The 133,270-nt window shown below is 48.6% G+C and overlaps 32 protein-coding genes and 1 non-coding gene across 33 annotated transcripts; 15 read left to right on the forward strand and 18 right to left on the reverse strand.

Moving 5' to 3' along the window:
• Positions 1-4,321: 4,321 nt before the first annotated feature.
• Positions 4,322-7,394, reverse strand: VC83_08550 (uncharacterized protein). The gene is made up of 7 exons (XM_024472099.1): positions 6,986-7,394; positions 6,684-6,937; positions 6,469-6,490; positions 6,364-6,416; positions 6,149-6,313; positions 5,307-6,101; positions 4,322-5,254 (listed from the first exon to the last, which is right to left on the reverse strand). Exons 1-7 carry the CDS (start codon positions 7,200-7,202, stop codon positions 5,231-5,233), a joined length of 1,530 nt encoding a protein of 509 aa, XP_024320241.1. The 5' UTR covers positions 7,203-7,394; the 3' UTR covers positions 4,322-5,230.
• Positions 7,395-7,514: 120 nt separating this feature from the next.
• ILV6 (acetolactate synthase, regulatory subunit) lies at positions 7,515-8,866 on the forward strand. The gene is made up of 2 exons (XM_024472100.1): positions 7,515-8,410; positions 8,471-8,866. The coding sequence occupies exons 1-2, from the start codon at positions 7,665-7,667 to the stop codon at positions 8,646-8,648; spliced, it is 924 nt and encodes a 307-aa protein (XP_024320265.1). The 5' UTR covers positions 7,515-7,664; the 3' UTR covers positions 8,649-8,866.
• A 401-nt stretch (positions 8,867-9,267) lies between these two features.
• On the reverse strand, positions 9,268-9,708 carry VC83_08552 (uncharacterized protein; the record flags this gene model as incomplete). The annotated part of the gene is made up of 1 exon (XM_024472101.1): positions 9,268-9,708. One exon carries the CDS (start codon positions 9,706-9,708, stop codon positions 9,268-9,270), a length of 441 nt encoding a protein of 146 aa, XP_024320240.1.
• Positions 9,709-10,157: 449 nt separating this feature from the next.
• VC83_08553 (uncharacterized protein) lies at positions 10,158-12,049 on the reverse strand (the record flags this gene model as incomplete). Its single annotated transcript, XM_024472102.1, has 3 exons — positions 10,158-10,209; positions 10,258-11,212; positions 11,263-12,049. 3 exons carry the CDS (start codon positions 12,047-12,049, stop codon positions 10,158-10,160), a joined length of 1,794 nt encoding a protein of 597 aa, XP_024320263.1.
• A 392-nt stretch (positions 12,050-12,441) lies between these two features.
• ARG3 (ornithine carbamoyltransferase) lies at positions 12,442-14,049 on the forward strand. Its single transcript, XM_024472103.1, has 3 exons — positions 12,442-12,543; positions 12,612-12,987; positions 13,047-14,049. Exons 2-3 carry the CDS (start codon positions 12,619-12,621, stop codon positions 13,794-13,796), a joined length of 1,119 nt encoding a protein of 372 aa, XP_024320260.1. The 5' UTR covers positions 12,442-12,543; positions 12,612-12,618; the 3' UTR covers positions 13,797-14,049.
• Positions 14,050-14,189: 140 nt separating this feature from the next.
• VC83_08555 (uncharacterized protein) lies at positions 14,190-16,180 on the forward strand. Its single transcript, XM_024472104.1, has one exon. It carries the CDS (start codon positions 14,420-14,422, stop codon positions 15,494-15,496), a length of 1,077 nt encoding a protein of 358 aa, XP_024320239.1. The 5' UTR covers positions 14,190-14,419; the 3' UTR covers positions 15,497-16,180.
• A 267-nt stretch (positions 16,181-16,447) lies between these two features.
• On the forward strand, positions 16,448-18,336 carry VC83_09679 (uncharacterized protein). Its single transcript, XM_024473092.1, has one exon. It carries the CDS (start codon positions 16,679-16,681, stop codon positions 18,080-18,082), a length of 1,404 nt encoding a protein of 467 aa, XP_024328860.1. The 5' UTR covers positions 16,448-16,678; the 3' UTR covers positions 18,083-18,336.
• Positions 18,337-18,422: 86 nt separating this feature from the next.
• On the forward strand, positions 18,423-20,877 carry MPP10 (U3 snoRNP protein). Its single transcript, XM_024472105.1, has one exon. It carries the CDS (start codon positions 18,501-18,503, stop codon positions 20,745-20,747), a length of 2,247 nt encoding a protein of 748 aa, XP_024320238.1. The 5' UTR covers positions 18,423-18,500; the 3' UTR covers positions 20,748-20,877.
• Positions 20,878-20,938: 61 nt separating this feature from the next.
• Positions 20,939-22,111, forward strand: VC83_08557 (uncharacterized protein). Its single transcript, XM_024472106.1, has 3 exons — positions 20,939-21,149; positions 21,207-21,393; positions 21,475-22,111. The coding sequence occupies exons 1-3, from the start codon at positions 21,107-21,109 to the stop codon at positions 21,923-21,925; spliced, it is 681 nt and encodes a 226-aa protein (XP_024320237.1). The 5' UTR covers positions 20,939-21,106; the 3' UTR covers positions 21,926-22,111.
• Positions 22,112-22,459: 348 nt separating this feature from the next.
• On the reverse strand, positions 22,460-25,218 carry VC83_08558 (uncharacterized protein). The gene is made up of 3 exons (XM_024472107.1): positions 24,499-25,218; positions 23,784-24,448; positions 22,460-23,732 (listed from the first exon to the last, which is right to left on the reverse strand). Exons 1-3 carry the CDS (start codon positions 24,940-24,942, stop codon positions 22,679-22,681), a joined length of 2,163 nt encoding a protein of 720 aa, XP_024320299.1. The 5' UTR covers positions 24,943-25,218; the 3' UTR covers positions 22,460-22,678.
• Positions 25,219-25,289: 71 nt separating this feature from the next.
• VC83_08560 (uncharacterized protein) lies at positions 25,290-28,380 on the reverse strand. The gene is made up of 2 exons (XM_024472109.1): positions 27,514-28,380; positions 25,290-27,462 (listed from the first exon to the last, which is right to left on the reverse strand). The coding sequence occupies exons 1-2, from the start codon at positions 28,316-28,318 to the stop codon at positions 26,297-26,299; spliced, it is 1,971 nt and encodes a 656-aa protein (XP_024320249.1). The 5' UTR covers positions 28,319-28,380; the 3' UTR covers positions 25,290-26,296.
• On the forward strand, positions 25,339-26,112 carry MRPL24 (54S ribosomal protein L24 mitochondrial; the record flags this gene model as incomplete). Its single annotated transcript, XM_024472108.1, has 1 exon — positions 25,339-26,112. One exon carries the CDS (start codon positions 25,339-25,341, stop codon positions 26,110-26,112), a length of 774 nt encoding a protein of 257 aa, XP_024320298.1.
• A 1,480-nt stretch (positions 28,381-29,860) lies between the features above and the next one.
• GLA1_2 (glycoside hydrolase 15 protein) lies at positions 29,861-32,535 on the forward strand. Its single transcript, XM_024472110.1, has 5 exons — positions 29,861-30,111; positions 30,194-30,546; positions 30,596-30,965; positions 31,014-31,322; positions 31,374-32,535. Exons 1-5 carry the CDS (start codon positions 30,095-30,097, stop codon positions 32,380-32,382), a joined length of 2,058 nt encoding a protein of 685 aa, XP_024320250.1. The 5' UTR covers positions 29,861-30,094; the 3' UTR covers positions 32,383-32,535.
• On the forward strand, positions 32,534-34,055 carry VC83_08562 (uncharacterized protein). The gene is made up of 2 exons (XM_024472111.1): positions 32,534-33,003; positions 33,111-34,055. Exons 1-2 carry the CDS (start codon positions 32,738-32,740, stop codon positions 33,508-33,510), a joined length of 666 nt encoding a protein of 221 aa, XP_024320248.1. The 5' UTR covers positions 32,534-32,737; the 3' UTR covers positions 33,511-34,055.
• Positions 34,056-34,062: 7 nt separating this feature from the next.
• VC83_08563 lies at positions 34,063-34,135 on the forward strand (the record flags this gene model as incomplete). The annotated part of the gene is made up of 1 exon: positions 34,063-34,135. It is a non-coding gene; the product is annotated as a tRNA-Met (tRNA).
• An 817-nt stretch (positions 34,136-34,952) lies between these two features.
• Positions 34,953-37,358, forward strand: PTC2 (protein phosphatase 2C 3). Its single transcript, XM_024472112.1, has 7 exons — positions 34,953-35,451; positions 35,677-35,992; positions 36,042-36,115; positions 36,165-36,249; positions 36,300-36,506; positions 36,554-36,814; positions 36,866-37,358. Exons 1-7 carry the CDS (start codon positions 35,416-35,418, stop codon positions 37,213-37,215), a joined length of 1,329 nt encoding a protein of 442 aa, XP_024320246.1. The 5' UTR covers positions 34,953-35,415; the 3' UTR covers positions 37,216-37,358.
• Positions 37,359-38,061: 703 nt separating this feature from the next.
• VC83_08565 (uncharacterized protein) lies at positions 38,062-39,832 on the forward strand. The gene is made up of 4 exons (XM_024472113.1): positions 38,062-38,679; positions 38,739-39,089; positions 39,148-39,529; positions 39,582-39,832. The coding sequence occupies exons 1-4, from the start codon at positions 38,276-38,278 to the stop codon at positions 39,744-39,746; spliced, it is 1,302 nt and encodes a 433-aa protein (XP_024320247.1). The 5' UTR covers positions 38,062-38,275; the 3' UTR covers positions 39,747-39,832.
• Positions 39,833-53,203: 13,371 nt separating this feature from the next.
• On the reverse strand, positions 53,204-55,193 carry VC83_08566 (uncharacterized protein). The gene is made up of 3 exons (XM_024472114.1): positions 55,059-55,193; positions 54,506-54,982; positions 53,204-54,441 (listed from the first exon to the last, which is right to left on the reverse strand). Exon 3 carries the CDS (start codon positions 54,390-54,392, stop codon positions 53,745-53,747), a length of 648 nt encoding a protein of 215 aa, XP_024320245.1. The 5' UTR covers positions 54,393-54,441; positions 54,506-54,982; positions 55,059-55,193; the 3' UTR covers positions 53,204-53,744.
• VC83_08567 (uncharacterized protein) lies at positions 55,171-56,172 on the reverse strand (the record flags this gene model as incomplete). The annotated part of the gene is made up of 1 exon (XM_024472115.1): positions 55,171-56,172. The coding sequence occupies one exon, from the start codon at positions 56,170-56,172 to the stop codon at positions 55,867-55,869; it is 306 nt and encodes a 101-aa protein (XP_024320297.1). The 3' UTR covers positions 55,171-55,866.
• A 1,297-nt stretch (positions 56,173-57,469) lies between these two features.
• On the reverse strand, positions 57,470-58,253 carry VC83_08568 (uncharacterized protein; the record flags this gene model as incomplete). Its single annotated transcript, XM_024472116.1, has 1 exon — positions 57,470-58,253. The coding sequence occupies exon 1, from the start codon at positions 57,890-57,892 to the stop codon at positions 57,470-57,472; it is 423 nt and encodes a 140-aa protein (XP_024320243.1). The 5' UTR covers positions 57,893-58,253.
• Positions 58,254-59,586: 1,333 nt separating this feature from the next.
• VC83_08569 (uncharacterized protein) lies at positions 59,587-61,027 on the reverse strand (the record flags this gene model as incomplete). The annotated part of the gene is made up of 2 exons (XM_024472117.1): positions 59,587-60,260; positions 60,286-61,027. The coding sequence occupies 2 exons, from the start codon at positions 61,025-61,027 to the stop codon at positions 59,890-59,892; spliced, it is 1,113 nt and encodes a 370-aa protein (XP_024320244.1). The 3' UTR covers positions 59,587-59,889.
• A 4,345-nt stretch (positions 61,028-65,372) lies between these two features.
• VC83_08570 (uncharacterized protein) lies at positions 65,373-67,224 on the reverse strand. Its single transcript, XM_024472118.1, has 4 exons — positions 66,977-67,224; positions 66,523-66,926; positions 66,265-66,476; positions 65,373-66,189 (listed from the first exon to the last, which is right to left on the reverse strand). Exons 1-4 carry the CDS (start codon positions 67,126-67,128, stop codon positions 65,398-65,400), a joined length of 1,560 nt encoding a protein of 519 aa, XP_024320305.1. The 5' UTR covers positions 67,129-67,224; the 3' UTR covers positions 65,373-65,397.
• Positions 67,225-81,938: 14,714 nt separating this feature from the next.
• On the reverse strand, positions 81,939-84,049 carry VC83_08571 (uncharacterized protein). Its single transcript, XM_024472119.1, has one exon. The coding sequence runs from the start codon at positions 83,434-83,436 to the stop codon at positions 82,093-82,095; it is 1,344 nt and encodes a 447-aa protein (XP_024320304.1). The 5' UTR covers positions 83,437-84,049; the 3' UTR covers positions 81,939-82,092.
• Positions 84,050-86,677: 2,628 nt separating this feature from the next.
• Positions 86,678-87,479, reverse strand: VC83_08572 (uncharacterized protein; the record flags this gene model as incomplete). The annotated part of the gene is made up of 4 exons (XM_024472120.1): positions 86,678-86,938; positions 87,172-87,195; positions 87,245-87,326; positions 87,376-87,479. The coding sequence occupies 4 exons, from the start codon at positions 87,477-87,479 to the stop codon at positions 86,678-86,680; spliced, it is 471 nt and encodes a 156-aa protein (XP_024320307.1).
• A 3,036-nt stretch (positions 87,480-90,515) lies between these two features.
• On the forward strand, positions 90,516-90,842 carry VC83_08573 (uncharacterized protein; the record flags this gene model as incomplete). Its single annotated transcript, XM_024472121.1, has 1 exon — positions 90,516-90,842. The coding sequence occupies one exon, from the start codon at positions 90,516-90,518 to the stop codon at positions 90,840-90,842; it is 327 nt and encodes a 108-aa protein (XP_024320306.1).
• Positions 90,843-101,741: 10,899 nt separating this feature from the next.
• On the reverse strand, positions 101,742-102,171 carry VC83_08574 (uncharacterized protein; the record flags this gene model as incomplete). Its single annotated transcript, XM_024472122.1, has 2 exons — positions 101,848-102,171; positions 101,742-101,795 (listed from the first exon to the last, which is right to left on the reverse strand). The coding sequence occupies exons 1-2, from the start codon at positions 102,160-102,162 to the stop codon at positions 101,742-101,744; spliced, it is 369 nt and encodes a 122-aa protein (XP_024320303.1). The 5' UTR covers positions 102,163-102,171.
• A 1,784-nt stretch (positions 102,172-103,955) lies between these two features.
• On the reverse strand, positions 103,956-106,491 carry VC83_08575 (uncharacterized protein). Its single transcript, XM_024472123.1, has 7 exons — positions 106,137-106,491; positions 105,841-106,036; positions 105,540-105,663; positions 105,265-105,416; positions 105,005-105,195; positions 104,679-104,848; positions 103,956-104,610 (listed from the first exon to the last, which is right to left on the reverse strand). The coding sequence occupies exons 1-7, from the start codon at positions 106,327-106,329 to the stop codon at positions 104,065-104,067; spliced, it is 1,572 nt and encodes a 523-aa protein (XP_024320302.1). The 5' UTR covers positions 106,330-106,491; the 3' UTR covers positions 103,956-104,064.
• Positions 106,492-107,188: 697 nt separating this feature from the next.
• On the forward strand, positions 107,189-110,743 carry VC83_08576 (uncharacterized protein; the record flags this gene model as incomplete). Its single annotated transcript, XM_024472124.1, has 13 exons — positions 107,189-107,362; positions 107,666-107,799; positions 108,047-108,296; positions 108,393-108,469; positions 108,597-108,695; positions 108,764-108,827; positions 108,974-109,109; positions 109,252-109,419; positions 109,531-109,583; positions 109,691-109,827; positions 109,932-109,997; positions 110,091-110,144; positions 110,222-110,743. 13 exons carry the CDS (start codon positions 107,189-107,191, stop codon positions 110,619-110,621), a joined length of 1,812 nt encoding a protein of 603 aa, XP_024320251.1. The 3' UTR covers positions 110,622-110,743.
• A 5,072-nt stretch (positions 110,744-115,815) lies between these two features.
• Positions 115,816-119,148, reverse strand: VC83_08577 (uncharacterized protein). The gene is made up of 7 exons (XM_024472125.1): positions 118,823-119,148; positions 118,749-118,771; positions 118,657-118,695; positions 118,480-118,585; positions 118,284-118,417; positions 116,217-118,227; positions 115,816-116,156 (listed from the first exon to the last, which is right to left on the reverse strand). Exons 1-7 carry the CDS (start codon positions 118,858-118,860, stop codon positions 116,057-116,059), a joined length of 2,451 nt encoding a protein of 816 aa, XP_024320268.1. The 5' UTR covers positions 118,861-119,148; the 3' UTR covers positions 115,816-116,056.
• A 752-nt stretch (positions 119,149-119,900) lies between these two features.
• SGN1 (cytoplasmic RNA-binding protein) lies at positions 119,901-121,229 on the reverse strand. The gene is made up of 4 exons (XM_024472126.1): positions 121,043-121,229; positions 120,595-120,735; positions 120,055-120,524; positions 119,901-119,987 (listed from the first exon to the last, which is right to left on the reverse strand). The coding sequence occupies exons 2-3, from the start codon at positions 120,661-120,663 to the stop codon at positions 120,156-120,158; spliced, it is 438 nt and encodes a 145-aa protein (XP_024320296.1). The 5' UTR covers positions 120,664-120,735; positions 121,043-121,229; the 3' UTR covers positions 119,901-119,987; positions 120,055-120,155.
• Positions 121,230-121,832: 603 nt separating this feature from the next.
• On the reverse strand, positions 121,833-124,541 carry VC83_08579 (uncharacterized protein). Its single transcript, XM_024472127.1, has one exon. The coding sequence runs from the start codon at positions 124,140-124,142 to the stop codon at positions 122,175-122,177; it is 1,968 nt and encodes a 655-aa protein (XP_024320295.1). The 5' UTR covers positions 124,143-124,541; the 3' UTR covers positions 121,833-122,174.
• A 2,210-nt stretch (positions 124,542-126,751) lies between these two features.
• VTC1 (vacuolar transporter chaperone) lies at positions 126,752-128,784 on the reverse strand. Its single transcript, XM_024472128.1, has one exon. The coding sequence runs from the start codon at positions 128,178-128,180 to the stop codon at positions 127,788-127,790; it is 393 nt and encodes a 130-aa protein (XP_024320227.1). The 5' UTR covers positions 128,181-128,784; the 3' UTR covers positions 126,752-127,787.
• Positions 128,785-129,042: 258 nt separating this feature from the next.
• On the forward strand, positions 129,043-129,838 carry VC83_08581 (uncharacterized protein; the record flags this gene model as incomplete). Its single annotated transcript, XM_024472129.1, has 4 exons — positions 129,043-129,099; positions 129,166-129,204; positions 129,316-129,390; positions 129,638-129,838. The coding sequence occupies 4 exons, from the start codon at positions 129,043-129,045 to the stop codon at positions 129,836-129,838; spliced, it is 372 nt and encodes a 123-aa protein (XP_024320228.1).
• Between the last annotated feature and the right edge of the window lie 3,432 nt (positions 129,839-133,270).

Consider the following 133,270-nt stretch of genomic DNA (forward strand, 5'->3'; position numbering starts at 1 on the left):
TGGTTCGTACGGACTTTGTGTCCTCTCCAACCTGGACTTTGATGTCCACGGACCTGAACCCTTCAATCCTTACTGTCTGGTCTCCAGCTAAGAGGTAGTTTCCGTCCTCACATTCCTTTAGGTTGTAGAACCTCATACGGTCGTTACAGACATGAATTGTAGCTCCAGAATCAAGGATTGTGCTCCTTGCAAGCTCATAGGTTGAGAGGGTAAGACCTTGAGTGACTTGGAAGGCTGTTGCAAAGGAAACAGGTAGATCCTGGTTCGTACAGGGTTGTCCTCCGTTCGCCTTGTCCTGGTCTATTGCCCTTTGAATGCAGTATTGAAAGCCTGGCTTTTCACTTATGTAGGCATCAACTTTAGCTTCAATGTCTCGGTTTGGCTTCCATGACTTCGTACCCTTCGACTTCATGACATATAAGCAGTCCCTCCACTTATGGATAGAGCCACAAGGGCAATCTGTTCGGGGCTCCTTGTTCTTCTTCCCGTTATTCCAACCCTGTTGTCCTTGTTGTAGGTTGTTCGTACAGTTCTGAAGGGTAGCAGATGTCTCATTATTGCCTTCTTGTGTTGCGAAAACTCCATGTTCCCCCTGAGACTTCTGGTCATATCTTGCCTGTCTCTGGTTGATTCGATAGGTCCGTACGACCTCCTCAAACTCATATTCCTTTGTCCCTTTGTTGAGTTTGAATGTCCATGGGCCTCGAAATTCGCAGGGTCCTATTGCTTTGAGGAAGTAATATATCGCATCGTGATGGTCGATAACCTCTGGTGCTCGGAGCGTACGGCCTTGTGTGTAGAGGGTCTCCCATTTTAGGAGCCACTCTTCAAGGTCTACTCCTCTTTGTATTTTGGATGCTTTTGCCCACTCACTCCTCCATTCCTCAAGCCTAGCTCGTGTAGTTGGTGCAAACTGCTCCTTAAGCCTTACTAGCATTTCGTATGGAGTATCACAATTGTATGTGTATGGTAGGAAGTCCTGTCTAATAGTTTCTTGGATCTTAGACCATAGCCCCTGAATTGCTTCCTCCTGTTCCTCCCATATTTTTCAATCATATTGGAAGTCCGCTTGTAGGTTTCGAAGCTCTTCCTTCTGGTCGTCTGTGAGAGATCCGTACGTAATTGGTAGGATTGGTTGGGAGGCTTTGATTGATGGTTGCGCTGTCTGACTTGATGTTGCTCTTGTTGACACCCATGGAGTAGTCTGAGGGACCACACCACTACCGGCCTGAGCTGCAGTCCGTACAAAGTTAGGAACTGGCCTAACAGGTGGTACGAGGATAGGGGGGTCATCTAATGCTGGATTAATATAACCCCACACTCCTGTCTTCATTGAAGCTGTCTTAATCGTCTCTAGCCACTCATCCCAGTCTTTTGGGTTGGTGAGGACCACCCCCACCTTCTGTAGGGTCGCCATTATGATGGTGATCGACTCCTAGGAGGGGTTTGAGGTCTGTACGATGTTCGAAGACGTTCAAAATGCAACCTCGATGTGCTCCGGGCTCATAACTGTTGAGTAATAAATGTATGTATTCCTGACTATGTAACCTATACTTGGCTTTACCGATACTCCGTACGGAGATCACGTGAGATCATGTGACTATTACAACAGTAGCCTGCCGTGAAGCCACTAAAGCACGTGATTGGGCATTGGTCACGTGACCCCAATGCATCAAACGCGAATATTTCCACAACCCCCTGTTATGATATCAAGTGCGCCTTGCAGCTCGAGTGGGGGTTCAGGGGTGTGGGGAGCTTTCCGGGGTTGGAGCGAAGTTTTCAGTTGTGGAGTGAATTCTCAGAACTGGTCTTGCTAAAGAGACTTCACTCCACAACAACATAGCTGTATATAGATTGAGCCACTGCTCGAGTGCTCCTCTTCTCTTTCCTTTCTTCTCTAGATTGAGTTTAATTCATAATACCCAACTGGCACCCTATGCCTTGGTGAACCGTGACACCCCCCACCAACCTCACTTTCCTTCTTCTTCAACAACGTGATGGCCACCACCACCACCCCCACCACCGAGGCTTCTGGCCTCAAAGCCACTGGTAAGTTCAATTCCTTCCTTTTCCTTTGTTTCGTTTGATTGATTACTGTATACTAACCTTCGGATAGAAGATCTGGCTGCCGTCGCCCCTGCTGTAATGGTGGGTGCACCAGATGTGAGAATATAGCCACCCAAGGAAGGGATGATTTTACTAAGACAACACACTGTCTTAGGAACCAGAGCCAAAGGGTCGTAGCTTAGACTATTCCACAATGCAGCAATCAGGTGTATGATGTAGTGGAGTGGTTTAGACAAGTTGTAACAAATGTTGAGTCTGAGAACTCAGGGATAAGTCAGAGGTTAGCACCTCGCTGACTTTTCAGAAACAAGGAGTAACAAGGTCAATGCTTGGAAGCTTGGAAAAGACGTGGAAGTATGTCATGTCGATTTACTGTACTGTCTGCTTGCCCTTTCTTAAGGAAAGGGCAATCCTATTTATGCTAAAGGAGTGTAGTTCTCTCATTTTCCAAGACTTTCCATGACTAACCAGGCATGGTAACTGTAGTCGATGTAAGAGAATCCCATAGAACCATCTCCTAGGTTCCTAGCCTATAGGAAGTGAAAGGAGGTCCAAGGTCAGAGTACCCCTATAGACAAATTATGTCATAACTTAACCAATCTTGTGGGTAACTAAGGAGCGATGACGTGTAATGAATTATAGAGGGTTGTTGAAGCTTTTGGAGCTATCGTTCATGTTCCTAGGCCTCTAGTTGATAGAGATATGTCATGTGTAGTATTAGCCCAGTAACTAAGGAGTGATGTCATGTAATGAATCATAGAGGGTTGTAGAGATATGCTATGTGGTAATATCGGCCAAGTAACTAAGGAGCAATGACGGTAGCAATCGTTGAGTAGTATTGCTCTTGTTGTTGGTGTGACAAGCCAAAATATGTATAGTGACTTGTAGGTTTGAGGAGGAGATTTCTAAGTTTGCTCTTGAGTTTGATAGCAAACTGAGTGCAACGAATGTCAGTATGACAAAGTCACCATACATATCTTGGCTTATCACACCAACAACAGAAGCAATACTACTCAACGATTGCTGCAAACTCTTCTACTACATCTGTTTATGCTACATACATCACGGCATATCATTTGGACACTCATTGAACAAGTTATTAAGAAAATCTCCTCCTTAAGGGGGTGGGCCAATACTACCACATGGCATATCTCTACCAACTAGAGGCCTAGAAACATGAACGATAGCTCTAGAAGCTTCTACAACCCTCTATGATTCATTACACGTCATCGCTCCTTAGTTACCCACAAGATTGGTTAAGTTATGACATAATTTATCTATAGGTACTCTGACCTTGGACCTCCTTTTCACTTCCTATAGGCTAGGAACCCAAGAGATGGTTCTATGGGATTCTCTTACGTTCACTACATGATTAGCAAGCTAGTTGTGGGTCGCACTTAATTTCTAATACATTTACCAAGCCTGGTTAGTCATGGAAAGTCATGGAAAATGAGAGAACTACACTCCTTTGGCATAAATAGGATTGCCCTTTCCTTAAGAAAGGGCAAGCAGACAATACAGTAAATCGACTAGCACATACTTCTACGTCTTTTCCAAGCTTCCAAGCATTGATCTTGTTATTCTCTGTTTTTGAAAAGTCAGTGAGGTGCTAACCTCTGACTTACCCCTGAGTTCTCAGACTCAACATTTGTTGCAACTTGTCTAAACCACTTCACCACATCATACACCTAATTGCTGCGTTGTGGAATAGTCTAAGCTACAACCCTTTGGCTCTGTTTCCTAAGACAGTGTGTTGTCTTAGTAAATTCATCCCTTCCTTGGGTGGCTAGATTCTCATATCTGGTGCACCCACCATTACAAGTAGACCTGTAGTCCAGCTACGGAGGACGTCCGTGACATTGCAACGTAAAACTGCCCATGACTAAACATAGCTGCCCGTAGATCAACACCTACATGCTTAAACGACTGGCCTTGAGACTTATTAATAGTCATAGCAAAGCATAAGCGGACAGGAAATTGTTTACAGGAAAACTCTACGCGCTAAGCCTATAGAAGTAGGAAGTGGGGCTAGAACCTAACGTAGCCAATCCCGAATTTTGACAAATGATAGCCAATCAATCGGTCTTGGCCTTTTATAATGTAGTATAGTATAGATAATATATCTACAACTTCATTTTCCAACGTTGGATTTTTACTTATAATACTAACCTATTTAGGACTAGACTGCGGCGGTGAACAGACGCAACGTTGCGACGGAGCGCACATTGCTTCTTCTCGCCCCGGGCGCATTCACATTGCTTACTCCAACCTTAAGCGAAGCGAAAAGTTGGTCACGACGATTAACTACCAAGTCTGTCCAAGATCTATCTTCCTTATGATGGAACAAACTACATAGATAAAGTGGCCGCTAATGGCCAAGGTCGAGTATAGTATGAAACATTTTAGATCAAGGGAAAGGGTGTCATACATAAGATGATGGATCAGAAGGCCGTTTTGCCCCCGCACACAACATTTTCTGTGCTCTTCCACAAATCCAGAAAATCACCACAGGGGCATCTTTTGTCCCACCTTTGTTCCCCCTGCCTGCTGTCGTGTCGCGCAAAAAAATACCGCCATAGCGTCCAGGGTCCAAATTCCGATCCCTGGATTTGTTCTAGAAACCTTGCAAACACGAACGTTTCGTACTCGAAATAAAACACATTTGGCAGGGGATGCTAGATCTAGCCCCATTGTTTTGTTTTAGTCCAAATGGACGCTTGCGCAGGAGTCCATGCGTCAGGCCGGATTCAGCGAACGCACTCGTAGCCAAGCGTGTCCGTATCATTCAGTGGCATTCTTTCGGGCATTCATGGTCTCGTCTTGAATGTCTCTTGCACAGGATATATCACGCCCTGTCGGGAACTCGAGACGTCACGGTCAGGCATAGTCAATGGATTTGTGTCAGACGCAGATAGCCAGGTGTCTGACTTACTAGTCGGCATCCAAAATAGCAATAGTAGAAGCACTTCGAACCCTTGGTCTCAGCTCATCATCTTTTCAATTTGGACGCCACGCCTCTATCAGTATTACAATGCTACGTGGTACCATATAGCCGCTCTATTTGTCAACCCCGTCAGTACCATAAACGGTCCATTTCCTGTGATGACGTGAGAAGTAATGATTGGTTCAACGGGCGGTCGGCTTCATTCAGCTACCATCAGTCTTACAATCCTGGTGGGGGAGGGACCTAATTCACCATTAGGGCTGCTTATGGTCGAGGAGGTTCGGGAATACTATACCGCATTGTAGCCATTTCCAGGTGGTGGTCCTGAGGGTGGTCCAGACCCTGGAGGTGGTGGGGGGGCCTCGCTCGGGGGTGGTGGAGGTGCATAAGAGGCTGGAGAAGCGCCCGGGGCCGCGCCTGGTGCCGCGCCAGGCGCTGCACCAGGAGCACCGCCAGCTCCAGCTTGTTGGGCGGCGTAATACTGGTAGTATGCGACATACGCAGCATAGCCACCATAAGCCGCATACGGATCTTGGCCGCCATAGTACTGGGCATACTGAGCGGCGTAGTCCGCTCCGGCAGCAGGGCTGGCAGCTCCAGATGGGGCTGATGGGGCAGCCGGGGCAGCAGCTGCTGGGGAATTGTATCCACCATATCCTCCACCGCCGCCACCACCACCACCGTATGAGTCGTGTCTACCGGGGGTTTGCCTGTCTCCATATCCGCTCTGACCTCCATACCCGGTACTTGGAGCTCTGTCTCCACCAAACCCGCGCTGGGGCTGTGGCCTTGACTTGAACTCCACGTATTGCTCTCTTACGTTGGCCAGGAGATCCTCGCAAAGCTCTTTAGCGTGCTGTACCTCCTTGGGATCCGGGCCAGCAACGTGCAGGTACATGTCTTCGTCGCTCTCCCGTCCTGTCGCATGTTCCATGAATCCAGAACCACGGCCCTTGATTTGCACACGGCAGCGGGTTTCCTGTTGGATATGCTTGACATAGGCGCCCCCCTGACCTACGACTTGAGCTCTCAGATTAAAGCCTGGTACAGGTTCGAAGTCGATGGGGATTTTCTCCTCTGGCCATTTGCGCTACACAGTGTTAGCAGTTATCTCCGTAAAGTATGACATATACCTACTCTGCCGAATTCATCACGCTCAACAGCATCTGGTTCTCGCCGTCTGAAGCGCCTCTCGTCAATGAGGTTGGGCAGTTCTTGCTTCATAAGCTCCTCAATCTTTTCGACGGCTTGCTCAAGGCCAACCTTGCTCGTGCTCGTAACGTGTAGGTAAAGTGGTGGCTTCTAAGGGAATATCAGTAATCAGTCCATCCTTCTATCATGGTATTTCGTACCGCTGCTGTGGCCATGCTCTTATCGGGGTAGTACTCTCCGCGTGTCGTGATATCTTTAAAAGTCAATATCATATCTACAAAAGCGTAATTTCGGGAATAGCGTACCAGCGCCGGTTTCTTCTTTGATCTATATCACGCACCGGACGTCAGCAGGTGCCACAGAGGTTTATATGAGTTCTATCGCGCTTCAAGTAAGCTTGACAGGTCCCACACAAGGTAAGAGAGGGGTATGGAACTCCCCGGGGGGAAGAAAGATTATGAATTATGAGATCTGAGGGAACTGGGGATATCAGTGGGTATGACACAAGGGGGGTATTCACCATCTTTTGAGTAGAGCCTTTGGTCAGTGTGTATCTGTTTCGAAGGTCATTGACTTCGATGTCACGGATGTAATCTCCATCTGCGATGTACATGTCGCCATTGACTGTTCCGATGGTGCCTGTTTCCATAGCTGTGCTCGGGGTCGGAGGTTTCACATCGGCGGGACTGCCAGTAGATCGAATCGGAGGAACGTCGACATGTTGGATACCTTTTTTGGCCTGCATCTGGGCTTGAATGCGCGATGCGACGGCAGCTATCAGATGTTAGTTGTGTCTTGGTTCAATTTGACTGTGAAACATACCCGCAGCAGCAGCAGGATCCAAGGATGGTTTCTTCGCAGGTTCCCCAGCAGCTGGGCTCCTGCTCTCCCTCCTCAAGGGACTCCTGCTCCTCCGGGAATCCCTCTCTCGGGCTGGCGGGGGGGATCTTGAGCGGCGATCGAAGCGTGAAGCCCGTGGTGCTGGCTCTTTCTGGTCGAAGCGTGACCTCTTGGCCGTCCTCCTCTCGGTGTCGTCCATGATGGCCGAGGTGGCAAGATAAATCGAAGGTCGGTCGCAGACTTTCCTGTCGAGTGCAAAGAAGCTGTAACAGGTAGTTTTTCTATCGCCTCTGACCTCGCCGGCAAAATAAAGGCGAATACTTCAAATGATGAAGTTATACTCAAGTTAACAGCATTCGTTGGCAACAAATTAATGTCACGTATGGCTCTACTTTGACCTTCGTATGGCCCTTTCAGCCTCTTTATTTTGCGACCGGGCCTGGCAGCCTTACTCATCGCTAGCTCCACAGTGATGGTCAAGGCACACGGCCCTTAGCGACATCGGGGACAATTTTCGACAAAGCCTAGCTCTGGCTTCTTCAACCTCGCGAATTCCAATTGCGGTGGTGTTGACTCGCACATAAAAGAAGTCTTTACGACTTCATCCACAACTGCCTCAGCGACGTCAATTGAAATCCCCAGTTTGGGTGTTGTCGTCGCCATGGCAGCTCGCACTTCCATCCTCAAGCTTCGCACTCCTACGAGCTCCCTGGTCACTACGGCGAGGCGGTCTCAGTCGACCTCATCATCGACCTCAGCCCTTGCATACAAGGCCCTTCACCGCCGCATCACCCCCCTCCCAACACAGGATTCTCCAGCATGGTCTGCCCAGGCTGCCGTCTCCAACATCCTCTACGAGACTCCTGCTCCCTCAAAAGCACCTCCAACACGCCACATCCTCAACTGCCTGGTTCAGAATGAGCCAGGAGTGCTCTCCCGCGTCTCCGGGATTCTCGCTGCCCGCGGCTTCAACATCGACAGTCTTGTCGTGTGTCACACCGAGGTCGAGGACTTGTCCCGCATGACAATTGTGCTATCCGGCCAAGATGGCGTTGTCGAGCAGGCCCGCCGCCAGCTCGAGGACCTCGTCCCCGTCTGGGCCGTCCTAGATTACACCCAGGCACCACTTGTGCAACGCGAGCTGCTGCTCGCAAAGATCAACATCCTCGGCCCAGAGTACTTTGAGGAGCTGCTCGCGCACCACCGCGAGATCACGGCAGAAGTTGATGGCGAGTTCGGAGACCACGGCCTGGAGCACAGCGCGGTAGCCGACTTCCACCCCAGCAAACTCGTGCTCAGCCAGGCGCTGCGATTGAAGCATGAGCATCTCAAGTCCATCACCTACTTTGTCCACCAGTTCGGCGGCAAGGTGTTGGATATCAGCAACACCAACTGTATTGTCGAGCTGTAAGTACTTCCTCTACCCATTTCATGGCTGGCGATGTAATGTTACTCACACCTCTCTAGCTCCGCGAAACCCACCCGTATCAACTCATTCATGAAGCTCGTCTCCCCTTTCGGCATCCTCGAGTCTACTCGCACCGGACTCATGGCGCTCCCGCGCTCCCCGCTCTTCGACGCCCACCAGGACGATCTAAAGGAGGCGGACGAGATCGTCGACGCCAGCTCGCTCCCACCAGGATAAATGTTTCGCCCCAGAGAATTGTGAAAAGGAGTCGGCGTCATTCTTCGTTTGTTCGGCGGTAGCTAGGCAATGTTATGGGAATTGTACGGGAGGTGGGTTGTGTGGTTGTTGGAGCTCTTGTATTTAGACAAATTGAAATCCAACTAAAAATGGTCGGTATCATAGCTCATTAGGTATGGGATAGGCAGCTTGTCTCGGATTATAATGTTCAATTGATCTGTCATACTACTTGAATTATCTTAAACTGTCTGTTTTAACTACACCTTGAATATCGCCACAAATGGTGTGAATATACAGTAGAATCTCCATGCAAGAATGCTCTACGTTTGGTATCTGACTCATAAAGATCGATTGTCGGCCTCATATTTTTACGTGAACCGATACGATACCTACACTGGAATTCTCTTGTTATTCTTACTGGTTATGGGTCTCGATGACACTCTTATATCGAGGTTCACGTGAAATGCTAGAGTGATAAAACTTATAATTCAGGACGGAAGTCCAACGCTTCTAAACATAACCCTACAACAGCACCTTTCAGGGACCCAATGCCTAATACGCCTCTATACAAAATTCCCTCCCAAACGCGCCATCGTATTCAAACACGGTCCTACCCTATCTACAATCTCACTTTCGCCCCAATCCCCTCTCCCTCAAACCACAACTTCTCCTTCCACTTCCCCAGCCGAACCCCCACCTCCGCCTTCGCCGACAGCCTCAGTCCTCCACCAAGCGCCCCACGGATACGGTCGTAGCCTATGGATTCCGGATCCCAATCCACAGGCAGCCTGTCGGTCTCGCTGAGTCCGGGGGGGATCTCGAGGGGCAGGTCATATACAATCGTGCCGACTGGTTCGGTGTGGTTATAGAATGCTGTGGCGTTGATGGTTTCGATGAACACATGGGTTTCCTTGAGCGGGGAGAAGACGGCGAAAGAAGCTGAGGAGGAGAAGATGTGGAATGTAGCGCCTTCGATGAATCGTAGATGGTCAGGTGTATCTTCGTCGTCGTCGTCGTCGCCAGAGCCATTGTGGGGAGAAGATAGACGGGGAATTTCCATCTCGATGGGGAATTTGGACAGGCTTTCACCAAGGGCTGGTTGTAATGGGATACTGCCGTCGTATGTTTGGAATGTGATGGTTGTGTTCCAGCCGGAGATGTACTGAGAAATCAGGTTGCGTGCGTTTGTTGAGGACTTGGCATCTCCAAAGGTGGCGGGATCCCACAAGACTCGCACAGCAAGGTTTGTGTTGTTTCCCAAGGCGACCTCGGCGTTTGACACCGTAGCTAGTCCGATAACAGAGTCGTTGCTCAAAATATGGATGTTGAATGACGGGATTGTGGCAGTGTAATTCGTGGGGTTTGTAAAGTTGACCTTGCCTTCCAGAGTCAAAGAGGTCTTGCCGGTGTCGAGGATTTTTAAGTCGAATACTTGGGGGTTTATACCCCCTAGGACGACTTTCAGGCCGCCATTTCCGGGAGCTGCGATTTCGTCAGCCTCGGGCTTGTCTAGGCATCTTCGCCAAAGAACATCCCACCCTTTACCGGGACAGATCCTTCTCTGTAAAATGTTAGTATTTCCTTGATAGTTGATGGTGGTTCTGCTTACCCAGGAAGTTCCCGAACGACTAAAGACCCCAGCACAGTTTCGGCCTCAACATCCACGAGTGCTCTAACTTCCAATGTCACGCCTTCTTCAAAAAGGATTTTCTGTGCCACATCTTGGAAAACTCGTTGGTCGGTAATATTTATAGGGGCATCCTTGATCTTGGACTGGATCTTTAGGAGTGCATCTTCGTCGTCCGTTGCATCAATTCTCTCGGATTGTGCTTTCTGCCACTCCTTCAGATCCATGACACCGAGTTTCTTGTCTTTGTAGAAAATATCCGCTGTTGGTCGGACGTTGGTGACATTGATTGCAAAGTTGACCTCTTTCGGTAGATTGGCCATGACTACGATAGTGCCAGATATTTGAGGATTTGATTCGGGGCTGCGCGGATCCGCAAATGGGTCAGGCAGTCCAAAATGTACATCCGCGAATGTGAAATTCTTGACCAGTCCATCGAAATTTCGGCCTGGGAACGGAACCGGCACCGTAATAGCTGCAATCAAATCGGATATCCAAGTCGGCGTTTCTGGAGATGGGTTTTTGGATCCCTTTACATATATGGTGGCGTCTTTGCCGTGCATATACTCTCCCACTAGCACGTCTAACGGTGACAGTGCAGTGCTAGGGCACGGTTTTGTTAAAGAACTTGGGAGCTCCTGTATGATGCCTCCAGCTTGGACTTCGATATATGATTCTGGTTGAACATCGACCCTATCCGTCGACGCCTCCGCAAGCATAATATATGGGTCGACCATATCGCAGTTCTGAACTAAGATGTCAAACTGAAGAGGTGGGATTGACAAGCTGATCGGATAGTGGTTGTCAACAACAAGAGTGGCATCTGCCCTCATGCCCCGCTTAATTATGGCTTTGCGACTGAGTGCTTGCATCAGATTCGTTTCTTCAATATTGATGTGGGTTATGTTATAGGACGGGATATTAGGGATATTGTGGCCTAGGGAGGTTAGCCAACGTATTCATAAGTATTCAAAGAGGGAAACTAACCTTCAAGGATGATTGTTGGAGATATGGTTTTGTTCCCGAGACGGAAGAAGCCAGACTTAAGTGGAACATCAATCATGCCCCTCACCGTCAATTGTGTCATCCGTCCAGAAAGCCAGTCATTGACAATACGCTGGAGGTCGGCGGTTTCGGCAGGTTTAACGTCTGTCAAGAAATCCAGATGCGTGACCTCGCCGTTGCGTATGCTGGCGTGTGCCTTTGGAACGGTTGCGGTGCCAATAAGTAGGTTGTCATACTCCGGGAGATAGACTTTCACTTCTGTCTCTTCGCTCTCGACCGTGTGGGCGATGTAGGTTGCAAGGCGCCCAAGGGTTCGGATGGCAGGGTTCTTGCATTTGGCTGCATCGAGCTGGAAATCTGCTTGCACTCGGGCTCGCACCCCAGTGCTTGTGAACGAGTCGATGGACAGGCCGGTTGGATCGATAACCATTGACTGCTTGCTGTACTCTTCGACAGCAGCTGGTGCAAAAAATAGCACTGAAATGATGAGCAAAATCGACACAGAAAGGCCGGTGATAGCTGTGATAGTCGCCCATGATTTGCCCTTCGTCGCCGAGGCGCTGGAATCACTGCTCTGTATCTGCCGCAATGACGTCGACGCCGGTGACAGAGGCGCAAGGCCTTCCTCTCCATCATATCGTGGAGTTCCGTATCGATGTGAGAGCAGTGGTGCGTTCTCTCCATCCTCCCCGCGACGCTCTTCCGATGCTCTATTGGCCACCTCTTCGGAGTCGCCCAACAGCGGCCGGGATGAGTCGTCCGCCGGCATCGTTCCGGTTGTCTTTGTAAGCCCTTTGGTGTATCTTATGCGCTCATTCTGTGTGTAGCAATAGTGTTGAAAAAGCTACTTCAGTATATATATGCTCGTCAACGCCGTTACTTGTGATATTGATGATTAGAGTAGGTGTTTGGTGTGTTGAGGGTGAGGACGTTGATGATGCAACAGAGTACGGAGTACATGCACTGTGTTTGGAAACGCCATCCGGCCGTGCGTGTGGTGGCCACTAAAGATCCGCCACTTATCGATAAGGAACCACTTTCGATAAGAGCGAACGCGGACGCTAGCAGGCACTGTCCCGGAAGCCGGAACAAGATTCGCCGACCGTCCAGTGACCGACACCGGAATTCAGATTATACCCGAATAGTTGTACTCATCCGCAACATCCATGTTCATTCAACTACAACCACGACTATTTTGTTGATTCTCGCAAGAATTGAGGCACATTCACTAATATTGCGATACAAAAGCATTAAGAGTTCAATGTCAGTATTCTATTTCTTATTTTCTTCTCCTTCTTCATCCAAGTTCTCAATTGACGTCTTAATTCTAGCTTCAACATGGCCAGTATGACTCTTCGTCCCGCCAGGACTACGCTCCGGTGTTTATCAAAACCACAATTGCGAACTTACTCAGGCCCTGCCAGTCCCGCGGACCCCGCCGTTTCTCCTTTCGCCCCTCGTCACTTTCTGTCCATTGCAGACCTCACTCCGGCCGAGCTGGTTACCCTCGTGAGGAGTGCCAAGACACACAAGACCAATATCAAGAAGGGTCTCGTGCCCAAAAAAATTCAAGAATCTCTCAATGGCAAGACCGTAGCGATGATGTTCAACAAGCGAAGTACGAGGACTCGAGTCTCAACCGAAGCTGCAGTAGTCACCATGGGCGGCCACCCGATGTTCTTGGGCAAAGACGATATTCAACTTGGCGTGAGTCAACTCCTCTCCATCCCCTTTTACTCTGAAGATTCTTAACGCCATGGCTTTAGGTTAACGAGTCTCTCTATGACACATCCGTCGTGATCTCCTCCATGACCTCCTGCATGGTGGTCCGCGCCGGCGAGCACAGCGAAGTCGCCGATCTCGCAAAGCACTCCTCTGTTCCCGTCATCAACGCTCTCACAAACGACTACCACCCTCTCCAAACCATCGCCGACTTCCTCACAATCCACGAAGCATTCCCTCCCACATCATCAGTCAAAGGTTCCCTCACAAACCCTTCTCTCGGGCTAGAGGGCCTCAAGATTGCGTGGATTGGCGACTCAAATAATGTTCTCTTCGACTTAGCCATCGCCTCTGTTAAGTTGGGAGTTGATATCTCTGTAGCTTCGCCCAAGGGCTTCACAATCCCACCACGAATGAAGGAGTTCATCCTCGCCTCCGCAAACGGAGTCTCAAACCCGGGCAAACTAACCGAAACAAGCGTGCCAGAGGAAGCTATCAAGGACGCCGACATCCTTGTGACAGACACCTGGGTCTCGATGGGTCAGGAGGAGGAATATAAGAAGCGCCTGGAGGCCTTCGCTGGATATCAAATCACAAACGACCTCGCGAAACGCGGAGGCGCAAATGATGGCTGGAAGTTCATGCATTGCCTGCCCAGGCACCCGGAGGAGGTTGCGGACGAGGTTTTCTACAGCCCGAGGAGTCTCGTTTTCCCAGAGGCGGAGAACAGGCTGTACGCTGCAATTGCTGCGATTGAGGCATTTGTTGTGAACAAGGGGAAAATTGTAGAGTAAGCGACGGTCCAGCGGTTGGGGATTGGAGTTCAGACAAAAGCATTTTGTGGTAGAAGGCGTCTTTATATACCATGTACTTGAAGCTTTTTCACTATGGCCAGCACATCTCCCGTGAAATACTTCGCCTAAATATTGCTTCGAGGCGAATGTTGTTGAAGAATAATTAAAGGCAGACGCATTCACAGCACACATATGAAGATCCGCCGTTCAATCAGGGTGTTTCGGTACATTACAACTCCCGAAATGTATTCAGTTTATCTCACTTCTATTGAGGTTTGTCAATTCTCATATTTCGTGTTGGCGTTGACTGCAATGAACTACGAGGTTACACCTGACGTCAGACGTCAGCAACGCTCCTTCGCCACATTACATATCGATGACAACCATATGCGAGTATGATCTGCGATACTTAATAGGTATTGCTTTTTATAGAATTATTGTTGTACTATTCTTTCTGTCATTACCGGCATAATCTATCTCTCCCATTCTATACCTACTCTTATTAACATTGATAGAGAATTGCTCCAAACCCACGGTATTCCATGGGCAACCCATCACCGGGAGGCCATCAACAAGACGAATACTCTCGAGCGAGACCACGGTTTCCGTACGACTCTTAAGAGATGTCGCGATATATAACTTCCATGCTCAACCCTTCGAGCCGTAACCCGCCATCATGGTCTGACTCTGCCCCCTCCTACAGCGACTACACACTCGATGAACGCTTTGAGCCAGCGTCCTCTCCCTCAATACACCAAGCCACCTCAGAAACTCCCAAGCCACGACCTCTCAGCTCAAACAACCCCTATAGGCAATTATTGGAACACTCACCTCCTCCAGAAGCTGCCTCGGGTATCAGTCTGTCCACGCCACCTCAACCCGCGACTCAACCCAGCCATCAAACCCTGCCTGCCTCGCCTACCCATCCCACCGAACGACGGCAATCGAGCCTCCCCCCTCAACAAACCCCCGCCGAACTCGCTGATCTCCAGGCGACGGCTGAAGCTGCACAGAGAGCCCCTGGATTCCTCTCACTTGACCGCGATCTCATCTTTCCCCCTCCTCCGTCTCAAGCTCTTTATTCTCTGACCTTTGCGCTATCTGCCAACGGCACATCGAATACTGTCCGACGCTCCGTCCCCGCCGTTATGCGGGCAGATGGGAGTCAGCGGTCTGAAGTCACCGATAAGGATCTCTATAACATCCGCCGCGATCCTATTTTGAATTCCTGCTTTACCATTGAAGGGAAGCGTCGGAGCACATTCCCAGGGACCTTGACTCTAAGATATCATGCAAACCTAATCAAAGGCCCGTACTGGGACTGCACGGTGGAGAAAACAGGAGAGTTGCTGATGCGGGGAAAAGGCGAGGAGTGGATAGATGGCCTAGGGCGGACCGTAGGTCGCGAGCCCGAAGGAATTTGTATGCGGAGGAAGAAGAGAAAGGCAATGGAGAAGGAGCATGAGAAGAGGACTCAGGGCCAAAACGTCGCGTGGAAGCCACAGGTTTTGGAGCTGGTGGGAGAGGGAAGGGGGAGAGCAGGCGGTGATGATAATAGTGAAGACGCCAAAGCTAGGATTAGGGACTTGCTCGTTACATGCTGGGTGGCCAAGTGCTGGGATGCCGAGAGAGTAGCCGCGATGCCAGAGCAGAGTGCGGCGGATGGTACGTGGCCTTGTCGGCGTGGTTTTGCCACCTGATGTGCAGAAGTGGAAATAATACTAACGTAACCTAGGTTCACTTTGGAAACGAAGGTCTGAAGTTGCCCGAGGAACTGGTATATTATTCTAATTGGGAGTATTCTAGCTTTTTTTCACCTCACCCACCGTTGCGCGCCATACCCAGTCCGAATGATGCTAGATAGTAGCTAGTAAACGTTTGCTAGTAACTCACTGTTTAAGCTGAATGTCGTGCTCTTACTTTGTGATTGTGAATGTTCTTCCTCTTCGCGATCCAGGCGATCCTCCTCCCGTTCGAGCTTCACCCAGTCGGGATGCTCAGGACCCATACAGTCACACTTTTCTTTCAAGTTGCGACGAACGCACTCGGCGCACCGCCGTGAATCATTTGGAGACGACACGCAAGTAATGTTTCGCCTCACGCAGTTCGAGCAAGAATCCATTTCGGGTAGTTCGTATCCGTGGTTCTTTATTCGACGGACAAGATCGTTGCGTTCCTGGAGTTTGCGGGCAGTGTCAGTAGGCATGTTGCATGTTGAAGGACTCGCTGAGGAGCAGCAGAGTCCCGGGGGCATGGACGTACTTATAGGATTCGAGACGAATGCCCAGGGGAAGGGAGCGAGTGTTACGACGGAACAAGAAGGCTGGCCAACTACAGGACAGGAAGGAGGGAGGTCGCATGAGACCGGCCCTGGTACCTGGAGGGGCAGCGGGGAATAGTAGTTCTGAAAGTATCACGTGACGGACTCGCAGGATGATGAGAAGAGTCCTAAGAGTCCAGGACTCCGAGGACTCGAGTGAGTTCCCAGGAGTCCACTAGGCACGTGATGGACTCGCAGGATGATGAGAAGAGTCCTAAGAGTCCAGGACTCCGAGGACTCGAGTGAGTTCCCAAGAGTCCACTAGGCACGACGCCACTATATAAGTAGATAGTATTTCCTTAGATAGGAGCTTCGTGCTCAACTCAATACAGTATTTGTTATATACTAGTAACGTGTTACTTGAAGCCTTTGTGTCTGATCCCCTGCCTCCTCTGATAAGTAAACCTTTACGCAAGAGAACCTCTGTGTCTTCTATCGTTTAGAAGTCAGCGTTACAATCGGCTTCAAAACAGCAGCTGAGAAGGAAATAAATGACCTTCGAAGACAGGGTACCTTTACATCTGTTCGAGATGAACAAACACATGCATTTGTAATACCTCTTATGTGGGTATTTACATACAAGTTTGACAATAGTGGCTTCCTTGTAAAATACAAGGCTCGACTTGTCGTGAGAGGAGATCTACAGCGATACTCTATCCACGATGAAACATATGCAGCGACACTAGCATCGCGGACTTTCCGTGCACTCATGGCAATCACAGCCTACTTCGACCTCGACACTGATCAAATGGATGCGATCAATGCATTCACAAATAGTCGCATTGACGAAGAAGTGTATGTGCGCTGCGCAGATGGATATAAAGAACAAGGGATGTGCTGGAAACTCAACCGCGCCCTTTACGGATTACGACAGTCACCACTACTTTGGTTTCGTGACTTCTCAGAGACGTTAACATCTCTAGGTCTCACACAAGTTCCTGAAGCACAGTGTCTGTTCGTGTCCGACACCATAATAGTCTTCTTTTATGTCGACGACATCTGTATCCTCAGCCACCCAAGACATAAGCGTGAAGCAATAGACTTCCATACAAAACTCATGGAGGCATACGAGTTCCGGGAAATAGGGGAACTAAATTGGTTCCTCGGAATTAGAATTGTACGAGACCGCACTCAGCGCAAACTTTGGATGTGTCAAGATTCATATATTGAAAAGATTATTGCATCTTACAAGGTCACACAAACAAGGATGCCGCGGACACCAATGATCACAGTCGAACTTACCCCATACAATGGGCAAGCAACAAAACAAGAGATTCATCTCTATCAACGGAAGATTGGATCAGTGAACTATGCCGCAGTCGTGACTAGACCTGACATAGCCCGCACAACACAAAAACTAGCAGAGTTTCTCATCAACCCCGGACCAGACCACCATGCTGCAGCCGACCGGCTCTTGCTCTATTTGCAAGGCACGAAGAATTATGCACTTCAATATGGACCAAACATTGACGAACCACGCTTCCAATGTTCAAGTGATGCCTCATATGCAGATTGTGAGGAAACAAGACGAAGCACAGAAGGCTATCTGTTTACACTCTTTGGCGGCGCCATTGACTGGCGATGCACAAAGCAGAAAACTGTGTCAACTTCGACAACAGAAGCTGAGCTCCTTGCGCTCTCTCACTGCGCAAAACAACTGTACTGGTGGCAGCGATTCTTCTCTATGATAAAATTGGAACTGCACGAAGAATATACCCTACAATGTGACAACCTGCAAACTGTACGGCTCCTACTCAAGGAATCGCCCAAGCTCGTCACGAAGCTGAAGCACATCGACGTGCACTCCCACTGGCTACGACAAGAAGTTGAACACCAGAAGATTCATATCAACTGGATCACGACACATGAAATGCCTGCTGATGGATTTACAAAAGCACTCTCTCGACAGAAGCATGAAGATTTCATCAAGCATCTCAACTTGGTCGACATTAGTCGTCTACTGTAGATGACACCTTACAAAACCCGACCGGTACACATACAACACAAAAACCCGAGGAACACCAAAGTTCCACCACAACACCGAAGAATTAGTCTTTTCTTTTAAGTTACTATTATTATTATTATTTATATAAACTGTAACACCTGGGGGGGTGTGTTATAATATACAGGGGCTACAGTAAGCGACCACAGGTAGAACCACAGAAAAACTCTGCCCTTACGGCTAGAGGCCTCGAAGGGAAAAGAAAATTTACTCAACACAATATTCAGGCTGAGCACGTGACCGTATAATAAATTAATTTTAGGAAGACTTGGGCGATAAGAAGCTTATCGACTTAGCGGCCGCCCGAAAATACCTTTCAATTGGTCCCTGCAAATAAATCCAAAATCTTCCCTTTCCTGTCGCAACAGCACTGTACAAGACCATGGCACAGGTCTCCGGCAGCACGGCCTCGTCCATGACTTCGACATCACACACGATGACTGCCGAACTCACGAACCAGAAACTGGGCGGTCCCAACTCGTCGTATTCCGCGTACGCGAAATCTCTTCTCCAGGCGCTGCAGCCGGAGAATCGGTACAAGTTCATAGCGCCCGAGAAGGAAATCTGCGAGGGGGCTTTGGATTTGGCGAAGACGACTTTGGATGGGTTTGCAGCGCAGCTGTATGATGAGCAGAACAAGAGGGTGGAGGAGGAGAGGAAGGATCGGAAGAGGAAGAGGGGCGAGGCTGCAGATGGCGGGGAGCTGCTGAAGATTAGGAAGGTACATACACAGGGATTTGCTGTGGAGCAGGTGTGGGAGCAGGCGAGGAGAGTTATTGATGCTTTGAGAGGAGATGTGGAGAGGGACTTGGATGAGCTGGCGCCCAGTGAGGGTGATGAAAGTGAGAGTGAAGATGGCGAAGAAGGTCAAGGTGATAGTGAGTTGGAGGGGATGGAATTCGGCGAAGACGGACTTGAGATCGGAAGCGAGGGTGATAGTGCAGAGGACCAAGAGGAGGAGATGGGTGCCATGGAGGAGGGCGTTGACGACGATGAAGACGAAGAGGACATGGAGGCCATGATGGATGGCGAGGACGACTTCGAGGATGAAGATGATGGGGATGCAGAGGATGATGGAGAGGAGGAAGAATTTGTCGAGGACCCTCACGGCCTGAACGACGGCTTTTTCTCGATCGACCAGTTCAACAAACAAACCGAGTTCCTGGAATTGCAAGATACTGCTGCGGATCCATACACCGGAGAGGCTAGCGACGAAGAAGAAATCGACTGGGATGCCGACCCAATGACTGCAGTGGCCGGAGCGGGCACGAAAAGCAAGAAATCGGCAGCAGCAGATGATGAAAGCGAGGAGGAAGATGAGAATGAGGACGAGGATGGCCCGACATTTGGTAACATGGACCTGAACGCCCCTGAAGGCGACAGCGACGAGGAAGAAGATGAGCACATGGAGAATCCCGTCGATGCCCCAGGAGATAACACCAACGACATTCTGTACAAGGACTTCTTCCAGCCTCCAGCACGCAAAGTTACCAAAGCCGAAAAGCAAGCTTCATATCTTGCAAGACAAGAGAAGAAGGCAAAAGCTCCCCCGGCAGACGATGAGCAGGATGTTGAGCGGGCGATGGCTGACGTTCGACGCGACCTTTTCGACGATGAAGAAGAAGATCGTACTGAGGATGATCTTTCGGATGTTGATGCAGCCGATCCCAAGTCGAGAAGGTCCGCTCACGAGCGCCGTCAAGCAAAACTCGCTGAAGAGATCCGTCGCCTTGAAGCAGCATCTGTGCAAAAGCGAGAGTGGACTTTGTCGGGTGAAGCAAGAGCTGCCGACCGCCCCCAGAACTCCCTTCTGGAACAGGACCTAGACTTTGAACGAACCGGCAAGCCAGTGCCAGTTATCACTGCAGAAGTCAGTGAAAGCATTGAGGAACTCATCAAGCGCCGTATCATCGCCCAAGAGTTTGACGAGGTCATCCGCCGTCGTCCCGACTCCGACTCGGTTCCTGACAATGCTCGCCGTGGCGCTTTCGAGCTCGAAGACACCAAAGCCCAGCAAAGTCTTGCTGAGATGTACGAAGAAGAGCACGTCAAGGACAACAACCCTGACACATATATGAGCAAGGCCGATGACAAGCTGAAGAAGCAACATCTCGAAATTGAAGGGCTCTGGAAGGATGTTTGCGGCAAATTGGATGCACTCAGCAGCTGGCATTACAAGCCCAAGCCTCCTGCACCAAGCCTGACTGTCGTCGCTGATGTGGCGACCGTTAACATGGAGGACGCACAGCCTACGATGGCAAGCGGCATTACTGGCGCTGACAGCATGCTGGCACCTCAGGAGATCTACAAGGCTGGCAAGGATAAGAATTCAGTGGACAAGGGAGAAATTGTGCCGAAGAGCGGTGCTCCTATCGCCAGACAGGAGATGACGAGGGTAGAGAAGCTCAGGAGGCGTAGACGCGAAAAGGAGAGGATTAAGAAGAGGGGTGGTGAGGTTCAGAACGCGAGACCTGAGGGCAAGAAGGCGAAGGCGAAGAGAGAGACGGTTGAAGAGCTTAAGAAGGCCGGAGTGAAGGTCATTGGCAGGAGAGGTGACATCAAGGATGTTGAGGGGAATAAGATCAAGGCCGCACAGATCACAAATGGTGCGAGTGGCTTCAAGTTGTAGAGGGGCAGTGTGTGGTTAAGGAATTTCTGGAGTTTCAAGCGTTAGGATAGGTGTTTTATAGAAGAATAATGTGTTCTTTATAAGGATGCCATTTAACAACTATATATACAATGCGATTGTGTTTATTGCGAGTTGATAAGGCCAGTTTTGGTGAGCTTTCTTGCAAAGGGACAATCTCGGGAGCATTGCAATTAAGTGACGCTCATTGGTCCACACATTTTAGCGTTCTTTACACCGAGCATCATTGAATCTTCAGAGCCTCCAGTTCGCGACGTCGATCCAAACGCCCCTCGCTTTCCATCCCGTGCGGTCCCTCGATTCCCTTTCCTCTGCCAATATACAATAGTGGCACAGACAAGATGCTGTCGTCCGCACGGCCTGCTGCCGCATTGGCCCTCCGTGGTAAGCTTGCCTCCACCACAGTCCGCGTCGCCACAAATCCTAACTTCTCCGGTGTAGCCAAACCCACATCTGCCATTGTCCCGTATAGGTCAATTGCCGCGATCTCGTCCTCGGCATCGAAGACTGCGAGCGTGCTCACCTCACAAAATGCGTCGGGCTTTCCGCTGGGCGTGACCGGGAAGCCGAAGCGGGAGGTGCTGTTGCCCAGCCAGGAGCCGAAGAAGGGTGCCATGCAATACGCATTGTACGTGCTCAATTCCCCGATACCTATATACCGTGGTACACTTGTGTACGTTGCCAGTTTCCAGCTAACCCCTCCTTCCAGAACAACCCTCGATCAAGTTGCCAACTGGGCTCGCCAATCCTCCTTATGGCCCATGACCTTCGGTCTCGCCTGCTGCGCCGTCGAAATGATGCATCTCTCCACCCCACGATACGATCAGGATCGCCTTGGTATCATTTTCCGTGCCTCGCCGCGTCAGTCCGATGTCATGATTGTTGCCGGGACTTTGACAAACAAGATGGCCCCGGCCTTGAGACAAGTCTACGATCAGATGCCTGAGCCGAGATGGGTCATCTCCATGGGAAGCTGTGCCAACGGCGGTGGATACTACCACTACAGCTACAGTGTGACGAGAGGGTGTGATCGCATCGTTCCCGTGGATATTTACGTTCCTGGATGCCCACCTACTTCTGAAGCTTTGATGTACGGCGTTTTCCAGCTCCAGAAGAAAATGAGACATACGCGCATTACGAGGATGTGGTACAGGAAGTAGATGGAAATGTTATCTGTGGCCCTGGACGGCAAGTTTCGTTTGTAAAAACGGGTGCATACTGTATATAGTACCTTACGGCGTTAATTTCAGAATGAAATATTAAAAACTTGAAGCAATCGGTTGTTTTTGTGCGTGACATCGTGTTTATAAATACTCTAGCTGAACCATTCGGTAAGAGACGTTGATGCCTCTCGTAGCCAGGTTAGCATATGCACCTTCCTTTGTAATTGGAAAATGCGAATGGTAGATACTAATATCCTCCTTGGCAAGAATAGGCTCTGTGCGCCATTTTCTAGATGTGGATTGCTGTCATGTATAGGATGAATGCTAGACATTGATGCCTCTCGTAGCTAGCATGTATAGCATGATTCGTAGATACTAATGCCTCTCGTGCCTAGCTTAGTGGCTGTGCATCGTTTAGTAGATGTGGGTTGCTGTCATATACAGCACGAATGCCAGTGCCTAAATAACGAACTGCTAGTCCTGGTGTTTATTAGTGTTGAACAGAGGGACAGTCATGATATGACGATAATCGTGGCCAGTTCCTAACACATTTAGGCCTGTTATTAGATTCAAGGGCAGCGAAGAGCAACTTGATTACTATCAGATACAAGTATGGAGTTGGGAGATCTAACGATTACTCTATATTTTAGAATGTCAAAGTGCAACGCTCGCCGCTAGCATCGGTCAGTACGCCTAACACGCCACAGCACTCCTCCTTTCCATATATATCGTGGAGGCCCAGCCCCTATTCTACACGGCCCCAAATCCCCAATTACCCTCGACGTCCGTGTTGGCGAGGCTATCAAACACCCTAATATCCGAGTCCCTAAACTGCCACTCTGACAACCCCCCATCAATACCTGTCTCATCCATCCCAGGAAACTGCATGCTCGCAAATGACAGGACAGGTGCCGGCACCATAGTCTCCCCCATGCCCGGCGTATCCACCCAGACCGGAGGCCGCGGCGTCGGCTCGTTAGCCTCCTTAGTTAACGAGGCCGGCGTGATCGGCGACTGCTTCTCGAGGTTCGCAGCCTGTGCTCCCGAGACGAGCGTGAGGACGCCAAAGTACGGGACCTTGAGTCGCAGGTTGCCCGTCAACCCGTTCAGGTCCGTCGATATGAGTGTTTTCAGGACATCCGCGCACTGCTTGCCGAGGGCGAAGCTGCATGCAAAGGCCGTGTTCTCGAGCGACTTGATGAGGTCATCTACCATGCGCCGGTCTTGGTCGCGCTGGGTCGGGTCGAGGATGCCTTGGCCTGGTGTTCCCATGAGCCCGAGGAGGATGATTCTGGCGGACATAAAGGCTTGAAAGTCGACGATGTGGCATATGAACGGCTGATCCCCGCACTTCCGCAGCAACAGCCATCGCAGTATTAATTCTCGGCATGCGTTAAGGCAACAGATCTTGGAGTAGTCGTACCGTCTGTCAGTGGCTGAGCGGAGCATGAATGGTAAATGCACAAGGGTCTCAATCTGATAGTGCCATAGCTGGCCGAGTAGGCGTTCCATCTGCTTTGTTACACCATTGGAGTTCATTTTCTTCATGTAGTCTTGAGTTGTTGGCACGTGCCACCAACATGGAAGCATGGTTTGCTTCAAGGTTTCGAGTGCTTCGTCAATCTGCTGCGTCTCGGCATAGGCGTTGGATTCACCAGAGGAATTGCGTTCGATGACACGGAGGGCAATCGTGCTGAGCTCCTTAATGTACAATTCTTCCTTGCTCAAGGAATCATATGCACCCTCTGGTTGCCCTGCGTAGGGGTCTTTGGCAACGGCAGGTGGTAGGCCGAGGAGCAAGGTTCTGACATGGAGTTAGAGGCCGCGAGGAAATGACAGCATATAGACCACTTACAGATAAACATCGCCTTTCAAAAGGTGATAATAAATGTAGCTGCGGTGGATATCTTCTGGAGATAGAGGTATTGTACTATCGCGCTTGTTTTTGGCTGGGGACCGGTGGAGGCCCATCAGCTGTGCGATATTCAATGCCCGACGAAAGCTGAGCCATGCCCTCCGCAGGTTTCCCACGTTGATCTGGAAGCCTCCTAGCAAGATGAGACACTCGAGACCTTCCACATTGCCAACAAGTTCGTCGTCGGACGTCACGATATTCGTGATGATTGTCAGGCACTTCTCCATCCATGCGGAAGGCGCCGGCATTTCGAGGGCTTTCAATTTGGACCCTTCCGATGATTGCTGGACACAGAGGCAGAGTGCGAGCAGGTGCCTTGCTATAGCTGCTGGGTGCCATGCCCGGGTTTCCTCCACTACAACGGTAGGGATTCCGTAGGGCCTGTCCCCGGTTTGAATGGTAAGTTGTGATAAATACTTATTCAGGTACCACCACTCGTTGGCACGGCTTGTCAGGAGTTCACAATCTGCCTGAGAGGGAAGAAGGCGGTACAAGGTACGACGAACGGTGTCTATCTTGTTGCATGTATCCATCGATGAGCAGCTGGTTGTGGAGCCCGGGGTAGGCATTTGCCGCCCCTGTTGTGGAACAGGAGGCCGGCTCAACTATTACCGTTAACCCCTATTATAAGGAGACGGACAAATCTGGAACTTACAACACTATCGTCGAAGAGAGACATAATCGGGGCGTTTCCATACTCAGTATGGCTGCCCTCGTCAGTCGGCACAATCACATCGATACCAATGCATGACGACGCGGCTTGTAGACTGTCCGCTTCTTTGACAGGAGTAGATCTATCGAGGCTGGGCGAGACCTTTGTTATCAGCTTCTCCAGCAGCTCTTCAACCCTGCCAAGCCGGTGGCCAAGGCCAGTATTATTTGAACTTGGGCGCTCTGCATCGTCGAGAAACTCTTGAGAAACGCATGATGTGCCTCTGTCTAGACATCCTTTGCACGTGGGCTCACTATCGTCGCCAAATATGCACCTGATTTTCCTACGCTTGCACTCCCAGCAACTGCGCGTCCCCTTTCGTACTCTTCGAACTCTCTTGTCGCGGTGCTCGTCATTGCCATCGTTTGATATGCGCGACGGCGACATCGTGATACGGGTGAGATTTCCTTCAGCCTTATACAGAGAAATTTGTAAACACTGACAGACTCATATCTTTAATTCTGTACTGTATGCGCCTGGTTGTCTTGAATTGTCATCATCATTGTTACATGTCAGCTTGTCCGCCGTGATTCGGCCGAATCACCCGTTTATAGTGAAGTTCTCAAAAACCCAGCCAATTTTGGCCATATCAGAGAAGACACGACATGAGAAACAATCTGAAATTTAACACCACTTATAATATATTAAATGACCTATTTAAATGATTATAGGTTTAAGATCCTGAAATATGTCTGAGCCAGGGATTTGTGAGAGAAGCGTCCAAATCACGTGCATACACATTTCCTTGGAGCTCGGCTCATCATAATTCCGTATCCCAGAGAAATGTTTCGCGAGTCCATCAACGGGGTGACCTCCAAACAACTCCCAATTCGACCGCCAACCTCTTCGCAGACAGAGCGCCGCAGAGCCACTACAGCAATGCCGCCCAGGCCCCCCTCCCAACCGACTCTCTCCTTCACGCGCTGCTTCTCCACCACCCCCCAAACCCTCGCCAAGTCGACAGCGAAGCGCCTGGCATTCGAACACAGCGCCATCCCGCCATACCCCTACGGAGCCTCGAGATGGTACAAGCAGTCCAACTTCGGCCTGTACGGCATGCAGAAGATCCGCTTCGGAAACATGGTGTCTGAGCGGAACGAGATTAAGACACGCCGCTACTGGCGACCGAATGTGCACCAGAAGCGCCTGTGGAGTGTGGCACTTCGCAAGTTCTTGAGGTTGAGAGTCACAGCGAGGGTGCTGAGGACGGTCGATAAGTGCGGTGGACTCGATGAATACCTGTTGGGCGACAAGGCGGGCAGGATTAAGGAGCTCGGAATGGGAGGATGGAAATTGAGGTGGAGAGTTATGCAGTCCGAGTCTGTTAAGGAGAGGTTTAGAGCCGAGCGCGAGGCGCTGGGCCTGCCGCCGAAGGAGGAGGTGCTTATTGGAGAGGATGGGCTGCCAGTCACACAAGAACAGGTTGCAGAAGAGATACAGAAGTACGATGATGCGCTAGCTAAGGATGTGGAGATTGATATTGGCGAGGACGAGCCTGAAGTTAAGGATGTACAGTTTATGGCCGAGGAAGGAAAGCCGGGAAAGGTTACGGTATAGAGGGATATTAGAATCATGAGCCGGTTTGGCTTTGTACGATCAATGTAAAACAACATATTACCTTCACCCATATCGAAAATGGGTATATATCATAAATTCGATGATGATTTTTGTCAGCAATGAATTCCATGATATTATTTGGGGCTTGCACCTTTATATAGATTCATCATCCATCGTACAAGGCTCAAGCAAGTCTGACACCGGCCTGTCTCTGCTTCTTCAACTGTTGGCCAACGGCACCGCTCATGCCTGTCAGCTGGCTGGAGTCCAGTAAACTCTGTGCCTCTCTCCTCTTCTCGTCCTCAATCTTCTTCAACAACTTCTCCGTTTTCTGTTTGCCGCTTCCCTTGCCATGGAACTGGTGGCTAAGGTGCTTGAAGGCTTCTTTCTGGTTCATGTTCCGCCCGAACTCATCAGTATATTTGAGCTCCACATTCGGCCTATATTCCTTATTGAAATGTTCCGCAAGTTGCCTAGACTCCTGCTGGTCACGGTAGGTGTTCTGCTGGCGTGCGTAGTCCTCCTTCTCCCGTGCTGACATTCGGTCGAGGCGCCCAGTGGCACGATCTCTCTCACGTTGCTGGCGTGCCTTGAGCTCGGCGGCAGCTTCCCTCCGCTGTTTCTCGGCGAGGAAAAGTTGCTTCTCTCTGAAGATGGCATTGCGATCACCAGATTCCGACGTCTTGAGAATACCTCTATCCTTGAGGAGCTTCAACGTCGAACCTAGGCCCTTATCAAGGGTAGCCTCGTCGTCCATTCCCATACTGGAAATATTCCCCTCCTCGCGCTGGAGGCGCTCCTGCAGGTCCTCGTGATCTTCAACATTAGCATATGATTGCTGCTCCATATTGACATCTCCATCTTCGTCTGACTCTGCGCCCATCGTTGTGGCGATTTCTGTGTGCTGTGGTGCAGCACGCGGCCTCTTCACTTCCGGCGCCTCTGGTTTCTGAAGATTGGCTACAAATTCCGAGGTCTCATCTATCAAAAGTCCCGTTGCCCCTTCTTCTTCAGTAGCGTCCGAGGTAGCAGCTTCTGCACGAAGTTGCTTTGCGATATCCTCGGGCCTGACTCGCTTCCTTTTCTTGAGTGCATTCCGCCGTTGTGCCGCAAGTGACGCTTGTAGGTCGTCGTCGTCAACGAACGAGACGTCTTCGTATGTCCGCTTCTTTATGATTGGGGCTCCCGAGTCAATCTCCATATCGTTATTATCCGTTGGTGCTTCATCCATTGGCGGGACGATGTCGTCTTCATCGACAGCCCTCTGCCTCGTCGACTTGGCCCTCTTCTTCTTTGGCTTGCGGATCTTGATACCCGCAGCATCTATATAATCAGAAGATGGCTCGTCCTCTTGAAATAAATTAGCACTGAATCGTTCCCAATAGCCGTACAAAGACTTACTCAAAAAATCAAGGCTAATAGCCTTTGGTTTCATTCCCAGTGTTGCGCCACTTTTAATCGCTTCCAGTTGCTCTTTTGTGCTTCCTTGGCCATCCAGAGTGAATCTGCTCGATTTCTTGCCGTCAATCTCAACATCGTAATGCGATAAAATGGTCCTATCCTCCGAGTTATCTATATCGTTGGGGTTGTAAACCGGCTTCTTCTTCTTCAACTCCAACAGATCCTTGAGCTTTTCTCGCTCTCTCAGATCTGTATTCTCCAGCTCATCCCCTTCCTCTTCATTCTCGTCGATAGTTGTGTCCTTCAGGGTAAGGACGTGATCTTCCCCTTCCTGGAATGTGCCCAGCTCATGGCCAACCTTGACTCCTGCGAGATCTTTCTCCGTATATTCCGCTTCCTTCTCAGCCTCTACTCGTTCCTTTTCGAGCTTTCGTGCCTTTTCGATCTCGCGTTGGCGTTTCTTTTGTTTGATGAGCCAGCTCTTAGCATCTTGATCGTCCTCGTCGGCTTCTCCTAGGCCCTTGCCTTCGAGTTTGGTGAATCGTCTCGACACATCGCGTGCCTTTTTAATGGCCTCTGCTTTCGCCTCGCGCTTGCGCTTGGCTTCTTCGGCATCTTGAAGCTTCTTGTAATTCGCGTAGCTTTCTGCTTGTCGCGACTCAAGAGTGCTCGCCACCTCTTCGTCGTCCGGAGAGGATTTGGTGGCGTCTTTGAAAACGGGCCCGCCTCCTGGTACCGGCAAAGGCGCCAGCCCCAATGATATACGAAGTCGATTCGTTTCCTCGATAGAAATTGCGCTCGCCATATTGTGTTGTGAGTAGGTGGACCTTTGAATCGTTGTGTTGGTTCAAATACAGTCCGTTGTGATGGGAGGCAACGAGGCGACATGAGGCTGAGGCTCCAATTTCAGTATCTCGGCATGACGGGCACATGCGCTAGCTTACTAAGCTAAGCCGGTTTAGCTTCTACAACTATTCATTCACTTCTCCACGCACCTTCATCTTAAACCAGATTTGAATTTTGTGATTATTTTTATTTGGCCGTCTGGATATATGAAGTGAGGCTGATTCAATCAGTTTGGCCACCTATTCGGGCTTGCTGAGGTCAAAATGACAATTTCCGACCAACAGGTCTCTATATTGCTACTTACAAAGCTTAGACTGGTGATACAGGCTGGATTTTGATGATGAGGTGTTCAGCGCCTCATATCCTACTTACTATTTCCAGTAGTCATTCCCTTGTGAGATTGGGAGATACGACATGCTACATGCACCGTCTTCGGGCTGCCTATTCCTTTCGAGGAAGCCCTCCGAGGGGCAGTTCGGCTGATGATGCATTCGATGAAGACAGAGATGCAAAGCAAAGACGGATGTTAGCACCGTGAGCCATAGACATCCTGTGCGGTTTGTAAGAGTGATTATTCACATATCTCACTTGCTGAGCGATATATCCAAACCGACGATAGCTTCAAAAGCGCAATAGGGCCGAATTACTCTGTGAAATAACTGGATAAGTTGGCTTGATATCCCGTCTCACCAACAACTTCCGAGGCTCTTTTGACGCCTCTCTGGCCAATATGGCGCCTTCCATAGTGAAAAATGTTGCCAACAGACCCAAAAACCACTGCATCGGCCCGTTCCTGAAAAATACGACATTACAGTGCATATCTCACATGCGAGAAGCAGCATGCTAAACTAATTTTTTCATATATAACCACTGGTAATAATCATCGCACGGCAACCATTGGCCGCCGGAGGCGTGCCGTGGTCGCCTTTACACTCCCTGTAAGGCTTAGTGATCCTACGGCTTGGCTAAGAACACCCAATATGCATCATTATCCTGTATGATCGGCTCCTTTAATCGGCCAAGGCTACGCGTGGCAGTGTGATGAAGAAGGGTATTTAGCGGCGTTTCCTCGGCGAGCGGCTGATCCATGGAGCATCGTAGCTGCTAAGTCTCGGCCGCATAAACGAATAAACAACTGAGCGGCATATCGTCAATGGCAAGTGTAGCCGCGCGCACTATATATTAGAGTGCAAAGAGTACACGATCGGCACGCAACGCCAGACTCCAAGAAATCGGATCGGTGGTGCTAGAAAAGCCCATGGAAAAGGGCTGTTTGCATCGATACTTTTTCAGTAAGCTTTTCCCCGCGCACGTGGAAATCAATATGGGGACCCCGCATCGGCGCACTGTCTGGCGAGTCCTTGCTCCTACAGTGCGTTGGGCTCACGAGATGTTCCGTTCACGAGACAGCTGTAAGTTGCCAAAGTCGATGGCTACGCACTGAAACAATCACGGGTTGAAATACACTGTATTATTGTGAATTACCTGATGACTTGTACAGGTCGTGGCTTCCTCGTTTATCTTCGCGAATAGCATCAGATAAACAGACATGTGCTCAATGATGCAGTGAGGAAATGGGGACATTGGCGGCAAGTGAGACATTTTGGCTCAGGTGCCGACAGGAGTCGCACTCGACGCCACAAACTGCCACTGAACCCACCTCTCAACTTCCCATCCAGGATGACAGAGCCCACTATCGCAGCATCATTTCCGCTTTTAGTGGTTCGCCGAAAACATGGCGCCTCTCTCCAGGTACGATATAGGGTCATTAAGGAGGCTTCGCAGGCCTCATTCTCGGCCCGTCTTGACCCCACTGACATTTGTCTCTGAATAGACGGGTCCAAGACTCAAATCCTCTATATAAGTCTTATGAGGGCGCTCTTCATTCAGGTCCCTCATCATCGCCGATCCCACTTCGCCTCTTCCATAATCCCTTCACCATCAAGTTCATCATGTTTGGACTTGGCCCTGCTCTCTTGGTGAGCCTTCTGGCTTTCCAGAATGCACTCGCTTTACCTGGCACTAGCCGTGCCCATATCGAGAAGCGTGATCTCGATTCCTGGATCACGACTCAAAGCCCTTATTCCTTGACGAAACTGCTCTGTAATATCGGTGCAGCCGGATGCAACGCTCAGGGTGCTGCATCCGGAGCAGTCGTTGCTTCCCCGAGCAAAACCTCGCCAAATTGTGACTATTCCAAACCACCTCTCTGATAGACCTCTCTAACAAAATCTAGATTGGTATACCTGGTCACGGGATTCAGCTCTTGTCTCCAAATACCTCGTGGATAAGTTAGGGAATGGATACCATGCAAGCCTCCAGGCTAAAATTCAAAATTATATTATCGCACAGGCCAATCTCCAGGGTGTCACAAACCCGTCGGGCTCACTCGATACTGGGGCTGGGCTTGGAGAGCCAAAGTTCAATGTTGATCTTACTGCCTTTACAGATAACTGGGGCCGTCCCCAACGCGATGGCCCAGCTCTTAGAGCAGAAGTCCTGATCGGCTATGGAAACTGGCTTGTCGACAATGGTTATTCTGCTACTGCAGTGTCCGCAATCTGGCCAGTCCTTGTCAACGACCTTGCCTATGTTGTCCAATACTGGTAAGGGTGACTTCTATCAAAGCCTTGTTCTATGCTAATCATCCATAGGAACCAGGGCGGGTTTGACTTGTGGGAAGAGGTGAATGGAAACTCCTTCTTCACCACAGCCTCCCAGCACCGTGCTCTTGTAGAGGGCATTGCATTCGCAGCTAGAATTGGCAAATCCTGCAACAACTGCGCCACTGTTGCACCACAGATCCTTTGCTACCAGCAAAATTACTGGACTTCCAACGGCAACTATATTGTTTCTAACATCAATGTCAACAACGGGCACACTGGAAAGGATGCTAACTCTATCCTGACATCAATCCACAGCTTTGACCCCGCAGGCGGTTGTGATGCTGCCACATTCCAGCCGTATGTTTTGAAGATCTGAAGAGTACCCATGCTGTTGCTGACGCTTTCTAGATGCTCGGACCGAGCTCTTGCAAACCATAAGGCTGTTACCGACTCGTTCAGATCCGTATACTCCATCAACTCTGGAATCGCCCAGGGAGCTGCAGTTGCAGTTGGTCGCTACTCGGAAGATACTTACTACAATGGAAACCCTTGGTATCTGGCCACTTTTGCTGCCGCCGAGCAGCTTTATGACGCTCTTTACCAATGGAACTCAGTCGGAGCCATCGCCATTACTGACGTGTCTTTGGCCTTTTTCAAGGACCTTTATTCTTCTGCGGCAGTCGGAACATATCAGAAGTCCAGCACCCAATACACCGCAATTGTCGCAGCCGTAAAGACTTACGCCGATGGTTATATGACCAAGGCACAGGCATATACACCTTCAAGCGGAGCCCTTGCTGAGCAATACGACCGCTCGAGCGGATCGCCACTCTCCGCCGCCGACCTTACATGGTCATATGCTGCGTTCCTGAGCGCAAGCGACCGACGCGCTGGCATCGTCCCAGCCTCCTGGGGCTCAATCAACGGCAACACGGTTCCCGCAGGCACCTGTGGAAACTCCGCATTCACTGGATCCTACTCCAAGGCCTCGGGTATCACATTCCCCGCCAACCAGACCCCTGGAACAGCCGGGCCAACCTCAACGGCCACAGCAACGGCTACAGTAACTTCCTCCGTGCCAACTTCTACCTCATGCGTGATTGCTCACAAAGTTGCGGTCACCTTCAATGAAGTAGTGACTACCGTTGTCGGCCAGACTGTCAAGATTGTCGGATCCATCTCGCAGCTTGGTAGCTGGAACACAGCCAACGCGATTGCCCTGTCGGCCAGCGGATATACGAGTAGCAACCACCTTTGGAGCACCGCCCTTAATCTGCCATCTGGAACCACGTTCCAATACAAGTTCATCAACGTCGCCTCGAATGGTGCGGTTACCTGGGAGTCTGATCCCACCCGCCAGTACACGGTGCCTGCCACATGCGATACGACAGCGACTGTTAGCAGCAATTGGAAGTGAGAGAAAATCATAAGGGTAGCATGCATGGGCGAGTTGGGGGTGATATGATTGCGAGCGAACGAACAGCGAAAATTACAATGTCACGAGGATTAAGCCGGGTGGTTATATATATAAGTGTACATAGAATATCTATTAGTTACCAATGCATCGAGGAATTTCATCTCTTAATTTCTGGTTTTAATATCACTTGTTCCTGGTTCCTGACGGCTGATAACTATCACAGCCTCGCGGAGTTGATATCCGCAAGGCTGACACTCCCACAGCCTCGCCACCCAACCCCCCCACCTTGTCGTCAACAGACAGACAGCTCCATCACAAGATCTCCCATAGATCTCCCATCTATACAACTCTCACAATGTCTCATCACTGCCACGATGAGCATGACGGTCATGGCCATGACCACTCCCACGGCGACGACGGCGGCCACGACCACAGCGACGACATCACCCCCGCCATCCAGCACTCGCTGTACCAACACATCGACTTCGACGCCATCACGACGCTGAACGAAGCTGTTTCCGGGTCTGGTGCTGCGGTTGTGAAAAAGACGTGGGCGGAGCGGTTGGAGGATAGCCCGGAGTTGGAGAGTGACGCTGATGAGCAGCTTTTGATGCATATTCCGTGAGGCGCCCCCTCAGCCCCGCCTCCAGTGTACCGCCACCCAAGAACTCGGCAGTTTTCCTGGCGGCTGATTATGGGAATACCAATGCTGATTGAACGGCGTATAGATTCACAGGCCAAATCAAGCTCTACTCCCTCCTCCTCCGGACCTCCCAATCCCCCTCCGCCCCCCGCACCCTCAAGCTCTTCGTAAACCGTAACGACGTCGACTTCGACCTCGCCACTCAACTCACCCCCACCCAAACTCTCCACCTCTCCCAGACCTCCGAAGTCCAAGACATCCCGGTAAAGCGCGCGTTATTCGGCACGGTGCAGAGTTTGACGCTGTTCTTTGAGGATAATTTCGGGGAGGAGGTGAGTAGAGTTGGGTATGTGGGGTTTAGGGGGGGGTGGATGAGGTTGGGGGGGGCGCCGGAGGGGGTGTTGTATGAGGCGGCGGCGAACCCGAGGGATCATAAAGTTAAGGGGGCGGATGCGTTGGGGATGGGGAGTCGGTTGGGGGGGTGAGGGAGGAAATGGGGTCCGGAGGGTTTGAGAAGGAAGGGCTATATTGAAGAGACGCGGTATTTGGTGGGCAGGATGGGAATCGACGTTGGTGTTGGCATGGTTCATAGGAACCGTTGGGAACAGTTGCAGTACTTGTATTGAGTTACGGGACGCGTCCAAAAAAGCGGCAGGGTCACAGTTGAGTTGTGGAAGCTATCATTATTGGATTGACCGCGATTGTTAAGGCATTTGCAGAAAGAATGCAAACCCCTTAGCCTACACAGGTCAGGTGCGGGATGTGTGGGATGTGCGGGATATACAGTTCTGTCAAATATTAGAAGCCTTCCCCATACATAAACTGCATAAACCGTCGTCCACTCCAAAGACACCTGCATAACGTTACTGCACCATCACACCCCGTACAACGCCACCCCGCGTTATTCATCCACCATCCACAACGTGGAGCCTCCCCTTACTCCTCCCACACTCTCCCAGCCCAACCCCAGTAATGATCTCACCCACCCCCAGCCCGACCCATCATTATAAGAATCCACACAAGCCTCCCATCCAACAAAGCAATTTGGCGCAGCGGAAGCGCGCCGGGCTCATAACCCGGAGGTCGCATGATCGAAACATGCAATTGCTAATTCTTTTGTGATTTTTGGGGAGGGGTTTTGAGGGGAGTTTGCCGACGAGTAATGGGCAAGGCTGAGGGGAAGGCTGAGGCGGATTGGCGTGGGTATTTTTTGGGGGTGGTGATGCTCGCTTAGGGCTAGTTACTCTGTACGTACGTATTTTTTATTTTTTATTTTTTATTTTTTATTTTTTATTTTTTATTTTTTATTTTTATCCTTTTATTTATTATGGCGCAGCATGAGAACCAGCACCGAGTGAGGCATGAGGGATATGCTAGAAAATGGCTCTGGGTATGCGGGATTATCACAGCCAGCCACACACATCTGCTGCCTGCGGCTGTTCTTCCTGTCAACCTCTCAGCCTTGCATGGATGGAGCCGATGGATAGCCGCATATATAGTATATAGGGTAAACGATGAGAGACGGGGGAGGAGAGGATATACAACATCCTATATTACAAAGTAACATGACATTCGATGTCATGTTACTTTGTAATATAATCACAATTTCCTCGCTCATTACCTCTCTCTTCCTGTTGCCGCACATGAAGATGCTCGGTTCCAGACCAGGCCGTTATCGATAAGAAACCACAAACCGTGAAAAAGTGAAACGGCCGATTTTTACACCAAAACAGCACGTTCTATACTGAACAATATCCCATCTTCGTCCGTCTATACTGAACAATATCCATCTTCGTCCGTCTATACTGAACAATATCCATCTTCGTCCCTCTATACTGAACAATATCCCATCTTCGTCCTTCTATACTGAACAATATCCCATCTAGACTGAATACGAACTCCCCACACCTGCTCTCGAGTATTCTACGTATTCTACTCTACACCCTTTACCAAATACCCCAAAAAGTACTCTACCACCCAATTCACTACTATAAGGTACTTACAACCCCCAAATGCCCACTGCCAAATTAGCCTTCCGCACCACCCTCAATCGTCATCCCCCACATCCACCACCACAACCTGACCTAACCTCATTCCCCCCTTCCACCTCCACCTCCACCACCACCCCCATTCACGAAATTCCTCACTTTCAATACTCGCGTGCCTGTTATAATCTCAACCACACCTCGACCCTTTCGTGATCCTCATGAATATTGACTTCTAGCCCACCATCCAACCCTATCAACCCTCCATCTCGCCCACCGCCGACCCCGCACCTCCAATAGACACATTGCGATAATTTTCTCAACCCGCCCTCTCAACCACTACTACCACGTGTGTGCCTGTCCGAATCTCCGTGGTGTTCAAAGTGCTCAGAATATCACTTCGCCATGGGCCAGACTCTCTCAGAGCCGGTTGTTGAAAAGGTGTGTTTCTTTCTGCCTGTTGTTTGGGGGCTGTGTGGGTGGACGTGTCGAACCTTTCGGGTGGGCGACAACAATGGCCTTACGTGACGAAAGTCGGCGTATACCGCTGTGGCGGGTGGATCTATACTTTTTCCGCGCGTAGAGGCTGGTTTGGTGGTTGTTTGGGAGTGGAGAGACACTTGCGGTTTTACAACGGATGTTTGTGCTGACTCTTCCTTCTCACAGCACTCGTCCAGCGGCGGTGATGAGCGACTGATATACGGAATCTCATGTATGCAGGGATGGCGCATCAGCATGGAAGATGCGCATGCCACGATTCTTGACCTACAGACCCAGTCCGACAAGCCAAGGCAAGACGCGCCTGCGGATGAGCGGCTCTCGTTCTTCGGAGTATACGACGGACACGGTGGAGCAAAGGTGGCCTTATTCGCAGGTGACAATGTGCATCAGATCATCGCGAAGCAGGAGGCATTCAAGAGAGGCGATATCGAGCAGGCACTGAAGGATGGGTTTTTGGCGACGGACCGTGCGATTCTGAACGGTTAGCTTGCTGCACGCAGTAGACGTCATTCACTTTGCTGACGTTCTAGATCCACAATACGAGGATGAGGTTTCTGGTTGCACGGCTACGGTCGCAATCATCTCAGGAAAGAAGATCTACGTAGTAAGTTGTGGCGCGTATCCCGTGCCATTGTACGTGCTAATCGAGACAGGGTAACGCTGGAGACTCAAGAGCCGTGCTGGGAGTAAAGGGACGTGCAAAGCCGCTCTCCTTTGACCACAAGCCGCAAAACGAAGGTATATACTGCAGAACTCATGAATGAGACCCAATCTAATCCGATATACAGGCGAGAAGGCCCGTATCACGGCCGCTGGTGGCTTTGTTGATTTCGGAAGAGTCAACGGCAACCTGGCGCTCTCTCGTGCTCTCGGTGACTTTGAGTTCAAGAAGTCACATCAACTGGCGCCCGAGCAACAGATTGTCACCGCATACCCCGACGTAACGATCCATGACATCTCTGAGGACGATGAGTTTGTGGTTGTTGCCTGTGATGGTGAGATTGGCGCCATATGAAACGTGGATTCTGCTAACACTGAAAAGGTATTTGGGATTGCCAGTCTTCGCAGGCTGTTATCGAGTTTGTGAGACGTGGAATTGCCGCCAAGCAGGACCTCGAGAAGATTTGCGAGAACATGATGGACAACTGCCTGGCCTCCAACTCGGAGACCGGCGGCGTTGGCTGTGATAACATGACCATGTCAGTCGTTGGTATCCTTAACGGGCAGACTAAGGAGGAGTGGTACGAGAAGATCGCACAGCGAGTTGCCAACGGGGATGGCCCATGCGCCCCTGTGGAATACGGTCAGGACGGTTCAATTTTCCCGGAGTTGTTCTTCACTAATGCGTGGACAGCTGAGTTCCGCGGCCCAGGCGTTCACCACAACTTCGACGACAGTGACAGCGGGTACGACATGGACATGGACCAGCGGTCGAGAAACATCGTCGCTGGTGGTAAGAAGGGGCGCATCATCCTCCTCGGCGACGGGAGCGAGATCCTCATGGGTCCTGAGGACGCGGACACGATCGACAACGAGGAGGAGGAGGAGGACCTCGCAAGCCAAGCCCAGCCCGTCAAGGGCGACGAGCACGACCACCAGCCACTGCCAACGACCGCAGCGACCCCAGGCAAGATTATGAGGCCGATCATCGACGTGAAGGAGAAGATAGAGAATGCGGTGAAGGGAGAGGCGAAGAGCGAGTAATCGGGGATAGATTAATCAGCCATATTTGGCCCTCGTGCGCGGCAGGGAGGAGTGCAGGAGTAGTGGGCATAATCGTGCATTGCTGTGCTGTGTTGGAGCTGGGCGATCTATTCCGGGAGGGAGTGTGGGAGGGATAGGGCTGGCTGGGGAGGAGATGTGGAGGGGGAGACGGGCGGCCACCGATGCCATTTTGGGCAGATGATGCAGCGAGCGTTCTGTGGCTGCTGCGGCAGGCACATCTAGGCACTGCGAGCTGACGAGCTGATTATTTTGGCTTGTCTGCCAGTGCGGAGTTTCCTTTGTGTCGGTGCGATCATACCAGCGCGTTCTGTTGTCCGAGGGTCCTGTTCAATTGCGCACATGCTGTCCGTCTAGGGGGGGTGCTATAGACTTAAGACTCTAGTTTCGAAGCATTTTTGTATTTTCTGAGGACTGATTGGTGACTTCGACTTGATGCCTGGTGTGCTTTAATAAAGCCGTGACTGCTGAAACTGAAGGTAATTCCCCATCCCAATGTGCCCAGCAATTCGGTGAAATCATCCGTATACGAAGCATAAAGAAATATACCGCGTCACAATTACAAATGAAATAAGAAAAAGGAAATTGTGGTAATATTATCAAAAAAGCAAACCACAGCACACCACACAGCACTGTGGCGGTTTTCACCCGTTGTCGGTCTTCACCTGTTGTCGTTGTGGCTGGTATCGTCCCCTCGAGCTGCATTGAAATGACGAGCTTGCGAAGTGGAGTGGGTCCTGGGGCAGGCAACTTGGCCAGGGAAAGCGAGCGACAAGCGAAATATATTTAAGCGGCCTTGGGCTGGGAGACCACCATGGTCAGGAGGCAATGACATAGCTCCGTCGTCGACATCCCTCCCTTTCCCCATCTCCAGACGTACTTGATATATCGACCCGATCTAGAATCCCGAACGCGTTGCACGGAGAGCGAGTTGTTCTTGAGCGTCCTGATTGACTTCTGAGCGACTAATAAGGATCTGCGACGTCAACAGCGAGCTTGTCTGACCCTCACTTCCGACCCCCAACTTCCACCATACCACACAATGTCGTCGGCATCATCCCCCAGCTCCGGCACCAACGCCGCCATAGCCGGAAAACGCAAGCGCGACGCGCCCGTCGCGCTGCAGCCCTCCTCGCGCGACGCCTCGGGCGAAGAGACCACCGAGCCGCCGCTGAACCAGCTGCACAAGAAGGGACCCGGTCTCGCGATCGAGACGCAGCGGAAGCGTCAGCGGTCTGGGCTGGCGACCGAGAGGTCGGTGGGCAGCGCGGATGAGGAGGAGGATGAGGAGGAGAGCAGTAGCAGTGTTGGGCTGGGAGGGGATGCGATGGCGGCGCCGCCGGTGGGGAAGCTGACGGATCCGGTGGGGTATAAGACGAATGCGCCGCCGGAGGGGAGGGCGGTCAGGGTGTATGCTGATGGGGTGTTTGATCTTTTCCATCTTGGGTGAGTTGGCTCTTTGTGATGGGGTGGCATTAGTGTGTGTGTGCTGACTGGGGAAATAGACATATGCGCCAGCTCGAACAGGCGAAGAAGGCTTTCTCGGAGGTATACCTGATTGTTGGGGTGACGGGGGACAAGGAGACGCACAAGCGCAAGGGTTTGACTGTGCTGTCTGGACAAGAACGCGCCGAGACGGTGCGTCACTGCAAGTGGGTGGATGAGGTGATTGGTAACTGCCCGTGGATCGTGACACCGGCGTTCCTGGAGGAGCACCAGATCGACTATGTCGCGCACGACGACCTGCCATATGGAGCGGACGAGGGCGACGACATCTACAAGCCAATTAAACAGGCGGGCAAGTTCCTCGTCACCCAGCGCACGGAGGGCGTCAGCACAACTGGAATTATTACAAAGTAGGCAACCCCCCTTTTCCAAACACATGCCCCGTTCATCGCTAACCTCCCCCCCCAGGGTCGTCCGCGACTACGAGAAATACATCGCCCGCCAATTCAAGCGCGGCACCTCGCGCCAGGAACTCAACGTCTCATGGCTCAAGAAGAACGAGCTAGACCTCAAGCGCCACGTGGGCGAGATCCGCGACTCGATCCGCAATAACTGGACCTCGACGGGCCAGGAGCTGGGCAAGGAGCTGCAGCGCTTCTGGCAGCCCAGCCGGCCCGCTAGCCCGATGCGCGGGCTGAGCGGTGGGCCGGAGGGGGTTGCGGTGGGGAGCCCGAGGGCGTTGGGGCATTTGAGGGAGAGGTTGGAGTTGCCCGGGGGGTGGGGGAATGGTAATGGTGGGGACTTTGCGACGGGGTATAGTTTGGGACTTATTGGGGGTGTGAGGTCGTGGGTATGTGTTTCTTCTGTTTGTGCTGATTTTGGATGCGGGCTAATGGGAGTAGATGACACGCAGCCGCTCGTCGAACAGGAACAGTCGCCAAGATAGCGACGACAGCGACGCCGATGACAGTGATGATAAATCGCCCAACGATGAGAAGTCGCCTACGAGAGGGCGCACGGGGAAGGCGAGCGCGAGCTCGACCCGTGAGGAAGGTGCACAAGCATGAATAGTGACAGATCTTTAAAAGGCTTTTACGCTGCTGGATCGAGTGGGGTAGTAGATAGAAAGTTTTGCTCATAGCAAGCGCGCGTGTGTATGGGAAATGTTGTTCTCTTTGATTAGCTGCCGTGTAGCTGTTGTGTTAAACCAAGTTATTTATTTCGTCTTTGGGCTGTCGTCTTCCCCACGCTTGGTCCACAGATGCAAGTGCTAAAGACTCGAGGCCTGCATAGCGATCATCTTCATCCTCAAGGAGGAAGTTTTCAGAGATCTATTCCTAGTGTTAAGCACTCCCCGCACTTATGCGGAGGAGGCTGTAGGTAAGTGGGGCAATAGCATCATTTACCGCTCCTTATAAAGGCTTCAAAGATACGAGAAATGCCCTCTTATCCCAACTCCGATCTCCAACTCAAACGTCAGACCAGCTCTGCAAATATTAATACCCAGCAAATCTTATTATCCCATATTAGAAATATAATTAGCCACCATGTCCGCAAAAACCACCATCAAAAGTGCGCCACCTTGGCGGCATCGACGTTGGTTACCGCCTTTCAATGACAGCGTTGACGCCACAAAACCCACCGTCTTCTTCATCAACTCCATGTGCACGACTTCCTCCTCTATAACGAGCAGTTCAACAGCAAATCCCTCACCGATGCCGTCAATCTCCTAGCTGCCGACCCTACCGACATAGGGCAAACCCATAGATTAGGAAAATCACTTAGATTGTCTCCTTCCTCATGCTAGTTAGGAGGCCCTTCTGCCTCTTTAACGCTAGCGAACTCTCTAAAGTAATAGAGAAGAAGACAGTTATTACTAGACACGGCCTAGGCTGCTAGGGATACTGCAACCCTACAAAATGCACGAGATATGCATGGTGCAACCACTATAGCACTCGAGTAGACCTCTACACCAGCCCTATAGTGTAATGGTGGGTGCACCAGATGTGAGACTCAGTTTGCTATCAAACTCAAGAGCAAACTTAGAAATCTCCTCCTCAAACCTACAAGTCACTATACATATTTTGGCTTGTCACACCAACAACAAGAGCAATACTACTCAACGATTGCTACAACCCTCTATGATTCATTACACGTCATTGCTCCTTAGTTACTGGGCTGATATGACCACATAGCATATCTCTACAACCCTCTATGATTCATTACATGACATCACTCCTTAGTTACTGGGCTAATACTACACATGACATATCTCTATCAACTAGAGGCCTAGGAACATGAACGATAGCTCCAAAAGCTTCTACAACCCTCTATGATTCATTACACGTCACGCTCCTTAATTACCCATGCAACGAATGTCAGTATGACACTAACCTCTGACTTATCCATGAGTTCTCAGACTCAACATTTGTTACAACTAGTCTAAACCACTCCGCTACATCATACACCTGATTGCTGCATTGTGGAATAGTCTAAGCTACGACCCTTTGGCTCTGTTTCCTAAGACAGTGTGTTGTCTTAGTAAAATCCCCTGAGACATGTTTTATAACAAAGTCAAAATCTCCTAGTTGTTCAGACCACCTTGCTTGTCGTCGATTGAGCTGTTTAGTGGTTGTAAAGGCCAAGAGATTTGAATGGTCACTGTAAATAGTGATAGGATAGTTTGCCCCTTCAAGGTAGCTGTCATACTGACATTCGTTGCACTCAGTTTGCTATCAAACTCAAGAGCAAACTTGGAAATCTCCTCCTCAAACCTACAAGTCACTATACATATTTTGGCTTATCACACCAACAACAAGAGCAATACTACTCAACGATTGCTACAACCATCTATGATTCATTACACGTCATCGCTCCTTAGTTACTGGGCCGATATTACCACATAGCATATCTCTACAACCCTCTATGATTCATTACATGACATCACTCATACTACCACATGACATATCTTTACCAACTAGAGGCCTAGGAGCATGAACGATAGCTCTAAAAGCTCCTACGAACCTCTATGATTCATTACATGTCATCGCTCTTTAGTTACCCACAAGATTGGTTAAGTTATGACATAATTTGTCTGTGACATAATTTGTCTATGACATAATTTGTCTATGACATAATTTGTCTATGACATAATTTGTCTATAGGGGTACTCTGACCTTGGACCTCCTTTTACTTCCTATAGGCTACGAACCTAAGAGATGGTTCTATGGGATTCTCTTACATCGACTACAGTTACCAAGCCTGGTAAGTCATGGAAAGTCTTGGAAAATGAGAGAACTACACTCCTTTAGCATAAATAGGATTGCCCTTTCCTTAAGAAAGGGCAAGCAGACAATACAGTAAATCGACTATCACATACTTCCACGTCTTTTCCAAGCTTCCAAGCATTCATCTTGTTACTCCTTGTTTCTGAAAAGTCAGTGAGGTGTTAACCTCTGACTTACCCCTGAGTTCCTCAACATTTGTTGCAACTTGTCTGAACCACTTCACTACATCACACACCTGATTGCTGCGTTGTGGAATAGTCTAAGCTACAACCCTTTGGCTCTGTTTCCTAAGACAGTGTGTTGTCTTAGTAAAATCATCCATTCCTTGGGTGGCTAGATTCTCACATCTGGTGCACCCACCATTACAGTAGCATCTCCAATGCTTTAGAGAACATACTATGGCAAGCAGTTCGTTGTCTGTAATGGGATAGTTTTGTTCGGCTGCTGATAGCTTTCTTGAGTAAAATGCCACAGGCTGTAGCTCTTCTTGTTTGTCCTTTGGAGCTTGGTATAAGATTCCAGAAATAGCAAAATCTGAGGCATCTGTCTCAAGAGTGGCAAGTTTCAAGGGGTTAAAGTGTAGTAACATTTTCCCTTCTTTGAATTCTCCTTTAAGAGCATCGAAAGCATCTTGCTGTGTCTTATCCCAGTGATACAAAGTGTCCTTGTGAAGTAATTGAGTAAGGGGTAAAGCCAAGGATGTATATCTTGGTATAAACCTCCTGTAATAGTTGGCAAACCCAAGGAAAGACTGAACCTCTTTAATGCTGGAAGGAATAGGCCACGTTTGTACTGCTTTTGTCTTTTCAGGGTCCATCTGAATGCCTTCTGTTGAAATTCTATGTCCTAAGAAATCAACTTGAGACATATGGAGAAGACATTTCTCAAGTTTGCAAAAGAGTTGTGCTTGAGATAGCTTCTCTAAGACTTGTCTAACATGTAGAACATGCTCTTGAGTATCCAAAGAGTATATAAGAATGTCGTCTAAGTAGACAACAACAAAGATATCCAAGTAAGGTCTTAGAATATCATTCATGAGAGCTTGGAAAGAAGCAGGTGCATTGGCAAGCCCAAAAGACATTACCTGGTATTCAAAATGACCATAGCATGTTCTGAATGCTGTCTTCCACTCATCACCTTCTTTGATGCGTATCAGGTTATAAGCTCCCCTGAGATCTAACTTGGTAAAGATCCTTGCTGAAGAGAGCCTATCTATGAGCTCAGGGATAAGGGGTAAAGCATATCTGTTTTTAACAGTGACTGCATTAAGGCCCCTATAATCAACACAGAGATGCAAGGAGCCATCTTTCTTCTTGACAAAGAGAATGGGAGCTCCTGCTGGTGAGGAAGAAGGTCTGATAAAGCTAGAACTAAGGTTCTCATCTAGGTATTCTCTGAGAGTTTTCAGCTCTAATTCAGATAGAGAGTAGATAGGGCCGTAGGGAGGCATTGAGCCTTCTGCGAGTGGTATCTCATGGTCATAAGGCTGGTGCTTTGGCAGAATTGATGCCTTTGCCTTGTCAAAAAGATGTTGGTAGTCTTGGTATGCTAAAGGCAAAATGACCTCCTGAGATGATTTCTCCAAATCTGAAGTAGCTGCTATCTCCAGGACAGGTTGGAAAGGTTTAACCCATATCAGAGATGATATATCGTCCATAGTTTGGTCAAAATCCTTGATCTGGGACAAGTTTGAGTTTTGGACCTAAAGCTACAATTCATGTCTGTAACGACTGTACGAGGTTCTACAACCTAAAGGAATGTGAGGACGGAAACTACCTCTTAGCTGGAGACCAGAGAGTAAGGATTGAAGGGTTTGGGTCCGTGGACATCAAAGTCCAGGTTGGAAAGGACACAAAGTCCGTACGAACCATAACACTCCAAGAAACAGCCCTTGTTTCCTCATTTCACACCTCTGTTGCGTCCTTAAAATAAAAGGGAGTCCATTGGAATACAGCTACAGAAGGACTTACGTACGAAGGAAATCCGTTCTGCAACACTCCAGTTATCCATGGACAATGGGTCCTTGAATATATTAAGAATGACAATACAAAAGTCCTTCAAAACGCAGCCCTATCAATGACTCAAGTGCACCAAGATACTGTTCTATCCTCGTACGGACCTCGCAAAGACCTAACAGGCACTGCAAAGGAGTGGCATAATCGAATGGGCAGGGTAACTGAGGCTTGAAGGGTTTTCTCAGTATTGAGCTCAGGATTTGAGCTAACCCAAGCGATAAATGCTTCCAATTGATAGTTGGATCATGCCTTTGAAGCCATGGAAGACCTAGGATGTCTGGGTACTTCATTGGTATAACATCTAAAGAGATGGTGTCTGAAAATGTTGATTTTCCTAGGGGAATCTCAAGTTTGAGTACTGGGGTGTTGCAGGTAATGGAATCTGAACTGATAGGAGTTCCATCAATGACTCGGAGCAACTCTGGAGTGCGTTTGGGAATTGTAGGTAACTGGTGTGTCAAGATGAGGTCTTGAGATATAAAGTTGCCTGTTGCCCCTGAGTCTATCATAGCCCTTGTAGATAACACCTGTTGTTTGAAATGGAGTTGAATAGGGATTAACAGGTGTGTGAAACTCTGAGAAAGCACCATCGACACATCTTTGTTGTCTAGGGGAGAAGTTGTAGTCACAGTTGATGTTGTGCCTGGTGGGGATTTTTCAAGTTTTTCAGGAATAGCAGCTGTAACTGTGTCTGAGGCTGCTATATGTTTTGAATCAGCACTCCCCCGTGCTGAATAGCACTCCTGAATTCTGTGTCCCCCTTTGCCACAGTATAAACAAAGGTTGTTGTCCATTCTGTGTTTTCTTTCTTGAGGAGTAAGTTTACCCCTTTTCAGTTTTTGAGGGCTTCTTGTAGGCTGAGATGCTGTATTTGCTGTAGATCTCTTTATAGAGGCGTCTAAGTCCATAGGTCCAGGTGCTGAGTCCTTAGCAGTTGGTGTAGAGGTGTAATTGTTAAAATTTCTTGTTGGATGCCAGTCTTGGTTCTTCTCCTTTCTTCTTTCAAAAAGCCTATCATCAAGTCTGACAGATTTCTCTATAAGCGTTTGAAGTGTTGTAGGGCATTCTTCTTTGCTGAGTCCATCCTTAATAGAGCTCTTGAGCCCTTGGTAGTAAGTGAAGACTAAGGCTTCTTCATTCCAAGTCAAGTGAGAAGTGATTCTCCTAAATTCTGTTGTATACTGAGCAGCAGAGGTCTTTTGACATAGCTTCTGTAGCTCTCTTTCTGCTGTAGCAGTTTCGTTGATGTCTCCAAAGGTCCTGGTAAGTTCCTCTTGAAACTGGTCATAAGAGGTAATCAAAGGTGTAGTGGTATTTTGGTTGTTGCCACTAAGACTTCTAAGATATGGCTCAAAGAAGTTGAATGCAGATCCACAGAGGTAGCGGGCAGCGAAATAGATCTTCTGAATGTCTGAGGTGAACTGATGAGGCCTGAGGGTGAAGTAGATGTCCAGTTGCATAATAAATCCCTTCAACTTCCTCCTGTCTCCATGGTATAAATCTGGAGTTTGCACTTTAGGAAGTGCACCTGGGGTACTCGACATAGCCAGAGAAGCTGTGGGAAGCTCTGTATGATGTGTCTGAGTTGAAGATTGTGTTGCTGAAGTGTTGGCTTGAAAGGTGTTTTCCAAATTCTCAAGTTTGTTTGTTTGCTATAGTTTGTATAAAAGCAAACAGTTGTTGCATCTGCTGTTCAGCAGTAGTTGTAGGAGCTTGGTCATCCTCCATTGTAGTATCGAAGTGCTGCTATAGAAATAGTTGAAGCTTGAAGCAGACAAGGTGTAATGGTGGGTGCACCAGATGTGAGAATCTAGCCACCCAAGGAAAGGGATGATTTTACTAAGACAACACACTGTCTTTGGAAACAGAGCCAAAGGGTTGTAGCTTAGACTAAACCACTCCACTACATCATACACTTGATTGCTGCGTTGTGGAATAGTCTAAGCTACAACCCTTTGGCTCTGTTTTCTAAGACAGTGTGTTGTCTTAGTAAAATCATCCCTTTCCTTGGGTGGCTAGATTCTCACATCTGGTGCACCCACCATTACACTTAATCCTAGCATCAATTCCTAGCTGCCTACAGACCACCACACTATCAAAAATTAGACCCTCATAGCCTACAAATCGGAGAGGCAATGTATACAACATTTCACAGTTGATCTATGGACCTCTACCAACTCTAAAGCACTTCTCGGTATAATTCGTCACTACTTTATAGAGACCTCTAACAGTCAGTTCTAGCTTTGAGAGAATTGGAAGGATGACATACTAGTGATAATCAGGCAAGACTAATTACCTCGAAGGTTGGCTATTTTATGATAGACAATGCTAAGAACAATGAAACTATAATGAGAGCACTTTCTTCCTGCAAGTTATTCCTCTTAGAAATAGCTATTACCAATAACTAACTATATTGTTCAGTACTACAGGAACAGTATCAAATTGAATACAATCCAATTCATCACTGACTTCGTTATAATGGTCATATTATCAATTTAACTGCTTAGGCCTTTTTCTTTTCAACTGAAGAAAAAGCCCTATTACAAAAGAACAATCAAGGCTAATAGTCCTTCTGAGCTTGAAATGGAGAGCTGGCATCAGAAAGGTCCTCTTGGAAAGCTTTATAATATTGTAGTATATTTTCAAAGATCTCCATAACGAATTGCTGCCTTTGTTAAGCTCAGTTCTAGCAAGCGTCTAGTTAGGGATAACAATGTTATGATTACAGCTCACAGCTTGTTACGGTTATTACAGTTGTTATAGGTATAAGGGGATTACAGGTGCAGCCTTAGCCACCAAGGCTACAACCGCTAAGCGGACAACTGTATATTACAATGCCTCACCTTCCTTCCTTCTTCTTCTTCTTCTCTCTTTAGATTCAATCTAGCTTACTTTACCCAGACTGGCACCATGACCTCCATGACCATCGTAACAAACAAGACTCGATGGAACTCCTAGTATGCTATGATCGTCTGCGCTATCCAAGAGCGTATACACTTGGCAATTGACTTATTCTGCCATTAAACTAGAAAGGATATTGAGGCTAATTAGCTCTCCTATGAGGACTAGGTCATACTAACAAATATCTATCACTTTCTTAAGTTCTTTCATCAAGCAACACTAGCAACAGAGGGCTAAATGTAACACTGACTTTTAAACGATAGAATACACAGAGGTTTCTTGCGTAAGGTTGACTTGACAGAGGAGGCAGGGGATTAAACACAAAGGCTTTCTAAGTAACACATTATAGTATTCTAAAGATACTATATTAAGTTGAGCAAGAAGCTCCTATCTAAGGGAATACTATCTACTTATATAGTAGCGTCATGCCTTATAGGTAATCCAGATAGTTAATGGATAGCTAGATAATCTAGATAGTTGGTAGGTAGCTCAACTATCTAATATCCATGTTACGGCTACAGTAACATGATGTCATGGTTACAGGGCCAGGGCCTAGTAACGTGACGTGTGAGTCACAGTGGGAAGCGGGGTAGGCTGCCATGTGATGGGGCTAATGGATAGTTGCAGAAACTAGTGGATATTGGATAGTTGAGCTACCCACGAATTATCCTGAATATCTAGCTATCCGCCAACTATCCAGATTACCCATGAGGCACGACGCCACTATATAAGTAGATAGTATTTCCTTAGATAGGAGCTTCGTGCTCAACTCAATATAGTATTCTTTACAATACTGTAACGTGTTACTTGGAAAGCCTTTGTGTCTAATCCCCTGCCTCCTCTGTCAAGTCAACCTTATGCAAGAAACCTCTGTGTCTTCTATTGTTTAGAAGTCAGCATTACAATCCACTAGTTTCTGCAACTATCCACTAGCCTAGTCATGCTATAGCCTAGCCCTGCTAGCCTTGTGACTTCTTAGGTCACGTTTAGTATAACTAATGTCACATTACCATAGCAGTAACACTAGGTCCCCCTCCTAAAGGCCTAGTCCCTTAGGTCTTGCTAATTAAGGAAATCGCTAGTTAGTTAAGTAGGGTGATGCCCACTTAATTGCCAAGCAGGTTGCGCTACTTATCATGTCTTCTAGTAGACACACAAAAATCAAAGAACGTCATCTTCTTGCAGACCGTATTGAAAAGAACGGCAACCTGATTACCCGAATATATCTAACGTGCATGTATAACGAAAGTGCCAAACAAGCGAAAGTGCCAAAATATCGCGACTACCCATAAGAATTGCGATAAATCCACCACAACAATATAAATTAATTAAAACTACTCGGAGTCCTCTTCCTCAGACCTGTCTATTACAATCTGACAAGTGCGCGCATTGTGTCCAGTCTCACCACACTTGCCACAGCGACGTGCATGGGTTTCTTCCCTTGGCTTCCGACCACTACTTGCCCTTATTTCTTACTTGTAAGGACACAGGGCACCCAGCTCACAGTAATAGCATATGAGAGTGCGAGTCGGAGGCTAAACGGATGCTATCCTATAGGTCTACTACGAAGGATACAAAAAAGATGAAGGGGGAACCCCGTTGAGTCTGTTTCCTTAACTCCCGAAACGGGTCCGACTCGGTTATCCCAACCCTAGCCCTGAACCTTCCACCGCAACAGGTCTACATCGGCCCTGAACCCTATACACTTACCGTCCCCCACTATAGTGTAACTCGCTATATAATCCTCTACTGGTTCGAAACCCCACCGAGTCGGATTCCATGTTTGTAGTGACCGTAACAGTTCTGAGACAGGATCTTCGAGTATCTAGGTACGGAGGCATCCTTACATTACTCTACTTGCTGCACAACGTCCCTCTCGTCCTGTAGCTCCAGTGCTACCTGTTGACTAAGTGATCCTCCTTGCTGTAGTCGTGTTTTTTTAGCTCTCCGGCGCTTGCTTAGCACTTCATTTGCCTGTCGCAGGTTTTGGTTCTCTGCTTTTAACAATGCTAATTGATGCATTATTTGCGATGCACCCTTTGTAAACTGGTCAACAGCTGCATAGATTGAGGTTGGAGAGCTATTTTGATGATGCGCAATTCAGTTTTTAATGAAAGTAGACTGTGATACAGCTTCAGTTGGGTTATTTGGTGTCTGAGAAACCCATGGTTGAGCGGTGTTTGGGCGAGAGGTTGGAGGTGTTGGCGTCTTAAACCTAAGGTCAAGTGTAGATATTACACTCTCAGGGCTAAATGGAAGAAGCCCAGCACCTCGGAACCCTCCCTGAATATTGCTTTCTGTCATTGCAATGTTAAATGCAGCGTGGAAGGCAGGAAAGAAGTCATCCTTAGTAATGTGAATAATATGAGCCCGCATCATATCTTCAATTTGCCGACCGTAAGCTCTCTGGCCAAAACAGCCAACATCAAGTGGTTGGAGTATATGGGAAGAGTGAGCAGGCATACAAAGCATAATAATGTTGTGTTCTTTGCAGTACTCCTCAAACTTGTCTGAGTGGTGGCTCTCATGACCATCAAGGACTAACAAGCGATAACCACCAACACTCCGGGGCTTTGTGTGCTTCTCAAAATGCTGAATCCAATCCATACCTCTCTCATTTGTAGTCCAGCCATTTGCAGTAACAGCGATTACCCAATCTGCTGGAAATCCGCTATTCTCATACCAAGATGCAAGGTGGTTTTTACCTGCCACAATGACAAATGGCGGCACTGCCCAACCTTGAGAACTAACGCCTTGGATTACTGTAACCCATTCCCGATTGCCAGGCTGCACCTTTTTTGCCTTTGCCCGCCCATCTGAGCTCGTTACTACCGTTGCGCTTGAGATGACGCCCATCATAAACCCAGTCTCATCAAAGTTGTAGATATCTGCATTGTTGATGCCATATTTTAGAATTGTGTATACAAGCTCAAACCAGCCACGAATGACTTCTGGATCTTCGCACTTAGCCCTCTGGTAGTCGTATTTTCGCTGGAAGCGTGTCCGGAGTGTAATGGTGGGTGCATCAGATGTGAGAATCTAGCCACCCAAGGAAGGGATGAATTTACTAAGACAACACACTGTCTTAGGAAACAGAGCCAAAGGGTTGTAGCTTAGACTATTCCACAACGCAGCAATCAGGTGTGTGATGTAGTGAGTGGTTCAGACAAGTTGCAACAAATGTTGAGTCTGGGAACTCAGGGGTAAGTCAGAGGTTAACACCTCACTGACTTTTCAGAAACAAGGAGTAACAAGATGAATGCTTGGAAGCTTGGAAAAGACGTGGAAGTATGTGATAGTCGATTTACTGTATTGTCTGCTTGCCCTTTCTTAAGGAAAGGGCAATCCTATTTATGCTAAAGGAGTGTAGTTCTCTCATTTTCCAAGACTTTCCATGACTTACCAGGCTTGGTAACTGTAGTCGACGTAAGAGAATCCCATAGAACCATCTCTTAGGTTCGTAGCCTATAGGAAGTAAAAGGAGGTCCAAGGTCAGAGTACCCCTATAGACAAATTATGTCATAGACAAATTATGTCATAGACAAATTATGTCATAACTTAACCAATCTTGTGGGTAACTAAAGAGCGATGACATGTAATGGATCATAGAGGTTCGTAGGAGCTTTTAGAGCTATCGTTCATGCTCCTAGGCCTCTAGTTGGTAGAGATATGTCATGTGGTAGTATGAGTGATGTCATGTAATGAATCATAGAGGGTTGTAGAGATATGCTATGTGGTAATATTGGCCCAGTAACTAAGGAGCGATGACGTGTAATGAATCATAGATGGTTGTAGCAATCGTTGAGTAGTATTGCTCTTGCTGTTGGTGTGATAAGCCAAAATATGTATAGTGACTTGTAGGTTTGAGGAGGAGATTTCCAAGTTTTCTCTTGAGTTTGATAGCAAACTGAGTGCAACGAATGTCAGTATGACACTACATGGCGCTTAACAAAGTTTGAAGCCCAACGTGACCTGACGCGTGGCGCGTCGCGTGTTGCAAGTAGTCCATTTGCCATATCTTCAACAATAGACAACGGAGGAGGGAACCCTTTAGCAGCTAAGTCAAGTATATACTGAACAAGAACTGATTCCTCTAGGTTACTTAATTTCCGTAAGTTGGCTTGGATATCGCGTCGTGAAGGTACGCCTTGTAAACGGTGACGTAGCTTGCGGTGGTCTACGGAATAGATCCTAGCTGCAATCGAAGGCGCAAATTTGGGTCGCTTTGCATAGCTTGGATAGCTAGCACTAATTTGCTTTCATCATTTTTATGGCGCATGTTTTGTTGTGGAGGAATTTAACATTTAGTTGGGGGGGTTGGTCACCGCATGATTTTGGCACTTTCGCTTGTTTGGCACTTTCGTTATACATGCACGTTAATACAAAAAAAAAAAAAATTGAAACTTTTGCAGGCTTCCATGTTCTAGCTATCTTCATAACAAACGATCTTGTATCGTTGTTACTAGTAATCATTGTTGTAGCGAATGTACTTGTTGCAATTACAAATGCAACGCTTGCGCCCCTTCTCCTACTGATTGGGAGAAGCTTCGTGAGAAGAGCATGTTAAGGCCAAAGAGGAAGCAGCGGCATTTCAAGAGTGTAAGGCTCACCTCTATGCTCAAGAAGCGTATGCGTGTTGCATACGTCTTTGCAAAAGCAGAAAGCTCTCAAAACCCACGGCGTTGAGATGCTACGTCGAGGTCTGAAATCCTTAGACGTGTTGGAGGAGCTTAAGGAGCATGAGCGGCATGAAGCTGAGACTCGTTCCCTTCTCCTAACTGCCTCTAAGGCTACCTCTAAGGGCAATGCTTCGAAGCATGATCTCTTCCTGTCTTTGCCTTCTGGATTCTTCGACTGCTAGGATTCTTTGCAAATAAGGGCTTCGAGCCAAATTTTGATATTAAGAACAGCAAGTTCCAAATAGCGCCACAGGAACACAAGGATATTGATACAAAGCATGAAAGATATTTGGGAGTTTCCGCAAGACTAAATCGCACTCTCGCAAACTTGCATAGAGACATTCGCAAATCAACACAGGAAAGCTACACCAAGATACCAGGTTAGAGATCAAGTATGGCTATCTACACGAAATACCAGGACTTAGAGGCTATCGAAGAAACTCGATCACAAGCAAGTTGGTCTGTATAAGATTCTCGGACGAATTAGGCAAGTGAGGAAGCGTCGATGAGCTTAAGGTTGGTGAAGATCTGGCTTACGATCTCGGTGGGGAGGGTGTCGAGAGAGTGTTTCGGCGGGTATGGAGGCGGTTCAGGGGATTGGCTTGAGCCTTGTTGGCGTGTCAGGGTTTTTTTGAGGTCCCCCAGGGACATGCGGCGGTGTTCCTCCATTGTTTCTGCGGGATCGCGTTCACGAACCATTAAAGGACTCCGTCTCACAAACCCCTAGTAGGTCACAACCTGAAACTCCAGTAAACCTTCCGTAAATCGACACCCTATTAGCATGTGGCTCAATGGGAGCCACTCAGCCAACTCTAGCACCAATGTCTAGGTCACAGCTCTCCCGCTCTCTCGGCAGCTGGATACTACGTCGTGCTGGCGCCCTTCTGTGCCCTGACGCCGAGGACCCGTAGCGCTCGTTGAAAGGCGGCCTCCTCCACCGCCTGCACCGTCGGCACATCATCCACCCCACTCCTCCTCCCCACTCCCTCCTCACTCCTCCTCCCCACTCCCTCCTCACTCCTCCTCCCCCCCTCCCCATCCCGCGGAAGATGTTAAGCGGCGGCGATGGTGCTCAGTGGGGATGGTCAGGTGTGATCAGAGGGGTGTGTAGAGGTTTCCGATATATCTCATGTAGGCCAGCTATTTCGGTGACAACAACAACAACAACAGCGATGGAGGAGAGAAGGGCGCCATAACAGCTCCAGACGACTGGGCATAGCTATTATATGTGTCAACTGACAGCAGATCGACGACGACTGAGGAAGCCCGGCCGAGAGGCCAAGCGGCCAAAGCAAGGCTGGAAGCGGGGGATGTGGTCTGTGCGTCCATTTATCAGAATGCTTGTTTTGCTGCTGCGGGTACGAATTCGTGATGCAAGTGCAGGAGAGATTTATCCGGGCCGGGGGAGTAGGGAATTAGTGCTCGTACCTGGGTGTGTTTAAGACAACATCTGCGGGCCGCCGCCATCCCGGAGACAACCGTGCTACTGGAGTGTAGTGCACGTTTTCTCAGGCTTATCTGCCGAACTTTCGCCGGAGAGAGAGCCTGTTTCTATCGGCGAGCTGGTTTGGGATCAGTGTCGTAGCACAAGAGGCACTGTTGATCTCGATGCTGTAACAACAGTGCCTCTTGTGCGTGTGATGATGGATCCCAGTATAGTGGTGAAGCGGGTTGGAGCCCGCGACTCCGCGGTTTGGACTCTATCCGCGGCGCTGGGTGGCCCTTGTTGAGCATTGGAATAGGCCAAAAGGAGCCGCGGCATCGACTTCTGCATCCGGGCTCGATGAAAAGGGCGCGATGTGCCCGGCCTGCTAAACAATATAGACATGATAAGCAGAACAATGAGTCAACTTCATCAGAACCTGATTTGAAAGCGAATTATCCATTAGGTGCCTCCACAACGTAAGAGTGGCTCTGCACATGACGCGCTATAAAATACACATACCCCATACATACATCAGCCCCAAGACTGGTTGATCATCGAGTCTCCAACGCCGTCCATATGCAACTCCAATGCCCCGATAGCCTCCCAAATCATAAGGCTCCACTGCTTCCACAGAACAACTCCCCCAAATAACCCGCGGACTCCTTTACACCTCCCCTCCCCTTAAAATCCATCTCTTTCATAATCATCATAACCATCCCTTCACAAACGCCACTTCCATCATCATTCATACACCCCCTCAAAGCTTACTCGCCTCCACCGCCGGCTCCTCAATATTCGGCAACCAATGTCTCCCACACATCATCGGTTTCGGGGGATTACTCCTAAAACACCTATCCTCCACCCCCTCCTTAGCCTTCAACCCAAACACGCCCCTGACAGCGCAATACTCGTACCTCCCTGGCATGAAATCGCGGATATGCATGTGTAGCTCGCAGCGATAGATGCCGCAGTACCTGCACGCCGTGACAGGGCCGAGCACCTCCCACGCGCTCTCGAGCGTGTTGGGGCCGCGACGGCGCTGGTTCAGGGGGACGCGCACACGGTGGGTGGCCCGGTAGGCGGTGTAGAAGTGGCGCGAGGTGAGGCCGAGACAGGTGCTGTCGATGGGGTCGAGGGAGGAGAAGATGAGGAGGTGGAGTTCGGTGGGGAGGGAGGTGAGGGAGGTTGTGGGGGTGGTGGTGGGTGTTTCGGCCTCGATGAGGGGGAGGAGAGCAGCGGCTAAGCTGGGGATGAGAAGTGGCGCACGCGGCAGGTCGCTGGTGGCGCCGTAGTGGGCGCTCGAGGTGGCATCGATGGCGCCTCCTGGGTAGAGCGCGAGGGTGGGGGGGTCAACGGAGGGAGTGTGCATCGCGTGGGTGGTGGTAAGGACCTCGGCGGTGGCCATTTTTATATCTGCGCTCGTCTTTCGCTTGGGGGGCGTTGGGGTGAGACGGCTGCGATGACTGTAAGGAATGGTACGATTTTTTGGAGATGGGGGGGTTATCATAGGGGCCTTACCGAGTCCGGGAATCGACTCACGACGAAACACGACGGGCGAGGGCACGATGGTGCGAGGAGGTTGTGGTGGTGTTGGGTTCGTTTGGGTATGGTGGCGCGACGGGGTGAGGGCGACGGTGTGAGAAGGTGACTCTAGATTTCCGAGTAGCGAGCAAGATTTACGCAGTCCGTTTAACAAAAGTGTACTCCAGGTTGCAGTTGTTGTTCAAAATGAAGAGAGTGTGATGTGAGAGTAGGAAAGGAATAGATTCGGCTTTGGGGGTGAATTTGTCGACGCCTCCTGTTGTTGCCGCGGCACCGGAGGAGGGCCACAAGGCTGAGCGTTTCGGTTTTTTCACTCAGTTGGACCCGGACGCGACGCGGGGCGGTCAACGCGAGGCGGTCTACCCGGGGCGGTCTACCCGAGGCTGGGTGGACGGGAATGGAAGGTTGTAGGTGGGCTTGTTTTAGAGGCTGTATGGGCTGTAGGGGTTGTTACTCGAGTGGGCAAGTTAGTTTTGGACAGTTTGGGACAGAAGGGATGAAGATTTTCAAGGATTTTTACTGTACGTACCGGTCGACAGCCTCGTGGACGTGCAAGGAGAGGGTGAAGATGCGAACGAGGATTTCCCGCGTCCCGGGACGGTGGCGGTGGAGCGATTGAGTGGATGGATGTGGGTGCAGACCCCTTTTTAACATGTGTGATCTGTCAGTCTAGCTTGTTAGGGTACAGGCTGTTGTACCGTGCCAGCTTCAATATCAGTATTTAGAGCATCACACATCTCGGTATGCCCAGTACGTACGTACAGCATCACAGATAGACGTGGCGAGTTCTGATTCCGTGCAGAATCACCATCTCCACCCCTGCTGCCAGGGATGTGCACTATGTAATTTTGCTGTACGTACGGAGTACAGGTACTACATATGCTAAATATGCTACATATGCATGATAGAGGGGCGTGAGGTGTGCCAAGAGCCAGTTATGGGTTACGGCGATGCCAGATACAACAGTGCATATACTATAGTGATACACGTAACTGACATATGGTTTTGCTTATAAACCGGAGAAACCTACGAGCCTTGGAAGGTTCCTCGTCGGCATGTGTAGCAGGGAAAATCGTGAGAGGCTAGGAAAGACGATCATTGCCATGCGGAGGGCACCACCCGAGTCGTTACGCCTTGTGCATCTGCTATGGAGTTTAACTGGCACTGGGGGGGGCGAGACATCGCCCCCCGGGTGCTTGAGAGGGTGCCAGAGCTCCGTCAGCTCAGTCTTGATCCGATTCCATATGGAAACTGGTTGGTAGGGGGGGGGTAGTGGGACCCCAGCCTCCACCATTGAGGGGTGTAGAGGTATTTTAGGGAGTATTTAGAGCGCGCAGTCATGAGAGCAGGAGTGCGGGCAGAGAGGCCGGGGTATCGCTTGTGTTGGAGGATGGAGGTGCGCCAGCGGCGGAGGATGGCCTGTTCGAAGGCGGGGAGCCGAGGGCGGCGTGGCGGAGGGTGGAGATTGGGCAGGGAGATGTGAGGGGGGTGGGGGAGGGGTTGAGGGAGGAGTTGATGATGTAGAGGCGGGGTCTGGTGGGGAGAGGTTCGTTGGGGGTGGTAAAGGGGGAAGTGGGGAAGGGGGGAGGTAGGAGTCTTGCTGTGCCAGGGATCTGATTTCTGGTGTACTGCTCAGCTTGCATAGTTTAATTCAAAACATCACCGCTTCTGGTTTATGTCACTCTGCACCCCTAATAATAATAATATCTTTCGCTATAAGGTAACCCCCCCTAAGAGAGTAGAAAAACGGGACGAATGCCAAAATTAATACATCACAAACAGTAGCTATAAACCAAAGAAACATTAAGGGTAAACAAGATATCATTAACAAAACCACCAGCCTTAGTTCCCCTTTTCCTTAGTGTCCTGCAGCCCACTGAAGAAACAATTTCAATTTTTTAAAGTTGAGCAATTACCCAATTTAAAATTTCTTTTGTTGAATCCTCGGCCCGGAAGCAGGGATCAGGGCCCTGATACCGAAGCTATGTCAGCCAGCTTCGTGATCCTCCGGATCCTGGATCTTCCGATTCTAAAGCTTCGATTCTGAAGCTCCAGGGAACGAACCGAAACCAGGAGGGTTTTAGGATCCGAACCACGAATAGGCACACCCGTAACAGTATATATAGTACTTAGAATAGCTTCAATTATAAAGACATGCATTATAAAATTATCATTTCGGGCCCTACTGCTTCGTGACTGTATTTTCGGCTTATATTCTCTACCTACTGCCCTACGGATATTGTCCAACACTTTTTAACAGACGCTTGCTTCTTTGCAAATAAACCTAAGAAGCTAGCAAACACATGAATAAGAAACAGAAGTGTTGGGAATTGTGAGAGCCGCATAAGTCTTTCTAGAGCAGTATCGACTTCTTCTTTTCTGGCTTCACGAGATCCTGCACAGCGTGTATAGCCTGTCCAGACTCTTTGAATTTTTTCTGTACGGCAAAATGGGGTACCTGAGTACAGACTGTACCTCAGGTACCCCATTTTGCGCGCCTTGTAATGCTCCAGATATCTCTTCAGTCCGCTCCTCTACTTCTACTAGTGTCACCGTCGAATGAGGGAAGGACAAATGCGCCCTAGGGAGCTCTTTAATAAGGGGGTCTTCGGCGACAGGCACATGGTGCGGTGAGCATTGGCGGGTGCGCTGGAGGAAGATCGATCCGACCTATTATTGCCTCTTCCGACGAAGGAGGTGGTGCTGGGTTAGAAGTCGCTGCCAGCTGACTTTGTTGGTTGTTGACTTCCTGGAACAACGGCGGTATAGCCTCAGGCATTTCAACTGGAATTGCCCCATAATTCCCCATTTCCATTGCCATAGCTAAGCCATCCAACGAGTCAAGGCGAGTGTTGAATTTGTGCTGTGGACCAAGGTCTATCTTAACGATGGCCTCGCCCTGGTGTTTTGGTCGCTACGGAGGGAACTTCAGGTTCCTCCTTATACGGTCCCGCACTCTCTGCAGCTTGCCTGTAATTTCAACGCGAAGGTAGCATGGTGTCTAATCATGCTCAAATGCAAATCTCGTGTGGATGGTATTACTATGTAGCGATTGGAGGTCCTCTCGTTTTCGCTCAGTTCCCACTTCAGAGTCCGGTAGGCTGCGGCCTTGCCTGGCCGAAGCTGTCTGGTAAAGGTCCACCTACTAGTGACTTTCTGCGTAGTCTCAACGTCCTTCCCTAATCCTCCATTGCCCATGACATTGACCTCGGGGGTGAGGCGGTAGATAGACTTCTTGATAACGGTCGTTTGCTCGCCGCTTTTGGTCATCTGAAGCGAGCTTGCCCGACGAATGGACACAGGCTCTGGTCTCCGATTCTCCTCTTCAACACCAATCTCATGATCTAACGTCGACAAAACCATTGCGCTAGATAGCTGCAGTCCTTTGGTTGATCAAAGCAGAGATCCATGTAGAGAATTCCAGCGGACCGCTCTGCGTTTCCTAACACACCCCATTTCGATTTCGATAGACAGAATCGACAGTCTATCTTGACCTTTCCGAGTTCTCGATTGCCCACGCTCGCTGATGATAGACTATCGAGGCATTCGAAAGAGCGGCCGAACTTTCGCGCGGAGATGCCAGGCTTTTGGGAAGTCATACTTCTTGGAATCCACAACTGTTGCCAAGCTGCTAGTATGGGCGATTCGATACTCACAGTCAACTGAGTAAATATCTAACTAACATAGAGGAAGGCTAGCCACAGCTGAGAGGCATGAAGCTGTGAGGCTGAGTTTACCAATCCGCAGTCCGCAGTTCGCTTAGGTTTGGCCAGCCAAGTTGAAGCAACTGCGTGGCTTCTATTGTTACAATCAGATCCCCTCACACCCATAAGTGACAGCCTTCTAGACTGCCTTGTAGGAGATTAATGATTTATTTTTGTTTCTAGCATTCTATAAAATGAACAGATCGTCGTCCTCTCCGGAGGGAGTCCGAATGATAGTAGGCTGTCCATGGTGTCCACAGCACTAGATGGCTTTAGCAGCCTGACCGACCTTCACAAACATTAATAAAAAATTGCCAAGCTGCCGCGTTACAGCCCAGGCTCAGCTGGCTATAGCGCTCGTAGACCCTAGTAGATAGTTTTAATTAGGCCTAATGTAGTAATACAAGATTTCCATACTGCCCCTGAGTGCTGATTTTGCCTTTTGGTGATGGTATTGATCGTACGGAGTGGATATGTAGAAAATGTATGAGATTCGGTATATAGCTTGGTTTGACCATACTAGTACTTACCCCTAATGCCTTGCCCATATAAATTTTGCGTGTGGAGTCATTGTGAACAAGTACCGTTTTGATCAGATTTCATCAAGCCATGTGGTACTTACCCCTGATGCCTTGCCTATATAAATTTTGCGTGTAGAGTCATTGTAGACAAGTACCTTTTGGTCATGACAGCGGTGGAAAAAATCATCACATTATCACAGCCTCAATTCCAGCGTTAGAATGCCAATTCGGAGGCAGCAATTGCTGGTGGCAACGATAGCTACCAGTATACTACTTCTACGACTACGTCGTCGTCGCCGGCGGCTTCATATTGAGGCCTTACAGCGTCGATACCGGGCGCCGTTTGAGTATGAGTCTAATGGACTCTCGAAGCGTGGGGGCAAGACTCCCCAGTCAAAGTGAAGCATTATTTACAGTAAGTCAGCTCTTATTTGATTATATATTATACTAAATACTATCTAGCTTCTCAATTGAAGAGATCCGGCGTCTCTTACCCCTTCTTCGGCTCGAAGATCTTGTATATCGTCACCGGGTTGTTGCTGACCCCGAGGCTGCTTTATGTGTCGTACTCGTCCGCCTGGCATATCCAAGCCGGTGGAGCACTTGCATTGGGATCTTTGGAAGATCTAGCACCTGGTTAAGTATCATATTCAATGATACCTGTCAGTATTTGCTTGGCCGGTTTGCTTCAACTCTAGCGTGGGCCTCGCATCTAACATATGATAAGATGCAAGAGTTCTCTATAGCTATAGAAGCTATTGGCCAATGCCCTCGTATATGGGGCTTCGTAGACGGCACGTTTCGAGGATTCTCACGTCCGTCAGGTCCTGATGAAGCCCAGCCTGCAGTATATAACGGCCATAAGCGTCAGCATGGCCAGCAATGGCAAGCTGTTGTAACACCAGATGGTTTGGCGTCGTCGGTCTGTGGCCCCTTTCTTGGAACGGCAAACGATTGGATGATGTGGCAAGAGTCTGGCTGCGAAGCCAAACTTGAGCAGATTATGGAAGGCAAAGAAGATTCTGAATGGCTCTTCCTATATGGTGATCCAGCGTATCGGTCACATCGATTCAAAGTCAGTTCGCCATCAATTGAAGAGTATTTGTATATATTAGAATAGCTAGCTACATAGTAATCAATCCCGTTGTCCCATGCCCATCCACTCTATCATCGAAGAGAACGAAGAGAACATCCGCTGCTGTTCTCTTCGAATATCTTCAAACTGAGTGGCGAACACAGCTTGAAGCCGCTCCTCTTGAGCCTTCAAGTGGAATTCGAAGTTCCCATCTAGCGCCTCTGGATGTAGAGGCGGTGGTAAAGAGAGCGTCTTCACTAGATCTTCTACCATAGAGAAGAGGCGCTCTTCTTTGTCGTTATCCTGGATGGCGGCGTTATGCATCTGAGAACGCCGAGAAGCAACAGATGGATGCGGCGAAGGAGAAGGCTGGTAAGAACGGTCAAGTGGTGATGGAGAAGATTGAATATCATCGTCATCAATGATAACGACTTCTTCATCTCCACTACCACTTACCAATTGCTGTGCCTGGCGTGCTGGAAGGCGAAGGCACTGGCGGGTTGATAGACCGCTTCCCCTTCATTGTAAGAAGCATTGCCGCATGGGCGAGGAAAGAAGCTTCGCTCTTGGCACCAATATTGCCTTGGTGCTCTCTTCGCTCGCGGATAACAGTGGCATCAGCATCGAGGACAGCTATCCAGTTGTCCTCGTATGACTCCCGTTCCGTTCGGCCGTCTTGCTCGCCAATACCAAGATCCTCAAGGTATTTCCGCCGTGCGGCAATACCTCTCCTAAGCACTTGATGAAGAGTTCTGTGCTCTTTGCCAGTCTCTTTCATCCAATCGGCAGCTACATTCTTGAAGAATGTAGCTGCTTCTGGTGATCGATATGTGTCTGCCATCCGTAGGCAGATCTTCAAGAGTATGATATAGTCGCCCGGACTCATAACTCGACTCCTTCCATTCCCTTGTAGTATATCCTCCTCTTCTCCTTTACTTTTGCGCTTCTTCCTTGGTCTTCCTTGCGTATTCGATTGTAAAGGCGGTGCTTGGTTGGGGGTGCCGTTCTCACTTTGGTTTTCGTCATCACCGTCGTCATCTCCACCATCGTCATCACTGTCTTCACCACCAGAGTAAAAACCACCGGCCATAGTAATTGCTTGAATAGGGGTGCTTTCGCCCCTATTCAGAGTTGGATCCAATCGCCACATGCCCTGGAACCCAGCTGGTACGCTGGTAATCATTGGTTTCGGAGGCATCGTCGATATGGCCGCATAAATTGTCACTTTTCACCATCAGAAGCGTATTACACTAGAACGACGTTATATTTTCTACATTACTAATCTATCTACTAACTACAAATGGTAAATAAAACCTGTTCAGAGCAGGACAGGATCCTGTCCTGCTCTGAACAGGTTTTGGTCTCAAATTACCAAAAGCGGAGGGTCAGACTGGGGGGTAGGGGGGGCGACAGGGGTAAAACACCAGCGGCTTGGCAGTTTCCTCTCTGGGCCTTGGTCAAGCCGAAGGTCAGGCTGCTAAAGCCATCTAGTCTCAGACGGCCGTGGACACCATGGACGCTTCGATGAACCCAAGCGCGAGTTCGAGTGAGTCAACAAAATCGAGCGCGAGTGTATTGACGATTTAGAGTTATAGAAACATAAAGATAACCCTAACCCTATTGTTTAAGGGTTTGATTTAGCCTTTCTGTTTAACCGTCTGTTTAGGGATAGAAAGCTGTTAATAGCTTATGATTTGTTCCTAAAAGTGCCATTAAAATTCTCAAATTTTGAAGTGAAAAACTTGTCTCTATCTAGTATAGTAGAAAAGGAAACCAAATATATATTAATTTAGCTATAAATTCCTCTTCTAGATCCTCTTCTTCTTCCTTTATAAAATCCCAACTCTTTAAACAAGCTATTACTCTAAAAACATCTTTAGAAAGCCTATTTCTAATCTTTGAAATAATAAGGCTACCTGTACTAAAAGAGCCCTCTATAGGAGCACAGTAGCAGGGTTTGTAAATAGCGCCTAGCTATAGTAGCTAGAATTGGAAATTGAGATTGATTTATTTTCTAATAGTCTAAAAGATTAATCTATATAATTAAATAAGATAAAGTTAACTTACCTACAACTAGGTTGTGTACACTTAATAGTAAGTGTTCATTCTTTATTTTCAATAATAGGATTTAACTCTCTAGTAAAGAGTCCTTCCTTAAAAATATAAGGAAAGTTATCTAAAGGAAGAGTATAGCTAGGGCTATTATATTGATCTTTAGAAGAAGACATAGTTATAGTAAAGATAGTATAAAGTGTTGTTATTGTTGCTTTTGTTTTAATAGAAAAGTTAGTTAAGGAGGGAGTTAAACGCTCTATATATACCTAGATTATAGATTCTAGAATATGCTGTATAGATATATTTATAAGCATTTATAAGCATCTCAAACTCTCTAGAAGTTTGTAGAAGTTTGTAAAATTCTCTAGAAACATTTCGTTTTTCTAAAAAACCCATTAACTGTTAAGCTGGAATATTCTTGTAATGATGTATGGTTACGCTCGCGCTACATCCTACTAAGCCAAAAAGACTACAATATTCCAGCTCGACAGTTAATGGGTTTTTTTCTAGCTGGCTCGCTTCGCTAAGTGACCGGTGTAGTTAAGAAATGTAGTTCCTTACCTAGCTGACAAGGGCAACCTTAGGGGCTTAAGCTATATATATAGACACCCTAGCATCCTAAGTTGAGTAGTGATAAGGCCTAAAGAGCATAGCATGCTAGGACGTCATGGACTAGAAGGGGTGGTATTGTAACAGGGTGCTAGAGTTCGACCATTATAGTACAGTACTAGACCACTGCTATTAACTGAATCCAATTTGACGCGTAAATTGCGTCACGTAACCCACCCCTCCTTGTACAACAACCATAATTATGCCACCAACTCGGAGGGCTTTGGCTCCAATTGATGGGAATCGACAGCCTGGTGGCCAATTAAGCCCATACCAACGTGGGCAGATTATTGGGAGGCAGTCAGAGGGTGGAACACCTACTAAGATTGCACATGACCTAAACCTTGACCGAAGCACCATACGATATACAATTGCAGTTGACTCAATACGCACCGAAGGCAAGAGCCTACCCCGTACACCACGGGGAAAGTCATATACAGAAGCAGAGCAATGCCTTATACTCTGCCATGTACGCCTAAACCCAAAGGATACATACCAAGAAGTAAAGGATGCTTGTAATGTTGCTTGCTCAACATCAACTTTAAAGAGGATACTATAAGAAGCAGGCATAGGCAATTGGCGTGCAAAGTGTCGCCCTTTCCTACTGCCAATACATGCAGCTAAACGGCTTGCATGGTGTTTAGCACGGAGGAATTGGACAGCAGAGGATTGGGGTCAAGTTGTGTAGAGTGATGAGTGCTCTGTTGAGTGGGGGCGGGGTAACAGGAGCGAGTGGTGTTTCTGCACACCTGCTCAGAAGTGGCAGCGGGAGATGATCCAAACCTACAGTACAAAGAAGAACATGAAGATCATGGTTTGGGGGGCCTTTTGGGCAGAAGGCCAGAGCAATTTATACCTTATGGACCGTGACTTTGAGTCAAAGAAGTTTGGATATACTGCAAACTCATACCTTGAGGTTCTAGAAGCAGAACTCCTCCCTATTTTTGAGAGTCTTGACTCTAGCTACTCATTTATACAAGATAATGCTCCTATCCATACTGCGGGTATGGTTACAGACTTTCTTGAGGAGCATATGATTACTACACTCTATGGGTGGCTGCCCTACTCACCCGACCTCAACCCAATTAAGCACATTTGGTGGCACTTGAAAACCCGGGTGTGTGAGATGTTCCCTGAAATTGCAAAGGATAAATCAAACTCAGAACATGCAAGACAGCATCTACAATCATGTTTGCAAGCAGCATGGGATACATTAGACAAGTCATTGTTTGATAAATTGTATAAGAGTATGCCGAGTAGAATTGAGGCATGCATTCAAGCAGACGGGTGGCATACAAAATACTAGAATACTCATTTTTTATACTATATACTATAGGGGCTTATTTTGTATAGCTTTCAATTCTAAATACAATGGATCAATGTTTACATCTATTGCTCTAAAATTGCATATGTTACGAGCAAATTAATTATCTACGTTCGGTGGCTTCGCAGGTGGTTTTGCGATTCAGTTAATAGCAGTGGTCAGTGACTGTATATATAGCGTGTTATGCATATTCTAGGCAAGCTGGAATATTCTTATAACGATGTACAGTTACGCTCGCGCATGGTCTACTGTCTATATGCATAGCTCTTAGAGCTGGCTTAGTGGCCTCGGTCGCTAGTGTCGCCCCCCTAGATGTCATGACACTCCTTCAATATTTGTGTCACGACCCTTCGATTCGCTTTAGTCTCTAGTACTTATTTCACTATGTCATTCACTTCACTTGCTTCGCTCACTTCACTCACTTCACTTCACTTGCTGACCTAGATCAGCCCAAATGTTGACTACTGGCTTAGGCTCTCTTGTTATTGGCTTGCTGCACTAGGGCTCGCTTAGCTAGGGTTCGGTTAATTAGTGCCTTCACTTATTTGGCACTAGGGATTTTTACTGTTATATAAGCACTTATTGCTCATGTCTCTTATTGATCTTTAGCTAGCAAATTATATACTACTTGGCCTTCTTGCAATTCCTCCTGCTTCGACTTACTTTGCATTCCCTTACTTTGAGTCGAACCACTTGGCCAACCTGTTAGTCTCACCACTTGACCCCTGTGGTATAAAGTATATGCTTTGGAGCCTGAACTACTATACCTTGTCCTACTGCTTCGAGTATAGAAGTCTTCACATTATACTCCGGATACTTCTGCAGACTTGAAGGTCAGCCTCGGTTCGAACTGTCCTTACACTAGAGGTCGCTCTAGTAATCTGTTTTTCCTAGCTCGCCATCCTAACCTAGTAGGCTGGATATGGGTTGAGTTAATAGAATTATAAGGGTCGTAAACCTAAGGGTCTCATAGGAGTCTAGGGAACCAGATTAGGAGGCAGAAAGGTATTGTATTCTATAAGTACAATAGGTTATATAGATCTAGGACTATTGACTAGAGGCCTTCTTCTAAGGCCTCTAGCCTCTTTTATCTAGGCGCCTTACGCCCTACTTTACCGAGCCCTATAGGCCTACTAAAGGGGCCTTACGTTGTGGCACGTAATGCCCTTCCTTACAGCTGTTAAGAGTTAACGGGATAAAGGTCTTGGTTATATACACAAAAACGCTGTGGTGTAGGTAGGGATGCCTCCTTAGCTAGGGCAGAGCATCGTTTGACACTGACGTATCAATAAAAGCTGCTGTTGTCAGCTTACCTGACCAGTTTACCTGACCAGCTTACCTGACCTAGGGACAATTAGAGCCTAACTACATATGATGATGTAATCTAATACTGCCAAAAAACACGGTGTGAGGTCCGCAAGTCTGGACTATACCGCAACACTAAAAATGTGAATCCACACCCCTGCGCGCGTATAGCCATTTATTTACTCAACAACGGAAGGCAGCCTGTCAGGAAAACTTGGGAGCACGCCCTGGAGGCTTTTGGCTCTAAGTACGATGCTTAACATATTTGTAACATTTCACTTCTTTACAAGTATCCTGACCCCTTTAGAGCCATGTCTCCCCACAGGGATGAAGACGTCCTTGGTGAGTTCCACATCGTACACAGTCGTTTCGAATAGTTCCAAGTACCCCACATCATCCTCGAACCTTATACTCTCGCTCCCGTAAGCGCTGAATATCCTTGCCAGAGCAATATAAAGCTCTGCGTATGCCAGATTGATGCCAATACATTGCCTCGTGCCCTTTGAAAAAGAGACAAGGTATTTAGATAACTGTGGGTTGCAAATCCAGCGTTCAGGCGCGAACTTCCTCGAGTTAGGAAAGACCGACTCATCATGATGAATGAGAACGCTCGTCATGCTGACCGGTGTTCCGGGAGGTATGTACCAGTCTTTGTTGCCATCGTTAAAAGCCAAAGTCTCGTCAGGTGCAATGCGTTGGAGGCGAGTGCATACGCCGTAGCTCAGTCGTATGCACTCCTGGACGCATCCTGTCAAGTATGGAAGCTGCTCCAAGGCATCTAAGGTAATGGGCGAGGAAGGACTTTTCAACACAGTTTGCAGTTCCTCCTTAAGTTTTTTCAGCGTCTCAGGCTGGGAAAGAAGATAAAAGACGGCAATACAGAGTCCCCAAGCTGTGGTGATTGTTCCAGCAATGACAACTGTCTGACCATCCTGCGCGAGCCGAGCATCTGACTTCTCTTTAGGCGGCAGGTCGCTGTTCATAATCTCATAGAAAATTGTTCGGTGATCAGCACTGTTGTCGTCAGTTATTCCAGCCTTCATCTCCTTAATCTGTTTTCTAATCATCTATATCACAGGGTTAGTGTGAATCCTCATAGAAAGGTGTTCAGTGGGTAACGTTAGGTGAAAGAAGGAACCGACATTCTGAAGACCAAAATATGAGGCCATGTCGGGGTCTAACCAGGTCATAAATGACTCAGGCAACGACTTCATGAGAGGCAAGACCCAGGGATATTGCTTGACGAGAGCACCGTTACTGCTGCCAGCAACAGACGCATTGTGAAATGTGGGTTCAAAGTCTTGCTGATCAACTCGATGGTCAGACCGTGCAAAGGCATATTCTTGAGCGATGTCTGTAATTCCTGTCAGCGGAGTCGAGGCGAGAAATGATATACATACCATTAGTGTATGCAGAGAATGCGTAGTTCAGAGTTATGGGCTGGCTGGAGGTTTGAAACCCTTGAAAACGGTTCAGCAGCGCATCAATTCTCTCGTCAATGATGGGTTGCAGCTTTCTGATTGCGCCTTTGGAAAAGAACGGATTGACAGCTGCTCTCCGTATACGGTGGGAGTCATGATCGTTAGTCCCGAACATGGATTCGGGCAAGCCAAATTGAGCCGTAAACCAATCCCACCGATGGCGACGCTTTCCGGGTCCTGTGTACAGCTTCTCGTAGAAATCGGGTAATGAAACGTGCAACTCATAGGGATTGATGCGGATAATAGGGCCATATTTCTCGTGCATCCGACTAATCTCAAAAGTATACTGCCCACCTTGTACTACATAGTAATAGAATTCATACCTGTAATTTGTTAGCGTAATCCGTAGAGAAAGTCTTATTATTTTATTTACCAGAAGCTCACGGCTGCTAGCTTGGGTCCTGGGAATCTCGCTATTGGACTGAAATATAGGCGATAGACAGCTTGCGTAATAACGTACACGAGCGAAGCTGTGAGTGTCGCGGCTAGAGCTGAAGGAACAGATCCGCTGAAGAATGAGTTCATAGTACACTGTTATAACTACAGTTGACGTGATAATGCTGAATCGTAGAGGAGTAGTTTGCAGCGTGAGATAACTAAGGAAGGAAGAAAAGACGAGGCACAGAGTCTTGGATGGAAATAAGGGAGAACGGCGCCGCAGCCCGGAACCTACCAAAGGGATTGCCAAGGATTACCGGAGGAATACAGTACAAATTGGGGCTGATCCGCTCCGTAGAATAGCCAGTCGAATCAATTCCTAAGATATGGGTACAGTGTTGGGAGCTTGGACCACCACTCGGCGGTGCCAGCGGCCCGGCCCACCCATGGCAGTTGCCAAGGCACAGTATGTACCTTGACGTGACCCCCTAAAAATTAATTAAAAATTAATGGGACGGACTTTACCTCCTTGACTTGACTTGCCGCCCCGTGCCTTGTGGCACAGCCATTATACCAACGAAAGAGTGTATTTTAGCAGACGAGCCTGTGTCTGAGAATACTCCTGAAATTATACGCAGGTTTGTTCATTCCATACAGTTGTCCTGAAATTTCTCTTAACTAACACCGATTCTAGAATTTTCCAGCAGCGACTGTGGAAGAGGCTGTCTCGAATCCTCGCATTCCAAGCAACACATTTCTACTTGTCACTCCCGATATTGTGGATGCGTGCATTAACACTTCCACGCCGTGGATATGGGCGTATGACGCAAAGTTTATCCCTTCAGCTACGCTTCCACCTACACCAGCATCTGGGACAAAGGATTATGAAGGACGATTAAGGGTTAGCTTGTACTCATTATTCACCCGGTTTTATGCTGTACGATCTGAGGAGCTCTATGACATGGCCCTTTTTTGGGAGAAGGCACAGAATCAGGGTCAAGTTTGGAGTGTTGCAACTCAGTCAGGCATTTATCACCATCCGTTTGTTCTCCTCGAGAAGGGTTCATCGTACCCATTTGATACATATGAACTTAACAATGGCTCTTAAGGTATAATCTATCTTCAATAGTTTCCGCTTGATTCCACGAAAGCTTCTCCATTTTGGCCATAGGGATATTGCTATGACAATATGATAATGATTATTATATTACCGTTTGAATCTGTACCAATGTTCATGTTGCACTACAAAAGGGGCTGAGGGAAGAGAAAGGGTGGGCGAGATATAGGAGTACAGTGCGACGGTGAGAGGATGGCGGTGGCGAAAGAAGGTGGCGGTGAGAGCACGATCTCGAGATAAGTTGGGAAAATGATTTCTCGCTCGCTAGTCGACTGGGATTTGGCTTAGGATACGTTTTATGTAGGATTTTAGGGCCTGCATGCTCTATGGTTCTCAGCTTTCCTTCTTTTTCCTCATACTTATGTTTCCTAGCATAATCTCCCTGGATTATTTATCTTCCTCGCTGCCTTCAACATAAGCGAATGTCAATCCTGTTAGAGTGAAGTTAGTAAATATATATAATATTTTAGATAAAGTAGCATCTATAGCATGACTTGACTGGCAAAGGTTCTGCTGTTGTTAGCATCCTTCGTGATTCTCTCACTTACTTCTTTGAGGTGGTTCCATCTTACGGTCCTGTTCTGAACTCTTTGCTTCGTTGTGGCTGTTTGAACCCGTATTCTTGGTATTTCCAGAATCATCTACTGCATGATTTTTATCATCTGTCTATGGATCGACAATCTCGACCTCCGGCCCCTTATCAATCTTCTCAACTTGCAGTCCATCATCTATCTCAACCTGTGGCCCATCTTCCTTGTCATGTGTGACTGGTTGTTTGGTTTCTAGCTCTTTATCGTCTAGACCAGATGGTTCTTGGTAGATGGGGTCCTAAGTATTGTCTGAGCTTGTACTTAAGTCCAGCTCCATTACCTCTAGGATGTCTTTAACAGTCTTCTTTGCATTTTCTTGCTTGCTGTTATTTCCAAACACACCATATTGTCTATGTTTGCAGATTTCCTTTATGCGTTCGATTAAGAGGACTCTCTCATCAAGTTGGAGGGGCCGCTTAATAATGTATAAGGAAGGCCATCATGTGCCACCACATAAAGCCCCTTTAGTAGGGCCTATAGGGCTTGGTAAAGTAGGGCATAAGGCGCCTAGATAAAAGAGGCTAGAGGTCTTAGAAGAAGGCCTCTAGTCAATAGTTGCTATATCTATGTAGACCTATTGTGCTTACAGAATATGATACCTTCCTGCCTCCTAATCCAGTTCCCTAGACTCCCGTGAGACCCTTAGGTTTATGACCCTTATAATTCTATTAACTCATCCCATATCCAGCCTACTAGGTTAGGATGGCGAGCTAGGAAAAACAGATTACTAGAGCGACCTCTAGGGGGGCGACACTAGAGACCGAGGCCACTAAGCCAGCTCTAAGAGCTATGCATATAGACAGTAGACCATGCGCGAGTGTAACTGTACATCGTTCTGCTTCTAGAACCTCAAGGTATGAGTTTGCAGTATATCCAAACTTCTTTGACTCAAAGTCATGGTCCATAAGGTATAAATTGCTCTGGCCTTCTGCCCAAAAGGCCCCCCAAACCATGATCTTCATGTTCTTCTTTGTACTGTAGGTTTGGATCATCTCCCGCTGCCACTTCTGAGCAGGTGTGCAGAAACACCACTCGCTCCTGTTACCCCGCCCCCACTCAACAGAGCACTCATCACTCTACACAACTTGACCCCAATCCTCTGCTGTCCAATTCCTCCGTGCTAAACACCATGCAAGCCGTTTAGCTGCATGTATTGGCAGTAGGAAAGGGCGACACTTTGCACGCCAATTGCCTATGCCTGCTTCTTATAGTATCCTCTTTAAAGTTGATGTTGAGCAAGCAACATTACAAGCATCCTTTACTTCTTGGTATGTATCCTTTGGGTTTAGGTGTACATGGCAGAGTATAAGGCATTGCTCTGCTTCTGTATATGACTTTCCCCGTGGTGTACGGGGTAGGCTCTTGCCTTCAGTGCGTATTGAGTCAACTGCAATTGTATATCGTACGGTGCTTCAGTCAAGGTTTAGGTCATGTGCAATCTTAGTAGGTGTTCCACCCTCTGACTGCCTCCCAATAATCTGCCCACGTTGGTATGGGCTTAATTGGCCACCAGGCTGTCGATTCCCATCAATTGGAGCCAAAGCCCTCCGAGTTGGTGGCATAATTATGGTTGTTGTACAAGGAGGGGTGGGTTACGTGACGCAATTTACGCGTCAAATTGGATTCAGTTAATAGCAGTGGTCTAGTACTGTAGGTTCTCTGTCCTCCTTCTTCTTAGGCCTCACTAACCATCTGTCTAGGTCAAAAAGGCGTTAGAGCCTCTGTTTGAGTCTCTGTAGCTCACGGCTGACGCTGTTTAGAGTAGCCATGCTAATGACTATGATGCTAGCCTTAAGGATCCTTCCGTTACTACTACTAAGGCCTAGGAAGTCCTTGCTAGCACCTAACGCATCTTCACTAATTCCTCTCATAGCAAGGGCGTTAACAAGAAGGGTGTAAACAGCCCTAAGACTAAGCGTAAGAAGGCTATGGCTTCTAGGAAGGGAAAGGGAGTTGCCTAGCCTCCTAAAGATCATGGTCCCTCTAGCTTGTGACGTTAACGATCCTTGCTAGGCTCTTTCTTCGTCCATCTGTCTCTAGAGGTCAGCTTGCTTTGAGGCTATGCTCTTGCCCTTACCTGCTATAGAGTGGCTAACTTCAGGTTCTAGAAGCAGAACTCCTCCCTATTTTTGAGAGTCTTGACTATAGCTACTCATTTATGCAAGATAATGCTCCTATCCATACTGCGGGTATGGTTACAGACTTTCTTGAGGAGCATATGATTACTACATTCTATGGGTGGCCGCCATACTCACCCGACCTCAACCCAATTGAGCACATTTGGTGGCACTTGAAAACCCGGGTGTGTGAGATGTTCCCTGAAATTGCAAAGGATAAATCAAACTCAGAATATGCAAGACAGCGTCTAGAATCATGTTTGCAAGCAGCATGGGATACATTAGACAAGTCATTGTTTGATAAATTGTATAAGAGTATGCCGAGTAGAATTGAGGCGTGCATTCAAGCAGATGGGTGTGTAATGGTGGGTGCACCAGATATGAGAATCTAGCCACCCAAGGAAGGGATGAATTTACTAAGACAACACACTGTCTTAGGAAACAGAGCCAAAGGGTTGTAGCTTAGACTATTCCACAACGCAGCAATTAGGTGTATGATGTGGTGAAGTGGTTTAGACAAGTTGCAACAAATGTTGAGTCTGAGAACTCAGGGGTAAGTCAGAGGTTAGCACCTCACTGACTTTTCAAAAACAGAGAATAACAAGATCAATGCTTGGAAGCTTGGAAAAGACGTAGAAGTATGTGCTAGTCGATTTACTGTATTGCCTGCTTGCCCTTTCTTAAGGAAAGGGCAATCCTATTTATGCCAAAGGAGTGTAGTTCTCTCATTTTCCATGACTTTCCATGACTAACCAGGCTTGGTAAATGTATTAGAAATCAAGTGCGACCCACAACTAGCTTGCTAATCATGTAGCGAATGTAAGAGAATCCCATAGAACCATCTCTTGGGTTCCTAGCCTATAGGAAGTGAAAAGGAGGTCCAAGGTCAGAGTACCTATAGATAAATTATGTCATAACTTAACCAATCTTGTGGGTAACTAAGGAGCGATGACGTGTAATGAATTATAGAGGGTTGTAGAAGCTTCTAGAGCTATCGTTCATCTTCCTAGGCCTCTAGTTGGTAGAGATATGCCATGTGGTAGTATTGGCCCACCCCCTTAAGGAGGAGATTTTCTTAATAACTTGTTCAATGAGTGTCCAAATGATATGCCGTGATGTATGTAGCATAAACAGATGTAGTCGAAGAGTTTGCAGCAATCGTTGAGTAGTATTGCTTCTGTTGTTGATGTGATAAGCCAAGATATGTATGTTGACTTGTAGGTTTGAGGAGGAGATTTCTAAGTTTGCTCTTGAGTTTGATAGCAAACTGAGTGCAACGAATGTCAGTATGACAGGGTGGCATACAAAATACTAGAATACTCATTTTTTATACTATATACTATAGGGGCTTATTTTGTATAGCTTTCAATTCTAATTACAATGGATTGATCTTTAACGTACATGTATAGCGAAAGCGCCAAACAAGCGAAAGCGCCAAAATGATGCGGTGACCAAACCCCCCAACTAAATGTTAAATTCCTCAACAACAAAACATGCCCCATAAAAACGATGAAAGCCAATTAGTGCTAGCTATCCAGGCTATGCAAAGCGACCCAAAGTTACGCCTTCGAGTTGCTGCTAGGATCTATTCTGTGGACCACCGCAAGCTAGGTCGTCGTCTAGAAGGTGTACCTTCACGACGCGATATCCAAGCCAACTCACGGAAATTAACTAACCTAGAGGAGTCCGTCCTTGTTCAGTATATACTCGACCTAGCTGCCAAAGGGTTTCCTCCTCGGCTGTCTGTTGTTGAAGATATGGCAAGTCGACTACTTGCAACACGCGACGCGTCACGCGTTGGGTCGCGTTGGGCTTCAAACTTTGTTAAGCGGCGTGTAGAGCTCCAGACACGCTTTCAGCGCAAATACGACTACCAGAGGGCTAAGTGCGAAGATCCAGAAGTTATTAATGGCTGGTTTGAGCTTGTGCGTAACACAATTGCGAAATATGGTATCGATGAAGCAGATATCTACAACTTTGATGAGACTGGGTTTATGATGGGCGTTATCTCAACTGCTATGGTTGTAACAAGCTCAGACGGGCGGGCAAAAGCAAAGAAGGTACAGCCTGGTAATCGGGAATGGGTTACAGTAATCCAAGGCGTTAGTTCTCAAGGTTGGGCAGTACCACCATTTATCATTGTTGCAGGCAAAAACCACCTTACATCTTGGTATGAGAATAGTGGATTTTCAAGCGATTGGGTGATTTCTGTTACTGAAAATGGCTGGACTACAAACGAGAGAGGCATGGATTGGATTCAGCACTTTGAGAAGCATACAAAGGCCCGGAGTGTTGGTGGTTATCGCTTGTTAGTCCTTGATGGTCATGAGAGCCACCACTCAGATGAGTTTGAGGAGTACTGCAAGGAACACAACATTATTACGCTTTGTATGCCTGCTCACTCTTCTCATCTACTCCAGCCACTTGATGTTGGCTGTTTCGGCCCGTTAAAGCAGGCCTATGGTCGGCAAATTGAAGATATGATGCAGGCTCATATTTCTCATATTACAAAGGATGACTTCTTTCCTGCCTTCCACGCTGCATTTAACACTACAATGACGGAAAGTAACATTTGAGGCGGGTTCCGAGGGGCAGGGCTTCTTCCATTTGACCCTGAGAGAGTGATATCTACACTTGATCTTAAGTTAAGGACACCAACGCCTCCAAGCTCCCGCCCAGGTACTGCTCAACCTTGGGTTTCTCAGACACCAAACAACCCAATTGAAGCTATGTCACAGTCTACATTTATTAAAACTCGGATTTCACGCCATCAAAATAGCTCTCCAACCTCAATCTATGCAGCTGTTGACCAGTTTACAAAGGGTGCATCGCAAATAATGCATCAATTAGCACTGCTAAAGGGAGAGAACCAAAACCTACGACAGGCAAATGAAGTACTAAGCAAGCGCCGGAGAGCTAGGAAAACACGACTACAGCAAGGAGGATCACTTAGTCAACAAGGGGCGCAAGAGCTACAGGATGAGAGGGATGTTGTGCAGCAGGTAGAGCAGGAAATAAGGGCAAGCCGTGGTCGGAAGCCAAGGGAAGAAACCCGTGCCCGTCGCTGTGGCAAGTGTGGTGAGACTGGGCACAATGCGCGCACGTGTCAGATTGTAATAGACACCTCTGAGGAAGAGGACTCCGAGTAGTTTCAATTGATTTCTAATGTTGTGGTAGATTTATCGCAATGTTTGTCGTGAGGGTAGATAATTTTGGCGCTTTCGCTTGTTTGGCGCTTTCGCTATACATGTACGTTACATCTATTGATCTAAAATTGCATAACGTGGTTGTACACTGAGTCGTGAATGTCACCGAGTCATGAACTTTTCCCTACTTAGCTACCTACGAACTTCAACACGCGTTTCCTCCACAACTACCAATGGAAATCCAAACCCAAGAAGCGCAAATCATTCTAGCTATTGAGGCTCTTCAAACATGTAAATCACTTAATCGCAGGTCTGCATCAATACTATATAAAGTGCCTTATTCTACGCTTACTGATAGAATGGCCGGCCGACCTTCTCGACGCGAAACCAAAGCCAATAGTCTTAAATTGACTGAGCTAGAAGAGGAAGTGATTATTCGAAATATATTGGATATGGATGCAAGAGGATTTGCGCCTCGGCCTGCTAGTGTGGAGGATATGGCAAATTATATCCTTGAATCGCGTGGGGGAAAGCACGTTGGGACGCGGTGGGCATATCGATTTATACAACGCCGCCCTGAGTTAAAGATGCATTTTAATCGCGTTTATGACTTTCAAAGAGCCTTGTGCGAAGATCCTGAGCTTATTGGAGCGTGGTTTCAACTTGTGCAGAACATGAGAGCAAAGTACGGCATCCAAGACTGCGATTTCTACAACTTTGACGAGACGGGCTTCATGATGGGCGTTATTAGCTCAGCTTTAGTTGTTACGCGCGCCGATCGACGTGGCAGAGGCAAGGCAGTTCAGCCTGGCAATCGGGAATGGGCTACAGCAATTGTTTGTGTGAATGCTGAAGGCGGGAGTATCCCTCCGTTTTTAGTAGTTCAAGGGAAATGTCACCTTTCAAGTTGGTATACTGAAGGCGGCCTTCCTCACAATTGGGTAATTAAACCAACAAGCAATGGATGGACTAACAACGAGACAGGTCTAGAATGGCTTCATCACTTCGATAAACATACTTGCAGTCGTGCAAAAGGACCATATCGGATGTTGGTTTTAGACAGGCATGAAAGTCACGAATCAGCTGCGTTTCAGGAATATTGCAAAGCAAACAACATCATAACTCTCTGTCTACCTCCTCACTCGTCTCACCTAACTCAGCCACTTGATGTTGGGTGCTTTAGTGTTCTTAAACGCATGTATGGGCGTCAAATTGAGACCTTTATTAAGGCTCATATAAACCATATTACAAAGGTTAAGTTTTTTATAGCTTTCCACGCAGCTTATAACCAGTCAATAACAACTCAAAACGCCAAAGCTGGATTTCGCGGAGCTGGTTTAGTGCCCTTTGATTCGCAAGTAATCATTTCAAAGCTAGACGTCAAGTTGCGGACTCCTACACCTACAGGACCCCCCTCTATAGACGCTGATCCTTGGGTTTCTCAAACGCCTCGCAACCCAATAGATGCTCTCTCACAGACTACTCTAGTTAAAAATCGCATTGCACGGCACCAAGGAAGCTCGCCAACCCCCATTTTTGCTACTGTTACTGCATTAGCTAAAGGGACAGAGATTTTGGCACATGAAATGACTTTATTGTCAGCTGAAGTCCGCACCCTTCGAGCAGCAAACAAAGCTCTTAGCAAATGCCGGAGGGCTAAAAAGTCTCATGTCCGTCAAGGGTGTGCACTTTCTGTAGGGGATGCACATGATGATTTGTCCCAAAGGGCAGTTACGGAGCAAATAAATCGCCAGAAGCGCTCTGGAGGGGTTGGTAGGAATGAGGGGCAACCAGGTGTACGACATTGTGGCACTTGCGGGGGGGCTGGCCATAATGCACGAACTTGTCAGGAGGTCATAGAAGTACTTAGCTCATCAGATTCTGAATAGTTTTAGTTTTAATACATGTTGTGGTTGTTTAATTATACCTTACAGTGGTGGGTATAAAAAAGTTTCACGACTCGGTGACATTCACGACTCGGTGTACAACCACGTTATGTTACGAGCAAATTAATTATCTACGTTCGGTGGCTTCGCGGGTGGTTTTGCGATTCGGTTAATAACAGTGGTCGGTGACTGTACCTAAGCACACTCCTTCTAGCCACTATGAATACAGTTGGCGTAACGATCCATCCCCTTAGGGACCTAGCAGACCAGGTCGGGGAAGGTGTGGTAGGAATCTGCACACTTAGTGTAACAATCGCAAACGCTAGCATTTAATCAGCACTAGAACTCGACCTCGCTAGGGCCACACTCTATAGGCTCCTTGTAATATGCTCTGCCTATAGCGACTTCTCTTAGTACTACACAAAATTCGCTTATAGGGACACCTAACTTCTGCTCCTATGGCCGCCACAAGACCCTATACCACATTGTACACTATAGGGAGACCACCACTACATCTACATTTCGCCACTAGACCTAGCGACTAGCAGCACCACTAGACAACAATGCTACAGGCCTCAAATACCTTTCATGCCTAATGGCTAAACTAGCAGACTTCACAGCACTCCTCTAGGTCATGGAGTTCTACACAAAAATCTACACCCGCTAGGCTAGCCTAGTGTTATGGCTATAGTAACATGATGTCATGGTTACAGGGCCAGGGCCTAGTAACGTGACGTGTGAGTCACAGTGGGAAGCATGTGATGGGGCTAATGGATAGTTGCAGAAACTAGTGGATATTGGATAGTTGAGCTATCCACGAACTATCCTGAATATCTAGCTATCCGCCAACTATCCAGATTACCCATGAGGCACGACGCCACTATATAAGTAGATAGTATTTCCTTAGATAGGAGCTTCGTGCTCAACTCAATATAGTATTCTTTACAATACTGTAACGTGTTACTTGGAAAGCCTTTGTGTCTAATCCCCTGCCTCCTCTGTCAAGTCAACCTTACGCAAGAAACCTCTGTGTCTTCTATCATTTAGAAGTCAGTGTTACACCTAGCACAACTTACCCCTATATAGCCTAAGAAAGCTACAGCTTCCGCTAGCCCTATAGGGGCTCTAGGTTAACGCGACATAGTCCTAAAGAATATCTACTCTATATTTTCACAAACTGGCAGTTAGGGTCTAGGTCAAACACCCCTACACTCCCTTTAACAACACTATACTTTGGTTAAAGACACCTAATTTTCCTACTATGTTACCACCTACTACTAAGCTACAGAGCTACAACCCTATAGCAAGGCCATAGGGCACACTACTCACCACACTCGCAGTGGCTTATAACATGAGACCAACCGGTCCTGCATACACCCCCTTTTAGGAGAACCTCTAAGGCACCACCCTCTACTAGTAAACCTAACACCATTTTAACTAGCAGGGAAGGCGCTTAGTTATGGAGGTCTTAGGGCTACATGTTACACCTACATCCTGCTTGTCACGGTTCACCAAGGCATAGGGCGCCAGTTGGGTATTATGAATTAAACTCAATCTAGAGAAGAAAGGAAAGAGAAGAGGAGCACTCGAGCAGTGGCTCGATCTATATACAGCTATTGTGGAGTGAATTCTCTTTAGCGAGACCAGTTCTGAGAATTCACTCCACAACTGAAAACTTCGCTCCAACCCCGGAAAGCTCCCCACACCCCTGAACCCCCACTCGAGCTGCAAGGCGCACTTGATATCGTAACACTACCCCCACCCTACTCCAGAGTTGATCTCCTGATCAAGAAATCCCATTTTTTTAAAAACAATTGTCTCCAGCTCTTATTTTGGTTTCTGAGGGTATTTTCTGTGATACGCTTGGGTAACTTCTGGACAATTTTCGAAGATCTCTGCAGTGTACCATGTCTCGTCTGGTGGATAGTTCTTCCAAGCTGCCTTGTAAAAAGCTTCTTTCGAATAACTTTTGAGTTGAGGATTTTGTCCACTTCCCACTCCTCTTCGCCTGTTTGGAAGTTTGAGCCGATATGCAACTTGCCCAATTCGCTCTAGAATTTCAAAAGGTCCCACTTGCTTGTGGTCTAGCTTCTTTGATGGCCTCTGTGTCTTTATATTTCGAGTTGAAAGCCATACTCTGTCTCCCACTTGATAGCGTGGTGCAGGTTTCCTTTTCTTGTTTGCGTAATGTTCCATTTTTGCTTGCAAAAGCGTGATTTTATCCTGCAGAAACTCCCAAACCTTTGCCATGGTCTGAGCTATGTTCTTGTGCTCTTGTTTGGCTTTGTGATATGCTTGCTGCTCTGTATTGAAGCTCATTCTTGGTTCATAGCCCTTGTTCGCAAAAAACGCGCTTGTCTTGGTTACATCTGATGGCAAACTGTTGGCAGCAAACTCCACCATGCACAAGTATGAAACCCAATTGTCTTGAAGATAGTTCACATGAGCTCGCAAGTAGCGTTCGAGCTCTGCATTGAATCGCTCAGTCTGTCCATCTGTTTCTGGGTGGAAGGCAGTTGAAAGTTTGGCACTATGGCAGTTTTTGACATATCGAATTATTGTTTTGTCCATGTTTGGCCAGTAATAGTGCTGTTTCATGACTCGCAGCATCTTTCCAGCTCCTGGATGTCCCATAGAAGGTTGTTCATGAACTTCTCTCAACAAGTCCACCTGAATGGTTTCTGGCACCCAAACTCGATTTTGATATTCTAGCATGCCGTTTTGAGTTCGCAATAAGCCAATGCAACCTCTTTGCTTGTTCGATCACCATTCTCAAGCTTCTGTAGTGTAGCCTTGCAGAATTTGTCTTCCAGTTGAGACTTTTGGATTTTCTCAAGAATTGTCATTTCTCTGATATGAGTTTCCACTGGAGCTAGCTGAGCTGTTTGGCCTTGTTCTTTGAGTTTCTGAATGTCTGGATGTAGCCTCGAAGGTGGTAGCAACACCTGAAGCTGTTGCTTTTGTCGATCATCCTCATCATTGCCTTCTGGTCTGTCACCAGGCCTTCGAGTCAAAGCATCTGCTTTTCCATTTTGCTTCCCAGGCCTATAGATGATCTGGAAGTTGTATCGAGAGAGGAATTCAGCCCATTGAGCTTGTCTTCTTGTCAGCTTCTTGGTGGACATGAAGTATTCCAAGCTTTTGTGATCAGACAAGACTTGGACTGGAAAATCTGTCCCTTCAAGTTCTGGTCTCCATGCTTCGAAACATCTGATGATTGCAAGCAATTCCTTGTCATATATCTCATAATTGCATTCTGCAGGTGCTAGCTTTTTCGAGAAGTATGCCACTGGATGTAGAACCCCTTGATCATCTTTTTGTGACAAGACTCCTGATGAGATGAAGTCTGAGGAATCTGCTTTGACATAGGCTGTCTTGTTTCTATCAAAATGCCTCAAGACAGGAGCTTCTGTGACTGTTTGTTTCAACAGCTCGAAAGTGGCGTCGTGCCAAAGGGATATCCGTAGATAACATGGATAACATAATATCCATGATATCCAATGTTATCCATCACGTGAGGTTGCAGCCATAAGCGCTAGCCATAGCACTAGCACTTAGCTGTAACACTGGCCTGACCTTGAAGCAGTCCTCTTTGAATTGAAAGCAAGGGAGGAGTTACAAGCACCGATATACTACAACTACGCGCTAAAACGATTTGGGAGCAACTTCCACAATACCACAACCAGCCTACGCCTCAATTCTCTCAAGGCTGGGTTTCGAATTTTAAAAGATGACATAAGATTAAGAGTTATACTCAACACGGCGAAGCAAGCTCAGTTCCTACACAAGCAGAGAAAGAAATGAAGGGGATACAGACAATAGCAGGGGAATATCAAGAGGAGGACATTTACAACATGGACAAAACTGGGCTCTTTTGGAAGCTGACTCCTTTGAAGGGTCTTTCAACAATATCACAGCCAGGATTTAAAAGGACAAGGCGCGAATATCAGTTGTTACAAACTGTACAGGAGCTGATCGGATGCCACTTTGGTTTATTGGAAAGGCGAAGAAACCTCGAGCACTCCGGTATATTAATGTTGAAGCAATTGGAGGTTATTGGCGATGGAACAAGAAGGCTTGGATGAATCAGTTTATTATGGCAGAATGGCTAAGAGCTTTTTATTTACATATAGGCTCTCATAGACAGATTCTGCTAACAATGGACAACTTTTCAGCACATATTGATGCTGTCGAAACAACGCCTCCGCCCTCAAATATATGAATTATCTGGCTACCAGCAAATGCAACATGTCGATTCCAGGCTCTTGATCAAGGCATTATTGCCTCACTTAAAGCTCATTATCATCGACAATGGCTTGCGTTCATGCTAAATGCCTTCAACAACAATGGAGATCCTCTTAAAACTATTAACTTACACCTTGCCCTTCGCTGGATCATCTGATCTTGGTATCACCATGTCTCAAATACGACTATCTACAACTGCTTCTGCAAAAGCACAATCATCAAAAACCTGATCCAACTTCCTCTTGAGCACATTCCGCCTCTTACTGACCTTTACAACCAAGTACAACAGCACGGCTGAATTCACGATGCGATGGACCTTTCAAACTTTCTAAACCCAGCGGAGGAGACAATACAAGAAGAGGGTATACAAGATAGTGAGGGGGATATAGTACTACAAGAGGTCATTGAACAATATATCCAGCCTCCTAATGAAGCTCAAGATGATGATGATGGGGAGGAGCTCAGACTGCCGGTGGTTCATTCTAAGCAGGCAGTTCTACAAGCCCTCCAAGTTCTGATTGACTTTACGGAAACTGGAAATAGTGGCATAAGGGAGCCGGCAGTTACGCTCCGTTCTTTAGAGCGTATAGAAAGGGAATTAGTGGTCAAAAGGGCAAATGAGGGCATTCAGGGCATATTGGATGTTTGGCTTATGTAATGGTTTGATTACTCGATATTCAGTATATCTCGATATTATCTAGAGGAATTATTATATCGACTTATCGCGTGAGAACTGTACCTAGTTTAGTGGAAATCCGCTGTTTTCATACTAAGACGTGAGGTGGTTTTTGCCTATAACAATGATAAATGGTAGAATCGCCTAGACTTGGGAATTAACACCCTGTATTACTTTAGCCCATTCACGATTGCTAGGCTATACTTTCTTTGCCTTCGTACGTCCATTAGAGCTTGTTACCACTGTTGTAGTTGAAATAATGCCCATCATAAACCCTGTCTCATCGAAGTTGTAAATATCCGCATCGTAGATGCCGTACTTCACAATTGTGTTTCGCACAAGCTCAAACCAGCTACGAATAATTACTAGGTCTTCGCATTTAGCCCTCTAATAGTCGTATTTGTGCTAGAACCTTGTTTGAGTTCTGTGTGACGTTTAACAAAGTTGGAAGCCTAGCGCGTCTTGATTACGAGGACAAAGCTTCTGATGATCGACAGAATAGAGCTTTCTAGCAGCTCGAGCACTTAGCTTAGGGTTTGCATCGCCTGAAGAGCTAATATAACTTGGCTTTCATCGTTTTTCTACGGCATCTTTTGTTGTGAAGGGATTTACTGTTTACTAGAGTAGTTGTGTGGATTCAAGGTAGTGTATCATTCGTTATGTTGTATCATTCGTTATGTTGTATCATTCGTTATGCACGCACGTTATAGATAGATAGATTATACTTTAAACCATTATAATTACTCTGCGCTATGCAGAATTATCTAACAAACGGTACAATGAATATAAGCCCTGGTAAATAATGCATAAGGTGGAATTATCTACCATTATAGGCTGTACCTCTCGAATAACTCGTAGCTCCATACGCGACAATATTAGACTACTTGATATAAAGAAGCTTCACATACCGTTTCGGCACCTGCGCCCTGACGAAATCAGATACCTGTGGCAATCCACCGCGTGGCAGGGGCAGGCTACATCAAACATTTCATCATTTTCAAACAGGACCATCATTGAAGACCACCGCATAGGGCAAGTCCGGACATTTAACGGCGGGTCAAGCGACGTCGATGAGGCCTCGATCTTTCCTTTTCCCCATCTCCCGCCGTTTGGAAATACCACTGTTCAAAATCAATTTAGCCAAAACGGTCAAAGCGAACTTGTAGTAAGACTTAGTATTCTCCTCTACCATAATCTAAATATATACAACGAGAAGCAGAAATTCTCAGGAAAAAACATTAAACGAGATGCCGACACCTCCATTCGCAATAGCGGGAGGCCCCACAGCTTGCCGTCTCGAAACAACTTATGCCACCCACTACATCCTCGCTCACTCACAGCAACACAGCAAACAGCGCAGCCAACCCCGCACCAAGACCAACGGCAACCGATACAGGCCCATTAGGCGCAGCAGCCGCGCCAGAGAAGACAGCCCTGTTGCTACTCGTCGGCGTACCGCTGGTGGCAGCGGCCGGAGGTGTGGTGGGCTGGGCCACACCAGCCGGGCAGTCCCAGTGGTCGCCGTGAGCAACACACTGGCCACTTTTAATGGCAGTAGGTGTAGATCCTGGAGGGGTTGTTGGCTCTGGCACGCCATCTGGGCAGTGCCAGTGGTCGTCGTGGGCAACACACTCGGCATCGGTGACAGGTGGTGTGGTTCCTCCTGGTGGAGTTGTTGGCTCTGGCACGCCATCTGGGCAGTGCCAGTGGTCGTCGTGGGCAACACACTCGGCATCGGTGACAGGTGGTGTGGTTCCTCCTGGTGGAGTTGTTGGCTCTGGCACGCCGTCTGGACAGTGCCAGTGGTCACCATGAGCTTCGCACTCGCCGCCGACGACAGGTGGTGTGGTTCCTCCTGGAGGGTTTGTTGGCTCTGGCACGCCGTCTGGACAGTGCCAGTGGTCACCATGAGCTTCGCACTCGCCGCCGGCGACAGGTGGTGTGGTTCCTCCTGGAGGGTTTGTTGGCTCTGGCACGCCATCTGGGCAGTGCCAGTGATCGTCGTGGGCAACACACTCGGCGCCGACGACAGGTGGTGTGGTTCCTCCTGGAGGGTTTGTTGGCTCTGGCACGCCATCTGGGCAGTGCCAGTGGTCACCATGAGCTTCGCACTCGCCGCCGGCGACAGGTGGTGTGGTTCCTCCTGGAGGGTTTGTTGGCTCTGGCACGCCATCTGGGCAGTGCCAGTGATCGTCGTGGGCAACACACTCGGCGCCGACGACAGGTGGTGTGGTTCCTCCTGGAGGGTTTGTTGGCTCTGGCACGCCATCTGGGCAGTGCCAGTGATCACCATGAGCTTCGCACTCTCCAGGTGGTGTAGTTTCAGCGGGTTGACCTCCTGGCGGAGTTGTTCGCTCCGGCTGTCTGATATGCACGGAAAGGAAGGCGGCACCGGTTGGGGAGGGTGGAATAACCGCCGTCGTAGTAGCGCAGGCGCCCGTGATCGTGTAGGTGTTAGTGATGATATTGTACCCGGCCGAGGCCCTCCCCTGGACGCTGTTGACGGAAGAGGCCCAGTTCTTGTAGTCGGTCACGGTGTGGTCGATCCCAAGGCTCGTTACGGTCGTCGTGCATAGCTCGGCGGCATCGGTGGTGACTGCCTGGGGGTGGGGGAGGCCAACGGCCAGCGCGACGAGCACGCTGCCGGTAAAGAGGTGGAGGAGACTCATGGTCGGCATTGACGATGGGGGGTGAGGGTTGATCTCGACTGATCGGATCTGTCAAAACGAGTGAGAGAGGATGGATGAAGCTTTGGTGTGGGTGCCGAGAGCTCTTGTTATATACCTTCCACGTACTGTACCGTGGCGTCGGTAAAGCGAGGATATGTACAGAAAAATGGCGCAGGGAAACAAGTCAGGGACCAGCTGGGCTGTCTATGGTAATGCTCGGTTGGTCATCGTGCTGCCGCGCCAAGTATTGGATCAGACGGTCCAGGCAGCTTTTGGGGTCAGATATGACACTTGCCGAAGAATGCTAAGCCGCTAGCTCGGTCGGATTTCCGGTATCGCATGCGGAATATCCAATAATAACTGGGGCCTGTGAGCAGGGGAAAAGAGCATACTGTACATACTGTATAGCATACGTAGCATGGCATGGCTCCCTCGTGGGGGTTATAAGGTTGTAACCCTCGTGGATGTGACACCCGGTGGGAATCTCCACTTGGCTTCATGTGGGGTGACGAAAGAAGAAGCTGCGTGGGTCGTGGGCTCTGGGCCGTGTCTGGGCTCCCGTCATTGCGTCCGCCGAACCAAGAAGGGAGTCAAAAAAAGGAACCTAAAACGAAACCTTGGGGGATCTGGAGATTAACAGCTAATGTGAGAGGAGGACACCGCCAAGCCGCCAAGCCCTACAGGAACCCCACTTCACCCCCCACTCCTGCCACAAACTCTGACATACTCTACGGTATGGCTCAATTGGGTAAATCGCGACATCGCAGCCCAACAGCCCCATCAGCGTCACCTTGGGGGATATAAAGTGTAGTTAGGACATGGGGTTATCCCACTTTTCACCCAATACACACATGTTTGATTGGCGATGCTTAATTCGCCTTTTCCTTCTCCTTTTTTCTTTTGTTTTTCTTCCTTCTTACTTTTCTCCCGGTGCATAATCCCCGTTTACACATTGCCCTAGTTTTCTAACCTATTAGGCTGCAGTCTAGGTAAGAAAAGATTTAGACTAGTAGTTCAGGACCGCTAGTCCCCTATAACATAGGCTAGTTCTAGCTCTAGAGCAGCCCTCCTTATTTAGGGTAGAAGTTGTATCCCACCAAAGTACGATTTTGCTAACGTGCTTAAATTACAGCTGTCGTTAGGTATTTTACAATCTAGTTAGCTAAGATACATACATATACTATACCTTACCGGCGCGCCACGTATTCGTGGAGGGGTCCGAGGACGGTCTGGGGATCACCAGCCATTTTGGCCGGTCATCCCACGGTCAGTTGGCCCGTGCACCGGTCCGAAGACCGTCCAAAATCCGGGATCAGGCTTCAACCCATACGGTTGAAGCTTTAGAACAGTGATAGAAAATTGACAGTAGTATGACAGTAAAATTTGCTTACCGTTTGTGATCCTGGGGCCGTTGATGTGATATTGCCGTCGCCGGCCACACTATCGTCATGAGTCCATGACGGCGACTGCCAATACTGACTGGAAGCACTCACTCCTCAGTCCTGACACTGTCGGCGTGGAGTGAGGACAGTACTATCACCGTCCTCAGGGTGAGACCAAGGGCGGGCGTTTCTGGTTTCCTCGAATGGAACCCATCGCGGCCGTGGATGAGGCAATGGGCGGTCCTGGGACCAGGAGTTGGAGCGGCGGCAAGGAAGCCGCAAGAGTTGAAAGGCACGCCAGCCAAGCAAGAAAGGCAAAGAGGAACTGAAGAATGGCAGACGAAACAGCGAAGGAAATGACAGAGGCGAATGGTGATGGAAACGACAGAGGGAACGGTGGTAGAATCGGTGGTAGAATCGGTGGTCGAAAACGGCAAGGAGACCGGCGAAGGAGACCGGATGAGGAGACCGGATGAGGAGACCGGATGAGGAGACCGGATGAGGAGACCGGATGAGGAGACCGGATGAGGAGACCGGATGAGGAGACCGGATGAGGAGACCGGATGAGGAGACCGGATGAGGAGACCGGATGAGGAGACCGGATGAGGAGACCGGATGAGGAGACCAGCGAAGGAGACTGGCAAAGGAAACGGCAAAGGAAAACGGTGAAGGAAAATGGTGAAGAAGACCGGGAGAGGAAAGCGAGCGAGGAAATTGAAAAATGAGGCCAAGATTCCAAGGGCAGATAGCTTGATAGATACACAGCTATCTGTCATTGGAATCTGTAGAGCTCTTGGGGCCCAGGAAGCCTTCCTTCAGCGGCGGATAGATAGGCGACGGCGTGGGCTAGAGCACCAAGAGTATGATCATTTTGATCACGGCAGCGACGCAAGCTGCAGAGGAACACAGAAGAGAGGCGACAGGCACAGGAAAGCAGGTGTTAAATCAGGCATGGGAATCAAGCTTCATTGCGTATTATTTATATAGCCAGTATTCATGCCAGATCCAGCTTCATGTTGGGAGTAATTCTACGGTCCGGGGATGTAGGGCCAGGACTGTATGTAGATCTCCGGCGACCGTAATTAATCCCGGGTGCAACGGAACAGAACGCTCACAGTAAATATGGTAATTTAGAGTAAAAATGAAACAATTGAATTCATATACTATCCTACGGGCCTACGTATTCTATATGTAGGGAATGGGGAAAAACCCCGTACGGCTGGGTGGTAATCACCTGAGCGGTGGAGGATTTCGGTGGCTGCAGCAGATCAGCACGGCCACCCAGTATGGGAGCTGGACGGTCGCCCTGGGAAATACGGGTGTCTCAGGGCCTAATTTCCACCGAATCCCCACGCCCATGTCCTCCTTTCCCTCCAACACTTCAAACTGTAAGGCGGCCCTCACGTGAGGGCACGTGAGGTGCCACGCTCTTACAGTGGACCTGGCGGGCTCGGTAAATTAGGGCCTACGGGTTCCTGTATATAAGGGGCTGGAGGCTCGGAGTGAGGCCTCCAGTCAATAGTCGCTGTATCAGCGTAGACCTATTGTGCTTCACACCAATATAACCCTTACTTCCTGCCTCCTGACCTGGTTCCCTGAACTCCCGTGACACCCTGGGCTCTACGCCTTTACACAAACAATGCCATTGTGATCCGTAGCCACTCTTATTCTGACAGCAAACATGCCTCAACCCAAGATATCCAGGTAGAACGCCCAGCCCAGAACAGCAAAGTCCAAAAATGTTCCATCGAGGAGGTCAGCAACATAATGCCAACTTCCCAGCCCAAGCCACAAGCCCAACAGCAGCGCACAAGAGAATGCCCCCCAAAGCAAGTGTAAATTAACCGCAAGAAGAGGCGGCAAACATCTCACTCTATCACCCGAGCACTACGCCCAGGGACTAGAGTTTCTTTGCGGCGCTTTGGCGGCGGCGGAGAAGCCCTACTCAAGATATATTCTTGTCCTTGAATAAGGGCATGTTTCTTCGAGATAGGTTTTGGCGCCTTTGTATTTGAACGCCGTTTAAAGGTCCCGTGGAACTCATCTTTGTCGAGCTGATCGTAATCCGCAATCAAGGGGAAGCGTTGGAGGAAATCCGTAAAGCTTTCTCGGGAGTGTAGGCTAACAGCCTTTCGATTAGGGTCAGATTTCTAGTCCATCATCAATTTCGTTCCGGGCACAAGCATTGATGTAAAGTTCCTTGACATAGTACTGGGCGAGGTCGCTGCTTTTCTCAAGGTCGATATAATGGTGTATGAATCGAAATGCCTCAAAAAAAATTCACAGCCGTATACCGAGTACGAAACATATCTCCAAGGCCATCTAAGGTCATGCAGTAACGAATACCAGATCCATCTGTTACATTCATTGCAGTCTTGACGTGAAGCTGTAAAGATGTTAGAAATTACATTTGAGATAGGAGATGTATTACTTACTATAAGATCCTCGATGAGTGAATACCGGTAACGTTTGACCTTTTCCATAAGGACAACACGGACACCACTTTGCAAACCCAGTCTTTGGTGTGAGCAGAGTTATTGGAAGTATAACTTCTGTACTTTTGTACTGAGATTGCCAAAAGTCCTGCACTGTCTTCTTTGCATCCGCTACCCAGATAGGGTCCCAGTTGTCTTCGAAATAGCTCCATTTTTGACTTGGAATGAGAATCATTGCTGCAATGTATACAGGGCTTCGATCTGTAAGGCTATAGTACTTATCCAGCTTTGCCCAGCCAGAGTTAATGCAAGGAATCATAAATGAATCTGAAGCGTAGGTTGTCTTGCCATCTCCAAGCTTCTCTAATATATAATCCATAGAGGTAGGACTCTTTCCAAAGTGGCACTACGGCCTTCTGTAGCTTTTGTAAAAGTCTCCAAGAAACCCATGAATGTTACTTAAATTAGCCCAATCAGAACTAGACAATACATCGCCTACTAAATCACCTCCTACTTGAAAGCAATATAGGTCGATAGCAGGTTTAACGTCTTCATGAAGAGCTGAAGTTATCATTGAAAACCAAGAGTTCCACCGTGTCATATTGTCTCGAAGTAATCGACATTGTGGAGACCTTTGAATATAAACTACAATGTTATGTAACTTTCCAAGAGGGCCTTTTCGATGCCAAGTCTCCATTTCCAGCTGTGTAGGAATATACGAAGAACTTAGGTTGTTTGTCTCTGAAAGAGCTTCATCTTCAGTTGAGAAAAGAAAAGCCTGAGCTGTAAGATTGATAATGTGGCCATTGCAGCGAAGATGGTATTGCTTTGCATTATATGGAATATGGCGCTCCTCTAAAGCAATACTAGTGTTAATATTAATAGTATAAATATAGGAGAGAGTACTAACTAGCTGAAAGACTCTGCATCATCGTCTCGTTGTTTTCTGCATTATCCATCATAAAATACCCAACTTTACTTGCAATTCCAAACTCATCAATCACTTTTAGAATGAGCTGTGATTGGTTTGCCCCTGTATGCCGACCTTCTAATTCTCGTAGTGCTAGAACTGACTCTCGAAGCTGACCATCTTCTGCAAAGTAATGGGCTATTATTCCAAGTAGAGCGAGGGAGTTTGTTGACGTCCACAAATCAACTGTAAAATGAACCTTTGAAATAGCCCCATGGACAGCTTGTTGTACTCGACGTTTCTCTACACGAAAGGACTCCATAGTCCAGTTACGCACAGTTTCATGGTTAGCTGGAAGTGCACTCTCAGCTTCTGGGTTTAGAAACATAAGAAGCTCTTGGAATTCTGGCCTTTCTGACATTCGTAGAGGAAGAGAACAGCGTGCAATCCATCGTATAAAGAGCTGTTGAAAAGTTGCAATATCAAAAGACGTGTCAAGCTTACGATGCTTCGTGTAAAGCAAGGCCTCTTGACCTCGTTCAAAAGCCTCTGCAATTGACATGGTTTGTGCAAGCAACTTAGTCCCTTCCTTTGGATCTGTAATAGAGTGACACTTTAACAAGTGCTTCTTTGGGCCTCTCGTTCCACCTGCCTCATGATACTCCTTCTTGCAAATCCCACAACGCCAAACAATCACTTGTTGACCATTGAAGTATACTGTATTTGGATCAACTGGCATATGCTGTAATGGTGGGTGCACCAGATGTGAGAATCTAGCCACCCAAGGAAGGGATGATTTTACTAAGACAACACACTGTCTTAGAAAACAGAGCCAAAGGGTCGTAGCTTAGACTATTCCACAACGCAGCAATCAGGTGTGTGATGTAGTGAAGTGGTTCAGACAAGTTGCAACAAATGTTGAGTCTGGGAACTCAGGGGTAAGTCAGAGGTTAACATCTCACTGACTTTTCAGAAACAAGGAGTAACAAGATCAATGCTTGGAAGCTTGGAAAAGACGTGGAAGTATGTGATAGTCGATTTACTGTATTGTCTGCTTGCCCTTTCTTAAGGAAAGGGCAATCCTATTTATGCTAAAGGAGTGTAGTTCTCTCATTTTCCAAGACTTTCCATGACTTACCAGGCTTGGTAACTGTAGTCGACATAAGAGAATCCCATAGAACCATCTCTTAGGTTCGTAGCCTATAGGAAGTAAAAGGAGGTCCAAGGTCAGAGTACCCCTATAGACAAATTATGTCATAGACAAATTATGTCATAGACAAATTATGTCATAACTTAACCAATCTTGTGGGTAACTAAAGAGCGATGACATGTAATGAATCATAGAGGTAGGAGCTTTTAGAGCTATCGTTCATGCTCCTAGGCCTCTAGTTGGTAGAGATATGTCATGTGGTAGTATGAGTGATGTCATGTAATGAATCATAGAGAGTTGTAGAGATATGCTATGTGGTAATATCGGCCCAGTAACTAAGGAGCGATGATGTGTAATGAACCATAGATGGTTGTAGCAATCGTTGAGTAGTATTGCTCTTGTTGTTGGTGTGATAAGCCAAAATATGTATAGTGACTTGTAGGTTTGAGGAGGAGATTTCCAAGTTTGCTCTTGAGTTTGATAGCAAACTGAGTGCAACGAATGTCAGTATGACATATGCGACCAGATAAAGGAAGTGCGAGAGCGCTTCTGGTTTGAAGTAATGGAGCCGAGTTGTGATGATGAAGATTGACAATCAAGGCCTGAGCTAGCAACATTAGTTTAATAACTTAGATTGTATACTAGGTGGTAGTGATTGCTCAGTTGAAGCCTGCGACGACATTTTGGTAACTTATCAAATGTAACAAAATTGCGCCCGTGAGCATCCAAAAGTCCCGGGGAAAAAAAAATCAGCGCTAAAAGCTATGGTAATATATTATGTCTGGCCCACTATTAACCCCCCAAGAACTGTCAGTTCGTTCAGTTCAAAACAGTCAGTGCGGACAACTTGAACTGAACGCCCCACTATATGAGAACTTGTGAACTGAACTGAACGCCCCACTTATAAAAGCCGAACTGAACTGAACTGAGCCGATTTGAACTGATGAGCTGATGAACTATTAGCAACACTGTTCACAGCAGCTGCGACATGCATATTCAATGGATTACAATAATCCATACATCACTAACCTAGGGAACCACCCCATCCAATGGTTTTCCCGCTTTAGCTTCAGAGATCCGTAAGCCTTCATGTCTTTTTGCCTGCCTCCCCTGTTGTCTTTCCCATGTCAGCTAATCAAGTTGAGAACAGGACCATTCAGCGTCGGGTGTCATTTGAGGCCGGAAATTCGTTTGTTGTCCGGGACAACACCATGGCCCGGTTCGACATTGGATTCATCCACGAGAGTTTTCATGGCGAGAAGCGCCTCTTCGCACTTATGACCATAATAGAAGAGTGCAACAAGGAGGATCCCATGGTTATGCTCCCACTCGTGAGGGTGAGAACCTCGAGCCAGATGATGGTTGGTCTCCCGGCTATTGGGAGCAAGGCATTGTATATCGTGGACATTGATCCCAAGCAGAGATACATGCTAGCACCATTTGCCAAGGGGCCGCTCAGAATGCACAATGCCTCTGATAATTTAGAGCATCCAGCTCCAAGTGCTTCAGATCTACTGACGTCAATCTACTGTTGGTAGGAGATTGGCTTGATATGAGAATGGGATGGGAAGGGGACAAGCAATCAAAACTGTGGTATCACAGGTTAGAAGTGAAGCGTAGATAGAAAAAATAAATCCTAATTATGTTTACTATATGCCTATTGATGTGAAGTTGAGCCGTGGTAATGCCACTTAGAAAGCGATGCTAAAAGAAGTGGTGATATTCGGCACCTTCCGTTTGTGTGCGGATACCTTCATCTTCACCTCCAGCCCAATGTCAACCTTCCACGCCACACCTTAGGTATCAAAATGGGTGAAAAGGTTTGTTTTATTGTGCTTGAAAGCTTCTACAACCTCACTTGAGGTTGTAGAAGCCGCATATAATGGTAATTCTCGCGTTTTCCTCTTCTTCTAGGCAGTGTTGCCAGTAGTGTGATATTGCAATATATTGCAAATAAAATCTACTATTGCACTGCAACAATATTTGAATTCCGACTATTGCACTGCAACAATATATTGCAATATTAGTATTGCAATATTGAAGCTATTGCAATATACTGATAGTATTAGATGGCTTTACTATCACTATCTAGCTGTCGCCTACCAACTATCCAACCATGCTGTGGAATGACCTCCCAACCACGACTTTAATGACTCTAAGGCTTCTAATGTCTCCGCTTTCATCTGGTTTCTCTTATCTGTCATTGTAGCCTTTGCACTCGAGAATAGGCGCTCTGGTTCAGCCTCCATTGCTGGTATTGATAGAATATCTAATGCCATAACTGCGAGTGCAGGGTAGTGTAACGCTGACTTCTAAACGATAGAAGACACAGAGGTTCTCTTGCGTAAGGGTTTACTTATCAGAGGAGGCAGGGGATCAGACACAAAGGCTTCAAGTAACACGTTACTAGTATATAACAAATACTGTATTGAGTTGAGCACGAAGCTCCTATCTAAGGAAATACTATCTACTTATATAGTGGCGTCATGCCTAGTGGACTCTTGGGAACTCCCTCGAGTCCTCAGAGTCCTGGACTCTTAGGACTCTTCTCATCATCCTGCGAGTCCGTCACGTGCCTAGTGGACTCCTGGGAACTCACTCGAGTCCTCGGATTCCTGGACTCTTAGGACTCTTCTCATCATCCTGCGAGTCCGTCACGTGATACTTTCGGAACTACTATTCCCCGCTGCCCCTCCAGGTACCAGGGCCGGTCTCATGCGACCTCCCTCCTTCCTGTCCTGTAGTTGGCCAGCCTTCTTGTTCCGTCGTAACACTCGCTCCCTTCCCCTGGGCATTCGTCTCGAATCCTATAAGTACGTCCATGTCCCCGGGACTCTGCTGCTCCTCAGCGAGTCCTTCAACATGCAACATGCCTACTGACACTGCCCGCAAACTCCAGGAACGCAACGATCTTGTCCGTCGAATAAAGAACCACGGATACGAACTACCCGAAATGGATTCTTGCTCGAACTGCGTGAGGCGAAACATTACTTGCGTGTCGTCTCCAAATGATTCACGGCGGTGCGCCGAGTGCGTTCGTCGCAACTTGAAAGAAAAGTGTGACTGTATGGGTCCTGAGCATCCCGACTGGGTGAAGCTCGAACGGGAGGAGGATCGCCTGGATCGCGAAGAGGAAGAAACCCTTTCGAAGTTACTTCGTCTGCGGAAGCAGAAACGCCTCATCCGAACCCGTGGTAAAGATATGCTCCGGCGAGGTTTGAAAACCCTCGACGAGCTTGATGCGGCAGAGGAGGCCGAACGTGTGGCTGCTGTAGCGTGACGCTGTTGAGGCCGAGGAACAGGCAGTTAGCGCTGCCTCCTCGTCTGTGACCGGGACCCTCGCTTCCTCCGATCCACTGGCCTACTCCCCTGCATCTTGGGATCAATGGCTGGCGGATGGCGGCGTCGATATTCCTCCAGCAGTTCTTTGCTGATGTTCCTTGTTGGTTCCCACGAATTATCCGTAGGTTCGTAATTTTCCCATTTTATCAAAAACTCTTCTCGACGTCCTACTAACCTTCTGTCTAGGATCGCTTCGACCTCATATTCGATTATCTCATTCTCGGGTTGGAGTTCGGTGTCGGTCGCAATTGGGGTATTTCCTCTTGCTGGTTCCAGTAGTGAGACATGAAATACCGGGTGTAGTCTAGACTTCTTAGGTAGCTGCAGTCTGTAATTAACTGAGCTGACTTTGTTCAATATTTTGAATGGTCCCAATTTCTTGAAGTCCAACTTTGTGCTTGGTCGTTTCGTTTTGATATGTTTCCGGAGTAGGTATACTTTATCCCCCTCCTTGAAGGCAGGTTCCATACTGCGCTTCTTGTTTGCGTATGCGGCGGATCGTTCATTTAAGAATTGGATGTCCGTCGCAAGTTGTTCGTGGAACGATTTCAGTTGTTCCACCACGATCAGGGCTTGTTCAGCTCGTGATTCATCCGGTCTTGGTTGCCTATATGCTTCTGGCTGGTAGCCGTAATTGGCAAAGAACGGTGAGACTTTCGTTGCTTCTGTCATCGCGCTGTTATATGCAAACTGTGCGATGGGTAAGATCTGAACCCAGTTATCCTGTTGATGATTGACATAGCTTCGCAGGTACTGTTCAAGGGTCTGATTTAATCTTTCTGTTTGGCCGTCTGTCTGGGGATGAAAAGCTGTTGACAGCTTATGATTTGTTCCCAGTAGCGCCATCAATGATTTCCAGAATTTCGAAGTAAAGAGCTTGTCTCTATCTGAGATGATTTCTTCTGGCATCCCATGATCGGCTAATATGACTCGAATGAAGGTATATGCGAGCGCCTCGGCGTCGCTAGCTTCTAGATATGGTATAAACTTCCCATATTTCGTGAGTCTTTCCGTGATGACGAGGATAGAGTCATATTCTATTCCTGTTAATGGGTCCTTGGAGGGTGGAAGCTTGACGATGAAGTCCAAAGCTATTGATTTCCACGCTCCTTTTGGTACTGGTGTCGACTTGAGTTGTCCGTATGGCAGGTGCCTATTGGATTTTGACTTGCTGCAAATGTCGCACTCTCTTACCACTGTCTCTACCTGCTTCCTCATACCTGGGAAGTAGTAGTGTCGAGTGATTCGTTCGAAGGTTCGTGTTACTCCCTGATGACCGTGTGCTGGTAACGAGTGTTGTTCTTGCACCAGCGGGCGTCTCATTTGACTTGGGACATACACTAACCCTTTGTATCGAATCAATCCTTGTTCGTCGATGGTGAAGTCGCCTTCGACTTTGGACAAGACTCGCTTGGCGCATTCGTCTGTTGCGTAAGCTTTCTTGAGTCTTTCCTCGAGTTCTGTATCTTCGATGACTGAGATCGTCACTAGTAACTCGTTGTACTGTATTCCTGCATCTGTTTTCTTCAGAATTGCTCTAGGTCTTTCTTCCTTTGGGCCGGCGTAGTCGGTCCGTCTGCTGAGAGCGTCTGCTCTTGCATTCTCGGAGCCCTTGCGATAGGTTATCGTGAAGTTGTAGGCTGCGAGGGTTTCTGCCCAGCGGACTTGTCTGCGGTTTAAAACCTTGGTCGTGGTGAAGTATATGAGGTTCTTGTGATCCGTCCATACCTGCACAGGGTAGGTGGGTCCCTCAAGATATACTCGCCACTGCTCAAAGGCAACGACAATAGCCAGTAGCTCCTTGTCGTGGATGTCGTAATTGAGTTCCGCGGGTGACAGTTTCCTAGAGTAGTACGCGATTGGTTTGAACTTACCGTTCTCGTCTGGTTGATTCAGACATGCTCCAATTGCGAAGTCAGAAGAGTCCGTTTCGAGGATGATCTTCTTTGCAGGGTCAAATGTAGCAAGGATAGGTGCTTCCGTGAACTTCGTCTTAAGTTCCTGGAAAGCAGCCTCTGCCTTGTCCGTCCATTTGAATTCGAGATCCTTTCTGGTAAGCTCCGTGAGTGGTTGAGCTACCTTGGAATATCCCGAGATGAATCTCCGGTAGAAGTTGGCGAAGCCTAGGAAGGCTTGCACTTCCTTGACCGTGGTCGGTGTTGGCCATTCCAACACTGCCGTTACTTTTGCTTGGTCCATCTTGATGCCGTGCGTTCCAATAATGTAACCCAAGAATTCGACTTGGTTTTTATGGAATTCGCACTTCTCTGGTTTGAGGAGTAAGCTGTACTCCTTTAGTTTCTTCAGGACGAGTTTGACATGCTTGACATGCTCCTCCTTGGTTGCTGAATACACCAGGACATCATCTAGGTAGACAATGGTAAAGATGTCTAAGTATTCATGCAAAGCATCATTCATCAGTCGTTGCATAGATGCGGGTGCGTTTGTTAGCCCAAAGGGCATGACTTGATACTCGAATAGGCCATAGCGGGTGCGGAATGCTGTTTTCCACTCTTCCCCAGCCTTGATTCGGATCAGGTTGTATGCTCCTCGCAGATCTAGCTTACTGAAGATCTTTGCTCCTTGAAATCTATCGTGTAGTTCGTTGATTAACGGCAGGGCATACCTGTCCTTGATTGTGATGTTGTTCAACGCTCGATAGTCCACACATAACCGTAGGGAGCCGTCTTTCTTTGGTACGAAAAGCACCGGACTTCCTGCTGGTGATGTGGATGGTCTGATGAATCCTTTCGCTAGGTTATCATCGATGTACTCCTTAAGTACCTTCAGCTCCTTTTCCGATAGCTGATATATTGGTCCGAACGGTGGACTCTTGTCTTTCTCCAAAGGTATCTCGTGATCCCATGGTTGGTGCTTAGGAAGCGCCTCGTTCTTAGGGCCTTCCTGGAATAATCGCTCGTATTCCTTGTACTCCACCGGTATACTCGTCGGTGAGGATGCCTGGGCTAGGTCATCAAGCTCGGAGGTTGCACATAACTCCTTCCGGCCCTGGGAGGGTTTCTCCCGTTGTCGCATGTCCGTCCGTTGTTCACACGCGCACTGGCTCATCACAACTTTCTCGTTCCACCAGTCGATCTGGGGGTTGTGTTTCTTGAGCCATGGCACACCAAGGATGCACGCATGGTTGTCCATGTGCACGATGTCAAACTGAATCGTTTCCTTGTGCCCGTGTAGCATGACCATTTCCAATGGGACCGTTTCGTGGGTCACCATTCCTTCATTAGTCGAGATGGGCTCTCCATCTACGACCATTAACGGGTATGGTTCGGTTTTCAATTGCGTCTTGAAACCTTGCGTGTCTGCTACTTTCTTTGTCATAAAGTTGCCCGTCGCTCCTGAGTCAATCATTGCTCGGAGGTGTCGCTGTTGTATCTTAGCGACCACATATAGTTGCATGCTGCCCGTCGTGGCGCATAGCTGGTCTGTACTAGGCCTCTTCGTGTCGCTCGCCGGTGGCCTACCGTCGAGGACTCCTAGTTTTTTGACTCGTCCGAGGAAGGATAGTATTCATCCGCTTCCAATGGTGGTCCTTGGGGAGATCGTTTCCCTCGCTCTTCTGCTTCGTCTAGCAGATGTGGGTATTTCTTGTATACCTGTTCGCTTTTGATAGGCAAGTCCCCTTCGGACTGGCTTCACCTGAGGGCGTGAACTTGCTCTGCGTCTCTGAAGTGTATCCTGGGCGAGGATCGGGGAAACAACTGATTCTGGTGTTTCTTTTTCCAGTGGAGCTTGCAGTCATCTTCGCTGCAATACTCCCAGTAGACATACGCGTGCCAGGGGTGATCAGTCTCTGTTGCGTCTGTCGTTGATAGTTCCCGCTGTCCTCTCACCCATGCACTATCTTCCCTCGGAGGCGTGGAGAACGTGTCTAGTTGCTCCATGGCTCTCCTTTCGATGCGTGGAGTGGGTCTCGCATTTTCCCGTCGGAGCATATCTCTGGCTTTCTCGTCGTACTTCTTCAGGGCTCTCCTGCGGTCCTGGTAGTAAAGTTCGACGCTTTTCATATACTTCAGTTTAGCCATATGCTCGACATCCTTCTCCAGTTCTTCCGCTTCTTGGGCTTCCAACTTAGCTACGTCTTGGGACGTGCCAAGCAGCCTGCGGGTATTCGTTAGTTGGTCGTAGTATCTCCAGAGGTCATCCTTGCAGTCGTCCACCTTGCATTTTAACGGAAGTCCCTGTAACAGGTTCCCGTAGAGGTCTTTAAGCATGGGGATTCTCCTCTGGCCATTGGGCTTGTCTCGTTCGGCCCTAATCTTCGCGTGGGCGTGTTTTGCCATGCGTCTTACTACGTTCTTGCACCGTGGACTCATTGGTTCCGTAGGTGCGAGTTCATCGAAGGTCTCCTGTTCCGAGACGGTGAACGATTCCGCCTCCGACCCTTCATCTGAGCTCTCGTCTTCTGGGGTGCTTTCGCCGTTTATTCCCCAGTCCTGTTTGCTCACAAACGTTGCGTTCAACTGTCCTGTCCAGGTGGCATTGAGTTGTTTGCCGACTTTGCGTCCGCCGTTCCCTTTCTTTGGCTGTCTGCAGTCTCGGGCCATGTGGCCTGGCTTGTCGCAGTTAAAACAGAGTCGTTCCTTGAATTGTCTGTCTTTCTTAGGGTCACGGGGTCGTCCAGGTTTGAACGTGGCATCGAGTTCCATTGGGTCCGACCAACGGTTGTCTCGCGGGTGTTGATCCCGTCGTCTGCCCTCGTTTCCCCGGTAGGGGTAACTTTTCTTGGGCTTGTCATAGGTCCGACGTTCCTTCTGGAATTCGTATAGTCGATTGTCGATTCGGACCGTATGTTCGATTAGCGCTACCATGTCCGTTGGTTGTTGTTCCAAACGGGCAAGTTCCATACGTATATGGCTCTTCAGCCCACGTCGGTAGTGGCTGATGAGTGCGCTGGCGTCCCATCCTGTCTGATTGCCGTATCTCTGGAATTCTGTGGAGTATGTGAGGGCGCTGCCAGTCTGCTTAAGTGCAAACAGATGGTCTTCCGCGGTCTTGATCTCATCGATGTCTCCGAACATGCGTCGGATTTCCTTACAGAATCCATTCCAGCTGCCAAACATAGTCTGCGTAGTTGTCATGCTTCCATTGGTGCTTTCATATTTGAAATAGTCCTTGAGGAATGGTTCGATCCATCGCAGGGCTTCCCCCCTAAGGTAGGACGCAGTCCACAGGGCATAGCTCTCCTGGGTGGGAAACTTCTCATCATTGAAGTGCTGGTACAGTTCGACCTGTAGCAAAAACACCTCAAGTTCCTTTCGGTTGCCGGAGTAAGTGTCGGGCAACTTGACGCGTAGAGTTTCCTTGAGTTCGTTGACGGTGGGTGCATCGGGCATCTCTTCATTCTCAGGCTTAGACCTCTGAGACGAAGTTGGCGTGGTGGGGGTTTTCCCTTTCGAACTGACGACAGACATGTTGCTTTGTGTGTAAGCCGGTACCTCGTAGAAGTGGTGCTCAAAGTGTAACGCTGACTTCTAAACGATAGAAGACACAGAGGTTCTCTTGCGTAAGGGTTTACTTATCAGAGGAGGCAGGGGATCAGACACAAAGGCTTCAAGTAACACGTTACTAGTATATAACAAATACTGTATTGAGTTGAGCACGAAGCTCCTATCTAAGGAAATACTATCTACTTATATAGTGGCGTCGTGCCTAGTGGACTCTTGGGAACTCACTCGAGTCCTCAGAGTCCTGGACTCTTAGGACTCTTCTCATCATCCTGCGAGTCCGTCACGTGCCTAGTGGACTCCTGGGAACTCACTCGAGTCCTCGGAGTCCTGGACTCTTAGGACTCTTCTCATCATCCTGCGAGTCCGTCACGTGATACTTTCGGAACTACTATTCCCCGCTGCCCCTCCAGGTACCTGGGCCGGTCTCATGCGACCTCCCTCCTTCCTGTCCTGTAGTTGGCCAGCCTTCTTGTTCCGTCGTAACAGGTAGGTTGTCTTTTGCTCTAACCACCATGCTCTTGGGTCTACAATAGGTGTGCAGGCAGCGTCACAATATCATATGTATTCGTCTATAGTAGGTGCTTGTTGTTGCTTCTGTTCTCTCCACTTCTGAAGGCCCGTCTTGGGTTTTGTGGCTTGTTCAATGGTAGTAAGAACTGGAAGCTCTGCCGCTTTGTATTGGCTCTTCCAAAGATCTTGCACTGCCTCTTTTGCTGCTATAACCCATTCAAGTGGCCAATGGGCATCAAAATAGGTCCACTTCTGTGATGGTATTAATACCATTGCAGCGGTATATACAGCTGACCTCTCTGTCAGGGTATAATATTGATTCAATTTGGCCCAACCCAAGTTTATCATTGGCGCCATAAATGCATCATCAATGTACTTGATTTTCTGCTGCTCAAGGTGATCTAAGAGGTAATCCATTGTAGGCAAGACTCTTTCAAGTGTAGCCTGTCGCCCTTCTGTTGCAAGGGTTGCCTCTTGAAAAGCCTGTAGGACCTCGTGGATATGCTCAAGCTTGGTCCACTCTTCAGGTGCTAGCGTATCCAACTGAATGTCAGCTTTGTATTGAAAGCAATAAAGGTCAATTGCAATCCTGATATCAGCCTGGATCGCGCGATCGATCATTGCAAACCAAGAGTTCCAGCGAGTCTGTTTATCTCTAATAAGACGCCTGCCATGGCTTAACTGTAAAAAGGTCTCTTCTCTCTGGGGACTACGTTGAATGAATACAACAATATTATGAAGCTTGCCAAGAGGACCCTTTTGACGCCACAGATCCATTTCTAACTCGGTAGGAGTAGTGTATATACCAGGGTTGCTTTCAGAAGAGAATGCCTCGTTATCATATCCAAAGAGGAAAGCCTGGGCAACAAGATTGATAATATGGCCATTGCAACGAAGCCGATGATGTATAGCGAATATTCAATGTTATACTCATTAAGTAGCAGGGCCGAAAGAGTTGCAATCATAGTATCATTATTAGTTGCGTGTAACGCTGACTTCTAAACGATAGAAGACACAGAGGTTCTCTTGAGTAAAGGTTTACTTATCAGAGGAGGCAGGGGATCAGACACAAAGGCTTCAAGTAACACGTTACTAGTATATAACAAATACTGTATTGAGTTGAGCACGAAGCTCCTATCTAAGAACTAACTATCTACTTATATAGTGGCGTCGTGCCTAGTGGACTCCTGGGAACTCACTCGAGTCCTCGGAGTCCTGGACTCTTAGGATTCTTCTCATCATCCTGCGAGTCCGTCACGTGCCTAGTGGACTCCTGGGAACTCACTCGAGTCCTCGGAGTCCTGGACTCTTAGGACTCTTCTCATCATCCTGCGAGTCCGTCACGTGATACTTTCGGAACTACTATTCCCCGCTGCCCCTCCAGGTACCAGGGCCGGTCTCATGCGACCTCCCTCCTTCCTGTCCTGTAGTTGGCCAGCCTTCTTGTTCCGTCGTAACATTGCGTTATCCATCATGAAGTAGCCTAGTTTTGAAGCAATTCCAAACTCTGCAATTACCTTCACAATTATGAGGGCTTGATTCTCTCCTGTATGCCTTCCGTGGATCTCTCGTAAGCCAAGCACTGATTGACAAAGATCTCCGTTCTCTGCAATATAGTGGCCAATAATGCCAACTAGAGGAAGCTTGTTCGGAGAAGTCCAAAGATCCACGGTAAAGTGAATCTTTGAAAGTGCTGACTGTACACGTGCTATCACTTGGTTTCGTTCGTTGTCGTAGCATCTCATTGTCCATTTATGTATTGTACTGTGACTTGTTGGAAGCCAGTTATTGACCTCTGGATTAAGGTATGCAAGGAGGTTTCTGAATTCGGAGATTTCGACTATATTGAACGAGACCGAACAACGTGATATCCATTGAATAAAGAGCTGCTCAAGAGTTGATGGGTTGATTGTGGTTGATTGAACTGAGTCAAGACGACGTCGTTTGTATTGCGTTTCAAGGCCTCGTGCCATCGCAGTAGATATACTTAATTGCTGAAGGGTGTTTTGTTGCTCCCGACTATCAACAATCTCATGTACAGTCTGTAGATGAACTGCAATAAATGCTGTACCACCAGACTCTCTGTACTCCTTTGGACAATACTTGCAACGCCAGTATATAGCCTCAGAGCCTTCCTGTTGATATATTGTGTCAATTGGACCCGGCATATGCTTCCATACAAAGGATGTCCGCGCCCGACGCTTTTCTGTTGGTTTTCGTCTATATCGTTTGGTAGAAGAGGAGGATGTGACGGGATCGAACGATTCGAGGTCTGGAGTATCGTGGCTAGAAAGAACACTTGATTCAGGGGGTGGCGATGATGCGCCTGAAGGGTCCATTTTGTCTTGATACAATAGTATTTACATTAAAGGCTTCAATTTCTACAGGACAAGAGATCGGTGAAAACTCTATCTCATACCCTGTTAATATTGCAATATCCTAGTCATATATTGCGATAGGTAATTTTGAATATTGCACTGCAACAATATCGTAATTTTTACTATTGCACTGCAAATAATATTGCAATAGCTAGTATTGCAATAGTCAAATACTACTGCCAACACTGCTTCTAGGCACATATGCCCAAATTTCATCACTCCTTACAAGCTCATCAAAACAGCCATGTTCATTCATGGTCACTATCATCAAACCTATTGTCAGCTTCTCTCTGCAGTCTCAAGAAGAGGCTGCTCACCTTGAAGTCCCTCTTGACCTCCTCGCTGCCCCCTCAATCACCCTGCAGAAAGGCCCCCCCCCCCCAAGCTCCCATCAATCTCCCCTCCCAATCAAGAAACTTGGCTAACTTCAACCGCAGGAACCTATCTATCTATCAATGGCCTCCCATCAATGATGCAACATCTCCCAGGCAATACCCCAGACGCGAAAACTTCCCCGTTCGTTTTCCTCGGTGGCAGAAAGAAGCCCACACCAACAGCAACAACAAGAAATGGATCCCGGCCACGATGAATGGATCTCTAACATCGCCAAATCCTCCCAGGTAAACAGCGGCCATTATAAATGGATCCTGGCCTAGATGCAGGCATCACCAAACATCCCCATACCGACAGCAGCAATAGGAAATGGATCCCGGCTGTAAGTGGAATTCCCAGCCTAGATCTAGGGCCAGCCAAATCCTCCCAGGTCAACAGCGGCATTCGGAATGGAACCCAGCTGTGGGCACACAGTTCGAAGCGCCACGAGCGACAGCGAGATCTTCTGGTACCTCTCCAGCCGTGGTTGGTGTCGCCTTCTCCCCTCCAACACTCGGCCTCCCACTGCACTTGCAATCCATGTAGAGGAGCTCCCTCAGTAGGTCATATCCACAGGACATCCTAGCGACAATCCTGGCCCAGGTATCCAGGACCATTCTCTTCGGATCCCAATTGGATTTGGGGGTCTCCCTAAAGCAGCTAAATGCACACCCTTGCTGGCGTTGTCTACTGCAGTAGTTGGCGACTCCTTCAGTTTTCGCGTTTATATGAGGTTTTGGGGGTCCAAAGGGGGGGCCTTTGGATTTTCGAAAAAACGGCTCTAGCATTTCTGAGGGGTGTTTTTAGCCCTGATTTTGGGCTTTTGCTATAGTCGCCTTGTGGAGCTGTTTTAGGGCAGCTGTCATAGCTCAGTCATAGCTGGCCCGTTGGATTTGATGCTATCACCGGTATGTTTTCCATGTTTTGCGCAATTCTATTTGTTTACTTTTTAGTTCTTCGTTATTCTGAATTCAGTGTCCCTGGTCGTGGCCATCTACGGCAGATCAAACACACAGGTGAGTTGAAGCTATTGGCCAAGTATTATTCCTATTTTTCCTCTGTCTTATTTAACTGTTTCAAGCTTGCTTTTGTAACTTTTCTCGCTCTTGCCAACACTCTCTGTTTTCCTCATTTTCCGTTTGATGCGAATCAAACGGCCTTCGATCAAGTTCGCTGTAGCAGACTTGATAGCCCAGTTCAGGTAAGTCCGCTTTATCTTGTGTTCTCTCTTTTTCTTTACTTCCGTTGATCAACCAACAATGCTCAACAGAGCTGGCTTTTCGCAGCTCTGCACGGTTTGTCCCTTGCTCCTCCCCGCCCCTCTCTTGTTTACAACTGCTAACTATCTGGCGCCATGATTGCCCACAGGAATCTCATGTTCTTACTGCCGGGCGGACCCTGAGCTTCTCGACGCTCTTACGAAGCTTTACACACCGAATATCTCAAACGAAACTTGGAATCCTCGATGCACAAAGGCCAGCGGAACACACCAAAGGATACACTAGATGATAAGACCTAGCGAAGGTCTTGAAAGAGCTTGGAATACAACTTGGCCTGGGGTAATTCGGGATGTGAAGGGGGCGGGGGGTCTGGAGTCGTCCGTTGCCGCTGGCCAAACGGGGAATTACGACATTGGCAAGGGGCGGGGGCAGAATGGGGGGTGAGGGGGTGGTAGATATCTGTATGTAGTAATAATAAGAGTCTCATCTTGATTGCCGGTCTTTTGCCTCGTGAGCTGTCTTCTTGGCGTGACTGTTTTTACTCAGGACCTTCTGCACACTGTCATGGGCCAGTTATGGCCGGCCGAACAGTCTTGGGGCTAAATTACAGTAGTAGCCCAGTCTCATCAGCACTCACTGGCCATGCATCAGAACAGTCAATTTCAACGTTTACGGATAGCCTCATTCTACGATCTACAGACACAAACCCGTCTTTTTCAACCCTCCATTCCGACCGTAGGAACGGTCTTTTTACCAATTGGTCTTACTTCGGCCGCCGTTCCAGGACCGCTCCTGGCTCCATCCACATTACGGGTGGTCCGAGCGCCTTTCAGAGTCCCCGGACCGTCCTGGGACCACTCCAAATTTATGTGGCGCGCCGGTAAGGTAGTAAGGACGTACAGTACTTAAAACTTTAATACGTCTAAGAGGCGGGGAACAGCACATTAGCCAGTAAGTCCTTAGCTTGTGTTTTGATCTTCTACACCCCTGCCATTCTGGCTCAATTCACTTCGTCTTTGAGTCTAACAGCAACACGATTCCAGGTGATGTTAGAAAATCATCGCCTTAGTGCTGAATTATACAAGGAACTCCTAAGATTACTCTCGGAAGGTCTGATCAAGCCTCCTCGAGTCAAGGCTATTGAAAAACTCAATCTGCCTGCAATTTTGGAAGCTATGGAGCTCAACCGCTCAGGGAAGGCGACCTCGCGACATGGGTGGCTTTAAGGGATAATCAAGAACACGAAAAATAACAGTAATGAAATGGAATTCATAGTTGATATTTTCAATTAGGAGGCGGGGTGGTTCGTTCGGCCCCAGATCAACCGAATCGACCTCGAATCCTCGCCGACAGAAGCGAGTTGCATTGTCGAGAACGTCACTTTACCGAACTCTTAATTAACGGAGATCACTTCAAACTAGAATTTCTATAGATATGTACTTTAGCGCCTGAACTTCATTCATCTCATCGTCAGAACCCTCCGTCAACCTTAATCTGCGATGGCTGAGGCTGTTGAGGCTGTTGAGGCTGTTCAGCCACCCCCGCATTAATCGGCGAGACAAGCAAATGTCCAAACTCGTAGCCAAGCATTCCTCCCCGAACACTCCAAGCCTCAATGTCCCTGGCTCGTAACACACTCGTAGCAACTCGTGCTGTATCACCATCGTAGCAAAGGATCATGACGGAGTGCCCAGGGCTATTCAGCGCCTTGAGGCGACCCTCGGAGTTCCCGTTTTTCGATACAAACAGCGATTCCAGCTCCAGCCATTGCTTCTCTAGAACCTGAGACTCGAAAAATGGGCTCTTCCCACCCCTAGCAAGAGATTTAAGGGGCCAATTCGCCGCATCTGGCAGATGGCCACTTTCGAAATCCGTGGTGTCCCGTAGGTCAATGAGGAACCATTCCGGGCGGCATTGGATGGGTATTTCTGTTGTTGAGTAGAGCTTTGACATAGCGGCTGGAGCTTCAAGCTCCCAGGCTTCGTCGTAGCGGTGGAGGTCTACATTAAGGAGATTCTGTGAACGCGTGTTAGTATTAGCGAGGAAAATTGGCGAGATACAACATAAGGGATAGTAGGACTTACGCTGTTCTGGATGGGGTGGAAGTATCTTTCATCCAGTTTAACGAAGTAGTCATCCAGATACTGGTAAGGCAGATCACAGCATATGAATACACAGTGAATTTCGCCATCATCTCCTGATAACTCTTTCATGGCTCCAGCATCTTTCTTTTTCTGGAGATAGTTGTAGAGGCCTATTTCAATGTTGTGAGCGAGTTTTTTAAGAACGAACATCTTGTAGAAGGAGAAAATGCGGGGAAGAAAAGAAACAGAACAGAATTTACTGCAGTGGCGCTCCTCTCATCATTAATTCATTCGGGTAAACCTCAAGGAAAGACCAGCAAACCCACCTTGTAGATTAAAGCCGGAACTCGGCCCACAGACGAGTCCCTCCCTCGACAACTCCATGCTCAGTCGATACGCATCCTGAGATCCGCACTCTTCCAACTCATCGACAGCCTGTTTCCACGGAAAGTTGATTGGTGCAAGCAGAGCGTGGGATCGTGGTCCCGGAACGCGATCGCCAGGTTTGGTACAGACACTACATAGCACCAATATATTAGTGTACCAAAGAACTGTATGGGTGCTAACAACGAAAGTAGACACTCACCCAACTCTTGTGATGGAAGGCTTGGCTTGCTTCAGATACGTGCCGATCCCCGTCATTGTACCCGCAGTTCCCATGCCGGCACAAAACACGTTAATTTGTGGCAATTGTGCAATAATTTGTGGCCCGGTCCATTTCATGTGTGCACCCCAGTTCTGTAAGATGGGTCAGTCGTATATTCGATCCATGTGCGTAGCGTTCATTTTTGGCATAAAAATAGTTTGAAACCTAGGAAATAGGAGAGGGACAAAAGAGGAGTATTTTGAACCTAGACACACCAAGTCATTGACATATTGATTCGGATTGTATGTATCATCTCTATCTTGTGCCAATTTATGGGCGCGATAGATCCCGCCCCTTGCATCTTCAGGCTCGGGCTGTGATGGCCCACCAAAGACAGATCTGTTCATTCTAGATTAGTATAATAAAGAACCATAAGTAGCCACTGTATGAGACCCTTTGCAACTTAATCAATTGAGTCTCCAAAAATTCGGCGTGCTAGACGACGAATCTGACTCATGTGACGACGATTACAACGTGGGGATTTGGAATGAAACGAATCATAAAAACAATACACACATATTCAGCCCAAAAAACCTCATCATCTGCAACTTCGCAAGCGAGGTCTTGTTGCTCAAAAAAGCCCTCGTATCTTCAATCCCATATAAAATCCTCGCAATCATACCCAACGACACAACCGTCGAGCCTGAGCTATACTCAACAAGAGTCTTAATTTTGCCCTGCGTCATTTTCTCGCTTTGTAACATATGCATTGCTGTTGTTAAAAAAGGAACGGTCAGAGTCAGCAAAATAAGTAAGCTGTGATGTGGTGGTATTGGATGTTCCATGCACCGCAGCCCACATAAGGTACGTACCTGGGAGAGCCTTGACGTTGTTTGCTGGAAGGGCTGACATCATTTTTGCATAGATACGCACGCCATCTTGATGGAAGGGGTTGAGTGATAGGGGGACTTCGACGAGCGGTAGAGGAGGTTGTTTGTTTGGGTCCCAGTAATTCCGGAGACTATCCAAGCCCGTATAGACGTTGAGATATTGTTGTGCGGACATTGTTCTCGTTTGATTTAGATTGGTAAGAGTTGCTTGAGATGGTTCTTCTTTAAGGCCTCTTCTAAGGTGGCGAAGGGGTGTTGAAGTGAAGGTTCATGTGCAGCATCTTAGGTATTAAAGTGAATATCCTTGATCTACCTCAGGACAGTTTTGTCCTGAGGTAGATCAAGGATATTCACCTTGACGGTTATTCACCTATTCACTTGATGGTTATTCACCTTGATGGATACACTACTCTGCCGTGAATTAGCGCCGTCGATCGTTATGAGCGCCGATCGTTATGCCGATCGTTATGAGCGACGATCGTTATGAGCGCCGATCGTCGTACGTTCACATAACAAATATCGAATGAAGGTGAAAAGGAGTAGATAACTTAGAGCAATGAATACATAAACATACTACGTGAAAATGCGCAAACCTCATGTTCCGAAGATTCTTTAAATGGGCGAAATCAAATTGTCAGTATCCATATTGCTTATTGCGCACTGATGGCCGCTGTGACATGCTTGCTTCCCTCGTTGGGTCTGGTAGGCAGAAATCACCTAATTCACCTTGATGGTTATTCACCTTGATGGTTATTCACCTTGATGGTTATTCACCTTGATGGTTATTCAACTTGATCCAATAGCCCATACGGCATACAGTATAGTATATAGCTACGCGGTTGAAAGACAAAGCGGCACGCTTCTTGGTACATTTCTGGTGACATTTTGGTGGTGAACCGTGCCATTCTTTCTTTCAACCGCGTAATAACCCACTAAGATATTTCTGAACCAGCATCAAGACGCCAACAGACCCGATATTGACAGAATCCGTACGTTCGGGGCCTTACTATTCCTTGATTGATTCGACTTTTTTCATGGACATGGCGATCACTAGCAAATGTGCTGTGGTGGATAACGCTACGACAGCGACCGCAGTAACGATGGCGATGGATTTCGAGAACAACGGCCTCAAGCAGGGAGGGAGTCAGTCACCGCAGACTCAGTTTGGTGACCAAAGTAGTCGGCTTCCACAAAGGACCATTATCACTGTGAGTTTTTGATCTCTGTGTTTTATTTAGAAGTTATATGAGTTTGGATTCTGAGCTATGGATTGTTTATTTATGCCATGGATGCCTTTTGGGGGTTTGCAAGGAGAAGTATACGTATACAGACAGAAAGAATTGGATCGGAATAGACTGGTTCATCTGCCTGGTATTAGGCGTCGTTGAGACGAGCTCAATATCTTAAATCTTTTTTTGGTCCTCTGTTGCGTTTGTTTTCGAAACCGGTGCTGCTTCCACTCCCTTATCACACTTTCATCCACATGCCGTCTTACAAATATTCCATCACAGATCTTCCTCGCCTGCGCCACCGTCGACCTCGTAGCGCTCATCGATCAGACATCGCTCGCTGTGGCGCTTTCTACGATCGGGAGTGCGCTGAATTCGAATAGCCAGACCAGTTGGATAGCCTCGGGGTATTTCATGTACGTTCCTGCCGCAAGTCTCTCTTACTTCCTTCATGGTCTTACTTCCTCCATGCTCTCAATTGCTCCGTCCTCTCTTTCTGCTAGGTCTGCTGGGTGTTAATGGTGGTGGGTGCTGCTGGTGGTCTTGTTTTCAGCCGGCTGGACTCGAAGAAAGAAAGTAAAGGAAGGGGCAAGGAAGGACTCGAATGAGGAGAAGAACCGAAGACAAATCCTTGCGTGCTGACGCTATCCTGCCATGCTATAGAACATCCACCTCGTTTCAGCTCCTCTATGGCCGGCTCTCGGACATCTGGTCTCGCAAACACGTCCTATATACCGGCCTCGCGCTGTTCTTCCTCGGCTCCCTAGCCTCCTCATTCAGCACCTCCGTCATCCAGCTGATCGTGTTCCGCGCTGTCACTGGTATTGGCGGAGGCGGGCTAATGACAGTTGCGCAGATTATTGTGTCGGACGTGGTGAGTTTGAGGGAGAGGGGTCGGTACCAGGGCATTTTGGTAAGTCTCGACATTTTCATGCTAGGCAAAGTTTTTGTCCTCGACGTTTGTTATCGTGAGTCTTCTTGCTAATTAATTCCCCGTGCGGGTGTGAAGGGTGCAGTGGTAGCCCTCTCAAACGGTGTAGGGCCCTTGATAGGAGCGGCACTCGCGTCGGCGTCCGCGGGTGGCTGGTAAGTCAGAAGCGCAAATTGCAAACAATTTCTTGTCCACTTCCAAATACCCCGCTAATTCCCTTTTCACATCTTTTGACCAAAAAAGTGTGTAAAATTAAGCAATCATAAGCTAATCCAAAACTAGGCGATGGATCTTCCGCCTCAATCTCTTCACGGCGGCTTTGACAACGGCCTGCTGCCATTTCTTTATGCCCTTGAAAAAGACCCAAGGACATTGGAAAGAGTAAGTATTGCCTTTACATCATGGCTGCAAAAGCAGACTGACTTAGTTCTTCTGTTCTGTGATTATAGGAAATTAAAGGCCGTTGATTTCTTCGGTGCAGGGCTTACTCTGCTCGGTTCAACACTCCTGATTGTAAGGAAATTCCCCACTCATCCTTCCTTCCATCCACCAATTCAAATTCACAAATAGAAGGCTATAATTCCTTCCTTCCGCGTCTCTTTCTTCGGCGCCCTTTGGCTCTTGTAAGCAAGATAACTAACATATATCTTTGAACCCAGCTTGGCCTAACCTGGGGCGGAAGCCACCAATCATGGAATGCACCAGTCGTGGTCTCGTCTCTAGTACTTGGTTCCCTCTCCATCATCGCGTTTATAGCTTGGGAATGGAAAGGCACAAAACATCCCTTGGTACCGAGTAAGTCTGTCTCATGCCCCTTCAGCGCAGAGCTCCACATTGGGGATGAACGTGCCCGTGACGCGAGACCTGAGAATGTCTCTCAGGGAAACAACAGGTTTCCACATGCATGCTAATCTCAACTCCTCTCGCCGCGTCACAGTGCACATCTTCAAATTCCGCATGGTCAATGGCGCTTGTCTTACCATGGCCATTAACGGCTGGTTATTCTTGACTCAAATTTACTATATCCCGACGTTCTATCAACTCGCATATGGATATTCGCCCATCAAAGCAGGAGCTTTGTTGCTACCGCTGACTCTAGTTCAGAGTAAGCCAGATACAGGATTTCTCTTCCCTCTGTTAAAGCCCCTGTCTTGCTCTGTTTTGCATCCAGATGTTTAGTATACACCTTCACTAATGATTGGGCGTGCTGTAACAGCTTTTAGCAGTACTCTCTCAGGTTTGATTGTTACTTGGCGCGGTCGTTACAGGGTGAGTCTCGTCCATCCATCCTTTTTTCCAATAAACACTCCACCAGCAGCGGTGCCATCGGTTCACCCATGCTGGCTAATCGAACCACGCTGACTCCATACTGACAGGAAAGTATCTTAATCGGCTGGATACTATGGACAGTTGGGCTTGGTCTCTTCTCGACACTCGACGCGCATTCGGGTCTTGGCAAGCAAATTGGCTATGCGGCTTTGACAGGTTTCGGTGTTGGACAAACCCTCCAACCGTAAGTGCTTCCTCTAGTTTGTGTTACCATGTCCGAGTTGTTTTCAAAGCCTATAAGGGTAGAAATTTATCAACGATACTATAGTATATTAATATCGTCTACAGATCTCTCATCGCTATTCAAGCGGGCGTCAAGACGGAGGATATGGCTGTAGTTACTGGCACACGGAAGTACGGATTCCCAGTTCCCATGAAAGTGCTATGCACTGTTGCTGCAATTTGTCATATTTATATCTAGTTGGCTAACTCAGTCCACTCACACAGCTTCGTTCGCAACCTCGGTGGCACCTTTGGCCTCGCCGTCGCTGGCACAATCATGTACTACTTCCACTCCACTTTTCCATAAACTCAAACTGCAAAATCCTATCTTCGGAAGCTCACTTCAAAAACTATAGTAACACCTGCCTCCTCAACGCCATCTCCTCACCCACGCTCGGCCTATCCTCAACTGAAATCGATGCCATCCTCAATGCCCCTGCCTCCAGTGGCAGCGTTCTCTCCTCCTTCAGTACCACGCAAAGAGCGGATGTCTCCGCTACAATTCTCGCAGCCTACCAGCGGGGATTCCGCATTATCTTCCTTGTAGGCGCGGTGCTGGCTGCATTATCATTTTTTTTTGCAGTGTTTTTGATGCCGCAGATTCAAATCAAGCATGAGGAGAAGGAGGGGGATTTGTCGTCCAACACGGTAGAAGAAGGTGAAGGAGGCATTCAAGGAACTGGGAGTAATGTGTTTGTGGCAGGTGATGTAGAGAGAAAGGTGGAAAAGGAGGCGGAGAAGATGCATAGTACCTGACGCACCAGATTAAGCTAAGGCTGGATCAGACTGGGGATCTTTCAGCATGGTTGTTTCAAGCATATTTCTTGTGCATTCAAATGGACTATAGAGTAATACGAACTAGAGTAGATAAAATCAGCTGTCGAGTGTCTTGACCTCGTGCGCTTTCTTAAACAGGGTTCTCTTCCGTCGTCGAAGTGATTAATAAGATGGTTAGAGTGGAAAGAACTGTACCCCTATGTCACCCTTATTTCATCTACCTTCGTCTGGTCATATAATCTTGAGGTGTTTCGTAGGGAGGTACGTCAACAAGAACTTGAGTTGGGGGATATCTGTAACAGGGTTATAGAGTTTGGGAAAGCTCTAGCTGGTCCGGAAGATGGTCTCATTTATCTTTATTCTTTTTGCTAGTTGTTCAGACACTTTGTGCGCCTGACTGGCGCGTCGCCTTGCTTCACTCTCCTGGTGTTAGCTTCGGCACGCTCGAGAGATGTGAATAATGTTTCCGCACAAATATGTATGCCTTGGGTAGATCTGTAAAAGTCGCAACAAAAGCTTTAGTACCAAGTCCTCGGAGTCGCATGTTTTCTGCAAATATCGCCGGCTAGAAACTCTTAACGTGATACAAGATTCTAGGCTTTCGCGCAATAATTTAGCTAATGTCGTGTCCACACTTTGTTTTCGTTGAGAGGCACGATATTAGAACCGATATGAACCTTGAAAGCGTGAGAGTATATCGGTACAATCTTGGAGCATTTTCATGACAGCACTCATACCAGTGTTCGGCGGATCGTATCCAGATCTGATCCGCAGCTGTCACGGATAGATCATGATCCGGTCAACATTTGACGGATAGATACGGGTTATATCCGGATCTTTAGGATATTGAGGCTTAAAATAGATAAAATAAATGCATAGCTAAACGGCTAGTCCTCCCCCTCGTCATAAGCGTCTTCAGCTTCACTATCTTCAACCTCTAGTATATGACCCCAATCTCTTAAACATAGTAAATATCGAAGTGTTTCAGGAGAGAGACTATTCCTTTTCTTCGTAAGAATATGTTGAAGTGTATGATATCACTTGCAGCGGTAGTATAAGTCATCAAGTTGAGTTGAACAACAGTTCACTGTAATATGTGTTGTATTGTTTTTCTGAGTGAAGCTATCTACGGAACTATTTGTGGGTGGTCCGCAACCCGATTCGGTTGGCGAGCCACACGCCCAACCAATCAGTCTGAGCAACCTCCTCCTTCAACAGAATATCAGCTCCATTACTAAAGACCCGTTCCGATGGAGCAGATGTTGCTAGAATTGCTAAATGGTTCCGAGTACTACTCGAGCATCCTCGAGTAGAGTACTCAAAATTGAAGCTCGAGTACCGGTATTCGAATACCGGTACTCGAATACCGTGAGTAGTACTCGCATATAAAATAATCGTCCGTGTAATGGTGGGTGCACCAGATGTGAGAATCTAGCCACCCAAGGAAGGGATGATTTTACTAAGACAACACTCTGTCTTGGGAAAAAGAGCCAAAGGGTCGTAGCTTAGACTATTCCACAATGCAGCAATCAGGTGTATGATGTAGTGGAGTGGTTTAGACAAGTTGTAACAAATATTGAGTCTGAGAACTCAGGGATAAGTCAGAGGTTAGCACCTCACTGACTTTTCAGAAACAAGGAGTAACAAGATCAATGCTTGGAAGCTTGGAAAAGACGTAGAAGTATGTGATAGTCGATTTACTGTATTGTCTGCTTGCCCTATCTTAAGGAAAGGGCAATCCTATTTATGCTAAAGGAGTGTAGTTCTCTCATTTTCCAAGACTTTCCATGACTAACCAGGCTTGGTAACTGTAGTCGACATAAGAGAATCCCATAGAACCATCTCCTAGGTTCCTAGCCTATAGGAAGTGAAAGGAGGTCCAAGGTCAGAGTACCCCTATAGACAAATTATGTCATAACTTAACCAATCTTGTGGGTAACTAAGGAGCGATGACGTGTAATGAATCATAGACGGTTGTAGAAGCTTTTGGAGCTATCGTTCATGTCATGTTCCTAGGCCTCTAGTTGATAGAGATATGTCATGTGTAGTATTAGCCCAGTAACTAAGGAGTGATGTCATGTAATGAATCATAGAGGGTTGTAGAGATATGCTATGTGGTCATATCGGCCCAGAAACTAAGGAGCAATGACGTGTAATGAATCATAGAGGGTTGTAGCAATCGTTGAGTAGTATTGCTCTTGTTGTTGGTGTGACAAGCCAAAATATGTATAGTGACTTGTAGATTTGAGGAGGAGATTTGTAAGTTTGCTCTTGAGTTTGATAGCAAACTGAGTGCAACGAATGTTAGTATGACACTACTTTTGAAAAGTAAAGGCTTTACATCCTACAAAACGAGTATGGTTTGTGGATGATAATGTAAGTCTTCATTTGAAGGCTCACCGATCATTGGAAGATTATATGAAGAAGGAGGGAATCTATAGAGTGAAATTTTGGCCTCCAAACTCTCCCGATTTGCACCCTATTGAAAATGCCTTTGATTATCTCAAGGATCAGGTTGACGGCTATACACCATTAAACGGAGGGAAGTTTGAGAGAGCTCATGCACGGGTATTTCTTGAGGAAGAATGGGGGGAAAAAATGGATGGGAAATCTACACAATTATGTGCTTCGTTTAAGGACAAGTTGGAGCGGTGTATTGCAGTCAATGGGGGGAACAACTTTCGTGGGTAGATCAGTACGAGTAGAGTATGTACATGCATTTTCTCCAAGTACTTACACGCCCCACTTATTACGCACAGACCCTGTGGAAACTTTTGGGCCGCACGAGTATCTGTCGTTATTGCAAGTCGTCCACCGCTTATAATATGTTGTTGTAATTCTACTTGAAGCCGTGCTTTATGATAGCAGAATAGTCGTCCGATCGTAGTTCTACTAACTGTCAAAATCGTAGGGTTTAGATGATGAACTAATTGCCAGAATGAGTGGCTTTCCACAAGGCGTAGCGGTAGGTTATTTGATACCACAAAAGAGAGTACAAGCTCTCTATATTTCGACGAGCTTGGTGCGTTACTGGGTGCTTGGCGGGGCTGGAAAAAAGCAGAAGCAGAAGCAGAAGCAGACGGCGTTAACGAGCTTCTAATTGAGGAGGATAGCTTCTCGTATTCTGCATGCACAGATGGGTGCATCTTCTTAAGATGCTTCCAAAGATTACTCGTCGTCTGGCTCTTTAGTAGCTGGCTTGGCATATAGCTGCAATCGGTTTGAAGGCATTGGTATTGGATTCTAGCAGGTATTGTATCTAATAAAGTACGGTAGAATAGCCCTTTCAAAAAGAGACAATTTCAGCTGCTAGCATTGCCCTTCTAGCGTTCCTTATAATTCAAGGAAAGACATTAAGCGTAGGCAGGAGGAGGAGGAGGAGGAGTAACAACGGCAATTAGCCGTTGAAGAAAGCAGGTTTGTTGACTTTACAGACCTAAACTACGACATGATTCACAGTGCAAGTAACGGTAGCAGTGATAATGAATCACTGCCCGAGAATATAGATCCTAACTTATTTAATTGATTAATTTTATATACCTATGTACGTCGTTTGTTCTGTCGTGTTCGTTGTTTCGTTGTCGCGTTCAACTCGCGCGCGTCCTCTGCCAAGAGAGTGCACGATCGCTTTCGCAGTGCCGATCGCTTTCGGTGGTTTGGAAACCAACGATTATACGCTTTATAAATAATCATGATTATGATTACGTCTAAATAATCATGATTATAATTGATTTTCTAACCCTGTCGATAATACTCACGACCAAAACTAGCCGTATGACAAAGGGGTGTGGTACATTACATTCCTGCATTCATAGCCAGGAATGGGACGATGTTCAGGCAGTAGAGAAGATAGGGGAGTTAATACATTACAGGGTAAGCCTACATTGCCATGTTCTTGATTTGATGCCGACATAAGCAGGTAACAATATCTCCAGTTGGAAGCGCGACAGGCCCAGTCGAACCAATAGTTTGTTCCTGGCTCCAGCAGGTTCGTGGCTTTAGCGACGATCAAGAATAAGAAGGAGGCAAAACAATACTTTGAAAGCAAGCTGCGCGTTCATGACAGGGCAAAGGGTCTACATGGCTCGCTTCGCAGCATAATCCGCGAAACTGTGGTTGCCTTGGATATCCGAGAAGTGGAGTTAACTATCGAGTTAACCAGATCATGGGACTGCGACACTATACAAAGACTTTCTAGACATTGACTATCCCGGTTGCCACGAGGTCGACGTTGAGGATATTAGGTGTGGTAAAGATGGCCTTCAACGATATTCTGACATCGGATCTTTAAGTCAGCTCATATCCTTGTTAACCCGAGCTTCGAACATCCAGCCCAGTGCATTTTTCGCCAGGAATGGGGCAAGAGCGAGAGCGAGACCAAAGCTAGACTGGATAGCTTGGTAAAATACAGAGGTAGGCCCGCACCCTCCTTATATGCCCCACAACATAAACAGTTAGATCTCGAACTTCCCGGCGCAGGAGTTCTCAGAGTTCCAGACACAGGAGTTCCATGCCCCAAAGGCGCTAGTCAAATTATGGAAACTATCGACCAACTCCGACTGAGCAGTGATGAGCGTATTCGAGTCATCATTTGGGAATTCGCGGAGATCATGAATTGCAGGCTGCGCTCGTTGCCCCTGAATACCTGTCGTCGGAAACATCTCCCGGACAATTCGGCCGAAGAGGGCGTCGCAGCTGGGCTTGGGAAGTTGAGCCTCGAGGGACGGATCAAGTTGCTAGGAATGAGGAATTTCGTTTGAAGTATGGGATATGGCTGGGAAAAGTTCGAGGTAAATCAGAAAATGATATGGATTTTTTGTGCTTGCAATACAGTGTTTGTCTGGGAAATATTGGGATAAAATAGAAAGATCAAAAATCGTTGGGACACGGCGTTTGTTTGAGAAAGGTTATGCGGATGCAATAGAACAATTCATAAATGATTTCATAAAGATGCATCGAGTGAGTATTCACGTAGAAAAGGGGCGCTCTTCCACTCTCCTTCCAAACCTTGCTCACATCTCACCGCCTCACACACACACACAGCACAACTCGAAGCATAATAACCAGTAATTACGCCCAGCCACTATGTATCGCTATCCCACACCCACACACCCCTTCCAATCCAAAAAAAACCCCGCACAAATTCAAACATCCTCCAACATCCACCCACCCACCCATCCCTCAACTTTCAAGCAAGTAGTTTTCCCAAACAAGATGCATCTCCTCAGAACCCAGTGATGATGGCAAAAAAGAACGGACAATATTTCAATCGGCTGGGGTGTACCTTTTATTATACCTCCTCCCCCCCCTTGACACTAGAAACGTAAGTTAAAATTCTTTGATCCCTGCAAACTACCAAGACAAAAATCCCACTCCTCCTCCCCGCCTCTGCATCGCGGAGTATAGATACGATTCTATTCCAGCCCGAAGCCCATAGTCTCCTCCACCGCCGTCGTGAGCTTGCCCTGTAATGCGTCCAGTGATTTATAAGGCGGTAGGTCCAGACGGTTGAAGCTGTTCATATATGTTAGCAAATGTCTCAAAACCCCCCATCAATAGACGGAAAAAACCTACCAAGTATGCGACTTCGGCAAATTCCCAACATCCCCCGCCTTCTCAATCGTAAAGCGTCTCGGCCCATCACTACCCTGGAGATCCTTGAACCCGTTAACGGGAATACGCGATGTACCAGTAGCAAACTGCAGGAGACGAGACTTCTGCTCGCCGTCCCAGCTCTTGATGGTCTGCCAGAAGAACTTGATGACCTCGTCCGACTCCTGGTATCCTCTGTAGTCGGTGTGCTTTTTCCAGTCATCGACGTCGATCTCGGCGATACCACCGATCAGCAGCTCTAGCTCGCGCTCGTCGAAGACGTTAACCAGGTCCGCGGGGATGAGCTCATGGAAGCCGCTAACAAAGGCCTGGAACTGCTCGTCCACGCGCTTCTGGATGCGCCACTTGATCATCAGATCAACGTATTCCTTCTTGTTCTCGTTCGTCACGGCGATGTCTCTTCCGCCGGGCTTCAGGTCCTCTACACTTGTAACTCCGAAGCGCTCATCTTCTGTCGAGAACGTCTGGTCTAGGACACCCTCAATGTCGTTCTCGAGCGTCCAGACTAAACTTCTGTGGAAGTCGGCGTCGACACCCTCCATGTCCTGTAGTGACACAGGCTTGTGTAGCATCATTTTGTACAGCGCTCCGATGAAGAACGCATCCAGGAACCTGCGGTGGAAAATCGCAAGGCCGACAACGCGGCCAATAAACTTGAAGTAGTTGAGATGCTCCGGGTTGATACCGGAGTGAGGGTTGATCTGGAGGGTATAGTTGTCATGCGCTGAGTACTCGAATAAACAGTAGAAAGGATTGAACATCTCGTGAGAGAGGAGGAAGAAGAATTCTCTGGAAACTCCACCATAATCGAGACCATCTTCGCCCTCAAACTTGATCATCAAGCGCTTCTTCAGATCCGTCGCGCTCTGCCTCATGATCTCAGCATAAGAGTCCTCGAAGATATGAGAACGGCGCGCCTTGATGTGGCACTGTCCAGACAAGATGCGTAGGGCTGGCTGGGACCTGAAGTAGATAAGCTTGCGTCTGAAATCTCTCTTATACTGCGGAACGTTCTGGTCCAGGGAAGAAGGAAGTCTAGGATCGTCCCAAGTCGTCGTCTTAGTATTGTGGTCCACAAAGTATACCCTGGCGGTGTTTGTGAGTCGCATCTCCCATCCACTGGGCAGCGGTCCAAGTTGGGACACTGGCTGCTGTTGGATGGTATTGTTCTGGTTCTGCCCACCGTACATCCGTATGTACTGTTGCCGACGAGGGTCCACCCATGTTGTAGTTCGAGTGTTGTGATCGACAAAGTATGCACGTCCTTCTGGCGTATGTCTCTGCTCCCATAAGGGTGGTAGTTCACCTGTACCTGCGGAAGTAGCTCCAGTGGCAAGCATAGCGAGTGAGCTACCGGCCTGGCTACTAACGGAGGGAGGTGGTGATGGCTGCGGTATGCCTGGTGAGCTGGCGCCAGTCCTGTCCTCTGGAAGAGTCCGGTTCTGATGTCTCTGTCGCTCCACCGCCGTATTGGCATCACGCTCGTTCCGCTGGGTCTCGGCGTTCCCACTCGCCCGAGGTCTGACCCAGCTTGTAGACCTGGTATTGTGATCAACATAGTACGTACGTCCAACGTTATCCTCGCGGCGTTCCCAACCAGCAGGTAGTCTGCCCTGTGCATCTTCAAAGGAACTGAGCACGGTGGGTGCTCGAGAGGACGGCACGGAGGTCTGGCTGGCTGTTGCAGCGCCCATACTGTCAGAGACCGGAGCTCGTCCAGGAGTTGGGGCGGTCGAGATCGCACCGTTCGCCATCATGACACCCTGTGGCTCCGCTACGTGGGTATCTGACCTGGCACCTGGGAATCCACCACTGGCAATCGAACTTTGTGCGGATCCCAACGTTGGTCGAGTCGATTGTGCCGGGGCAGCATTGCGTAGGGGTTCAGACATATTGGTCGACAGGCTGATGATTAGCTTTCCATGAACGACCAGATTGTCATTCGACTTCTTCAGGTCACGCGTGAGCATCTCTGTGATCATCGTTAGCATACTGGAGGATCTGACCGTTGGCAGCGGGACTGCTCACCATCTTCACCAGAATTGAAATCGATCACGTCACCAATCCGGACATTGATAACCCCCAAGAATCCCTGATCCTTCTTCTTGAACTTCTTCTGGTCAAACACCTGGACAGCGAGTATACTATCCTCCGTAGCACGCCTACAGCCTCGTCAGCAAATGAATCTCCCACAAACCCCACCAGCAACGACGGCAGCACGCACATCTCAAACGTCTCATTCCAGTACGGGTTCAGCGTCCGCTTAATCACCGACGTCGTATTCGTTTGTTCGCCGTTGAGCGTCGCGACAGCAAAGGGGTCCGGGAATCCTAAACCCAGCAATCAGTCTCCCGCCACCACAGCAGACTCGAGTGCGGGGAAGGAGGGGGCGACGACATACGGAACACCTCGCGCTTATACAATCCATCAGCAGCAATGACTACACTCTCGTCAGTACAATCCCATCACACACGCCGCAAACGGGTCTCCTACTCGTCACCCTGATGTTGGGCTGCCTAATCCACAGTTAGTCCCCATCCACACATTACAGATGACGCGGAGCTTACCCAGGCAGGCTGGTATCGGCGCCCGTTCTCGCCGACATGGCAACAGCTCGCTCTCACTCTCGCCTCTAACCGAGCGGTATTAAGAAATCGGCGGCGAGTCTTCAGGTCCTGGGAAAAGACCCGGCACTGTTGGGGGTAGGTGTATCGGTTCGTTGTCGTCGGTAGGCGCCTCGATTCACTCCTTCCAAACGAGTGCGGCTGTGCAAGGCGTGTCGCCCCCGGATCGTCCAACAGGCTAGCTAGGCGTTCAGGCAAGGGCCGTCAGCATCACTGGAGCTGGGTGCGCAAGGCGGGGTGCTCGGCGGCCTCGACGTGCGTGGGCGAGATTTGGTTTGATGCTGCTTGGGAAAGGCCTCGAGATAACAGGTTGTGCCGCCGTCACTGTCACACCTTCCCTGGGCGATAGAGAGCTGGAATGCCCACTTCGCTGAAAGGGGTTTAGTGGGGTTTTTGGCCAAGCGTGTGGTCGCTCGTCGATTCTCGCTACAGGGCCGGAATTTTGGAGGCGGCTTACGAGGAGGGAGACGGCTGGGCGATGGGGTTGTTTGTATTGGAGAGGGCGAGGAGGGAATTAAGACGATTGTTTGGACAATGTGCGATTGGATTTGAATCTGTCATGATAGTCTGCTATCGCCCGAGTTACTATTTTGGTTTTGGCGCCCTGAACGGGGGTTTTTTTTCTCGGCAAGGAGGGTAAAACCAGGTAGGTAATCGAACGGGTCCATGTGCGTCACCAGTCAAACAGTCACTTTATCAATGTCACGATGCCAGGCATGGGCCATGAGTGTGCGTGTATAACCAGTCCAAATAACTACGCAGAGGAGTGCAGCATCATTAACTCAAGATTGCCCTTCCCTTGGCTCCCTTCCCTTGGCTCCCTTCACCTCATCTGCATCTGATCTCCACTCATGGCGGCGGTCCGGTCCAAATCTTCTCCCCCGCGGCCTGCTCTATCGTACAGTGAGTTTCCAATTGGTCCCGGCCACCACCCATCCTCCACCATCATCTAGTACGGAGTGAATCCACGTCCGCGCGAGCTTCCACGATATCCCCCTCTGTATCCTCCCCTCGGCGGGAATCCACCCCTCCCAAAGCCTCCCCTTCCCCCGCGTCCACGGCCGCGACCCCTCGTCATGCCCGGGATGTTCGTTCTCTTCGGGTCGACCTACCGGCCGTCAGTATCATCATCCACATGCCCGCCAAATCACTCGGCCAGATCGGAATTCACAAACCTTGAGGTTCCTCCCGCGGAACAAGCTCTCATTTAGCACCAACGCCTGCGCCACAGAGGCCGGCTCCGTGAACTCAACATACGCGTACCTGCACCACCTCATTAGCATCCATCTCTTGCCAGGCAGCGCACTCCCCCCATCCCCATCCCCATTGTCCACCACCACCACGATGAACCAAAAGAAAAGAAAAAGAAAGCAAATCGGAAATCGTACCCCTTCGGCTGTCCCGTAAACTTGTCCAACAAGATCGTAACCCTGTTAATCGACCCACAGCTCTGGAAGTGCGCCTGGATCTCCTCCGGCGACGCGGCGTAATCCACGTTCCCCACGAAGATGGAGCGGCTGTCGATGTCCTCCTTGTCGTCGTGCATCTCGGAGCTTTGTTGGTCGAGGGACGCTTGCATCTCGCGCAGCTTGGCTGCTTCTTCTTCCATCTCTGCGACGCGGCGCTTCATGGCCGAGATCTCTTCCTGGAGGGGTGTTAGAATCTGTATTTCTGTGTATGTGTGTGTCGATGGCAGTGGTGGAGGGGAAGCTTACCTCCTCATTCGTCTCATCATCCCCAGCAGCCATCACCTCGTCAGCCGGCTTTGGCTCGGTATCCGGCATGTTTGTGTGTGTTGGTTGTCGAAGAAAGTACGTGTCCAGAAGTCTTTGTCGTCGTGTAGTAGTGAATAGAACCTGAACCCACAGCGCGCGATGTCAGCAAAGCCCTCTTCACCAAACCCCGGCCAGCACCAAGAAAGCTGAAGAGCTTGTGTGTGTGTGTGTGTTTGTAGACCAAAGCAAGCGAGCAACGGGAAAACAAAGAGGGTTGCGAGGTGTGTAGATGTGTATCAAACCAGCTCCCGGCGCAAAATCAAAGAAACCGTAGATAGATGCCCACACACTTCTCGCACCTTCCGGTCCCTTCCACCCCCATCACCGTGAAGAAGCCCAATCCAAACAGACAGGAACCCCAAACAAGCAGACAAGAGCCCAAACATACCACTAACCCCAAGTTCTTCCCTCTCGATCAAATCCCAATCGTAATAGTCCCTCTTATCCTCTCCCAGCAGAAAGACCCAACAGCAGGAGCAGTAGAAGTCGATCGCAACAAAATCCCCTCTTGACAAAAGAAAGTTGTTAGAAGTAACGTTCGCGAGTGTTGTGGCGGAGAAAGAGAAAATAAATTCCGTGCAAGTGTTGCTGAAGGACGAGGCTGCCGCTGTGCAGTGGTTTGATGGAGTCGCGGAGCTAGGATTAAGCTTGCCGCTAGTGTGGGCGACCGGGGGGGAGGTAGGTCGAGTGAGTGAGGCGGGGTGTTGAGCAATGAATGAGCAATTTTCACCAACCGCAATGGTTGGAGGGTGATGAAACGGTTGAAGGTGATTGCGAGGTGAGTTTTGGGAGTTGGAAGAGTGATGAGGATGATGGTGGAGGAAGGATGGTGATGGTGAGCCGTAAGTGCTGTATAACCCAACAATACCAGCTCGACGGCCACGGTAGGCAGTCGGGATAGGTTGCTGGTTAGTGATCACAAGAATAAACACGCCAGATCACTTCCTGCATCACTATACGATCGTGTAAAGCATATCTTTTTTTCATTCTTTCTACGCCTTCTCATTTCCTTCCTCTCCTCCCCTCTCCCATACACGTCACACACCAGGTCAAACCCAGACCAACTGCCCCTCCATCCCCCTCCCTTTCACCCAACTTCCTTTCTTATATCATACACTCCCCCATCCTCATCCCCGAACAAAAGAAAACCACCCCAAACAGAACTCCACCCCCACCCCCCCCAAAAAAAAAGATCGCGAAAACGACCAAACAATGCATGCTAAGCCGCTAGACGCCATCCATCCCATCCCATCCCATCCATCCCTCCACCACCCAGCCACCCTATCAAACCCGCCAACTAACCCAACAACTCGGGTTGTGTGTCGTGTCTGAGAATGTTTGAACAACAGAAAAACAGAACTTCCCCTCCCCTTCCCAAGACTAAAATAGAGTAGTAGTGTAAAACAAAAAGAATGCCAGAGAGTGGCGTAGAACAAGAGTGCGGGTAATGGCCACACTCCATCTCTCTCCTCATAAAATGGTCGAGCGAGAGAGTACACGAAAGTCAGACAGCAGCCTGCCTACTTCCCCCCCTTAACAGCCCTCACAAAGCCCACCTCTCCCTTCCCCGTCCTCACCATGCCACCCCCCTCCTCAACCTCCTCAATCTCCACCTCCTCCCCCTCCTCCCCATCCCCACCCTCCACACTCTCCTCCGCCCCACTGCTCTCCCCATCCTCCACATAGCTGTACTCCCCATCATCCGAGATGAGGGACGGTGCCTTGTTCGACGCCGTGGCGGGTGAGAGGTTTGCGGCGTCTACGTCGACGTCTGCGTCGTCGGAGGAGGCTGAGATGGTGCCGTATGGCCCCATGAGTGGGAGACGGAGGAGTTGTGAGGCGGGTGTGGGTGGGCTGCCGGGGGTGGCGTACAGATTCGACGGCATCATCCCAGGTCTGCGAAGCGTTGTGGAAGGTCCCTTGCTACTACCCGGTCTCGCAAACCCAGGCGGTAGGATCGGTGCATGTCGTTGTGGCTGTGGCGTGCATGCCAGCGCAGCGGCGGTGTCAGCAACAGCAGCACCGACCTGGCTATTGACGGGAGCATCTTCTGGCAGCACAACAAGTTCAACAGCATCAACCTCGAACTCCGAGTCCGAGTCCGAAGCTGAATCGCTAACCCCATCAGTCCCAACCACACGTCTGCGTTTCGACGGCGTCTTAGCATCCTCAACAAGCTGATCCAGGTTCTGCCCGAACCCTCGTCTATGAAGCAAGCGCGAGAGACAGGGCGCAGAGTCAGAGGGCACGAACCCATCATGCGGCTCTGAGCGTTTACGCGAAGGCGCAGCGGGTTTGACGCTAGGGATGGCAGTGATACCGGGTAGCTTCCCCTCGTAGAACATTCGCGTTCCCTCGCTGATGCGCTCGAGTAGCGTGTTGACAGTCTGGCGATCGTAAGGTGCAGAGCGGATGAGCGGGTGCACGAGCGTGCTTGAGCCGGTGGGGGTGGTGGTAGTGGGAGCCGCGGGTTTCGATTCACCACCGACGATGCCGCCGGTGACGCTGTCGACTTCGACGGGTTGCCCGCTTTGCGAGGCGGCTTCCTCGTGGGACTTGAACTCGCGGTGATGCGCGATGCGGCAGTGATTGATGAATCCTTGTGTGCTACCGAAGTTCTCGCGTTGACACACGAGACACACGAGCTTGACCCATTGGCCGTCAGCGCGCTTGAGCACGAGTGGTCCCGCTGTCTCCTTGGGTGGCGGATACCCGCTCGGTAGCGCCTGAAGCTTCTTGCTCGACGCAGCGCCACGGCGCGGTTTCGCGGCTGGCATCTCAAGAGCCAGACTATTCCTCGTCGTACGACCCGGTACCGTGTTGTTTCCTGCAGCTGCGCCAGGCAGCATGCCCCAACCTGTCTGCACACCGTCGAACCCCGGGTCTGGGATGAGCCAGCTGGCGTAATGCCTGCTATACGGTCCCTCCGTCACGCCAAATGGCGCCGCCATGCGCGGTTGCGTGCGACGCGCCTGAGGTATCGATGGGCCGGTCCCAGTGCTGACAGTCAACATGGCCTCCGGGCTCCCCAGCGACACAGGGAAAGGTATGAGGTGGCAACGGCGCAACTGATCCAGCGCCACCGTCGCCTTCGCAAGTTCCTGGTCGATGCGGCGCAGCTCGTCGTGCTTCATGAGCACCTCAAGACTGAGCTGGTGATCGATGACCTCGCGCATCCTCGCCAACGCGCCCGGTTTCGACCTATTCGGCACGGTCGTCGCCTCCATCTTCCCAGCCTGCGGTGCGCTCAGCCCCGCGCCCATGTCGCACTCCTTCTTGCGCTTCGCCGCCGCGGCGCACGCGCTCACGCTGAGCGGTGGCGCGTCGCGATTGCCCAGCTTGCGCTTCGTCGCGCCGACGGGCTGCACCGAGTAGTCGCGAGCGTCGTCGAGCGGCTGTTCCATACCGGCGAGTTTGTTGTGTCCATGGACCGTCTCGTCGCCTCCCCTGGATTCCGAGATCCACGAAGAGAAGCGGAACATTCGCATGCGCTGATTGTGACGTCCGGGCGCAAAAGGGGTCCCGTCTGCGTGCCTGTTGCTCGCCGTGTCGTCGCTGTCTAGCAGCGACGCCTGTGCGCCTGTTGTCGCTATGATGTTCGGACTCTAGGGCATGGGTTGGTAGGGTCCAGTGTGGTGCGACGTGGCGTTGGGCGCAATCGGAGCCGTGTCGCAAAGCTGACGTATGCCTATGCGACGAAATGAGGAGACGCGGAAGCGACGGGCGAGTTGCGACGGGCGTCGGAGTGTATATGGTCGATTAAAAAGTGAGTATTGAAGTATCTATGCTGGTACAATGTCGTGAAAAGAGTATGAAATGTTGTGGTTGTTGCTCGGAAACGGCGGGTTCGGGATGGCGAATGTTATCGCGATGGCGAATGTTGTCGCGATGGGGGTGGTGGGTGGGTGGGGAGGGAAGATTTGAGTGGCGGACAAACGGGGTGTGGTGTGGAAACGGCGAAAGAGTGGACGGATTGGGGAGAGTTAGGGGAAGAGTGAATTTGGTTGGGCGAGGAGACGAGTGACAAGTGACAAGCAGAGGGTATCAGGAGTATCTTGTCAATTAAAAAGGAGATTTTATAAGTACTAGAGAGGAAGTAGGAGTAGAGGAAGTAGTAGTAGAGGAAGTAGTAGAGGAAGTAGTAGTAGACGAAACAAAAGGGGGTAGAGTAACAGAATCAAAGGAAGGGAGGGATATCAAAGTATGGTTGGAATATGGGGAAATATGTAAAAGTTTGGTGGTTGTAACAGAACGGTTTGGGGGCGACGCAAGAGGAGGAGGAGGAGGGAGGAGGAGGAGGAGAAGGAGGAGGAGGAGGAGGAGAAGGAGAAGGAGGAGGAGGAGGGAGGGAAGGGAAGAGGGAAGGGAAGGGAAGGGAAGGGTTGGGGGGTGGGTTGTTGGGTGAGTGAGTGGGTTGGGTGAGTTGGGTGAGTGGGTTGGGTGAGTGGGTTGGGTGAGTGGGTTGGGTGAGTGTTGGGTGAGTGGGTTGGGTGAGTGGGTTGGGTGAGTGGGTAGGAGGTGAGGAGAGGAGAGGGGAGAGGGAAGGAATGGGCTGGACTGGAGGAGGGAATGTGATTAGTGGTGGGTGGTGGTGGGTGGAGGTGGGTGGTGGTGGTGGTGGTACTGAGAAGGGAGGGAGAAGGGAGGGAGAAGTGAGGGAGAAGTGAGGGAAGAGGCAGGACAAGGCACCATACTTCATTGGGAGAAGGGAGAATGGATATATACCTATATATAGGATATGGATATATATATAGGTAATAGGTATATATCCATATCCTATATCTTTCCATCCATAGGTATGGATTGGCCTGGCAGTGCTGGCTGTACTGTACGTACAGCACTGTACGTACAGCACTGAACTGCCAGGCAAACTGTACTGTACGTACAGCACTGTATGTATGGTCTCCCTCCAACGCTAACGGACAATACTCGGACCATGGGTCGTAGGTGGGCTGTGCTGGACTGTGTGTACTGTAACCGTGCTGGACTGTATAGTCCAATAGCTGTGTACTGTAACCGTGCTGGACTGTATAGTCCAACAACTGTGTACTGTATAGTCCAATAACTGTGCTGGACTGTATAGTCCACTATAACTATCTGTATAGTCCACTATAACTATGTTGTACTGTAGAGGTTGTGGAGGTGGTGAGGTGAGGTGTGGAGCTAGTTTATTAATCCGGAGTAGCGGATTAATAATCTGCCGCTGCCGACCCAAAAAATACCGGATTAACAATATGCCGATGGAGATGGTACAGTCCAGAGGCTACTCCACCAACTTGCTCAGAGGGACTTGACGTATCCAGTTGTCGCGGAGACGGTCGAGGAGCTGCTGTTAACTACACTCACAGATCCAACCATCCGCTACCTCCATCACCAACCTCAAAATCGCAGCCTCCACCTCTACCTCACCTCACCCACCTCACCTCACCTCACCTCACCTCACCTCCTCCACAACTTCCACACGACCTCACATAACCTCCACTCAACCTCACCACAACCACAACCATGCCTTCCGCCCAGTCCAAACCAAAGAAGGCACACGGCAAACAAACCGCCCACCGCCCAGCCGCAAAACCCCCCTCCACGAAACCATCCGCACCGAAAAAACCCTCCCCCCAACCAACCACCATGAAGCTCCCCATCACAACGGCCACATCCTCCAAACGCCCAACCACACACGATACTCTCATGCCTCCCCCCGCGAAGAAACCCAGGCCCTCCCCGCCTACCACCACCACGACGCCCATCACACCCACATCAACACCCACAACCCCCCACCTCCACCCCTCCCTCACCCCCACAACCCACACCCTCCACGCAACCCAAATCCTCACCTCCACCAAAATGCACACCAAGATCACCACTCTCCTCACCCAACTCCGCTCCTTCTCCTTCGCCGCCCCCGCCGCGGCTGCGAAACCAGTCATCGTGATTGCGTGGGCGAAGGCGAAGAGTGCGGGGAAGTTGGTTAGTGTGATGGAGGTGGTGAAGAGGGAGATTGGGGGGGAGGGGGGGGTGTGGTTTCAGTATAACGGGCTTGGGGAGGGGTTTGGGGGGGTGGTGAGGGATGGGGGGGGGGGGAGGATGGGGAGGGGGATGTGGAAATGGAGGAGGATGAGGGATTTGAGATGATGAAGACGAGGGTTGAGAGGGCGATTGAGGGGACGGAGAAGCTGAGAAGTGTGCCTGTTATGACGGTTTATTTGTCGAGGGTTAGGATTGAGGCGTTGAGGGAGGCTTATGGGTGGGGTTTTTTTTTTGTTTTTTTACCCTTTTCTTTTTTTTTGGTCGGGGTGGATGGGGGAGAGAGAGAGAAAGATATGTGCTGACTTGCTTGGGTGTAGGGAGCAGACAAATTCGAAGAGGTGATTTGATGGCGACCTGGGAGAAGAGTGGAGTGGAAATATATATAGGAGATGTGATTATCCGGATGAGAAGAGGAGAGCGGAGAGCAGATGGACTCCGAAAGAAGAATTATATGGATGTACTGCATCCCCAGAGGATATACGCAGCACACAGACGGATACTAAGGGAGGATATAATATGGTACTGAGAGGGAGGGTATAATATGGATACACAACAGCGGGGGAGGATATATACATCGTCACAGAGCCCAATACCCCCATCACCTTGCACCTGCGCAATCCAGTCTGTAGCGAGCAGTTCACAGAAAGCATAGATCACAAACGAAGACATTGTTAAGCCCGTAGCAACCAATTCACTCACAAACCACCCATAAAACCTTCACCAAGACCATTGATTGTCACCCGCATATTCAATTTATTTCGCCATACCATCTACCAACCCATCCACCCACCCATCCATCCATGCCTAAGTTATATTACCCCCCCGTACCATACGCCAACACAACATCGACATGACTGAAAATCCTCCCCTCCCTCCCCCCTACACCACCCTGCACACCCACGCGGCACGCGGCGTCTAACAACGCCGCAGCACAGTCTGTACACCCGCCCATCTCCCCGTTCGTGTCGCCACATCCGCCGCTGTATCGCCGTGTCACACTCTGTACGCCCCGCTCGTTTGTATACCACCCACCGCGTCATCTATGTACAACCGTAGACCCTTCATATCTACCCCCTTCCCCCACCATCACTCCCTCTTCCTCATCTTCAGTTCTTCCCATCCTTCTTCCCGCCATACCCAATCCTCAACACAAAATTCACCCCCACCGCCACCACCAGCACCACCGCCAACACACTCGGTCCAAACCGATCATCAAACCCCGCCTGTCCCCTCCTCCTAATGCTCCGTGCCCTCCAATGATACGTAATCAACGCATAAATCATAGTAGCGATAGAAATCCCCGTGAACAAGAACGCGGAGATGAAGGCGGGGCGGTCGCCAAAGTTCAACATGCCCAGGGCGAGGGCGCCCAGGATGATGGTAGAGTTCAGCCAGGAGAGGAAGGTGCGCTCGTTGGCGAAGAAGACTTTGGGCTCGATGCGCGTGGGGAGGGCGATGCGTTTGCCCGGGGCGGATTGGAGGAGTGGTTGGGTCGACATTTTGCGTGGTGGTTGTGGGTGACGTGGTGTGGTTTTGGAGGTGTTTGGCTGAGCTGGTTGGGAGCTGTAGAGCTGGCTGGGCTGTCGATAGAGCTGGCTGGGCTGTCGGTAGAGCTGGCTGGGCTGTCGATAGAGCTTCAGGTGTAATGTATGTGTGTTGATATGTGCAATTGGTATATGCAATCGATATGTGCAGAACCTGGATGACTCGCTGCCAAGCTTCTTTGTCGTCTCCCAAGCTCCGTCGTCCAGCTGTCGTCACTCCCAGTCTATACGTCGGAGATACCTCGGAGCTCTCTCTCTACCAACGAATGAATGCCCAGTTCAAAAAATCCAGCAAGCTCACAAGCTCACAATATCCAAATCCACAGCTGTCCCTCTCAAATATCCGTAACACAGAAGCAAAGAAGAACCTCAAAGACAAAAAGGTGGGGGAGACACCACCGAAAATGTTTCGCGGCTTATCCTCTTTCCACCGCCCTGCTTCTGTCTGCCTGTGGCAAAACAAGCAACAGCCCAATGCGGTAACCACATTTACACGTGTGTTCGCTAACGCTCCCGACTGGCTGGCTCGGCGCTGTGGCTGCTTTTGTTGTGGCGCGCGTGTCTCAATATATAGGACGACTCTTCTGTAATTGTGGCTGTGCTCGTCTCGTTGTTATTAACTCCGGCCCCGGTTCCGGTGTGGAGATCACGTGATGCATGCACAGACCGTTGCTGGGGCGCGTGCTGTGCGTGGAGTGTAAACACGGTGTGGGTAATTATTAGATTGACAAGCTGAGCCCGCATTTATTGACCTGTCTTGTCTCAACTGGCTACGGAATTTTGTGAGATTGAGAACCCCTACATACAAGCAGTAGATATGTCGACTGCTGCACCAGTTACGCCTGTGAAGGCTGAGGCGGGCAAGGCGACGCCGGTGAGTTGAATGAGGGCTTCTGGATGGTGATGCTGATGCTGATGGTTGATGCTGACGGGTGTGAAGCCGATTAGTACTACGCGTTTGAAGCAGATTGCTACTGATGTATGTTTTCAATTCATCCCTCCTCTCCACGAATGAACGAATGAACAGACGGACCGACGGACAAGAGCACGACGAACGTTCACACCCAGAACAACCAACTAACACAACCAGGCCTGCACCTCCGCCCTCGAAGGCGCAGAATTCTACGAGCACGCAAAGACCGCACAGTGGAACAGCGCGATCATCGTATGTCCCCCTTATCTCTCCCTCCTTCCCCCCTCCTTCCCCCCTCCTTCCCCCCTCCTTCCCCCCTCCTTCCCCCTCCTTCCCCCCTCCTTCCCCCTCCTTCCCCCCTCCTTCCCCCCTCCTTCCCCCCTCCTTCCCCCTCCTTCCCCCCTCCTTCCCCCTCCTTCCCCCCTCTTCCCCCCCTTCCCCCCTTCACCCCCTACCTCCCCCCAAAACCACCCAGCTAACCCTTCACCTCCCCCCCTAGAACGCAATCCTCAAATCCCTAATCTCCGAATCCACCACCCCCCCGCCACCCAACCCGCCTTCAAATTCGCCGTCAACAGCACCATTATCCAGCACCTCGTGCCCACCACCGCCCTCGGGAAATCCAGGAGCGTCAAGATGGGAGAGGGAGACACGAAGGAGGGAGAAGCGACGGCGGAGCAGGCAGGGAGGAGAGGCATGAATAGCGCGACGGGGGCGTATTGGAATGAGGCGACGGATGGGATGTGGAGTTTTAAGTTTGAGGGGGGGAGGGGGCTGGATGTGGTGATTAGTGTTATTTGGGTTGGGTTGTAGGTGAGGAATGGGAGGGTGGATTGTGAGGGCGTGGAGGGCGAGAGATTGGGAAATGGCAGATGGGGGGTGAGAGTTGGAGCATGAGAGCATGGAGAATGAGAGCATGAAGGTTCATATGGGCATGGCATTTGTATATGGAGAATGGCAGTTTACGAGCGGTGAACGACGAGTATAACCATGCTGCTTTCTTGCTACTCATGTGGAATGCAATGCAGTGCAGTGGAGCTGACTAACCTTCTGGATATGATATGTTGGAGGTTGACCTACTGCAAGCACGACCATACCCTGCATGGCATCGCCTTCACTGCAGATTGTCGGTATATAAAGTCTATTCCTTCGTATAACCAATCATCATCACCACATAACTGCTCATGCAAACACTCAAACCGTTGATGCAAATACTCAAAACTGCAAATTTCCATATCAGGGATTGGATGCCCGCGGAAATGTTGTTCTGTGGGAGTTGTGAGAAGCTCGCGAACTGGGCGCAGGTGGATGGGTTTAGGTGCCCTTGTAAGGGGGTGAGGAGGCCGGGGATGAGTGGGGAGAAGGGGAGGGGAGTGGGGGGGTGTTGAGAAGATAGACGGGTCATATCGATTAGAGCTACCACCAAGCATGAGGATACATCCTGTCTTTCACAGCAACCTCTTAAGACTTGATTCAAATGATACATTAAGTGGCTAATACCAGGAACCATCACCTCTAGTCATTGTGGATGATGAACTTGAATGGGAAGTTGAGGAAATTCTGGATTCAAAGCACTTACGAAAAAAGTTATTTTACATAGCAGCATGTGAAGAATCACCTGCCTAACAACACATGGTATCTAGCTACAAATTTCGAACATGCACTAGAGATCACATAAGCATTCCATTAGAAATACCCTAAAAAACCGAAGTTACTGAATTTTAAAATTTTCTACTCTTGATCAGGAGATCAATCTCAAATGGGAGGGGGGTAGTGTTACGATATTAGCTGAAGCTACTCGAGCTAGTAGTGTTACGATCGCTGCTTACGGCTGCTAGCAATTAGGGCAACAAGTACCCACAGTAGCCACTAAGGTTACAGGGAACCGCTAAGTGTACAGCTGTATATAATGAGGGATAGCCTTACTTCCTTTCTTTCTTCTTCTTCTCTCTTTAGATTCAATCTAGCTTATTATTTTCTAGACTGGCTTCTTAACATGACCATCGTAACACCCTCCACCTCTTGTATTCCCTCCTTGCTAGATTCAAAAAGTTCGAAAGGTCCATAGCGTCTAATATATGACTAGCTTGTTGTACTAGTGTATATAAGTCGTTTAGAACAGGAAGTGGGTGTATAGGAAGCTGTATTAGGCATAAAAGAATCGTGCTTTTTTGAAAGCAATTGTAGATAGTCATATTTGTAATGTTATGATGCCGTGATTAAATAAGCTAGTGAATTGCAAACTGTATTGTCATTATTTTGATTAGATCTAGGTTGTTGCTAAAAGATTTGAGCATGAACTCAAGCCATTACCAACGATAATAGCTTTTTAAAGAGGATAACGTACATGTATAGCGAAAGCGCCAAACAAGCGAAAGCGCCAAAATTATCTACCCTCACGACAAACATTGCGATAAATCTACCACAACATTAGAAATCAATTGAAACTACTCGGAGTCCTCTTCCTCAGAGGTGTCTATTACAATCTGACACGTGCGCGCATTGTGCCCAGTCTCACCACACTTGCCACAGCGACGGGCACGGGTTTCTTCCCTTGGCTTCCGACCACGGCTTGCCCTTATTTCCTGCTCTACCTGCTGCACAACATCCCTCTCATCCTGTAGCTCTTGCGCCCCTTGTTGACTAAGTGATCCTCCTTGCTGTAGTCGTGTTTTCCTAGCTCTCCGGCGCTTGCTTAGTACTTCATTTGCCTGTCGTAGGTTTTGGTTCTCTCCCTTTAGCAGTGCTAATTGATGCATTATTTGCGATGCACCCTTTGTAAACTGGTCAACAGCTGCATAGATTGAGGTTGGAGAGCTATTTTGATGGCGTGAAATCCGAGTTTTAATAAATGTAGACTGTGACATAGCTTCAATTGGGTTGTTTGGTGTCTGAGAAACCCAAGGTTGAGCAGTACCTGGGCGGGAGCTTGGAGGCGTTGGTGTCCTTAACTTAAGATCAAGTGTAGATATCACTCTCTCAGGGTCAAATGGAAGAAGCCCTGCCCCTCGGAACCCGCCTCGAATGTTACTTTCCGTCATTGTAGTGTTAAATGCAGTGTGGAAGGCAGGAAAGAAGTCATCCTTTGTAATATGAGAAATATGAGCCTGCATCATATCTTCAATTTGCCGACCATAGGCCTGCTTTAACGGGCTGAAACAGCCAACATCAAGTGGCTGGAGTAGATGAGAAGAGTGAGCAGGCATACAAAGCGTAATAATGTTGTGTTCCTTGCAGTACTCCTCAAACTCATCTGAGTGGTGGCTCTCATGACCATCAAGGACTAACAAGCGATAACCACCAACACTCCGGGCCTTTGTATGCTTCTCAAAGTGCTGAATCCAATCCATGCCTCTCTCGTTTGTAGTCCAGCCATTTTCAGTAACAGAAATCACCCAATCGCTTGAAAATCCACTATTCTCATACCAAGATGTAAGGTGGTTTTTGCCTGCAACAATGATAAATGGTGGTACTGCCCAACCTTGAGAACTAACGCCTTGGATTACTGTAACCCATTCCCGATTACCAGGCTGTACCTTCTTTGCTTTTGCCCGCCCGTCTGAGCTTGTTACAACCATAGCAGTTGAGATAACGCCCATCATAAACCCAGTCTCATCAAAGTTGTAGATATCTGCTTCATCGATACCATATTTCGCAATTGTGTTACGCACAAGCTCAAACCAGCCATTAATAACTTCTGGATCTTCGCACTTAGCCCTCTGGTAGTCGTATTTGCGCTGAAAGCGTGTCTGGAGCTCTACACGCCGCTTAACAAAGTTTGAAGCCCAACGCGACCCAACGCGACCCAACGCGTGACGCGTCGCGTGACGCGTCGCGTGTTGCAAGTAGTCGACTTGCCATATCTTCAACAACAGACAGCCGAGGAGGAAACCCTTTGGCAGCTAGGTCGAGTATATACTGAACAAGGACGGACTCCTCTAGGTTAGTTAATTTCCGTGAGTTGGCTTGGATATCGCGTCGTGAAGGTACACCTTCTAGACGACGACCTAGCTTGCGGTGGTCCACAGAATAGATCCTAGCAGCAACTCGAAGGCGTAACTTTGGGTCGCTTTGCATAGCCTGGATAGCTAGCACTAATTGGCTTTCATCGTTTTTATGGGGCATGTTTTGT

The sequence above is a fragment of the Pseudogymnoascus destructans genome (genome assembly GCF_001641265.1).
Source record: "Pseudogymnoascus destructans isolate 20631-21 unplaced genomic scaffold scaffold_28, whole genome shotgun sequence".
Lineage (NCBI taxonomy): Eukaryota > Fungi > Ascomycota > Leotiomycetes > Thelebolales > Thelebolaceae > Pseudogymnoascus > Pseudogymnoascus destructans.

Excerpts from the sequence above, each read along its gene's own strand:
- VC83_08579 (XM_024472127.1), bottom strand. The coding sequence starts at position 124,142 with ATGCGAATGTTCCGCTTCTCTTCGTGGATCTCGGAATCCAGGGGAGGC.
- VC83_08566 (XM_024472114.1), bottom strand. The coding sequence starts at position 54,392 with ATGGCCACCGCCGAGGTCCTTACCACCACCCACGCGATGCACACTCCC.
- VTC1 (XM_024472128.1), bottom strand. The coding sequence starts at position 128,180 with ATGTCGACCCAACCACTCCTCCAATCCGCCCCGGGCAAACGCATCGCC.
- GLA1_2 (XM_024472110.1), top strand. Across the intron at positions 30,547-30,595 it reads GAGCAAAACCTCGCCAAATT|ATTGGTATACCTGGTCACGG; the intron begins GTGACTATTCCA and ends AACAAAATCTAG. Across the intron at positions 30,966-31,013 it reads GCCTATGTTGTCCAATACTG|GAACCAGGGCGGGTTTGACT; the intron begins GTAAGGGTGACT and ends AATCATCCATAG.
- VC83_08562 (XM_024472111.1), top strand. The coding sequence starts at position 32,738 with ATGTCTCATCACTGCCACGATGAGCATGACGGTCATGGCCATGACCAC. Across the intron at positions 33,004-33,110 it reads CAGCTTTTGATGCATATTCC|ATTCACAGGCCAAATCAAGC; the intron begins GTGAGGCGCCCC and ends AACGGCGTATAG.
- VC83_08557 (XM_024472106.1), top strand. The coding sequence starts at position 21,107 with ATGCTGTCGTCCGCACGGCCTGCTGCCGCATTGGCCCTCCGTG. Across the intron at positions 21,150-21,206 it reads TGCCGCATTGGCCCTCCGTG|CCAAACCCACATCTGCCATT; the intron begins GTAAGCTTGCCT and ends TCTCCGGTGTAG. Across the intron at positions 21,394-21,474 it reads GGTGCCATGCAATACGCATT|AACAACCCTCGATCAAGTTG; the intron begins GTACGTGCTCAA and ends CCCTCCTTCCAG.
- VC83_08555 (XM_024472104.1), top strand. The coding sequence starts at position 14,420 with ATGTCGCGATATATAACTTCCATGCTCAACCCTTCGAGCCGTAACCCG.
- VC83_08575 (XM_024472123.1), bottom strand. The coding sequence starts at position 106,329 with ATGTCCGCACAACAATATCTCAACGTCTATACGGGCTTGGATAGTCTC. Across the intron at positions 105,196-105,264 it reads CCTTCCATCACAAGAGTTGG|TGTCTGTACCAAACCTGGCG; the intron begins GTGAGTGTCTAC and ends GGTGCTATGTAG. Across the intron at positions 104,849-105,004 it reads TTCCGGCTTTAATCTACAAG|GCCTCTACAACTATCTCCAG; the intron begins GTGGGTTTGCTG and ends ACATTGAAATAG.
- ILV6 (XM_024472100.1), top strand. The coding sequence starts at position 7,665 with ATGGCAGCTCGCACTTCCATCCTCAAGCTTCGCACTCCTACGAGCTCC. Across the intron at positions 8,411-8,470 it reads ACCAACTGTATTGTCGAGCT|CTCCGCGAAACCCACCCGTA; the intron begins GTAAGTACTTCC and ends ACACCTCTCTAG.
- ARG3 (XM_024472103.1), top strand. The coding sequence starts at position 12,619 with ATGGCCAGTATGACTCTTCGTCCCGCCAGGACTACGCTCCGGTGTTTA. Across the intron at positions 12,988-13,046 it reads AAGACGATATTCAACTTGGC|GTTAACGAGTCTCTCTATGA; the intron begins GTGAGTCAACTC and ends CCATGGCTTTAG.
- PTC2 (XM_024472112.1), top strand. The coding sequence starts at position 35,416 with ATGGGCCAGACTCTCTCAGAGCCGGTTGTTGAAAAG. Across the intron at positions 36,250-36,299 it reads CCACAAGCCGCAAAACGAAG|GCGAGAAGGCCCGTATCACG; the intron begins GTATATACTGCA and ends TCCGATATACAG. Across the intron at positions 36,815-36,865 it reads ATGCGCCCCTGTGGAATACG|CTGAGTTCCGCGGCCCAGGC; the intron begins GTCAGGACGGTT and ends ATGCGTGGACAG.
- VC83_08571 (XM_024472119.1), bottom strand. The coding sequence starts at position 83,436 with ATGCCGACCATGAGTCTCCTCCACCTCTTTACCGGCAGCGTGCTCGTC.
- VC83_08558 (XM_024472107.1), bottom strand. The coding sequence starts at position 24,942 with ATGTCGCCGTCGCGCATATCAAACGATGGCAATGACGAGCACCGCGAC. Across the intron at positions 24,449-24,498 it reads CTCTCTTCGACGATAGTGTT|TTGAGCCGGCCTCCTGTTCC; the intron begins GTAAGTTCCAGA and ends TAACGGTAATAG. Across the intron at positions 23,733-23,783 it reads TTGAAAGGCGATGTTTATCT|AACCTTGCTCCTCGGCCTAC; the intron begins GTAAGTGGTCTA and ends ACTCCATGTCAG.
- VC83_08577 (XM_024472125.1), bottom strand. The coding sequence starts at position 118,860 with ATGTCGGCGAGAACGGGCGCCGATACCAGCCTGCCTGG. Across the intron at positions 118,696-118,748 it reads GCCCAACATCAGGGTGACGA|TCATTGCTGCTGATGGATTG; the intron begins GTAGGAGACCCG and ends ACGAGAGTGTAG. Across the intron at positions 118,418-118,479 it reads TGGAATGAGACGTTTGAGAT|GCGTGCTACGGAGGATAGTA; the intron begins GTGCGTGCTGCC and ends ACGAGGCTGTAG.
- VC83_08560 (XM_024472109.1), bottom strand. The coding sequence starts at position 28,318 with ATGGCGAGCGCAATTTCTATCGAGGAAACGAATCGACTTCGTATATCA. Across the intron at positions 27,463-27,513 it reads TATTAGCCTTGATTTTTTGA|AGGACGAGCCATCTTCTGAT; the intron begins GTAAGTCTTTGT and ends ATTTATTTCAAG.
- VC83_08570 (XM_024472118.1), bottom strand. The coding sequence starts at position 67,128 with ATGAACTCATTCTTCAGCGGATCTGTTCCTTCAGCTCTAGCCGCGACA. Across the intron at positions 66,927-66,976 it reads CTAGCAGCCGTGAGCTTCTG|GTATGAATTCTATTACTATG; the intron begins GTAAATAAAATA and ends AACAAATTACAG. Across the intron at positions 66,477-66,522 it reads ATTCTCTGCATACACTAATG|ACATCGCTCAAGAATATGCC; the intron begins GTATGTATATCA and ends CAGGAATTACAG.
- VC83_08565 (XM_024472113.1), top strand. The coding sequence starts at position 38,276 with ATGTCGTCGGCATCATCCCCCAGCTCCGGCACCAACGCCGCCATAGCC. Across the intron at positions 39,090-39,147 it reads ACAACTGGAATTATTACAAA|GGTCGTCCGCGACTACGAGA; the intron begins GTAGGCAACCCC and ends CTCCCCCCCCAG. Across the intron at positions 39,530-39,581 it reads TTGGGGGTGTGAGGTCGTGG|ATGACACGCAGCCGCTCGTC; the intron begins GTATGTGTTTCT and ends TAATGGGAGTAG.
- VC83_09679 (XM_024473092.1), top strand. The coding sequence starts at position 16,679 with ATGTGGGTATTTACATACAAGTTTGACAATAGTGGCTTCCTTGTAAAA.
- VC83_08550 (XM_024472099.1), bottom strand. The coding sequence starts at position 7,202 with ATGGACGACACCGAGAGGAGGACGGCCAAGAGGTCACGCTTCGACCAG. Across the intron at positions 6,102-6,148 it reads AGCGTGATGAATTCGGCAGA|CGCAAATGGCCAGAGGAGAA; the intron begins GTAGGTATATGT and ends AACACTGTGTAG. Across the intron at positions 5,255-5,306 it reads CTGGAAATGGCTACAATGCG|GTCCCTCCCCCACCAGGATT; the intron begins GTATAGTATTCC and ends ATGGTGAATTAG.
- SGN1 (XM_024472126.1), bottom strand. The coding sequence starts at position 120,663 with ATGCCGGATACCGAGCCAAAGCCGGCTGACGAGGTGATGGCTGCTGGG. Across the intron at positions 120,525-120,594 it reads ATGATGAGACGAATGAGGAG|GAAGAGATCTCGGCCATGAA; the intron begins GTAAGCTTCCCC and ends ACACCCCTCCAG.
- MPP10 (XM_024472105.1), top strand. The coding sequence starts at position 18,501 with ATGGCACAGGTCTCCGGCAGCACGGCCTCGTCCATGACTTCGACATCA.